This window comes from Medicago sativa, chromosome 4 (genome assembly GCF_051527215.1).
Source record: "Medicago sativa cultivar Bolivia chromosome 4, Bolivia_mono, whole genome shotgun sequence".
In the NCBI taxonomy this organism is placed as follows: domain Eukaryota; kingdom Viridiplantae; phylum Streptophyta; class Magnoliopsida; order Fabales; family Fabaceae; genus Medicago; species Medicago sativa.
The window spans coordinates 81,673,491-81,783,996 of record NC_140752.1 but is presented as its reverse complement, the minus strand read 5'-3'; the positions used below and the strand labels follow the sequence as shown (position 1 = coordinate 81,783,996).

Genomic DNA, 110,506 nt, shown 5'->3' with positions numbered 1-110,506 from the left:
AATCAATAGCGTTTTGATTTTAATAATAATATTTCAGGACCTGATATCAATCAATCAATCAATAGTATATATATAAAGTAAGGTTTTTATATCACGTGTCACTTCCACATTCATTCTCAATATTTTTATTATTTTTTCTATTTTTAAACACCAATATTTTATTTAACATTAATATCTCAACAAACATTTGATCTTATGCACTCAGTATTTTTTTTTAATTTTTATTGAATTTCTAATATTTTATGTAGCAGAAATATCTCAACAAATTATACATCAATCAATCAATCAATAGTGTATATATAAAGTAAGGTTTTTTATGCCACGTGTCACTTCCACATTCATTCTCAATATTTTTATTATTTTTTCTATTTTTAAAAACCAATATTTTATTTAACATAAATATCTCAACAAACTTTTGATCTTATGCACTCAGTATGTTTTTTTAATTTTTATTGAATTTCTAATATTTTATGTAGCTGAAATATCTTAACAAACTACACATCAATTAATCAATCAATAGTATATATCAATCAATCAATCAATCAATAGTATATATATAAAGTAAGGTTTTTTATGCCACGTGTCGCTTCCACGTTTATTCTCAATATTTTTATATTTTTTTCTATATTTTATTTTATATCTTATTTGACATAAAAATCTCAGCAAACTTTTGATCTTATCCACTAAATATTTTATTTAATTTTATACTTAATTCCTAATATTTTGTGTAGCCAAAATATCTCAACAAACTATATATAATACTTTCAATACTATCCATTAAATCTTCCTTTATTTTTTTTCTTTCTTTTTTTTAGGAAAAGAAGTTTCAATTAGTTTTTTCATTGAGGAAAAAAAGGCTTCGATTTGTTTTTTTTTAACTATAATAAAGGAGAATTTTTTAATTGCGTAAACACATATTTTGTGCAGAAATTGAAACTCAAACCTTCTTTTGATCTAAGCTTTTTCTTTCTTTAGGTTTAACAAACACCTATACTATTGTTTCTTTTACTTATGCTTAGATTTTTATTTTTATATATAATATGAGAGGGAACTAACACCTACGAGTGAATTTACCGATTGTTTTTTTTTCTTTTTTTTCTTTCAGGTCCTTGAACTATTGTTGTTGGCATCCATTACAAACACCTACGAGTTTCAGGTCCTTGAACTAACACCTGTACTATTGTTTCTGTTTCAAGTCCTTGAACTAACACATATACTATTTTTTTTCCTTTTCGTTTCAACAGTAGCGTTTTAATATTATTAATCACCTATACTACTATCACCTATACTATTTTTTCAGGTCCTTTTCGTTTCAATATTATTAATCAATAGCGTTTTGATTTTAATAATAATATTTCAGGACCTGATATCAATCAATCAATCAATAGTATATATATAAAGTAAGGTTTTTATGTCACGTGTCACTTCCACATTCATTCTCAATATTTTTATTATTTTTTCTATTTTTAAAAACCAATATTTTATTTAACATAAATATCTCAACAAACATTTGATCTTATGCACTCAGTATTTTTTTTTAATTTTTATTGAATTTTTAATATTTTATGTAGCAGAAATATCTCAACAAACTATACATCAATCAATCAATCAATAGTGTATATATAAAGTAAGGTTTTTTATGCCACGTGTCACTTCCACATTCATTCTCAATATTTTTATTATTTTTTCTATTTTTAAAAATCAATATTTTATTTGGTTAATTAAGTAAATGGTCCATGTAAATATTCAAAATTTTGTTTTTAGTCCCTATAAAATATAATCACACTTTTTAGTCCTTATAAAATTTTCCATCACCATTTTTAGTCCCTATAAAAAATTTTCATTAGCATTTTTAGTCCCTATAAAAAATTTCCATCAACATTTTTGGTCCCTAAAATGCTTAAGGAAAATGTCACAGGTACTAAAAAGTTTGATTTTATTTTATAGGGACTAAAAACAAAATTGTGAATATTTATAGGGACTAAAAACTTAATTAACCCTATTTTATTTAACATAAATATCTCAACAACATTTTGATCTTATCTACTCAATATTTTCTTTAAATTTTTATTGAATTTCTAATATTTTATGTAGCGGAAATATCTCAACAAACTACACATAATACTTTCAACAAAGTTTGCATATATGATTAAATTTTTCTTCCTTTTCAATCGATTTTTCTCTCTCATACGCATGGGCTACGAAACAAACTCATGACCACATGTTTAAAGGGACCCAAAACTCTTACCACATGGACTAATTCATTATTGATTTTGTTACACTTTTTATTCTTGCATTGGACATTCATCTCATCATTTATATTTATTTTTATTATATTATTATAATTGTAAATTTAAATAAATTCAATCTAACATACTGACACGTGTATTCGTGCATACAAACTTATAAAACTTATTTAATATCTAACCCGGGCAACGCCGGGTCTCTAAACTAGTAGTATATATATAAAGTAAGGTTTTTTTTATGTCACGTGTCACTTCCACATTCATTCTCAATATTTTTATTATTTTTTCTATTTTTAAAAAACCAATATTTTATTTAACATAAATATCTCAACAACATTTTGATCTTATCCACTCAATATTTTCTTTAAATTTTTTTTAATTTCTAATATTTTATGTAGCAGAAATATCTCAACAAACTACACATAATACTTTCAACAAAGTTTACATGTATGATCTTATTTTATGATTAAAATACTTCAATTTGTTTATTTGTTTTTAGGAAAAGAAACTTCAATTAGTTATTACTAATCTTTTAGCACTGTATCGTTCAATTAGTTTTTATGTTTGAGGAAAAAAAGGGTTCGATTAGTTTTTATTTTTGATAAAAAAAAGGTTCGATTTGTTATTATGTTATCTTTTAGTAGCATATTCTAATGTGAATGTTAATTATAAATAAATAAATTTTTGTTAATCACATATTTACATATTTTGAGCACAAGCAGAAACCCCAAACCTTCTTTTCATCTAACATTTTTCCTTTTTCAGGTTTGTCAAACACCAATTTTATTCCCTTTCAATCGATTTTTTTCTCTCATACGCATGGGCCACGAAACAAACCCATGACCACAAGTTTAAAGGGACCCAACACTCTTACCACTTGGACTAATTCATTATTGATTTTGTTACACTTTTTATTCTTGCATTGGACATTCATCTCATCATTTATATATATTTTTAAGATATTATTATAATTGTAAATTTAAATAAATTCAATCTAATATACTTACATGTGTATTCGTGCACACAAACTTATAAAACTTACTATTTAATATCTAACCCGGGCAACGCCGGGTCTCTAAACTAGTTCATATTTAAACCAAACATTCGGTCTGTATAAATTGTTTACAAAAGGAAAAAAATTGTTTGCATTCGATCTGTATAAATTTAAAAATTGTTGTCTTTAGTCTCTAATGTCATACGTGCCTCAGTAAAAATCACTTCATATGGGCTAATAAATTGACTTCATGGACTAAAATCAAAAGTTTTTTGCATTTGTAAGGGTTGAATCCAAACAAGAAAATTTATGTGGATTCAAATAGGACTAAATTCATATTTAAACCAAACATACATGTATAATATATGTTAGTTTGTGTGTGTGAGAGTATTATATACACCACACTATACGATATGTATTTCTCTTTACTCTCTAAAGTATGTATTTATTAAATAGTAACTTAAACATATTATTTTAATTAAAAACAATTTGTGTATTGCAAAACTACAAACTAATGCAATCACTTATGGAAGAAAAAAAAACCAATTAAACAAAAGGAACAACGAATATATTGTTTTATCTTCCTATTAATTCATCTAACCACGGACAAATGGAACAAAAATGAAGGTGATTTGCTTTCTTTCTAATACTTGAGAAATTGCAAGAAATCTTATTCTTCAGCTGCAGCAATTGCAGCACTCAGGTCAACAGAAAGATCAAGCGCCTGAAAAAATAAAACAAAAATAAATCCATATGAAAATAAAAGATAATATTCACAAAGGGATTAAAAAACAATGAAACACTAGTCTTGGTTTAGAAGTCTATATCATTTTCTAAACCAAAGTATATTTGAAAGTGTTTCAACTAGACATAATGAGTACAGCTACATACCTTTCCAGTGATCTTACTGTACATCTGAACCACATCTTTCACTGTGGTTTCAAAGTGTGTTGTGGGATCATAGCTCTGCAAGGATTTAATTTTAGGTTAGCACAATATTCAAAGAGAAAAATTAGGTAAACAATTTCTTCTTAGTACTTACTGTGGAGATGAAACAACCATCAGTAGCATGATCATTGGTGGGTTCAAATCTGTCATAGATGTCATAGAAGATCTCATCGACTGGTCCAAGGAGATCGATTCCAGGCTTCAATTCCACCTGAGGTTGGTCAGTCTCAGCTTCTGTGGTAACAAAAGCAATATATTTTCCTTTGGGAGCTACATTGTGAGCATAAGAGCAGCAGAAAAGGTACCTGCAATAACCATGGAAATCACAAACCGATTAGCTTGTGTGGAATTAAGAATATGAAAGCAGATTAGACGTTGAAAGCAAACTTACATGTCTGATTTACGACCAAGTTGCTTCTGTGGCAGAATGACTTGTGCCGAGTGAGAGTCGTTAGTGTCTGGAATAGGATGGCTCATAATGCATATAGCACGCGCAACTTTTCCAACGTTTTGAACCTGTTGGATTGATTAAATAGTGAGGTAAAGATTGCACATAGTCATGTTTAGACATTCATGCAAAGTTGCAAACTAACATTTCCAATAATTAAATAAAAGTATTTAAACGAGCAACTGATAACCCTTAGAAATCTAGCAGATATACCTTGTCAGGCAGATATGATGGATCACACACGACTTTCTTGCATTTCGCTGTTTCTCCATCTGAAGTCACACCGATGGCTTTCCCATCAGCGTCAAACTCTACCTATGTACAAGAATACTAAAATGTGAGGAGAAATACATAGAAAAGGAGAGTAAGTGTACCATACACACATACATAAAATTGAAACAGTAAATTCAATTTAATTATTTTGATACAATATACAAGCTTCCTAACACAGCTTAAAGTAATTCAACTGGTTTTTCTGAATATAATAAGTATCATCACAAACTTACCTTGCATTCTGGTTTATTCAGCATGTAAGTTCCACCATACACAGCACTCAACCGAGCAAATGCCTTCCAGTAATCAAAAGTATCGAAGTTAGTTTCACAATTATATTAAATTTAAAAGGAAATATAGATATGGAAAACCTGAGGCAACTCTCCCAGTCCATATAGTGGATATATGTAAGGTGAACCTCCTTGAAAACGTGCAAGGGATTCTGCATAAGTCTATACAAAGCAAACAGCATTACATCCTTATAAATTTATCTGAGAAAACAACATATGCCAAATGACTATATGGTCATGATTTCAAAACAAGCATAATGATAGTGGTATCAAAAGAAACTCTATTGATGCTAAATTCTAATAGATGGTAAAAAACTTTAGATTATTGTCTAGTTTTCCCTTATCAAAGGTGTATATCTTACTTTGTATTAAGGATTTAGCTTCTGGCACAAAACCGTAATACTTTATTGTGGCCTTTTAGGACATGCTTCTATGTTTAGTTGATAAGAATATAAAATGTACTGCATGTTTTGACATATAAAATGTTTGACACATCCTGCCGTGGTAGGTTGGTAACTATATCCTTTTTCATGCATTATTAATAAAGACTAAAAAATAAAAGCCATATAACTTCTAGGATCTTTGAGTCATTAAGGAATATGAATCATTATACTTTCATGAAACAATTGTGTATATCCTTCACAGTTTTTAGTAAAGCTTTTGGATGCATGATGTAGAAAAGAAAAATCAGGATTAGTGATTGTATGATGTCATCTATCCATCTCTACAGAATTTTTCATATATTAGTACTTATGTTTGAGGTCGAATACGGTATATGATAAGCCACTGCAAGCATCCTTCAAACCATATCACTCTACAAAAGCATATAAAGATAATTTGCGAATCAGTACCTTAACTCTGTCCACAAAATCCTTAGCTGGCTTATCCAAGTAACTGTCATCAAGATGAAGTGCTAAGGCATGACCAATAAAGTCAACTGTATCATCTTCCAATCCATATTTGCTGCATTTGGAAAAATCATTAAGAATGTACAAAAGTAGATTGAAACAAAGTATTGAATTGGGTTAGAATGACTTCTGGTTTTGTAGATCATATGCGACTTACTAACTGGAAAAATAGTTCACTGAATCACTGGAGATGTAAAATAAAAATCATCTTCATAATGCTTTAATGATGGTAAACTAAACTGTCAAAATGTTATAGTTTCTGAAATAAAAATCTAATGTGGTAATATTATTTTTCATTTATTGTGATTTGCATTGTGCTTATGCTCATATCAAGTGAGGAAAGTATTATTTTTAAAGATAATAAATTGAAGTTAGATTAAAGGGATGTAAAATCGAGAAATAAGACGAAGAAAAAGAAAAAGAAAGGAAGCAGATACATACGAAATCAGTTGTCTTGCTGTAACTTGGTTCAAATCAAGTCCTTCGTGAGACTTGGGATCGTTTGCTTCATAATCTTGGACATAAATGAAGAACTTCCGAGCCCGGCGCTTCTCAAACAGACCCATTAAAGGTGACTTCAGTGCCTCAACATCTGTTGCTGGAACTTTGTAAATCTGAAAATGAACAAAGAAAGATATCATGTCACAAGGTTTTCCTCAATATGCAAGAGGTTTCATGGAATGTAAAGTTTGTAATTAGAAAAGTTTGTAATTATGAACTCAAAAGAAAGTAAAAAATATGGTACACTACATACCTTTCCCTTGTTATACACAAAGCTTCCATCTACAGCTTTAAAGTTCAGATACTTTGTAACATCGGTGTGGATGAGCACACGAACCAAAGCTCCATTGGCCATCATAAACTACCATAAAACAGATGGAAAATTGGATTCGCCGTAAATAAATGGAAATGAAAAACATATAAGAAAAAAATATAGTCCAAATTATGGAGAATCCAAGAAAAAAGCATAATTAAAAGCTACATAACGTATGAACGAGAACCTTAGCAAATTGCATAGTTTTTCACATTAGAAATTGTTTTACAAAATAGTTGTATGCTCAAATAGAAAGAAACAGAACCTTGTCTACAATACTAACATACAAGCAAGAACCGATAAATATTAATGTTTCAATGCTTTATCAGCAAATTAAAGAAACAATACAAACTCTGACATCAAATTTTCTGCTGATCTAAAGGTCGTGAAATATGAAAAAAGTTACCTTCGGTATCATGTCAACATTGTATTCTCGGCTAGAGCCCAATTCCTCTGGCGGCTTGTCATCTCCCCTAAATCGCTTAAATAGCTATACAACAGAAAATGAACTTTGATATGAAAAGAGAACTACCATGAAACAAAACATACATACTTTACGTGCTTCTATTGAAAATCTGCATAAGAAGAGAGTGACCTGTGTAAGATTAAGAGATGTGGAAGCCCCTCCATAGTAGTCATTTTGATCCATGTGCAGCACCTGATTTACCAAGAATTGTCAAAGGCAACAACATAAATTAATTTATAACAAAAACTAAATTTTAGTTTTCTTCTAAGCTTCTCATTTTTCTTTTGCTTTTGTCAACTACAGCCATCTAATGTCATCTCTTTAGAAAAGGAAAAAAAAAAAAAAACTTCAAATTGAAGGTGTGTTCGGTGTCTGACACCTATGGTTCTCTAACACAGATACGATGCCAGACATGTAGTTACATTTGATCACTATCGATATTAAGATTACTTATATGACAATCTATAATACATTTGAGTACATAATTGTATAAGATAAAAAGACAGAATCAAATAAATTATGAAGAGTGTGAGAGAATGAGATGAATGAATTACTTTGAGGCCATCAACAGAGAGAAGACCACTAAGGATGCATTCCTTGAGGCCAGTGCCGAGGACAATTACATCATACTCTTCATCCATGGTAGATTGAGATTCAAAGAATAATAAGCAAGAGAGAATGAAATGAAATGCAGAGAGATAGATATAATTTGAAGAGTGAGTGATGAGAGGAATAAGGAAGGGTTGTGTTTATTATGTTTTAGTTTGTGTGAGAGAGATTTGAAGCTGAGCACGTCTTTAGCGCCAAACTAACGAGACTAACGCTCCTCTCCTCAAAATAACTTCTCTTGCATTGCTTTTACACGTCTTTACTATTTTTAAGGACCATTTTTTTTCATCTGATATTAATAGAGAACCATAGATGCTAGTATGTTTATATTCAAAAGACAATAATATTGTACCAAAAAACACATTTTTTATGAGAGTGCCATAAAAATACTAAAATTAGTCTTTTTCTTTTTGACTCACTGATATAACATTAGTGACTTTATCAACATTTAATTTTTTTTTTAAAAGAAGATAAATTTACCTTTATATTTTCCATTTTTGAATAAATATTAGTTTAAAAAACTTTTTTTTCATATCCCTTTTTCTTTAATTAAGTCAAAAAGAATTAGATTGCGTTATCTAAAAAATTAATTGAGTCAAAAGTACAGTACTTCATCCGCCCCAAATTATAAGCAAAAAAATCAATTCACACTTATTGAAAAAACTAAAACATAGTAGTTTGTAGTATAGTTTCTTGTGTTATCCTTGTAATAAGTTTCATAGAAAGATGTAAAAACAATTTTTATTGGTTATTAGTTATAGAGAAAATGAAAGGGAGAGCAAAATGAATTTAATTTGCATTTAATTTCTATTTGGAAAAGATGATTTTTTGAAATAACATAATTAAATATGATAAAACTTGGTCTTTTTGCTTATAATTTGGGACAAAGAAAATGAGTTTGTTTTTTCTTATAATAATTTGGGACAGAGGAGTACACCAAATAGAATTCAGGTTGAATCAAGAATACAACAGTTTCTACTTCACAGAAGTGCATTCAACGCACAACCGAATGAATTCAAATTGAGTCAAGAATACAACAGTTTCTACTTCACAGAAGCACGTGCAGCGGCGCAGTGGGCACAATGCCTCATTAAACAATGGTATTCATATATAACAATTACATGTGCACCATTACTAATAGAACTAAGGTAGCATTAGAAGAAAAGCAACTTAGCACTAATGGAATACCATGGTTTTCTGGAAGACTAATAAATTGAAGAGAGTAAGAGAGACATGTTTCTGGTCCTTAGCTGCCTAGCTTGAAAGCGTCTACAAATAGGCCCAAACATATGCCTGCTTTCCAGTAGTTCACCATCACAAGAAAAGACTGCAACCTCCCGGTCCTCGTTGTAGGTGGCTTTTTATATATTAGCATACCAATACCCTCAATTGCAGCCACCACAACACCAGCGACCAGAACATCCCAATCACCGGTTTGACCAAGGATTGTGGCTAGTGCATTTGCCGTGTAGAAACCTAAAAGTAGCAGGAATACTTTCATAGGGAAGTTCTTTCTAGCTGAATTCAGCTTATCTAGAAGTTGTCTGCCACCTGCACTAAGTATCCTCCCCAATCGAGTGCCTCCTAAACTGGAACCAGAATCATTTAGGCTTTGTTGCTCACCGTTACCAGACAATCCATCTGTGTTCAACGCCAAAGCTACTGTCCACCCAGCTCTTCCTCTCTGGAAACTGAACCAAAGTAGTGTTGAACATTAATACTATTGGTATTGCATGGGAGTGCAGATCCTCTCCATTTCCACTAGAAATGGAGATCTCAATTTCTTTTCTTAAAAATCAGACATGTGGCTTTAAAACAATTGAAGGGTTGAGATTCAGTTATTATTATTATTTTTAATTTTATTTTATTTTATAAAAGAGCTTAAAAGTGAAAACGATTCAGGTTCCTGCTGTCTCGCCGGTTCCTGCTGTCTTGCCAAGAAAGCACTATGTCTGCCGCGTCGTCAAAGTCTGCCTCCTTATATGTTTCCTCGTCAAAGTCCTTCATTGTTAAACCTGCCATGTTTTTCAAGAAAGACAAGGGAAGGAGACCAAAGTAGTTGTCATTACCTCATACATCCACCGCTGTGGGTGCAGATTATTCTCAAAGTTTTTTCTTTCAAAAAAATAAATTAATACTATAAATTATTTGATTGTTTTGTAATAAATCAAGTCTTAGCCACTGAATCAACTGTGACGAGCCAAGACGGTGTTGTGACGGAAGAACGAGGCGTGGTCGGTGATGAACGGCACAACAAAGTGGGGCGGTGGAGTTTTGAGACGGGTAGTAAAAAATGTGAAACAGAGATGGATTTTTAAAAATATATCTGAACCGTTCATCTTCGTTTGGCCACGTGTCTGATTTTTAAGAAAAGAAATTGAGATCTCCATTTGTAGTGGAAATGGAGAGGATCTGCACTCATTGCATGGATATGGTATGGAAAATACAATTTTCCCCCTCAGTAGTAGGGTAAGAAAAGAACCAACCAAAAAATCCAATTAATTGGACTTGTGACATCCTTGTTTCTAGTAGTTATCATCATATAACAGAAAAGTCTTTTGTGGGATATAAAAGGAAAACATATAAGCTTTAGGTCGAGCGACAAAAATATATTATACTGTAGTGGGAAGAATGCATAATATCCATTTTTGTAACTTGATAAGAAAGTTTCTACTAAAAAAATAGTTTATACAATAACAACCAATGTTTTTTCCACTAGGTGATGTGAGCTACATAAACCAAATAAGGTCACAGTGTTATGTCAAAAACCAATTCCTCAGAGGCGTTTCAATTCTAAATCCTTTTAACTGCTCGTAGTTCTTTCCTAATATTCATCTACTTCTAATTATTAAACTTATCCTTCATTTGACCAACTCTTTTAACAGAGCTTCTAGTTTTACCATCTACAGCTCAAGCAATCAATTCTTATCGATAAAAGGATATATAACACATAAAATTATCATATAACAAAAAGTTGCCTTGAGTTTTGACTAAGGGAAAAAAGAAAATGTTAAAATTCAATTACCGGCTTTGTAAAAAAGGCAAAGGCTTCATGGCAACATTTGGAGTTAATGCACTAAAACGTGGCTCACAACAACTGCTGTGGATAAATGATCTTTTGGAACCTTCATTCTCTGTAATTGATAATTTCGACGGCAGATTCATAGATCCCATTTGACAGGCCATGTATTATGAACAGTAACTGTGAACCAGTTGTACAATTGTTTATAGCGTTCTCAGGCTCCTAATCTGCATAAGTTCGAAGTATTCAATAGCTAAATGCAGCAGAGTTTAACCGAATGGACCATTCACTAAACTAAAAATCAACACGAGTAAAATTTCAAACTATTTGATTAGTATAGGTCCTGGATTCAAACTCGGACGAATGAGAAAAAAAACTAATATAACAACTAATTTATAGGTGGTGAGGTTTTAATTAGATATAGCTATATAATGTTCTAATAAAGTTATAAGTGGTGAAACAGAAACCCAGTTGGGGAAACTAAAGAAGTGAAAGAATGTTACCTATCTGTGTTGTTGAAAAGAGGATTTGTGACAACCGGTGGCCGGAAACGGAGAGAGGAAGCGGACCATAGCCTTCAGAAATGCAAGTATACTTGATTTGTATCGCTTTTGATGCTACTGTTTATTCGGGTCAACCCATTCTACTTCCAACCGCTCAGATTGGGTCGGGTAAACTTTTAAATTAACTATTTTAGTTTATGGAAATCGTTAATATTTACATTTTCTGTAATAAAAAATCCATTGAGTGTAAATATTTCTGGTTTTCTTATTGAGATTAATTTATATGTATTGATTTTTAGTGAGATTAATTTATGGTAAACAAAATGGTACCATTGACTTGATTTTTAGTGAGATTAATTTATGGTAAACAAAATGGTACCATTGACTTGAGTTTGATAAGAGTATGTATTTATCGTTCAATTATTCAATGATATATCACATTTTTATAATAGTTTATTTTAGAATAAAATTAAATTTTAAATGAGTTTTGTCTACAAAGTACTGATATCCCATTAAACTTCAAACCATCAAAGAATTTACATTAATTTACATGTTTATTAGTATAATTTTGGCAAAATACTTATTTTAATCCTTTAAGTTTGACAAAAATACCGAATTAGTCTTTTACGTTTTTACGGTTTTAAGTACTAAAATATCATATTAATTTTTTAGGGTTAAGCGTCATATTACTTGTAAATGTTTTTTCTTCTTCTTTTTTACCTTATTTACTTTGTATATTTGTAAATATGGATAAAAATTAATGTCTAATAACAGCAAATAGTGTCATATCAGCGATGAAACCAAAAAAATTTACTTGTGGAGGAAATGTTTTATATAATAAATATTTATACAAATTTTTTAGCAGTGTGAAAATGATAAAATAATAACATCATTGTTATTGAAAAAAAATACTTGAGATTCCCTTCAAAAAAAATTAATACTTGAGTTTTTTTTTTTTAGGAAAATACTTGAGATATAAACACTACATTGTTATATTTAGAAAAATGAAAGATTCCTTAACTTCTACAAATTAAAATTGTTCTTTATGTGTCTTTATATATACTAGCGAAAAGACGGGCACTCACGTGCCCATCTTTCCGCTTTTTTGTTGCGCTAACGTTGAAAATTATGGACGGTGTTTTTTTCATGAAATTTTGATTTTGATTAAAACTAAAAAAAAATATAAATGTTTGTAGGTTTCAAGTTATAAAAAATCAAACTAACCATGATTATCTATTTCAACCACACCGACAATAATAATAATAATAATAATAATAATAATAATAATAATAATAATAATAATAATAATAATAATAATAATAATAATAATAATAATACAATATAACAAAAAAATATAAACTAAATTCTTTTTTTAATGACACCCACAACAATTTTATTATAGAAAAAATTGTTTAAGGGTATAATTGGAATGATGAAAAAATAAGTATAAATATACTCATCTTTGTTACACTTTTTAAGTGGTAAAGGAAAAAACAAAAAATATATATTCATATCGTGTTTGTTACATTTGTTTTAATATTTAAATTTATTCTTATATATTTGTTACTTGTGTTATTTGTATTTAAAATTGAAGGTATTTTTGGAAAGAAAAATTCAACCCCAAAAATGTTGAAAGAGGTAGTTTTCTTTATATAAACACTATCAAAAACTCTATATGTATAAGAAAAAATAATTCAAAATTTCATTTCAAATGCATTTGCACCTTTGATTATGTAAAATTTATGAGAGAAACTCTTCTTATAGTATAAATTTCCAATTCATGGGAGCAATATATTATTTTAAGGGACAATAATTATAATACCAAATATTTCAACACAGATAACATAACATTAGCGGAGGCAACTGCCCCAATACCACATGAGTGGATCCGTGCCTATTTTTGTACCGTATTAATGTTTTATCACTAAAAAAATTATTTGTAGTTATAAAACAAAATTCAGATAGTTTAACCATGATAACATGGTAGAATATTTTGTTTGTTAATAATTTATGATCTCAATAATAATGAAAAATAAACTCAATTAAAATTCTATCAAAACTTAAATTAGTCTCAAAATAATAACAATCACTAGGACAATCTTCAGCTACTCAACCCACACTCCGATCATATCAAAAGCAGTAAATTATCTTCGTAAACAATCCATTCCTATTAATGAAAAAGTTCCCCTCGGTATCTATGAGTGATTGAATGATTCCGGTATGAGAAGTTAAAATCTATCAGCAAGAGGATTCAACATTTGTCCAACAAAGAGGATTGTTCCACTCAAATTTTCTCTAATTAGAAATAAGAAAGGATGGTCTGCTACAAAGTTTATTGGAGTAATTGGTACAGGCATACCCATGGGTTGCATGTGCGTAAAACAAGCCGTGATCGCGGCAGCTTCAGTTCCTTCCTCATTTACTTCAATGAAAGACTTGTGAAATATGTTAGAAACGTAGAGGTTTTGATCCATGAGAGACTCCACCATATTTGTCAAACCCCCAGGAGAGAAAGGTAAAATCACTCCTAACTCCTTTAACATTTGAGAAGTTTCAACCCCAAATGAAAATTTGAATTTTGGAATTCTAAAGTCACCTACTTCCACTTTTGTGAAAGGAAGCTTGTGGTGTAGTAACTCGGATTCAGAAGCTACCTTTTCAACCAAAGCTGTCAAACCATCTTTTGCATTTGGAAGAAAAATGTACATAGAGAATTGACGCTCATCTTCTCCTTGCTCATAAGGAAGACCTAGAACTTTAAAATCATCGAAAGCACTAATAAAATGCTTCTTGTAGCTTCTCATGAAGGGAACTTTGATTGAGCTACCATTCAGAAGGTGAAAATCATAGTATTTCGTCATTGAATCATAAAACTTCTCATTCCATGCTCCTTTAAAGTACAATGCATTTGTAAAGATGAGTCTGGTTAAGTTGTCGACTGACCTTGGAGGAAGAATTTCTTCAATAAGTCCATTTGTCTCTTTTATAGCCCATAAATTCACTTCTTTAGTCACTTCATCTGCCTTTAAACCATATCAAATTTAAAAATCAGTTATGCAATTAGATTAGTTGAATTCTTTTCACAAGTATTTCAGTAGAAATAACTTAGGGTTAATACATTTTTACCCCCTGTAATATAGGCGAGTTCCGGTTTTCCCCCTGTAAAAAAGATTCTTTCGATTCCAACCCTGAAATATGAAGATTCCGTCGAAAACACCCCTGGTCAAATCTGACACACGCCAGGTGCTGATGTGGCGCGCCACGTCATCTTTTTTTATGACGTGGTACGCTGACTGTATAATTATTTTTATTTTTTATTTTTTTAATAAGGACACGTGCATTTCCTATTTTTTAATAAAAAAAATATTTTTTTAATAATTAAAAAAATATTTTTTTTAAGTTTTTTTAAAAATTTTTTAAAAAAAAAACGAAAAAAATTCTTAACAAATAAAAAAAATGAAAAAAAATTCTGTAAAAAATACCGAAAATTTTTTAAAAAAATTGGAAAAATTAATAAAAATGAAAACAAAAATCTGAAAAATTTTAAAAATAAAAAGTAAAATCTGGAAAAATTAAAAAAATGAAAACATTATGGAAAAAATTAATAAATTTTGAAAAATTCATATTTCCAGATTTTTTCAATACCGGAAAAATGAAAAAAAAATCATATTTTTTTTCGGAAAGTACTTGTCATTCAACCGTATAACATGATTTATATACCGGTGTCAATCAATATACATTGTATCTTGTTATTCGGACATGATTTTTATAAATATGATTAATCTTCAAATTTTTGAAAATGATGAATCTTGAAATTTTTGAAAAAAGATTAATCATATTTACAAAAACTAAATTTTCAAAAAAAAAAGATAAAAAAATATGAATTTTCGAAAAAAATATTTAAATAGTAGAAGTTCAAATAGTAAAACAAATATAAATTATGTTTGACTCAAATACCATTGAAACTAGTAGACACTAACATAAAAAATGTTTTGAGCAGTTTGTATGTTTTTCGAAAAAAATATGAATTATGTTTGACTCAAATACCATATTTTTTTTTTATCTTTTTTTTTTCGAAAATTTAGTTTTTGTGAATATGATTAATCTTTTTTCAAAAATTTCAAGATTGGTCATTTTCAAAAATTTGAAGATTATTCATATTTATAAAAACCATGTCCGAATAACAGGATACAATGTATATTGATTGACACCGGTATATAAATCATGTTATACGGTTGAATGACAAGTACTTTCCGAAAAAAAAATATTATTTTTTTTTCATTTTTCCGGTATTGAAAAAATCTGGAAATATGAATTTTTCAAAATTTATTAATTTTTTCCATAATGTTTTCATTTTTTAAATTTTTCCAGATTTTACTTTTTATTTTTAAAATTTTCCAGATTTTTGTTTTCATTTTTATTAATTTTTCCAATTTTTTTAAAAAAAATTCGGTATTTTTTTATTTTTTTCCAGAATTTTTTTTCATTTTTTTTATTTGTTAAGAATTTTTTTCGTTTTTTTTACTTTTTTAAAAAAAAATTTAAAAAAAAACTTAAAAAAAATATTTTTTTAATTATTAAAAAAATATTTTTTTTATTAAAAAATATTTTTTTTATTAAAAAATAGGAAATGCCACGTGTCCTTATTAAAAAAATAAAAAATAAAAATAATTATACAGTCAGCGTGCCACGTCATCAAAAAAGATGACGTGGCGCGCCACATCAGCACCTGGCGTGTGCCAGATTTGACCAGGGGTGTTTTCGACGGAATCTTCATATTTCAGGGTTGGAATCGAAAGAATCTTTTTTACAGAGGGGAAAACCGGAACTCGCCTATATTACAGGGGGGTAAAAATGTATTAACCCAATAACTTAACTATTTGTTAGTATTTGTTTTAGAATACTCGGTATCTAGTCCAAGGACCGATTAACCCAAGGGGTATCCCAGGGTCCACTTGCGGGGCCTAATTTAAAGCTAGAGCAAAACTCTATATGGACTAACCCACTGAAAATGACACCGGGGAGAATCGAACTTGAGACCTTGAGAGGAACACAATCCAAGGTCCCAAGTCAACACCAACAGACCAACGCAAATGGTATACCATGAGGAGAGGAAATTAAAGTTGTATTAGTTAATTGTTTTTCATAGAAGTTGATATTTGCTTCTCTAAAATTTTAGTCTAATACTGAAGTTAATACTTGAAAAGGCCTACTATTCAATCTTTTGAACAACCATAGAATTGCAGAACTTGCTACACTCTCTTTTATTGATGCTATACATGAAGGAAAGAGTAACATGTCTAGGCTGATGCATTTGAATAACATAAAATTTGGTCAAATACATGGAATTGCTTCAATCAATTTAAAATTGGTAATGACTAAAGCCATGAAGTTGTACGATCAGAATACCAAGCAATTCATACCTTTTAATATATTGTAACCGTTAGAATGCTAAGATCCTACTTTGTGCTCAATATAAACTGTTTTCTTTTTTACTTCCTTATGGAGTGACCCGTAGGTAGTGATGAATCCAGAAATTATGACTTGCGGGGACAAGATTTTATATGATAAATATTTATACAAAAATTTTAGCAATGCAAAGTGATAAAATAATAACATTATTATCATTGAGCAAAATATTTGACATTATAAACGCTATACTGTTATATATTGGGAAAATTAAAGACTCATTAACATCTACAAATTAAAATTATTATTTACTTTTCTTTATATGTTAGAGAAAATAAAAATCCATGAAGAAGAAATTAGAAAAAAAGAAAAAAAGAAATGCATAGGGTGCTAATATCTTCCCTTTATGTAATAAGATAGAAAAGTTGGTAGAAAATAGGCTTAGATGGTTTGGACATGTAGAGAGAAGACCCGTAGATGCCGTTGTAAGAAGAGTAGATCAAATGGAGGAGAGTCAGGTTAAAAGAGATAGAGGAAGACCTAAGAAAACCATTAGAGAAACCATTCGAAAAGATTTAGAGGTCAATGAGTTGGATCCAAATATGGTTTTTGATAGAACACTATGGCGTCATTTGATCCATGTAGCCGACCCCACGTAGTGGGATAAGGCTTGGTTGTTGCTGCTGTTGTTGTTGTTGTTATATATTATAAATTTTTATTTGATGGGGCCAATCTATTATTTTAAGAGGGGACAATAGCTAAAACACCAAAGATTTAACAAATAACATAGAAAAAATAGTGGGGGCAATTGCCCCCAATCTACTATATGTGCATCCGTGCCTGGCCATGGGTGGTGAGGTTCCCTTGACGGTTCGTTTCCCAAGGCTCTTTTATGTCTCGGATCAATTAGGGATTTTGGTTAGTAATATAGGAACTTAATTAGGTGGAGAGCGAGTGGGTGTGAAAATTTTACTTGGAGGAGAGCTTTGTTTGTTTGGGAGCTAGAGTTGGCAGAAAACTTGCTTTCGATTTTGAAAGGTATTTATATTTCCCAAGCGGAGGGGTTTTTGATCATGGAAGCATGACACAAATGGTTTCTTTGGTTTACTTGTTTGTTTGGGGAGAGATTTGTTTGTTTGGGGATTGTAGTTGGTGAATGACTTGTTTTCAATTTGGGACGGTATTTATATTTCTTGAGCGAAGGGTTTTTTTGTCGTTGAAGCATGATACAAATGGAGTTATATCTGGTTTCTTCGACATACTTAGTTCTTTTTGCACTGGAAGGATCATGTGCATAAGAGGATGTCCAACTTCTAACAAAGGTTTGGAATAGTTGAACTCCCTTTAAGTTCATTGTCTTTTCTTAGTGGTTGCTTCAAGATAGGGTCCATAGCCAAAATCTTTTTAGACATTGGCTTACCGTCGATACTAGATGTGTACTTCGTGAGTATTTTGTGGGAATTACTATTAGTTGTGTTCAAATTCAAACCGATCTAAAATAAAACTTCAAACTGATTCAAAAAAAATTGAAAATTGCAACAAAAAACCCAGAATATTTTTTGATTTAGATTTCATATCATTTTTCGAAAACCAAACCAAAAAAAGTAAATTTTAATAGTTATTTATCTTTTTGTTGTTTCTTTGGGTTGGTTCATTTCATTTTTGTACTCCTTGTACTCAGTCATTTATATAATACATAAAATGAAGATAGAAAAAATTATTATAACCTTGATTGAAAGGTTAACTATCTTTAGGCCACTTGGTCTATAGAAGCTTTGGTGTATCATATCATAAAAATCATTCAACTAGCCAACAATCTAAAGCATTTGATTGAAAGTACATGAATGATTCAGCATTTCCAGGAATCACACACTTCATGCTTTAAGGTTCACTAAATAAATAACATTTGCTCTAGTTTAGGTTATGAAACAAATAAAATAAAACTAATTGTTTGTGAAGGTTAATTCATTAATTAATTAGTTTATTTTTTTTTTGAGCAATAATTAATTAGTTTATTAACAAAAAATGAAAAGCAGTTTGCTTACCCATCAAACATAATTAAAAAAATGAATGAATAATAATTATAAAAAAAAAGCCGGTATAACAAACCTTGTTCAGAAAATCAACTGAAGCCAAAGTGGCCTTATAGTTAGAAGACACAACTTCTTTGAAGGAAGGTTGAAGAGAAAGTGATTGTTCAATCCACACACCATTGGCTGCAGAAAGGCGAGGTCCGCCCGCAGGAGCAGCGTCTTTGAGGATGATGGAAACGAGCTGAGAAGCGAATAAGTTGAGATGATCGATGGATTTAGAGCGGAGGAAGTCGAGAAGTTGTTGTTGTGTGGGACCCTCGGAGCCAGCAGCGATGATGCTGAGAACAACTTGGAGCGACAACGGGGAAAACACAATGTTGTTGTCCGATTTTTCCAAGGAGAAGAGTTGTTTGGCGACGCCGAGGGAAAAGTTTTCTTGGTTGGTGGTTGATTCGCCGATGGAACTCATTGTTGTTGTGAGGAAACTCGTTCTTCTGTGGTCGAATCAAAAGAGGTGTAATTGGCAAATAGAACAACCTTGAGCGCGGCACAGTGCTAGAGAAGAAATAGAAACCCTAGGAGACGGAAGAAAAGGAGCATAATAAATAAGAAGACCTAGGAAAAATATTTTTATTTTATTTTTATATATAAAAAAGATCTCTCTAATTTTTTTTGAAAGAATCTCTCTAATATTTTTTGAAATAATCTCTCTAATTTTTATTTTTTATATATAAAAAAGATATATAAAAAAGATCTCTCTATTTTTTTTTGAAAGAATCTCTCTAATTTTTTTTTAAAATAATCTCTCTAATTTTTATTTTTTTGAATTAATCTCTCTAATTCTTTTGATGAGTAAAGTTCTCATTAATTAAGTCGATTGACTATTTTTTGTGGTGGTTGGGGTTTGAACCCCGACCTTGCATATATTATGCATTGTCCCTACCAACTGAGCTAAGCTCACGAGGACAGTTGATTGACTATTTGTTTTGGTAGTGGCTGGGTTTGAACCACGGACCTTACATATATTATGCATTGTCCCTACCAACTGAGTTAAGCTCACGGGGACAATTGAATGACTATTTATTTTGGTAGTGGTCAGGGTTTGAAGCTCGAACCTTGCATATTTTATGCATTTGTCCCAACCAACTGAGTTAAGTTCACGAGGACAATCGATTGACTATTTGTCAACAAAAGAAAAGTCGATTGTCTATACTTTTTCCAATAATGTCATGTCAGTAAAAATATCAAATATTAATTTCATAATTGGATCAGGATATTATTAATTAATGAATCAATTAATGATGCAAAACAAAGGGAATTACTTTTCTTAAAAAAAAGAAGAAGAAGGGAATTACTTCAAATTAAGTCATTGATTCACCAAAATAATCATTTTAATTAATTCATTAATAAAATATAGGAAGATTTCGGTTTAACAATGAGTTCCAATGCAATTTTGGGAATGCAACGATATTAAATCTATTGAAAGAATTTTGTCAATCATTGTAGTTCTATCCGACCTATGAATTAGTGTATGTGCGTAGAAGATGCCGATTAAAAAAAATATCACATTTGTAAACCTATGATATTTTTTTCATTAACTAAAAAATAAGTTAATGTTGACGTTGCTGGTCCGATTAACAATATGTGGGGTATTGGTGTTGTTGTTAGAGATTCAGATGGAAATGTTGCAGCAGCAGCTACATGGTCTGTTGAAGCACTTCCGGATCCTGATATTGGCGAGGCATTGGGTGTAAGGTTAGCAATTCAGTTTGCCCTAGATATGGGATTTTTCCAAGTGATGTTTGAAGGCGACTCCCTAAATGTGGTTCGTGGTTTTCACAACCTCTCAAATAATCAATCTTACTTTGGTATGGTTCTTGCTGATTGTAATCGTCTTAGTTCCCGTTTTAATTCTTTTTCATTGAGTCATGTTAAACGTAGTGCTAATACGGCGGCTCACTTTTTAGCTAAATTTGCTTTAAGTTCCTCAGATACCGTTTGGATTGAGGAATGTCCTCCTTGTATTGCTTCTTCTATTGCAGCCGATTTGGTTGCTTAATGAAATCTTGTTTACGTCAAAAAAAAAAAAAAGATTATTTTAGAGGTGGAAAAAAATAAAAACTAAAACATCACATTAGTAGCTTCAAGTAATTAAAACTAAATCACTACCAAAAAAAAGTAATTAAAACTAAATAATCTAATTTTTCTTTCGTTTTTGGCGTATGAGTATGACGTTATTATGTATTTACGTTTATCGTCTTGGTGCGTTATTGTTTGATTTTCCTTCATGTAGAACATCTTTTAAGAGGATATTGAAAAATGTCTGTCAAAAACATCTCTTCAACTATTGGATAAATATCCTCTCAAAAGCTATTGGATAATTTTTTTTTTTCTAGAAAAAAAATTGGATAAACATAGTCAAGTCACTAAGATTTGCACAAACTTAAATTTTTGTGAAAATTTGACCATTTTTTTGTGAAATTTGTAATTTAAAAATTATAAAATGAAGGGTTAATAGTGCTTTACCCCATGTAATATAGACCATTTTCGGTTTTCCACCTTGTAAATTTTTTTCTGGTTTTCGTCCTTGTAATTTTTTTTTTGTTTTTCTGGACCTCAATGACAAATTTTGCCTCCTGTAATTTGAGCAAATTTTGGTTTACATCCCTGATAATTTGTGCAAATTTCGGTTTACCTCTGCAATATCATCGATTTTGTACAGTCAGATAGCATAGGGGGTATTTTGAAACAATTTTTTTTTAAAAGGACCGAATCCAAAAAAAAAAATTACAGGGGACGAACCCGAAGATGACCTATATTACAGGGGGAGTAAAGCACTATTAACCCTAAAATGAATTATGAATTTTTGGCATAATTTAAGTGGATGTTCGTCTTCTTATTCTTAATTTTTTTAAATAGATAAAATGACGATAATCGCTAAAAACTCACTTACACAAGTGAAAGAATCAGAGTTCAAACTTCAATCACAATATTTAACATAAACTTTTTGATAATTTTGTCTGTTGAGTTAGGATTTGTGGACTTCTTGATCTTGATAGAACAAAAATCAATTTAGTTTATAAACAATCACTCAGATCCATCAATTTGATGCCTATCGAGGGACTAAATTGATGGATGGAAGTATGGCTTATAAACCTTTTAATTGAGAGGGTAATAGTTTATGCCTTTATGGACTAAATTGAATGTATATTCTTCTTAATAATACCCTCCACACATTCGTCTTCTTACAACCGTTCGCTTATATAATTGGTTTTGGTACATCCCAACAAATAATAAGGACCATCGATCCATCATCCACTTTGAGAGAAAGAAGAGATGGAGGAGGTGGAGAAGGTGAAGGCTGAGGCAGTGCAAATGATAGGAATGTTTCAAGTACTACCAAGGCTCGTAGTGTTCGATTTAGATTATACTCTTTGGCCTTTCTACTGGTAAATTTGTACATGATACATCTTTTCATCTTTCCTATTTTCTAGAGTACTCACTAAATATTCTTTCTTATTTTACTACACAAAATGAATCTCAAATTTCAGTGAGTGCCGCTCCAAGCACGACACACCTTCTTTGTTTCCACATTCCAGAGGCATCTTGAGTGCACTCAAAGATGAAGGAATTGATGCTGCCATTGCTTCCAAATCACCAACTCCACACATAGCAACAACGTATCTTGACAAACTCAAAATCACCTCAATGTTTGTCGCCCAGGTTTGTTTGTTCCTCAGTGGAAAGACGAACACTTCTGTCCGCTTTTTTATTGCGCTTATTTATATGTATATTTATTTTACGGCACGTTCTTGTTAGACCCAAATTTAATTTCTCTTTTTTATTGTTTAGGAAATATTTTACAGCTCGACACACAAAACAGAACATTTTCAGAAAATTCATTCAAAGACCGGTGTCCCCTACAACTCTATGCTCTTTTTCGACGATGATAACAATAACATGAAACCGGTATATCATTTTATTTTGTTTTTTAATTAATTAAGTTCTCAAATTCTCTTATTTGTTTGGAGGAGTGATTATCAATTTGTCATATCATGTAACATGATTTGTTGTGCCAATAACAGGTTTCAAATTTGGGAGTTACAAGTATTTTGGTTAACAATGGCTTAAATCTAGGAGTATTTAGAGAAGGGCTCACAAGATTTTCGCAAAACTGGGATGCCTCAAAGAACAAGCAGAAAAGGCGCAAGTAATGTTCTCAGAAAGCATATTCTTCCAACCATGATGCTTGAGATTGGATGTCCAAGTGAATTTTCTGTGTATTTATATGGAATCTCATCAATATTGATGAATTGATATATGTGTCTATATTACTCTCCATGGCATGATTGCATAAAATTTGATATTTAATCGAAGTTGTGAGTATTTAGAGTTCAAATGTGTACACAAGTTCTAAGATGATGTGGTTAAGAAATAGTGTCACTGTGAAGTCCACAGATAAAAAAACAGGTATTTATCTATAGATGAGTAACTATATGTTCCCTAAAAAAGGGTTAATTATGTTTTTGGTCCCTACAAAATTGCGACCTTGTAAGTTTAGTCCTTACTTAATTTTAATAGCATTTTTAATCCCTACAAAAAATTTCTGCACTCAATATTAGTCCTTACTCAATCCAAATTTGTTTAATTTATGCTTAAACTCTTAAGTTTTTCAACAATTTTTTACAGGCGTGTTAAGAACGTTATTAAAAGGTCCTCCGAAAAAAATATCGCAAAAATTTGATTTCTACGTCCATATTTTTGTTACTTATATCTTAAACTTTTGTCGTTTTAAAAAATTCATATTTAATTTATTTCATGTTAAAAAATTATAGATTTTAGTAAATGAACCTTTCATAGTATTCTAAACTTGTATAAAAAGAATCGTTAAAAAATTTAAGAGTTTAAGGATAATTAAACAAAATTTATTTTAGCAGGGACTAAAATTATAAGTAAATTTTTTTTTGTAGGGATTAAAAATGCTATTAAAATTAAGTAAGGACTAAATTTACAAGGTCGCAATTTCGTAGGGACCAAAAACATAATTAACCCCCTAAAAAAACAATGTCATTTCTAGGCTGGAAATTTTACATGATTTTCATGAAAGAAACTATAGATTTCCTTTTGTAAAAAAAAAAAAAAAAACTATAGTGTTACTTAAACTTAATTAAATTTTATCTATCCATTTTTTTGGGTTTTTTACTACACAAAATGACAAACACCAAAGAAAACTAACACACATAACTGTGAGATCCTGTTTTTGAATCTAGAGTGTTTAACTTAATAATGCCAACATTGTAAATTAACTATGTCCCTAACAATATAGTTCTTATTCTTTGGATTAAATAAAAAATTTATCCCTATAAATATATCATATTTTGTTTTTAATCCCTCTAATGTTTTTTTTTTCAAACTAAGGTCCTTCATATGTTTTCAATCAACACTTTTGGTCTCAACTTTTAAGTCAACTCGTGTGTATCCTTCAAAAAAATTAATTATTTTGTAGTCATGTTTAGGACATTATATGAATTTCTTTTGCAAAGCTAATAATTTTGCAACAAGGGATGAATTAAACATAATTTTTTTTCTTCTGTTTTTTGCGCTTCAAAATCATATTTATCATCTTTTGATCAGATTTTAAACTTTGAACACTCAACTTCTTTTTTTTTGACAAGTTGAACACTCGACTTATTCACCTTATTTATTTAAAAGATGAATTATATATATATATATATATATATATATATAATATTAGATTTTTGTCAAAAAAATAATAATATTTAGATTTCTATACCCCTGCAAAAATATTTACCTAAAAAAAAAATATTTACCTAAAAAATGCATCCTGAGGATGATATATATTTTATTTATTTACTTTTTTACCTAAGGATGATGTATTGTTGATGTTAGGATATCAAGATTAATCTCAAAACATAGACAACCTTATATTACCCAAAAAAAAGAAAACAATAAACAACTTAAATCGCAATTAAAACTACCAAAAAAACTCACAATGTTTTTTTTTTTTGTGATTAAAAAAAACTGACAATGTAATTGGTGGTGATAGTAGAAAGCTCAGCTTTTGGAAACCGGTTGTTGATCGTATTATTGCTCGTTTGTCAGTCTGGAACAATTAGTTTTTATCTTTTGGCGGTCGCCTGGTTCTCCTGAAATCTGTCCTGTCCTCTCTTCCGGTTTACTTTCTTTCCTTTTTCAAGGCTCCTGCAGGTATCATTTCTTCTCTTGAATCTATTTTTAAAAAAAAATTTGGGGGGGTTGTGAGGTTTCTAAAAAAATAGCATGGGTTAAATGGGATTCTATTTGTTTACCTGTGGATCATGGAGGTTTGGGGGTTAGGAGGTTAAGGGAATTTAATATTGCGTTGTTAGGAAAGTGGTGTTGGAGGATGTTGGGAGATAAGGAGGGTTTATGGTATAGAGAAATTGGTTTGAAGACAATGTTAGGCGGGTGGTAGGTAATGGTAGGGATACTTTCTTTTGGACTAATAACTGGTTGGGTGAAATTCCTTTAAAAATTCAATTCAGCCGTCTTTATGAGTTATCAATTCATAAGGAATATTCGGTGGAGGATATGGAGTCTTTGGGGTGGGAGGAAGGAGATAATGCGTGGAGATGAAGGAGGCGTTTACTAGCGTGGGAGTAGGAGAGTCTGAGGGAGTGTGTTGTTTTGTTGAATAACATAATTTTGCAGGTTAATAGATCGGACTCTTGGAGGTGGATGCTAGATCCTATACATGGTTATTCCGTTCATGGGACTTATAGTTTCCTCACATCAGCTGATGAACCATTACATGATGTAGCAGTTAACAATGTGTGGCATAAGTTGATTCCTTCTAAAGTTTCAATTTTTGCCTGGCGATTACTCCAAGACAGAATTCCAACTAGATCTAATCTGGTTCGTAGACTGGTACTTCATTCTGACAATAACTTGTGTGTCAGTGGGTGTGGCTTTATTGAGACGGTGGATCACTTGTTCGGTGTTTGTAATGTTTTTGGGAGAGTCTGGGCGTTGATATGTAACTGACTTGGGATTTATTATGTATGTCCTGGTTCAATTACGGACCATTTCTTCCAATTCACTCATTTGGCGGGTATGCCGAGATCTTCATTTGTTTTCTTCAAAATTATTTGGCTAGCTTCTTCTTGGGCAATATGGAAAGAGAGGAACAATTGTGTTTTTACAAATGCGGTAATCGATCCTCACAACATCTTTGAAAGAGTAAAGCGTAATTCTTTTCTTTGGCTTTCTACAAATGTTGTTCCTATTGCTTTTAGTTTCCATGACTGGTGGAGGCATCCATTGTTATGTATGGGTGTCTTGTAATGTTGTTTTATTTTTGGTGGAGGCATCCTTTGGTTTGTGGTGCCATTTTCTTGTAACAGATTTTACGTGGTTCATCACTTTTAGCACACCTTGTGCGGGTGAATCACTGTTCGTTTGAGCAATATATTCCATTTTTATTTGTTCAAAAAAAACCAAAACAAAGAAAAAAACCGAGAATTAAAAAAGGGTTAATTATGTTTTTGGTCCCTACAAAATTGCGACCTTGTAAGTTTAGTCCTTACTTAATTTTAATAGTATTTTTAATCTCTACAAAAAATTTATGCACTCAATATTAGTCCTTACTCAATCCAAATTTGTTTAATTTATGCTTAAACTCTTAAGTTTTTCAACAATTTTGTACAGGCGTGTTAAGAACGTTATTAAAATGTCATCCGAAAAAAATATCGCAAAAATTTGATTTCTACGTCCATATTTTTGTTACTTATATCTTAAACTTTTGTCGTTTTAAAAAATTCATATTTAATTTATTTCATGTTAAAAAATTATAGATTTTAGTAAATGAACCTTTCATAGTGTTCTAAACTTGTATAAAAAGAATTGTTAAAAAATTTAAGAGTTTAATGATAATTAAACAAAATTTATTTTAGCAGGGACTAAAATTATAAGTATTTTTTTTTTGTATGGATTAAAAAAGCTATTAAAATTAAGTAAGGACTAAACTTAGAAGGTCGCAATTTTATAGGGACCAAAAACATATTTAACCCATTAAAAAAAGAAGCACTGATTAGTGGCAATTCTGGTACATAAATAAAAGGATTAAATATGTTTTTGGTCCCTATAAATATGTCAACTTTTCGTTTTAGTCCCTCTAAAATTTTCCTTCAACTTTTAGTCCCTATAAAGTTTTCAATCTTCACTTTTGGTCCCTCTTTTAAAGTAAACTCATATGTAGAATTCGTATTATTTAATAAAATTTTCCAGAAAAATTCAAAATATTATAAGAATTACTCCAAAAAAAATTCAGAATTTTTTAACAAAACATGAATTTAATATGAATTTTTATATGTTTTAAGGTTAAAAATTCATATTTAATTTATGTTTTGTTAAAAAATTCTAATTTTTTTTAGGAAATTTTTTTAGAATATTTTATACATTTCTGCACAATTTCATTAAAAAATACAAAAATTAAATTAAAAATAGGGACCAAAAGTAGTGATTGAAAATTTTATAGGGACTAAAAGTTGAAGGAAAATTTTAGAGGGATTAAAACGAAAAGTTGACATATTTATAGGGATCAAAAACATATTTAACGTTAAATAAAATAAAAAGAACACGCAATGAAAGATAATACTAATAAAATGGATTCACGTGCGAAAGAAAACAAAACATAAACTCATCATCATCATCATCATCATCACGGCGAAGAAGAGTTTTCCAATCGCCACTCTTACGGAGATGGAGAAGTCTCAAAACGGAGAAGAAAATGCACAACTCAACCTTTCCAACGATGGTTCTATTTGTGGCTACGATTCCCTTCATCATCTTCTCAAGGATAATCTTAAACCGCATCATTTCCAGGTCATTCTTCTTTCAAACCAATTATTATCATTATTACTATATCAGTATCTATACTTCAATTTTTATCGGATCTTGTTCACATGCCGAATTCATCATCTTTGTTCATCATATATGACTTTGACTTTCCTGGATCATGTTATGTTATTTATCATCAAGTTTTGTGACTCTCATCAAAATTATATTATTCAATCTGCATGGAAAGTGCATTGGTTCTTTGTGTCTGTCACATATATTCTGATGCTATGTGAGTATCGTGTTGCAGGAAGTCAATCGTTTGCTTACCGGGCTTAATTGTGGAAAAGTGCTTGAAACAATTGCTCTCCCAGAATCTGCTACAGCTCTCTCTGTCAAACATGGTTTTGATGCCCAGGTATGAATACAATTCACTTTTTCTTGAATTGCTTATGAAAAATATGCTTCTAAAACAATTGTATAGATAACTCATGAATATCTGCTGCTGCTTTTTAAGTCATGGATTTTATGTTTTCTTATGCTAAAACATTTCAGAAAGTGAATCACACATTTCTTAACTCGTTTCCAGCAATGTTTAACAGGAAGTGAAATTACTTGGTTTAAGCTAGACAATTGTTTCCAACAATGTTTAACGGGAAGTGAGATCACTTGATCCGAACCCTCTCTTTTGAGTTGGCAGGACCGAAATATGGATTGAATGATCGTATAAGAATGATTATAGCAAACTATAAAAACACTTTCATTTCTCATTCATCTCTTTTTTCACTCTTTCCTAACTAGGGGACAATTAATCTTTCTTTTTCTTGTATGGTTGTTGTCTATCAAATTGTCGTCGGAATCTATGAGCTTGGATTGGTTAAACGAGATGGCACAACAGTTTTTTTCCTCTGCATTGAAACTTATTTCTTATTTAAGCTATGGTATTCGTTGGTCTCATGATTTTAAGTTTACTTGTCTCAGGCTTTCTGCTTTTGTGCTTATAAAGAACAATTAAGAGAACCTCGAGTTGTGAGGGTTGGTTTGATTCAAAACTCTATTGCCATCCCAACAACTGCTCACTTTGTGGACCAAAAAAAGGCACTTTTTGAGAAACTAGAGCCAATTATTGATGCTGCTGGTTCATCGGGGGTCAACATACTATGCTTGCAAGTAGGTTGCATGCATATGAGCATTTGTCAGTAGATTTTTTATTTCTACCAGAAATCCTACAGTGTTTATTTTTATATAATTTGATTGCAGGAAGCATGGATGATGCCATTTGCCTTTTGTACACGGGAGAAAAGGTGGTGTGAATTTGCAGAACCTGCTGATGGAGAATCAACAAAATTTTTGCAAAGCTTTGCAAAGAAGTATAACATGGTCATTATAAGCCCAATTCTTGAGAGAGATGTGAACCATGGAGAGGTTATGTGGAACACTGCCGTCGTAATTGGGAATCACGGCAATATAATTGGAATACACAGGAAGGTAAGTTTCCTAAACTTTCTACTTCTGCTTCTAATGGAATACCCGTCTTTCAGCTATCTAATGAACACAAAACATTTGGCAGAACCATATTCCAAGAGTTGGGGACTTCAATGAGAGCACATATTATATGGAAGGAAATACTGGTCACCCTGTATTTGAAACAGCATTTGGAAAGATTGCCATTAACATATGTTATGGTAGGCACCATCCTTTAAATTGGCTAGCTTTTGGCTTAAATGGTGCGGAAATTGTTTTCAACCCTGCTGCCACCGTTGGTGAACTCAGTGAACCTATGTGGCCAATAGAGGTTCGTTGTTTTATATTGATGGAAGACATGTTAGACTCCTTTCTGCTGATTATTGTTTCTGATCGATTTCTGAGTATTTCTTAATGTTCATGACATATTATTTTATGCTAATACCTACAGAAAATTGACTAAACAATAGAAAATTGGCATGATTATATGGCTTATAGGTGTTATTGTTTTTCAGGCACGAAATGCTGCAATAGCAAATAGTTACTTTGTTGCTTCAATCAACCGGGTTGGGACTGAGACATTCCCCAATCCATTTACATCTGGTGATGGCAAACCAGCACACGCAGATTTTGGTCATTTTTATGGATCAAGTTATATTTCAGCACCAGATGCATCCTGCACACCATCTTTATCACGTAACAGGGATGGCTTATTAGTAACAGACATGGATCTTAACTTGTGCAGGCAATATAAAGACAAATGGGGATTCCGAATGACTGCACGATACGAGTTGTATGCGGAGACACTTGCTCAATATGTGAAACCAGAATTTGAGCCTCAAGTCATCCGTGACCCCTTACTTCATAAGAGATCTTAATGACCTTTGCTAGAAAGTGTTCATTACATTCTTTTCAAACTGTTTTCTGTGTGGTATATTATCTATTATGTTCAAAAGAAACAACTTCAAATGAAGTTTCCAATATTCGGCTCTTAGTAGACCGCCAAGAACAGGGAAAATCACTTTTTTTCCTTTCCTAAAATAAGCTAGTTCAATTATACATAAATAAAATGAATCTGAAATTGTTTTTGCCTTGTTTTAATTATTAAGGCGTGTTCATCGTCATTGTAACATTTTAATTTAATTACTCTTTCGTCTTCATTGTGTATTGAAAGAGTGTATTTAAATTCCACAATCCATTAATTTGTGTTGCTATAATTACCATCACTGCCTACAAATGTTTTCAATTTTCATTTTGGATTCTGTGTGCAAGTGTAACAACTAACAAGAACTTTCCTTTTACGACCACCAATTCATCATATGCTCAATATCCATGAATATAGTATATATCTTCTATGACGAAATGACCTTCACTCTTTTAGATTTCTCTTAACTTCGATGTATTATATTAGGCTCTTAATATACTTGTAAGGTTGTAAGATACAAGATTTATGGCCTGTAAATAGATTCGGGTGACATATTGTAAGGATTGCACCTTAAAGAGGATAATGCAAAAATTCTATACTTTTTCACTATTTCTTCTTCATCTCTATGCTTTTAATATATTGCTATTATTTTGCTTTATTGCACAACAATTTTCATTTAATTAACGAGAAGTCTACTTGGACAAGTGACAAGGTTTTGTTTTTAGTACCCCAAACACTTATTCAATCCCATCCATTCATTCACGCAAACATTTCAACTCTTATCACATTTTTATTAGTTGATTAATCTAATACTTGCAGTGGCTGCTATTGACTTGTAGTCCAAGTCTGACATATGTTGATGGAGACCATGGAGTTTGTTTCTGTTATGCATGTTCCTCGTAATTTCAATATTATTATAAATAAATCATCATCATCACAGCGAAGAAGAGTGTTCGAACTGTCACTCTTCCAAACAGTCTCACAACGGAGATGGACAAGTCCCAAAACAGAGAAGAGAATGAACAACTCAAGCTCTCTAAGTATGGGGATGGTTCTATTTGTAGCTACAATTCCCTTCACCATCTTCTCAAGGAAAATCTCAAACCTCATCACTTCCAGGTCACTCTACTCTCAAACTCAAACCCATTTATTCATTCTGTTCACATGCTGAATTCATCATTTTAGCCTGTCTATTATACTTTCAACTGCTCTTGACATTCCTGGATTCTCTTATTTACCATCATGAAGTGAAGTTTTCTGACTCTCTTCAAAATGATATTCCAAAGAGTTGTGTTATTTTGAGACTCAAACTACTACATGGTTAATGCAATTTAAATATTTGGCTAACTCAATTAATTAAGGAATCTAACAAGACTATGAATGTAACTAATCATAATTTTCAGATTAGTTATGAAAATTATGTTCAAATAAAAATTGTGGTTATTGATATTCAAAATCTTGATAAGAGTAGTAATTAACCACTTACCGAACTGTTACATTGCACTAGCATCTGAACAATTGTTTGATTCCATCTGTCTTTAAAAATTTAGCTTCCTTGATACTCATGTTTTTGCTTTTGAATATTCAATCTTCATGGAAAGTGGATGGTATATTTTCCTTCTAAATTGGTTTAATTGCATTGGTGTTTGCTTGCTTGCATCAATCACATATTTTCTGATGGCTCACCAATCACCATATGAGTACTGTGTTGCAGGAAGTCAATCGTCTGCTTACAGGGCTTAATTGTGGAAAAGTACTTGAAACAATTGCTCTACCGGAATCTGCCACAACTCTCTCCGTGAAACATGGTTTTGACCTCCAGGTATGAATACTTTTCACTTTTGCCCTAATGATATCACAAGATGAAAGGTATGCTGGATTAATTTAGTTGTGTTGCTTCCTTAAACTGACGGAGTGTATGCTCGATTTCTCGATGAGACGACACATCAGCTTTATTCCTCAGCATTGAAACTTATCTGTTATTTAAGCTATAACTTTTGGTTAGTCTCATGATTTTAAGTTTATTTATTTCAGGCTTTCTGCTTTCATGCTGATAAAGAAGTATTAAGGGAACCTCGAGTTGTGAGGGTTGGTTTGATTCAGAACTCTATTGCCCTCCCAACAACTGTGCACTTTATCGACCAAAAAAGGCTATCTTTGAAAAAGTAAAGCCCATTGTTGATGCTGCTGGTTCATCAGGGGTCAACATATTATGCTTGCAAGTAGGTTGCATGCATATGAACATTAATCAACTGATTTCTTCTTTCTATCAGAAAACATTTGATGTTTGTTTTTATAAAATTCGATTGTAGGAATTTTGGATGATGCCATTTGGTTTCTCTACACGAGAGAAGAAGTGGTGTGAATTTGCAGAACCTGTTGACGGGGAATCAACTGAATTTTTGCGAAGCTTTGCACTGAAGTATAACATGGTGATTATAAGCCCAATTCTTGAGAGGGATATGAACCACGGAGAGATTATTTGGAACACTGCCGTTGTAATTGGGAATCACGGCAATATAATTGGCATACACAGGAAGGTAAATTTCCTAAACTTTCTACTTTCACTTCTAATGGAATAGCCCGTGTTTCAGCTATCTAATGAAGACACAACATTTGGCAGAACCATGTAACAAGAGTCGGAGACTTTACTGAGAGCACATATTATATGGAAGGAAATACAGGTCACCCCGTATTTGAAACAGAATTTGGAAAGATTGCCATTAATATATGTTATGGTAGGCACCATCCTTTAAACTGTTTAACTTTTGGCTTGAATGGCGCTGAAATTGTTTTCAATCCTTGTGCCACTGTTGGTGAACTCACTGAAGCAATGTGGCCAATAGAGGTTAGTTGGTTTATATTAATGGAAGACATGTTAAACTCTTATCTGGTATTTCTTAATGTTTATAACATTATTCGATGCTAATACATGTAGGCTGATATTCACCAGGAAATTTGTTCATAAATGACAAGATAAGAAAATTGGCGTGCGTTAATCTTCCTGTTTAATCTGGACAGCTAGCTGTGACTAATTTTATATGCAAATACAACCAGATTGTACACCTGTAGAACATCTGCATATATTCATAATCATACACGGAATAAAGGTGTTATTTTTGTTTACCAAAATAAATAAATGAAGGTGTTAGTACTGTTATGTTTCTCAGGCACGTTATGCTGCAATAACAAATAGTTACTTTGTTGCTGCAATCAACCGCGTTGGGACTGAGATATTCCCCAATCCATTTACTTCTGGTGATGGCAAGTCAGCACATACAGATTTGGGATATTTTTATGGATCAAGCTATGTTTCAGCACCAGATGCATCCTGCACGCCGTCTTTATCACGTAACAGTGATGGTTTATTAATAACAGACATGGATCTTAACCTGTGTAGGCAGCTTAAAGACAAGTGGTGTTTCAGAATGACTGCACGATACGAGTTGTATGCGGAGACACTTGCCAAGTATGTGAAACCAGACTTTGAGCCTCAAGTCATCCGCGACCCCTTACTTCATAAGAGATCTTCATGACCTCTGCTAGAAAGTCTTAATATGTCTTTCCAAACTGTTTTCTGTGTGGGATAATTATTTTCCCTTGATGTATTAAATTATGCTCTCAGTAGACTGTCAAGAACAGGAAAAATAACCTTTTTTCCCCTTTCTAATATGCACTAATTCAATAATGCATGAATAAAATGAATGTGAAATAATTTTCCCTTGTTTTAATTCTTATGTGTGTCCATCCTCATTGTAGCATTTCATACTATTTATTATTCATTCAACCTCACGCTATGTTGAAAGAGTGTACTGTAAATTCCATAATCCATTAATTATTGTTGCCATCAGTAATTAACTATCGTGGTTGCCTACAATGGCTAGCCAGCTAGCTAGAATCCATGAATCATAGCGTTTAATTATTTTGCCTACCTCGTTGGCAACGAATGACTCACATATTAGTCATGTTTACACGTTTTTTTCCCCTAAAAAAAATGTTACACGTTTTTTATAAGTCCAAAATATAAGATTGAAAAGTTGCTACATTAATTGTTACATAAAGCACCAGAGCAAATGGTGACACCAAACCAAAAATAACATGTAAGGGTTATTTTAACTTTTTTTTTTTGTTACGGTTATTTTAACTTTTAGGAAGTTGAATGCACGACTTTTGATACATATATTTCTATAATTAGTTCTTTAACATGTATCCTTGAAGACATAAGTTAGCATTTGTCAAAAACTAATCATCTAGTTAAAAAAAAATATTACTCCCTCCGTTTCAAAATGAGTGTCGCTTTAGCCAAAAAAATTTGTTTCAAAATGAGTGTCGCTTTCAGTTTCCAATGCAATAATAACTTTTTCTTTTCAATTGTACCCTCCAATTAATACTCTGCACACTACTTTCAAAGTATTACTTTTAAAACTAACCAATAGTTAATAAGGATAATTTGGTAAAATAAACCATTCTCTTTCTTTTAATCATTGCATTTCTTAATATGTGTGTAAACACCTAAAACGACACTCATTTTGAAACGGAGGGAGTACTAGCCCTTTCCTTTTTGGCGGCTTCACTCACACCTTAATCCAACCTATAGGTAGCCATTTCCGTGATCCAACTCTCAATGAAAGCATCAATTGTGACATAAGTTAGCATTTGTCAAAAACTAATCTAGTTAAAAAAAAAATATTACTAGCCCTTTCCTTTTTGGCGGCTTCACTCACTTTCCCTTTTTGGCGGCTTCACTCACACCTTAATCCAGCCTATAGGCTTCACTCACACCTTAATCCAGCCTATAGGTAGCCCTTTCCGTGGTCCAACTCTCTGGTCCAACTCTCAATGAAAGCACCAATTGTAATTGTTATTGTTGGGACTTAAGCCCATGAGAAGAGCCCAACCCAAAAGACTAGTCCAATAGGTGGGAGAACCTCAAGGCTTAAGTACCACATCAAGCACTTTCAGCGACGAAGCTAGGAAAAATTTTATGCAGGGGCCAACTATAAAAAAATAATTAAAACCAACGTATTAAATTTAAAGATAAAATATATTTTTAGTCTTATAAATTATAATTTTTTAGGTTTGGTCCTTGCAAACAAATTTATTCAATTTCTGTCTCGATTTTTTAAATTTTACAAAAAAAAAAGGAAGGTGTTTTTAGTCATGGATTTCATCTTTATAACAAAAAAATAAGGACTAAAATTAAACAAAATCTTAGGAACTTAACTAAAAAAATCGCAAGTTTTGTAGACTAAAATCAAAATAATCTGAAAATTAACCAATACATTTTTTTTTTGAAAGGAAAATTAACCAATACATGAAAGTTAACTCAAATGATAAAAATTGACAATAGCTATTTAAAAAGTTGGACAAAATGTGTTTCAAGAAGCCAATTTTATCTATAAATGACTATTTACAAAATAGATTAATAATATATTTTCCAATGTACACAAATAGGTTATGTTTAATTATGACTATTGTTGTGCTAGTTTTTTTATTGTTGAAAAGGTTCTCTCTATAATTGTTATTGAGAGCGAAAGTACCAAACCAATACAAATAAATCTATCAATCATATAATAATTTTTTTTACTTTTTTATTTATGCTATTTTTCGGTAACTAAACTTGTTTGGGGTAGCTCAATGTTTATTATTTAGGGTAGCTGGATATAAATACATACCAGCTAATTAAAGAATAATAATTTTTTTGGGATAGCCAAGGCTACCCCTTCATAATGAAAGGATACGCCCCTGAGCACTTTGATATACTCGATGTGGGACTCCTAACATCGAGTATATCAAAGTGCTTGATGTGGTACTTAAGCCTTGAGGTTCTACCACCTATTGGACTAGTCTTTTGGGTTGGGCTATTCTCATGGGCTTAAGTCCTAACAGTTGAGTGCTCAACTGAAAGAAATCGCTTTGAAAAATTTTATATATGGATTTCATCCATGACCATATCAACAACTTTAATAAATCGAAAGAAAAACAAGTTAATCAGTCACATTGATCAAATATTGTATAATTGTGATGCTTCCATACCGACCATTAGCATGACAATTAAATCGCATGAAACCATTCATTCATCTTCTTTCCATGAGAAACCAAACTTGTGAACTGAGCGCATGATCAAAACAATTAGTTGTCATTGCATAACTAATTTCCAACAAAGATAAAACACCCACTTATAATTTTCCAGAGATTGGACAATCGAAGAATAAATGTTTAGATGTATTGTTCAAGTTACATCTATCCAAACATGAAAGAAATGATAAACTTTGCCCTCGTCTTCAAATTAAATATCTTTAGTTGGAAGACGCTAATGCAACGATCTCAAATAAACAACAATATCTTCAATGAAACCCGTCCACGTGACATTATGCAAAGTGAAATCGTCAACCTCTTCAAAATTTGATTGATTTCGTCCGTCAATATATTAGTCCAAGTGGTAAGGAACTTGATCCCTTAAGCATGTGGTTAAGAGTTTGATCCTTACTCCTGCAAAGAGAGATTTAATTGCTAAATAAACAATATTGAAGTAAAAAAAAAAAAAATCAAAACCGTGATTTACTTAGTTTATAATTTTGCCTTATGAAAAAAAATGAAAAGAAAGTAGAAAGAAAATTTTGTCTTTTTCATCCTCTATACATACAAAACAGAATGGTTAAAATGACTAATCCACTTGGCAAACCATCATCCTTTATGCTTTCGCCTGCCACGTGTCCTAATTTGGTTTAAAAATCACATGAACGGTTTTGGTTGTACAGCAAAATGAAATATTGACTCTGCCTATTATTAATTGACATTAAAATGTAACGTCAATTGACATTAAATTGGAGTGACATTTTAAGAAAGAAAAAAAAATCTGATCTTTTTATATCCGATCTTTCTATTAGTAAATTTAAAATGGAATGACTATTTCATAAGCTTTGAAACCGTTGACAAAGTTTATAAAAATCTGATCTTTCTATTGAAACCGTGTAAATGCCACACTAAAATATCATTCAATGCATTTTACACAAACAGTAACTTTAGAATTTGCAGGGTCAAAATTTGCAGGGTCAATGAAAATATGTTTGACACTTGTGGTTTAAATATTTTTCAGCTCAATGATGCTTTGCCATTCACAAAATCATTCTGAGTCACTCAATCATTCTTATCAAAATTCTTTCTTTTCTAAATTTCTTTTCTAAATGGCTCATAACTATGACTCTCTTATTAACATTACCAACAATAAGAGTAAGTGGTGCTTTTTTGCAAAAATCGTAAGACTATGGTCAACTACCAATTCGAATAGCTCTGAAAATTCAACTACAATCCATTTGATTTTAATGGATAATTATATAAGTTTCTTTATATTTTATATTATAATACTATTAAGCTTTCATTCTTTATAAGATTAAAATGTTATATGAGCAATTTTTTAAATTATTTTGCTTGCAGGGTCACAAGATACATGCAATGGTTGGTAGTGAACTTTTTAGCAATTGCGAATTTTCTTTGAAAGAAGAAGTTGTTTTTATCATGTATAATTTTAGAGTCGTTGTCAATAAAATACAAGAAGTCATGACAACATCATATAGATTTTGTATGAACTTTACAGATAAGACTAAGATTAGACCTGTTGATCATGGAATTGTGCCTTATTATTCCTATTTTTTTACCCATCCTTCAGTTTTTCTTTCGAATAGTTACAAATCTGAAGTTATGGTTGGTGAGTTTTGATACATTTTTAAAATTTTTTAAAACAAAATAATATGATATAAAATATTTTTAAAAATTAAATTTAACTACATAAGTTTGTATCGATTTGAAGATATAATCGGGATGCTGGCTAAAATTGAGGTTGAAGATGAATATATTTTTGATGGTGTTATGACGAAGATTATTTCTATGGATTTAGAAAATAATGGGTTTGTTTACAAATAACTCTTTGTCTGATTTTTAACTTATAAAATCTATGTTTCATGTAATAGTGACATGAAAACGTTTTTGGTATATTTAGTTATCGATTCAAGTGTATTTTTCATGGTCATTTTGTGGGTGATTTGACTGATTTTATCTGGATCTTCTGACAATGCATGTGTGGTGGTTTTTCCTGGAAAGATCAAGTTATGGAAAGGTGATTGACAAATTCCACAATTTCACTAAAAAAAGTTAAAACTCATAACTAATGTATTTAATTAAATCCAGGGATACCTACTGTTCAGAATCACGGTAATTATACTAAGATGTTATCTCCTATCTCCTCTCCTATACATACATTTGAGCATTGGTTGAAATAACCAATCCACATGGCATCCTCCTTTCTTCTATCTAAAACAATAACACATGTCCTTATGTTGTACAAACAACACAAATAAAATTTTAATGACATTAAAAATGTATAATTTGACTTATTCTTAAATTACTTCTGATTGGCAGATGAGAATTGAATTGAATGTGAAAATAATCAATGTGAAAATACATCAACATTTGTCAATAACGGTACAAATTGATTTTCATATATAAAAAAAATAATTACATATTGCTAAACGATTGAGAGTGAAAATATAAGACAAATTCAATAAAAAGATTGAGGAGATAAAGAGATTTAAAATTTCAATTCAATAATATTTATAAAAAAAGGCGGATTGAGAATGTTAGAGATAGCTCCAAATGAAAAAAACCAAGTTAAGATTTATGATGGGCAAATCAATAGAATATCAGAAAATAGCAGTAACTGATACATAGAAATCATGGAACAAATACTAAAAAAAATAAAGAAATCACTGACAAATATTAAAAAAAATGAAACAAATACTTATCGCTGAAAAATATTTAAAAAAACAAGACAAATATTAATAACTGATCCATAAAAATTATGGGAAAATAGAAATAACTGATACATAGAAATCACGGGACAATACATCAAAAAAAAGAAATCACGGGACAAATATTCATCACTAATATATATATAGACACACACACACACAAAGTTAGATATTTGTCACTAATTGGCCCTCAAATTTTTTTTGTCACTAATTAATATAAAAAAAATCAAAGGATAAATATTTTTCATTGATTTATTAAGAAAAAACAAAAGATAAATATTTATTTCTGAAAAATATAAAGAAAAACAACAATATATTTAAAAAGATACAAGACAAATACACATATATGATAAATATTAAAAAAACATGAGACGTATACTTACCACTTACAAAGAAAAAAAGTATATGCAAGTATAATACACATATATGATAAATATTAAAAAAAACATGAGACGTATACTTACCACATACAAAGAAAAAAAGTATATGCAAGTATAAAATTTATAACTGAAAAAATGTAAAAAAAAAAAAAAAACATTCGCGAGACTATTTGTCATTGATACATAAAAAAATAGGATAAGTATTTGTTAGTAATAAATATTTTAAAAAACTTGGAACAACTAATAAACATAAAAACATGAGACACATATTTGTACTTGCGATATAAAAAAAGGATAAACATGAAGGAAAAAAAAACATGGGGTAAATAATTTCATTGATAAATAGAAAGAAAAAAAAACCCGTCATCGTGAGCATAACTTAGTTGGTAGAGACAATGCATGCAATAGACAGAGTTCGAATCCCAGAAACTCCACTTATTCACCTTAAAAATAAATTCTTGCCATTAGACTACTTTACAGAAAAAAAAACTAAAAAAAACTAAAAATAATGTAATTTTAAAATTTAATTTTTAAAAAATAGTAGAGCCCTTCCTTAAAAAAAAAATAGTAGAGCCCTGTCACCCGTGCATGGCACGGGGTTAACACACTAGTTTTTATTATTTGACTCCTTATCCCTTTATTATTCCTGAAAAATATTTTCAGCGGTGAGTATCACTCACCCGAAATTTTAACAGTGAAGATCGCAGCCTCATGTTTTCACCAATCACACACCATTCAGCTACAACACTTACACATAACATTTCCCCAATTTTCTTTCTCATTTCTCTTACACCGCTATGGCTTCTTCAATTTCATCTCTCTCTACTCCACACCTCACTTTCCCAAAACAAAACCTCTCTACTACCTTCCCTCTCAAACGCCCTTCCCTTCTTCACTTCCCTTCTCAACCGTTATGCCTCTGTCTCAACTCCGTCTCCGACGACAACCACAACAGTACAAACGATGGCGACGGTAACAACCGCCGGTGGGATTCGATGCTCAGCGAATTCGTAACCGGCGCAATTAAACAATTCGATTCTTATATGAACTTGCTTAGGAGGAGAGGCCGTGCTGCTGATAAAGAAGACGGTGATGTTCACGATGATGATTGGGATTGGAATCGCTGGCGTCAGCATTTCGATCAGGTTGATGACCAGGAACGTCTTCTCATTATCCTCAAGGTGCGTCGCTGCTAATGATTGTTTCTGATTCTGATGAATTTCGATTTTCCAGTAGTGTATATTATATTGTGAATTAATCGATGTTAATTATTGTAGAATGTTGTGGTAGTTTTTTTATGTTTTGGCGCTAATGAAACTTTTTCTTGCGCAAAATTCAAAACTTACGGTTCTTGAATTTCACGACTCTGGCATCTTTTACACATTTGTTTATTATACTGTACTCCTTATAATACGCATTCTTTCTTCATCCAAAGTTAATTCTGTTATTTAATTCATGAAGGACATTCTTTAATATGAAAGTTTTCGCAGAATTAGACCCATTCTCAAAATCAACTGTGTAGTTAATTGCTTTGTAAAATGAATTGTTAGCTGTTCACCTTGTTTTGGTCACGTCGTCACCTATCCATGTGACTGCATTCAATTAATTCATTTTTTCCCCAAATTTTTATCGGTGTCGACGTGTCATGTGTGTGTTAGTGTTTCATTGGTTGGTGTACTTTAGTAGGATTTCTTTAAACCTGTTTATAATTTAATTCTTTGGTTGGCGTTTTTTATGCTCAACAGTCTCAATTACGTCATGCTGTATATGTGGAGGATTATGAAGAAGCTGCCAAGCTTAAGGTGGCGATCGCAGCTGCAGCTAACAATGACAGTGTTGGGAAAGTGATAACTCTTCTCAAAGTAGGGATTTTGATGAATGAGGGTTATACTGTTAGCTGATTTTGTGCTTTACTTTGTCACTATATTGCGTATAATTTAAATATATATATATATATATATATATATATATATATATATATTTTCTAATCTTGCAGAGAGCCATAAAAGAAGAGCGGTACAATGATGCAGCTTTTTTAAGAGATAAAGCGGGTGCTGGACTTGTAAGTTCTTATGGAATTTGTTTAATGGAAGCATTAATGAATGTCTTTGCATTGTGGTGGAAATAGAATGTCAACTGCAATGTCATAGGGCGACCCTAGTAATACATACTGTTGCTTAAATTGCTATTACTTGGGTTGATAAGACTTTCCTCGCTACTGCATCTGTTGTTAGGAGTTTTTGCAGACTAAGAGTTTTTGCGGACTAAATTATTCTTTGAGCTTGCAAATCAGTTGTGGGATCTAATGGCAGTCAATATTATGAAATAGTCTGATTGCAAATAACAATCCATTTATTGAATGTTTGGTTTGCTTATTATTTTTTTTATTTTTTTTCACTTTCATTTTAAATATGTTTTCAATTCTTTATTTATTCTGTTGATTGTATCCTTTATTTTCTTTTAAATAGATAAATGCCGTGGTGTGACATTTTAGTGTTGTATGCCAAGTCAATAATTTGCACTGTTTGTAACATCTGTTTTTGATTTGTAATTTGTAATATTGGTATGTATCTTGAACCAATCCAGAAAAATCATTTAAACTTACACATATATCGGCTCTTGCAGGTGGGTTGGTGGGCTGGTATTTCAAAAGATGTGAACGATCCACATGGTCTAATTATTCGCATAACTCCAGAGCATGGAAGATACGTGGCAAGGAGTTATAGTCCTAGGTAATTTCTATATCATGATAATAGAAAACATATTAGGTAATTTGCCTCCTGAAAGATAAAACGTATTCCCCAACCTCAACCTGAAACTAAAACACAGAAAACATTGGTCATTTTTTCGGGATAAAAGGAGTGTTCGGGAATAATTTAACCATTTATGCGTCCATCTTTTCTGTTAGAGTAGCTAGTCTGTAAAGCATCTGTCTCGGCTTGTGTTTCTATTAGGTCTCTAATGTTGAGGTTTAGTTGGAACCTTTAGCATTACGGTCTAACTGCATACATACATTATAGCAGATTTAGATCCCTATATAATTTAGAACGCAATTACAGATTCAGCTCTAGAATATTCAATTTATCTCAAAAAGAATGTTGTATCATAACTTTCTCATGTTATCTCCCTTTCTTTTGATCATTGAAATTTAGCACACTCTGTTAGTGTTAATCCCGAAGTATATCTATGCAGTTTATAAAGTTGTTGTAACAAGCTCATTGAAATATGGTCAAAATTACAAGTGATACTTGTAGTAGGTAAACTTTAATAAGCTCATTGAAGGGGACTTATTCATATATGCTTATACACTTGTTTGTAACTCTAGTTTCTTTGTGTATAAATAAGATGATAGTAATTATTTACCAGTTACATTTATGCTTTTGTGCTAAATAGACAAAAACCTAACTTCAACCGTAATTATACCCTGGGGTTTTATACTCAGATGTCATCAGACAAAGCATTGTAACCTGATTCTCTGTATAAAACTTGCAACTATTCGTCTTGCTATCTATTTTCCTTGAATGAAATCTATCTTAATAGCATTGATTTATTACTATCATATCTTGGAAAGAACTTTTCACTTTTTGATGTTTCTGTTTAGAGTTCCACATTAGATAGGATATAGCCTGAAAATGAATTTATAAGTGGGAGATATCCCTCATCTTACAAGCTGGTTTTGTAGGGTTGACTTAGGCCCGGATTCTAGATGTCAAGTTTATAATGACTGACATCCCTCACTTTACCAGCTAGTTTTGTAAGAATGAGTTAGGCCCAATGATAAAACCCAATACGACATAAGAACCTGTCAATCCAAGCTACCCACCGAACTATCCACACACCAAGCCCAGTAGTGTTGGGCGTGAGGGGGTGTATTGGGTAAAACTCAAGTTTGAAAAGATTTTATAATGAGAAGTATTCCTCACTTTTCAAGCCGATTTTGTAATGATCAATTAGACCCAATATAAAAATCTAATAGTTTTAAACTATTTCTGTACGTGATGCTTTTGGTTATTCTGCGTGGTTTCTGTTTATTAACCCTTCAACCATATTTTCACTAGGCAACTTGCAACATCTGCTGCTGGTGTTCCTCTATTTGAGTTTTTTCTTACAATGGATAAAAAAGGTGACTTTAAGTCGCAGGTATCTCTACTTGACTGACCCTATAACTTCTATGTTTTTTTTTCTCGGTTAATGTTATTTAGACGAGAGCAACCATATCTAAACTACATGTTTTGATAGAGATAGATCATTGCACTGAAGATGGATTCTCTGTTCCCCTTCAAAATTTTGTTATCTGAATATAAGATCATCTTTCATGCTGACAGTTAAACAAATTTTCTGATGGTTATTCTGTGTAGAAAACTAGTGTTTAATCACAGTCATAATACTTGGGGAACTGGGATTACATATGCAAGAATTAAGTGCATTGCTTGTATGATTGTAGCTCATAATCCGTTCACATTTTTTGTATTTCATTCATACACTAATCTCTTATCTAGATTAGCATAAGGTTTATAATTTTGTCATATATTTGGTTTTATAAGACAATCTGGAACACCAACCAATTTGTATTGTAGGTGTTGAGTTGGATTTTAGAATATGGAAATGAAGCCCTCTTAGGTTAAGTTTTTTTTTTAGTTGGGAAAATGTAGGTTCAATCATATGCAGGTTCACATTGTCTTTAATTTGATTTTGGATTAACAAATGCGACCTAGTAGCTATATATTAAGGTTTTTTTGGGTAATGTTGCCATATTTCTCAGAAACTTCTGACTTCAGTAGTAGACCTCACTTTATTTCTATTAGAATCATGTCGAGTTCCCCTAAATACTAAGGAGGCCCAATGGGGAATGCTAACCTACTCTCCTTCATGTATTGGTTAGCATTTACTCACTTGTATTGGACAAAGAGACAGTTTTAATCTCTTTCTGCTGAATAAAATCAGTTAAGCATTTACTCACTTGTATTGGACAAAGAGACAGTTTTAATCTCTTTCTGCTGAATAAAATCAGTTAAATGTGACTGTCGTTTTAGCAATTAAAAACCTCAACAATTAAATGAGTAGATATTTATCTCTCCTAATAATAGCTACGAAATATTTCTCTCCCAGTAGTAAATATTTACCAACTTCAGACTTGTCTCTAATTATTATTTTATATAAATTCATAATACTAATTTTTAAAAAACAAAATAAAGAGAAACCACAATGTACTTTTAAACTGTCAATAATACTACAAAAGAGTAATCTGGTCCAAGGAAGGGGCAGATCCATTTTGGATCAGTTGTAGGCAATACCTTACATTTGTTAGATGCTAATTCAATGACTTAATAATCCGTGATCTTCTAGTAGATATTAATTTTAAGTATCAATCAATGATAATATAAAAATTACTTGTCATAAATTATACATTCACGACATTTTTTAATATTGTAATATTAATTTATTTATCCTAATAGCTACCAAATATTTCTCTCCCTATCTTCATGAATGTATAATTTATGACAAGTAATTTTTATATTATCATTGATTGATACTTAAAATTGTCTAATTTTGAAATATTGATCACATAAGTTTAAAGTTTTCAATTGATAAAGTTTATGAAGATGGTAGTTATTGGGAAAGGTAAAGGTTTAATAAGTAGTTATTAAGTTGAGAGAACGATTTATGAGGACAGTAGTGAGTAGAGTGAAACTTAATTTGATTAACTAGGTTGTTAATTACTAAAATAGACATCTCCTAGTTGAATTCTCTAAAAGGGCAATCTGTTTGTGCTTTCTTAAAGTAAGATTTTATTTTTGAGAAAAAATAAAAAAGGAAAAACTTAAAACAAAATCAGCTTTAGCTATTTAAGGTTGTAACAGCTTCTGAAAAAGGTCGATCACGGGATCACTATTTTTTAAGGTGTAAACAAACAGGCCCAAAATTGGTTTGTTTTGTCAAACGGTACTCATGAAGGAGACTTAGAGAGTAGCAATGTACTTATTAACTACATCCAGAGTAGAGAAAGTTTGAATTGAAACTTTTTTTTTTTTTTTTTTTTTTTGGGTTTAAACCAGTTTTTTGTGGTTTCAAGTTTTACTTATATGGAACTTAATTTACTACATTTAATGATAAAGTAAAATAACAATTATAACAATTTTTTAATAAAATTAAGAGATAATATATAACCCAGTCTCAAGTTTCAACCTATTATGTTATCCCACAGCAATACTGCAATAAAGTATTCTTTTCATTTTCAGGCTGTGTACCTAAAGCGAAAAGGGTCCTACCACGGTCCCCCAACAACGTCCTCTAAACCATTGGATGCTAGTGGGAGATCGAGTTCAATGGAATCTACAGAAGACAGAAGTGAGCTGTTTGTTGTGAGTACTGAAGATCCAGAAAGTGGTGATGATAGGAATGATGGCTCTGACCCTGCTGAGGGAATACCTGGATTTCAGAATGTCTTGAAAGATATGATTCCTGGTGTGAAGGTGAAGATTTTCAAAGTGATAACTCCAGAGAAAGTAGACAAGGATCTAATGTCTAAGGTGATTGAAGAATTATTTGAGGAAGAAGAGAGTGAGGATGAAGATGAAAATGGAGAAGATGACGGCGACGAAGACGACGGCGATGAAGATGACAGTGAAGATGAAGACAAGGAAAATGATACAGAAATTCTGGATCTGGAAGACATTAAGTTGGAAACTGATCAAGAGGGAGATGATGGGATTGTGATAAATAGTGATCTTGGAACTTTTGCACGTGAAGAACAGAATGAAATTGCTGTCAAAGTTGTCATTGGTGGTCTTGTGCAGAAACTTTCCAGCAATTTATCCCCTAGAGATTTGCTTCGAGTTCCTGCTAAGCTGGAGATCAAGGAGCGTCGTTCATTTTCCTTTACTGTTGAAAACGAAGTCAATCAGCTGGATGGTCCTGACAAAGGGAAATCTTCATCAGATAAATCAATTAAGTTTCAAGGTCGTCGCAGAGTTGATAATGTTATTTCTGATCTTGCAAAATTCATTGGCAAGGATAAAGTACCTGCAAAGGTTGGCTAAGTATTCACATAAAATCTGCAAATCATTTTTTTTTTTATGGCAAAATTCACTATCCTTCTTAAAATCTAGTCACAAGTTGCTTAGACTATAATGCATTGCTTCAATCTTATAGGTGCTGAAAGAGGTAGGAGAATTGATAAGTCTCACTCTAAGCGAGGCTCAGAATCATCAACCATTATCTGGGTCAACGATTTTCAATCGCATTGAAATACCAACTTCATTTGATCCCTTAAATGGTGATTTTCTTCTTTATTTGTCATTTGATTATTAGGAGGTGCTTATTATTGACTGCTTCTGACAGTAAAATGATTGTTTTTAATCTTTAGTTTATTGCAAACCAAGTAACAAATATTCTCATTTTCAACCAGGCTTATATATTGGTGCATACGGTGTTTACTCTTCTGAAGTTATTCAAATGAGACGTAGATATGGTCAATGGCAAGAGGACGGTAGGGCGAAGGAGGCTTCAGATCTCGAGTTTTATGAGTATGTAGAAGCCTTGAAAATAACCGGGGATCCTTATGTACCAGCTGGCCAGGTAATATCATGAAACTTATTTTACTGACCTCCAACTTTTTATTTTTTTTATTTCTATCCTTCATTCTGTGATATTGGTTTCTATATATGCAATACACCCACCTGGGAGAAAAAGAGAGGAGGGGGGATGCGGTGTTTTATCAGAAGTTGGACGATGTTGGTGCTGATAAATGAAAAATATCCGTGAATTTTAAACCATGATAGCAATGGTTTTTCTATGCAAGTAGTCATTATCAAGATAAATGGACTTATCTTTTTTATTAATTTGAAAGCATGTATTGAAAATAATAAATATTAATGTTTGAAGAAATTTAAAGGTAATACATGATTTTTTTTAATTCAAATCCAAATTGTTACACAAGCTAAATATTTTAGAACATTTTCATTTATAATGAATTAAAATATTGATAACTTAATTGATAGATGTATAAACAAGGGTCCCTCACTCCCTCTAATATAGACTTCGTGAAAAAGGGATCAAAAGGTGAACCCATGTGTAAAACCATGGAGATGGCATTTCTAAGATATCCAATTTCAAAATGTGGAACTGGGGTTTACGGTGTTTATGTTTCGATTTCTGATGCCCTAAATCAAAAATATACAAACATTTAAAAAACCGTTGTAACCGGAAGCATCTTGGTCCATTTTAGGGTCTCCTTAGATACAATCGTATACAATTTCAAAGTTATAGATACTTAGAAGACATGTACAAAGACTATACCCACACTGCAAATCGGTGACTTAGGTCATTCTTTGTATGATATGAGAGATGATTTTAAACAGCTTCACAATCATCCTATCCTATGCAAAGATCTAGGGCACCGCTTTTCTTCAAATGTATCTCATGGACTTTTGTATTTGAGGTCCTGTGTGCTGTTGAGCTTCAAACAGCTCATGGACAGAACATATAAGAGGAAAATGGAACTCCTGTACTTCTAGTTAGTCATAATGTATCGTCTTGCACTTAGATGTTGTTTTTAGAAGTAGTTTGGTATAGCAAGGCTAGTGATGTGCTGGATGACTTGATTGACTGACAATTTTGATTGCTATCTTAAGCTGGCAATTGTTCTAGGCGTTGTGTTAGGAGTAACACATACATTGGTTGAGTGCATCCCATGCATAAATTTTGGGTGTTCCATGACATGAATATAATATGTGTTTCTATTACATTTAAAAGCATCATTATGTAATAATAAGTACTGGCATATGGTTGATACTTTATTACATGTTCTGCTGCCCAGCCTTTCAACTTGGTTTGTCTTGTGAAGTAGTTAAAACATTTTAAACTTTGAAAACCATCATTATTGTTCTTTTGTTTTTGTTATATGATAACCAAAATTTTAAGCTTGTTACTAGATTGGAGAAGATTCTCAATGTGTTCTGTTAGAAGTGGATAGTTATTTCTTTGGAAACAGTCAGATATGATGTGGTTTTGACCAATTTCAATGGAACCTAAGATATTTCTTGTATTTTTGTGTGTGAAATGTGTGGTCTCTTTTGGAAGCCGATTTTTGCATTGTGCACTATTAATCATAAATCTCATTAATCATGTTCCTTGATCCCCTTAGGTGGCATTTCGTGCAAAAGTTGGAAAGGGGTACCAACTTCCACATAAAGGCATAATTCCTGAAGAATTTGGAGTGGTATGATTTTATTTTATTTTATATTTTATATTTTGCAGGGTTTCCTATTTTTGTTTCCTTGCTATCTCCATTCTCTACTCCCTCCAATTTTTTTTATTAAATTGTCATCAATTCACATTAAAGAATACAAAATTATTTTTGTTCTGTAATCTTATTTGATATTATTAATTTTTCAGATTGCTCGCTATAAAGGTGAAGGAAGATTGGCAGAGCCAGGGTTTCAGAATCCTCGATGGGTTGACGGCGAACTGGTGATTCTTGATGGAAAGGTTTGTATTCCCGAGCTCGGTCTAATTATTTAGCCTTTGCTGTTGTAGTCCACCTTTACTTCGGTGCAATTTTTTATAATAGTGTCTTACCTTTTGTCAATTTTTTGCAGCACATAAAAGCAGGGCCTGTTGTTGGATTTGTGTATTGGGCTCCTGAGTATCATTTTTTGGTCTTCTTCAATCGGCTTAGGCTTCAACAGTAGGATTTCGTTGTCCATACTATCAGAGACTTGTAAATTCTTTCTTCAGATTTTAGTGTAAGTTCTCTTAAAAAAAGGCCTTATTGCTTTATTCGCCAGCTCATCTATTATTTTTATACATGCAAAGACCAGCATTTTATAAAGTGACCTGTCCAACTTATGCATAGCCTAGCATAACCTTTTTGCATCTCTAATTTTGGGATATTTTTAATGACTTTATTTAAGTGTTTAGAACGCAGTTTCCTAAAAGGTATGGTCTATTGAAATGGCCAAATGTAAAGCCAGATAATTGATGGGTCCAAGTGTAAGGTTGTCAAACTCGAAATTCTAGGTAAACTTATGGATCCTACGTAGTCGTAGACTCAAATCGACTCGTAGAATCGATTCGTAAAACTAGTAAGTTTTTACCAAATATTAGAAATAATATTGAAAAACCTATGCGTGACATATATACGTAATATAACCTCATTCAAACAACGATAGTTCAACATTCCAGCTCCATCTTAAAGCATAAGTATTTTTAAGTGGATAAATAGTTATCATGAAATTTTAGCACTAAAGTTAGGGCTGGTTTAAAAATAAGTAGAAAAAAAATAATATTGAAAACGTAAGATTACATTTTTTTAAGACACGTAAGATTATATTTTAAGGCGCGCGCACACACACACACACACACACACACACATATTGCACCTCAAAAATAATTAAGCAAACGAACGAATGATATAAAATTTACATTTTAGGCCAAACCAACATAGAATTGTAGAATCGTAAAATTGCTAATAAAGTCAGAAGTTTACCGAAAAAGAGGAGTTTACATGGTTGACTTAGGGTGGATTCAAAACAACAGATGTGACTTGAGCTGGTTTAATGTGAACCAGTTATTTGTCCATGCGATGTCAGCTTACAGCTTAAAGGACGGAATTCAAATCCCCCCGAGGACAGTAGTAAACTGGTCAGAGTGCCACTTTAATTAATAATAATTTCTCCCTTCCCCAATTTTAAAAGAAGTTATTTGTTTCTTCTCTTTTTTTCCATATGGATTCTTTTCTGTCTTAGAATTTGGTGCAAACATGTTAACATGCATTAAGCTTCTCATATTGTTCATTTAGTGCTTGTTTTGTCCTGTAATTAGATGTTTCATGTCATAGCATTAATTTGTGCATGGACTCATCTGGTTGCTCGAACAAAAACCATTGAACGGGCTTAATGAGAAGCACAGGAAACAAACTTTGAAAAGGAAACATGAGAGGAAGTAATGAAATGTCTAAGAATTTAATTATTAAGAACAGAAGGAATCTATAGTTTGCATGGCCCGTACTTTGTTACAAGTTTCTGGTTGAACCTCCCCATCAGGTGGCCTCATAAAAATATGGGTTATATACCGCTATTCACATTAGCTAATGGTATTCTATATTCCTCACTTAGTCCTTTCCAAATTTATAAATGTATATAAATATTAAGTTTCCTTGTAACAGAAAATTAATAATATAATTTTTGTTTATTCAATTTTAAGTTGTTCCAAGATGGACTTGCGTGTGAATTGTTTTCTTTTTTGAGTTGATAACTAGTTTGAGAGTTTGGGGACATTACTTTAAGGAGATGTCCTTGATAAAACATGATGTAGGAATGAATAACTTTTTTTATGCAAGTCTCTACTTCGTATGGTTTGCATATGGAGAATACCTTCTGCATTTTCCTAATTGAACTGTAGTAGTAGTTAAGAGCTTTTTGTTTCCCTAAAAGAATTCCACAACACACTCAGAAAGAAATAATAAAGAGAATCTGAGTTGTCATTATCTTTTTCAATTAAATCGATACAAACATATAGGCTCTATCAAATCTATTGTAATTAAAGAGTTAAATGAAAATAAATTTAGATAATTATGATTGTAACAATCAACTCTTAAGTACAACAATTATAATAGCACATATGTTACAAAACTAATAATGGTTTCTTTTTTGTTAATTGCCTTAATACACTCTCAAACCGATGAATGAATATTTATCATTTTTAGCTTACAATTGAGATCATGAAACCACTCTTTGGGAAAACGTCGTAGTTGCAAGACTGTTGTTGAACTTTTTCTTGATGAAATGTTTGTTTATTTCTATGTGCTTTGACCTATCATGTCGATTTGGATTGCATGATAAGTTGGTAACAAATTTATCACCATGCAATAGCCTCTTGAGTTCTTCGTACCTGATTTAAGGTCAACAGGTGAGATCTTTATCCAATAAGTCTCACAGGAGATAGAAAAAGAAGCTCTATGAAGGCACTCCGACTGAAGGTAACCTAAAACTACAATGAAGGTAAATTGGGGTTTACCGCAATGAAGGTGGCTAGGAATTAGGATTTCTATGTACTTTGACCTATCATGTTAATTTGGATTGCATGATAAGTTAGTAACAAATTTATCACCATACAATAGCCTCTTGAGTTCTTCGTACCTGATTTAAGGTCAACAAGTGTGATCTCTATCCAATAAGTCTCACAGGAGATAGAAAAAGAAGTTCTATGAAGGCACTCCGACTGAAGGTAACCTAAAACTACAATGAAGGTAAATTGGGGTTACCACAGTGAAGGTGGCTAGGAATTAGGATTCTAGTGTGGAAGTTCGGATATAGAATCATGAAATAAATATTGTACACAATCACCTTGTAACCACAGTAATTATGTTAACAAATTTGTTACAATAGTAAAGGAAAACAAATCTACACCTTAATTTCAAAATTTGTTGTGCACACATTTTTCTTTATCGGATGATTGTTGGTGGGAGTGGCGCCAACATAGTTGGGATGACTTTCTCTATATTGAGGTGTCTGTAAAGTTATTAAGATAGACTCGATAGGTTGCATACAAACCTGTTAAGTTTGATCCTTACCTAATACAAACCTGCCGGAAAACATCTCATTATGTCAATACTCTATCATAAATGTTGTATCTTAGATTATCTCTTAGAAATTGGCCACCGTCCTTATGTATAAGATTTGTTTTCACATTTCCTTATGTATCATGATTTGTTTCCTTATGGAAGTCCAGTATTAGTATAAGGGAATGTTTGGAAGAATTTCTTTACAGATTATTTGAACTTACCTCATGACATGAGTACTTGGGTAAGTGGTTGGGAAAACTTATATAAATTGTATAAGGGAGTGTTTGGAAGAATTTGTGTAGAGCTAAATTTGGCTTATCTCAGATATGAGTGCTTGGGTAAGTGTTTGGATAAACATAAGAATAGTTTGTGTCTCTGTGATATGCCCATTGTTTGTTTAGTGATAGGCTATCCAAGATATTTTTATAGAAACAGCTTGTGTAGAGCATATCCTTGTTCTCACTTCAATTTCCATTTACCCCAAATTCTTTGGTTATAGTGAGAACTATTGTTGATCATGCAAATAGTTTTTCGATGTGTATCTGCAAATACAAATAGCCTACTTAGCATGAGAAGTTATGACGTAAACTGTTATATAATAAGTACTTATTAAATAAGCATTTAATTGAACAATTTACCCCAAATTTATTATTTTTTCGAATTAGGTTCCATATTTTGTATATATCATGATTTGATTCCTTGTTCAATTAAGATTATGAGTCTGGTATTAGTATAAAATAAGGATTGTAACATCAAACATAATTCACATTTTCCCATATAATTTATTATTCTATCATCTCCCCTTTTCCCAGTATAATGAAAGACCAAAATCGTATTACTTTTGGCGAAACCTTTTAGTAAAGAAAGCAAAGATTTGTTTATAAGCAACAGAAGTTTTCCTTCCGGTTGTTGTGAAGTGCTATGGTTGTCTATCTGTTCTGTATCTTTCTGTTTTTGTTTAAGTGGAATTGTCATGAAGTGTCTCCATTTTTCCTATTAATTTATTTTATAAAGACTTCAAGTTGCAATCTTTATTATTGTATATGGTTTATGATTGTTGCTGTTTTCTGTTGGTTCCAGGTTTCGAGGAATGCTAAGTTGTGATGCTTCAGTGAAAGACATTATCCATCACTGCAGGCTTTTCTGTTTAAGGTATTCAGTGTTCATTAGAGTTTACTAGTTATACGTGCCGGCCATGGAAACAAGTTTTATAGATGCATCTGACCTTATTTTAGTAATATCTTACTTATTAAAATCTGTTACATTGTAAAATATGATTGAATGCATGTGTAAAACTTGTTTCCCCTGATAGCATTTATGAATTATATCCTTTATTTAACCATGTAGTGGCTGTTTTATGGTTTTTTTCAATGAACATTTTTCTCTGATGTTTGCTTTTTATGTTTGTGTCTCTCTTACGTACAGTGTAAAATAGCTTTCTGCCAGGCAGCATAGATTTTGAGCATTGGGCTGCTTGTGTAAGTGTACAGTGTAAAATAACCATGTACACTTAAGCTTGATTGTTGTAGCTTAACTAATTATTATGAAGGGGGATTCATAATATCAGCATTAAAGCACAATGTACTGGTTTCTCCATTCTACGTATTGTAGGTGGTGTAGTGTTCACATGGCATCCTTCATCAATTTGGGGAGGAGATCCTCTCCTGTCACTGCACCGTCCAGTGGAATCCAGTCCACTCATCTTTGTTTATTAATTGCATATTTAATAATTGAAAAGAAAAGGAACGGCAAAGATTAACACTGGACACCCTCCATTAAAAACCTCATTGGAGAGAATCCTGGTCCATCAATTTGTATAGTGGTCCAAATTTTTCTTGTATGTCATATCCATTTATCATAACTACGTAATCATACTTAGCCTAATGTGTACAGGGTTTCATTATTCTTTCTGTAGACTCCTTTCTGTTAGGATGAATGAAAAATTTCATTACAAGAAAATTTCCGACGTTTTTTCTTCCCATCATATTCGTTTTTTTTTCCATTGCGATGATCTAGTTGGACATCTCAAGGCTCATGAATCAATATACTTCGGTTCAATGCCATCAGATTCCTTTTTTTATAAAGTGAGTTTGCTTTATTTTTTTGGTATCAACTTTACCGTCTCAATTAATTTGACAAGAGCAAAGCCTATTGAGAATTAATTAAAATGGATTTCGACCGTGTGGTCTGGCTGAATTTAAAATTCATGTATAATGTAGTGCTTTACAAAAAGGAAAAGATAATTACGGTTGTTAATTCCTTTCAAAAAAAAATTACTGTTGTTAGTTAACCCTTGGGAAAGGGTCTTTGAAAGTGAGTTTGCCTATAAAAGCAGGGATGTCTTTGAAACCTAGTAAGGCAGAAGCATTACTTTACATTTTTTTTCTTTCGATAATCAAGGTTTATTTTTAGGACTAGAGAGAGTGTGTGCGTCGCGCGTGTGTATTATCGAGAGGCAATAAAATGTATTGGGATAGTAACTTCTAATGATAGAGTTCTTTATTTATGTTGTATTGTACTAACCAATTGTGATACACCCGTCTTGTGAATATGCATTCTACTGCAGAAATTTAGACTTTCACAAGACGTACATACGGTCCTAGTTAAAATGCCATGGGGAGTGTGGGGGGTGGGGTGGGGTGGGGGGCTAAGGATCATGCTTATACTTTACATACATGATGGTATGTCACCTACGACCATTTGCTTCTTATTTAGATCAACCAAACCTTAATCAGTATCATGGAGAGTTTTATTTAGAAGGGCTACGCCCCATAACAGGGTTATATCTTCTCTGCTGCATCAAACATCACTTCCTTCGCTATCTTGGCTCCACGTTCTTTGGCCATATACAGACCTACATGATGCATAAACTCCTGCAAAAAAAATGCATTAGTTAGCATATTACTTTTGGAGTAAAGATGTTCAGCACACATTTTGAGAACATGTTGTTGAGAGGAAATATTCTCTGTTTTACTTTTAAAATTTATAATTAAAACAGTATCACATTTTTATTTCTCTTTTTACAAAAAAATTGTATAACAAATGAAGGAATAGATTTTTTATATTTTTTTTTACTATAATCTATAACTAAAAAACAGAAAGGAAAAGAAAAATCCAAACTAATTAACAGTTTATAATTGTAACACATGCAGGCATGTACCTGAGGATGGGCTAAAGCTCCTTTGATATTTGTGGCTACTTCAAGAGGGACGTTGAAGGTAGCACAAGCATTTGAATATACCACCACATTTTCTAGAGGCTTGAGAAAACCACGGTTTTTAGCTGACATTGTGGAGCATACAAAATCCAGAACACATATATCTGTGCATACACCTACCACCACCATCTTCAATTCACCAATTACCCATAAATAAACAAATTAATTACTGATTTTAGTAAGATATTCAAGATGATACACATTAGTATTAGAATTTGGAAGATCATAATTAACAGTCACACTAAAATTGAAAATTAAAGTTACTCCCTTTAGTCACTATTATAAGTAAAAAGTTACTTTTTAGATTCATTAATCAATTCATGTAACACCAAATACATGAATTACTCAATGAATCTAAAAAATATCTTTTTCTTATAATAGTGACCGGAGGGAGTATACTCACAGTTTTGATCTTATTCTTCTTCACCCAATCTACAAAAACATTTGAACCATCTTCTTCCATTGAGCCAACGTATCCATCAAAACAATCCTTACGTCTGATTGTTACATTGGTTTCATTCTCTAGCCATTTCAACGCTACAAAATTCCACAATTATTAAAATACAAGACAGTAATTAAAAAAAAAAAATAGTAGTGAAATCATATTTAAAAAATTAAAAAACATGTCAATAAATGCTAATTGAACCTGGAACTAAATTTGATTCATCAGTCCCAGCAATACAATGAGGGGGGTAAGGGTCCTCTGGCTTGTTAGGTTGGTGAGAATCAAGGAAAACCATAATTGGCAATTTCTTCTCACAGAATAGTCTAGCTAGCCTTGCTGATTCATTGATCATTTCTGAAATTTGCCTATTGGACTCCCTTGGTGCCTGAAAAAAATATAAATATCATTCATCTCTTAAGTCTTGAATTTCATCCACTTCAAGTGTGCGAGCATCAAATTTATAAAGACTATACTACTACTATATTATGAAGATTTCACAAAAGAATATTCTAATTTATCAAAATTGAGAAGCAATTAAAAAACAAGTATATGGATCTTCCAAAGTTGTTGCACAGTGTAATAGCATGTAGAACTATTGGATCAAGTCTTGATCTGTTGGTTCTACATGCAACTGCACCGTGCAACTGCACCGTGCAACTGCTTTAGAAAATTAAAGTCTCCGTGAATGAAAAAGAATTTAAGAAAGTTATTTAGATACCAGATTTCCAGCACCAACTGTGCAGAAGCCATTTATGATATCGACAAGAACAAGACCATTTACAGTGTCTTCAGCTAAAACCACTGATTCTTGCTCTAGAGGAATCTCGTTCTTCAAAAGTTCAACTGTATGAGACACCATCTTGGTTTGTTTTCACTTACTTCTCAGCCAGAGATGACAAGGAAATAATACGTGAATGTGTTTAATTTCAGTGTCACACCAAAATCATATAGCATTAGATAATGTTATATCCGTGACTCTTTTTAATGCAATGGAAAAGTCAGGAGACTCCGAGTAGTCCACCTAAGTCACTAGCCGCTAAAATTATCTAACTTTACATGTTAATTTAATATTTTCTCAAATAAAATAAGGAAAAAATGTTAAAGACGTAACATTGAATCTTTGAAACTAATAAACACTCTTTTTCCGTTCCACTTTTTTATTCATATATATATTATCAAGTTCAAGATATTTTAAGAGCTCAAATGATCAACGTTAAGTTAATTGTAAACGAACACGTTTTTGAATTTTAAACGATGACTATTGACTAAGAGTAAGAACTAAGAACACAAGTTGGAAATGGAATATAACAACAATTTGTGCACTCATAGTCTACACTGCAATTGAGTAGTTGGAATTGGATCTCGTACCATCCTGTAAAATGTTACGAGTCAAAGATTTCGTGACGACTTTAAATAAAATGTTTTTTAACTTTATAATATAAGTTCATTTTCTTGAAGTTGTTTAGCTCAAAATAAGTGCTATGAGCAACGTGTTAAGAAATTAAATATAGTAAAATTATTTTAAAATTTGTGTAGTCAACCTCTTAAAAATATTATCTAAAAAAAATATGTTCAAATATAAAAAAATATTTTTTTAATACAAAATTTATTTATTTTTATTTTCATTACAAATGTCTCAGGAACATTAGTTAACATGACCTTATAATATTAGTAAGAGAGTTAACATCATTCCAACTATGGTTTGATTACTTGTAAAAAAACATTATGGTATGATTTCTGCTTGTGTTTTTGGCCATTTTTAATTGAGGAGTGTTAGGGTCTGTTTGGTAAACACCAAAAAAGAGCTTTTAGCTTATAAGCTCATTTGACAAAAAAAGCTCTGTTTGGTAACACTTTTTGACCATGAGCTTATAGCTTATTTCACGAGCTTATAAGCTATTTTTCAGAAGCTATTCCAAGTAGCGTTTAAGCTTATAGCTTATAACTTCTCATATTTTCTTCCACTTTTACCCCTATTGTTTTTATCTAAAATCCATTTTTACCCTTTTATTATAATTTAATTCAAACCTACAATTCTCTAATATACATCCCTCGTTTTTTTTCCTAATAAATATACATCCCTCGTTATTATTATTTATTTTTTTTGACAAATATTATTTATCTCACTTGCCTTATGTTGCTGACAATATATATACCTCCATTTATCTTTTGCCTTATGTTGCTGACAATATATACCTCCATTTATCTTCCTTTTTTTTTTTTTTTTACCAAATACCTCCATTTATCTCTTTTGCCTTATGTTGTTGACAAAAAATATATATACCTCCGTTGACAAAAAAGTATATATACCTCGTTATACTTAAATAAATTTTTTAGTGAATAAAATTTAATTTACAATATAAAAGATATATTAAATTTATAAATTTCAATTACTTTTTAAAAAACAAAATTAAATTAAGAATTTCTGAATATTTAAATATCAAGTTATATAAACTTTATATTTTGAATTAATAATACCCTTTTATGTCATTTTACATTTATCAGCTAGTTAAACCGCTAATTTTACCAAACACTTCAACTAGCTTATCAGTCATCAGTCATCAGCTAGCTTATCAGCTAAAAGCTATCAGCTATCCGCTGTTTTTACCAAACAGAGCCGTTGTCGTATTATAAAAAAAAAAAGTCATTTCGATATGCACACGTTACTATTTTATGAGATAAAGTACTAAGTTAACTTATTTTTTTATTTATAAAAAATATTTGGTTTTTTTTTAGAGAAAAAATATTTTGTTGATCATAAATATTCAGACACATATATTTTTTTTAAAAAAAATTCGGTATCTGGTCAAACAATCGATTAATTCGAAGAGATCAATCGCACTGTCCACTTGTAGGTTCCGTTTAAAGCTAAAACAAAGCTTGTATGGACTTGTCCACCGAAATTGACATTTGAAAGAATCGAACGAATCTAAAACCTTGAAAGGAGCAAACTTTAAAATTTCAAGTCAACCACGTACATTTGAAAACAAACATAAAATAAAAAGAGGATAAAATTGTTCCATGAATATAGCTGAGTTGATTTGGGAGATATTGTAGTATCTAAGGTCAGGTTTGAATCATAGATTCTTTATTTATCACTTTAATAAGTGAATTTTTAATCACTGATTTATATGATTAAAATAAATAAATAAAAAAATATTATGACTAAACAAAGTTTCCTTTTACCTATAATAATTTAGATATTAGTATTATATTATTACTCCCTCCGTTTTAAAATGAGTGTCGCTTTAGCCAATTGCACACAGATTAAGAAATGGAATAAAGTAGTCAAATGTCATATCAATTTTACCAAATTATCCTAATCAATTATTGGTTTGTTTTTCATTAAAGAAAAAATAATACTTTGGAAGTAGTGTAACATAGTATTAATTGAAGGGTACAATTGAAAAGAAAAAGTTATTATTGCATTGAAAACCGAAAACGACATTCATTTTGAAACAAATTTTTTTTAGGTAAAACGACACTCATTTTAAAAGGGAGGGAGTATCTTTTTGTATGCTTAAAATTTTTGGTATCCATGTATTTGAGCAACTCCCAAAAAAGGAGGAAAATGTGTGCCCAAATGAAAATGAAAACATTCCGATGAAACTTGGATAAGTTTTGACACTATGCAGTCAGCAGCAACAACAACACCCTTCTATCAACTCATCACCTTCCGACCAAAGCTTCAAACTTTCCAACCAAAAATTCCAACCCTTTTCTTCACTCCAACAATGGCTTCAGTAACAAGAGTAAAACCACTATCAGTCTTAGGTACTTCTTCCTCATCTTCATCAACAGTAGCAAGTGATGATGGGTCTGTTACATTGATGGAGTATGTAGGTAAAGGAGGTGGAATTGGTGTGAATGATGATTTGGTGATTTTGATTGATCATATACAGTATGCTTGTAAGAGAATTGCAGCTCTTATAGCTTCTCCTTTCAATTATACCATTGATATGCCAAATAGTGGTTCTGATAGGGATGCTCCAAAGCCTCTTGATATTATATCGGTGTGTTTTTCTTCTCTATTGAATTCCATGAGTTTGGATGATTTTTTTTTCCCTTTTTGATTGTCTTGGTTAGTTTTGTCATGTTTTTTCGTTGTGTTTGTGTGTTGTTGTTAATTGGGAATCATGACAAAATCGGTGGTTGAAAATATTGGGAAAAACTTTTTTTTTTTGTCAAGTAGCCACAATGGCTAGAAATTCTCTTAAGAAGAAGAATAAGTGGTGTGTCAGGGTTCGAACTCGGCCCCTGTATATATGTTCCTACCCACTGAGCTAAGCTCACGGGGACATTAACTCAATATAGCATAAATTAGGTATAAAAAACACTTTAAAAGTCGGTTTTGTAAGCATGAATTAGATCAACTATAGCATTAGAGTCTATCTATTCATGTCATCCACCAAATTACCTTTGTAACAAGCTGGTTTTGTAGAGATGGGTTAAATCTGATACTAAAACTTATTAGAAAATAAGTCATCTAGGTCGGCCTTGTATAGTTGAATTAGGCCAAATATAAAAATATTGTATAGCGTTAGTCTATCCATTCGAGTCATCCAACAAAGTGATACTCGTCACTCTACGAATTGGTTTGGATTAGTTAGACCCGATATTTAAACCTAATAGAAAATGAGTCATCCTTGTGTTTTCATATAACTTACCAATTAAGCCCCAAGGGTCTTCAAAATTTTGAGAATTGAGGGTTTCATATCATTTCATGCCTATTTCTATCTGTGCATCAGTTGAACCACTCATCGAAAATTAATGTAAGCTACCCCTTATATCTAAGTTGTAGAACATCATCATGAGAATTTCTTGACTGCTGATAGTGATATATCTACTTATTAATCCTTAGAAACTCTTATGTTAGAGTGTGTTGAAGGTTATATATTCTTGACTCAAGTCTATGTATGTAAGTCTTGCATGAGATATATAACCTATATTTCCATTATGACAAACTGTTCTATTAATGTTGTTAAATGGATTGTTGGGCTAATAATTTTGATCTTATGTCAGAATTGGTCCTATTTTTAAACCCATTACTGATGTACCATACTAGTCTTGAATGTTGACTGTCATATCTAAATTCTTTCTAGCCATTATGTATGTAAAAGGCTGTGTAATTTACTTTCTTAACAAAACCCTTTATTAAAAGGAAAAAGAGAATCTGAGTCATCAATTATCCCCACCATGCATTATTGCAGAATGAAATTATCTTGTCATCACTTCAAAAATCTGGAAAAGTTGCTGTCATGGCTTCTGAAGAAAATGATACACCAACTTGGATAAGTGATGATGGTCCATATGTGGTCGTGACAGATCCCCTCGATGGTTCTCGAAATATTGATGCATCCATACCAACTGGTACAATTTTCGGTATTTATAAACGCCTTGAGGAGCTAGATAATCTGCCCACAGAGGAGAAGGCTTTGCTGAATTCACTCCAAAGTGGAAATAGGCTGATAGCTTCTGGTTATGTTCTTTATTCATCTGCAACTATACTCTGCATTACCTTTGGCTCTGGGACACATGCATTCACTCTCGACCGTTCAACAGGAGACTTCATTCTGACAAATCCAAGCATTAAAATTCCTCCCCGTGGTAACATATGCACTTTAATTATGACATATACACAAATATTTACAGATCTAATATCAACTTTCCTATTGATAGATATTTTATAACTCCTATCTTCTGTTATATTATCAAATGTTGGAAGCATCTTACATAAGGCTAATTTTCTTTCATTGGTTATTTTCATTGTTTTCTTACTTCATGTAGACATTAATGCTTATAATTTAAGGCCCTTTCTTGATAAATAGCTTAACTTAGCACTTTAGCACAAGCGCTTATCATATAAATGCTTATGTATAAGCTATGTCTATAGCAAAAGATAAAATAAAGTTAAACTATTTTCATATAAACTATAAATTGTTTTCATAAACTATAAATTGTTTTCATAAACTATCCTGAAGAGCTTATAAAAATAAACTGAAAACAGGCTATGGACATGTCAAAGTTGTTTCCACTGAAAACAACTTATGGACTTGTCAAAATTTGTTTCCATAAACTCAACCAAACAGTTTCACAACTCACAAATGTTCATGTCTACGGATAAGTTCAAATAAGTCCATCCTATACAGTCCCTAAGTTTATGTTGTTGACTGCTCTCTTGTTTTGTCACTCAGGGCAAATATATTCTGTGAATGATGCAAGATATTTTGATTGGCCTGAAGGCTTAAGGAAATATATTGATACTGTGAGACAAGGAAAAGGTAGATATCCTAAGAAGTACTCTGCAAGGTATATATGCTCTCTAGTAGCTGATCTCCATCGAACTTTGTTGTATGGGGGTGTGGCGATGAATCCGAGGGACCATCTTCGTCTTGTTTATGAAGCAAACCCTCTTAGTTTCATCGTGGAGCAAGCTGGTGGGAGAGGATCCGATGGAAAAAGTAGGATTCTTTCTCTTCAACCAGTTAAACTGCACCAAAGACTTCCTCTCTTTTTAGGGAGTTTGAAAGACATGGAAGAGTTGGAAAGTTATGGAGACGTACAACAAAAAGTAAATCCTGGTTATGAGGTTTGATGCTATAGCATTGAAATTTTGAATGTTCAACCTTCATGTTTCCTAACTTATTTGTAACTATGTTGTTGTTTATATCTGTTGTATGTATTGCCTTATCCATCATTTGTGTTAATATATTTCTTTCTCTTCACTTCTGTTTTTCTTGGGAGATGGTTATTTAGACCATATGGCTGTAAACACATAAATGAATACCTCTCCTTTTTATTTCTTTTTCACCAAAAATGCCTTTTTTTAATATAAAATATAAAGGGTAATAGTAATTTTAGTCCTTAAATGTGTAAGGAGTAGTCACGATAGTCCGTCAATGTACCAAAATTTCAAAATAGTCCTTTATTGTGCACTTTGTTAGTCAACGACGCTAAAATAATCCCCCAATACTTACAATAACTCTTTTCATATAGGTACTGAAATGACAATTAGTAAGTCTATTGAAGGAATAATATGACAATATTAACGAATTATTTTAATGTCAAAGACTATTTTAACAAACGAAGTGCACAATTAGAAACTATTTTGAAATTTCGATATATTGAGGGACTATTGTGGCTACCTGTTACACATCCAAAGACTAAAATGACTATTACCCCTAAAATGTAAGAATCAAATGTTGGAATATTTTATTGTTTAATTATATTCCAATATCATTGTGTGGGCAAATATCTTTATGATAAGTATATTAGTTATTCATCAATTTGGAACCTTAATTTTATTTTTATTTTTATTTATCAACATGCAAAAATGAAATATATATTAACAACAACGAAGTCGCGTCTCCAACACAAGACGTGCCAAAAGAAAGTGACTAAAGTTTACAAACAGAGTCCAACCCACAAAACAAACATAACTAACCAATGCACAAACAAGCAAGTGGGCACGCCAGCCAACTATGAACCCCTACTACATAAACGACATTAGCTGCTTTCATCCACAAATACGAGTGAATTTTGACTTTTCCAACAAATGACTAATATTATTATTTTCCTTGTTGTTAAACAGTCTGTTATTACATTCATTCCATAAAACTCAAACACATAAAAGCCAAATGAGTTGCATTAATGATCTTCGAGTTGCCGACCCACCTGTCAAATAAGTAAATTGAAGAAAATGGTCAGCAATGTTATACGGAAAAGCCCCAGAGACCCCAATCCAAACACGAACTAAATGTCATAACTCTCTAAATATAGATTTCTTTTTGAATAATACTAATTAGATTTCTATTTGAATAATTACTTATTTAATTAATTGATATGGACTCAATATAAGTCTGAGCTAAGTTCATTGAGATAAAACTACTCTTTAATATAACCCATAACTACATTCAAATATCACATCCCTTAAAAAAAATCAAATATAACATATTTTGAATACACTTTTCACAATAATATTGTATTTTTTTAACATTTATTCAAGTAATTTAATTTTTTTTGACTCATAATAAAAATAAATACACCCTCTGGTCACTAATATAAGCAAAAATTCACTTTTTAGATACATTCAATTAATGTTGTATGTAGTCTTTATTATATGTCACATACATCATTAATTGAATGTATCTAAAATGTGGATTTTTGCTTATATTAGTGACCAGATGGTATACCGTTCTACTGTGTTGTTTAAAATCAATTGATATGCAACATATCCTATCCTTTAGTTATTATTTTTGGAGAGGATCCTTTTTTGAAAGAAAGTTTTTTTAGAGGATCCCATCTCTTAATATTTTCTAAAAAAAGGTTACAATTAGTTCAAAAGTTACAATTAAAATTCATAAATACATTAAAGTTGTTCAAATATTGTACCCTAAAAATAAAGTTGTTCAAATATTACCATTTTCTCAATTTCCTTTTGAACTATAAACCAAATTATATTCAATTTTTTTTTATCATAAGACAAATATAGAGATACAATAGTTGTGTATAATTTTTAAAAGAGAAGCAAATAAAATGATGAGTTGGAATTTGTAAAGTCTAACTTTATCGGCAATGCGGATATTGTTAGGCTAAACGTCCTTCATTCGAATTTGAGCATCATCCTCAAAGTTGTGTGTATGAGTTTGATATGAAACTTGTCACTTCGTCTGTTACTAACAACCGGAAATCTTTGCTCTTTTGTTCTCTAGATAAAAAAAATGAAATTATATCAAATTTAATCTTTGTTATTTTGTTCTACCTTAGAGGACTCTATAGCACTTGAATGAGATAATAAGTGATCTCTTTCGGCTTAATCAGAAAGTGTTTTTAGTTTGAATCCAGCCTTGAGAGTACGATAGTGTTAATTCTTTTGATGAAGAATTTTGTCATCCATTGGTGCGCTACCCAACACAAGATATTAGTCTCTGTTACACTCAGATGATATCCGATTAACACCCAAAAATAATTTATTACCATGTGAGAATTTTTTTTTTTTTTTGAGGTTACCATATATGATTGGTTAGTATTACGTAAACTACCATGGTCTTATTATCCCAATTAAATATATTATTACCTAAATTACACACTAAAAATAGATTATAATAAGATCAAATATATATGATATAAATGAAAAATATTTTCTAAATAAAATGGCATGTTAGGAAAATATTTTATTGAATTGTAATAGCATCAGCATAATAATTTTTTCATAAAGTATGTTTTTTTACTAATTTTCCATAAAGTATTTATTACTGATTTTTTTCACAAATAAAGTATTTATTATTACATAAGTGTAAATGTATTAAATAAATGTGTGGATATTATTTTTTTTGGTTTTATATAAGAAGAAAAAAATTAAAACCAATAAGACTCATTTAATAAGCTAATTGGAAGTTTTTTTTTTACTAATATAACCCTGTATTAAATGTTTTTCACATATGCTAACATTTTTTTTAGGGGGGTCACATATGCTAACATGAAAATTAATTGCGTCGTCGTGAGCATAGCTCAATTAGTAAGGACCATGCATAATATATGCAAGGTCCAGTGTTCAAACTTCGCCCACCACAAAAAAAATAATCCAGTGTTCAAACTTCGCCCACCACAAAAAAAAACATGAAAATTAATTGCATTTCACCTAAATATGAAAGGGTATAAAAGTCTTTTAAGAAATAAATGCACATTAAAGTTGGTAAAAAAAGTTTATATTTGGAAGCGAAAAAAATCTATAAATGACTTGATGATAAATTATACTATTTATTTAGTTTTTTTTTTTACTCCTACTCCTCCACTTACATGCGTAAGTTTCTAATGATTATTGTCATTTCGTCTATGTATAAAAAAAAAATAAGTAGATTATCCAGTAAAAAATAGTTGATCATTTTACATTAATATATCAATATCCAAATAATTTTTTGCTTGACTCAACCAAATAAAAAAAATTAAGAGTAATAAAATGAAAGAAAAATGCCAACTAGTTAAGAAAATAAGTATAGTAAAACCTTCTTGAAACTTGTGTATTCAAAAATACTTAAAAGTGTAAAAGAATATCGTCTTCAATGTAAAACTTACTTTTTTTTGTTTCCTTAATTAGAGATTCGAGGACATTAGTTAACATGACTATTTTTTTTTACAATGTAAAGGATACGAAACTTCCACCAAGTATCATATATCAAACCCAAAACTACTTTAGACCAATTTATTTATTTATTTTGGACAAAACTTTAGACCAAATTTATTATTGTTTTTTGTTTTTTTATTTTTGACTAAAAAGCAATTTAATATTGACAACATTAATGTAAAAGAAAAAGGTAAAATGATTTAGAAGGAAATTGTGTGAAAATATCTTGAATTATCTTGAATGAATAATAAATAAAAAATAAATAAAAAAAGAATTGAATAAAGAATACGGCGCGCTCGCTATCTCATCTTCCCTCTCGCAATCTCTGCAACTGCTCTCACAAACTGAAACTGAAACAACACAACACAACAAACAAACAAAACATTAAGGTGCTGTCGTCACTCAGCGCCGCCATATTCATTTATTACAAAAACAAAAAAAAAAAAACTGAAAACTGTCATCACCAATCACTATGGGAAGCAACACTGAAGAATCATCATCATTTACTACTTTCAAGCGCAATAACGGCCACGTCGTCTTCCGTCTCCTCTGCCACGCGTCACGTATCGGCGCTTTCATCGGAAAATCCGGCTGCGTTATCAAATCCCTTCAACAACTCACCGGAGCTAGGATCCGAATCGACGACGCGCCGGTCGACTGTCCGGAGCGTGTCATCGTCGTCATCGTTAATCTCAACGGTGACGGAGATGTTTCTTTAAACCCACAGGAGGCTTTGTTGAAGGTGTTTGAGAGGATTCTTGATGTTGCTGCTGCGGAGAGTGATGGAAATGGTGTTGGTGATAGAGTGGTTTCTTGTAGGTTGCTTGTGAATGCTGGTCAGGCTGGTGGGGTGATTGGTAAAGGTGGGATGGTTGTGGCTAAGATTAGGGCTGATACTGGTTGTAGAATTAGGGTTTTGAATGATAAGTTGCCGGCTTGTACTAAACCTTCTGATGAAATCATTGAGGTAGTTATTTACTTACTTTTTTTTTTTTGTCTCATTATTACTCAAATCATTGTTTTTGTTTTTATATTGCATGTTATTGATTAATACATTTGATCAATGTTTTTGTCTGCATTTGTAGTTATTAAGGTTTGAGAAAATTGATTGATTTTGGATTAGATAATGAGAAAAGATAGTTTGACTTTAAAAATCATATTTTGACTACAATTTAGATCGTCAACGCAATTTAAATATGTGGTGAATTACGTTCAGTGGATGATCAATGAATACAACGAGGTGTTGTAACTCAATTACCGACGAGTGTACATTTGGATGAAAATTTTGGTTGATGAATATCATTTATATTTGAACACTTGGAAATCATGTGTATTTGAACACAATTTGGATGATTAATGACTGTATATATATGTGTTTTCGAACAGCTGAAAAAACATGGCTAATTGTGTTTAGTGGATGATTAATGGGTAGTGATACCTTGTTATTTTCATTATACAAACGTTGAATGTTATTAACCACATATTTGAACGATGTTGATCATACAAACTGTTGTCTATTTTTGTTGTCAAATTTGTGTGTCAAAATAACACATCTCTAGATAAATAAACCATTTGGTCAATGGATTCTTGAAAAAATCTGTTGCATCCATGATCCATTTAATGGATGGATATCTGACCTATGACCTAACCATGAACCACCTCTATTGCTCTATTTGTTTCTGCGGTACTTAGGCCACTAGACACACTTCTTGAATGAAGCTAGTATTTTTAGCTTCTATTTTTAACAGTGGAATGGCTTGGAAACGTGTGTAGGACCTCCTAGACGCCAAACCAAACACCTACTATATCATTTTATTTAAGCTACTTAAATTTATCGAAAATATGAGTTAAAGTTGTAGAACTACTGACAATTCATTGCTTTTGGATATATAACTACCGAGTTGAATTCAATAGTTATATATCCAAATAAAATAATTCTTGAAAAAATAGCATCAGTTAAAGGAGGGAACTCTGACTGAACTGGTGCGTACACCCCGCTTGGTAATGACTAATGAACAATAAAGGGCAGTTCCACCAAGTGGGGTTTGAGGAAATAGATGTGTGCAGTTTTATCATCACAAGTGAAGAAGCTGTTTCTATGATTTGAACCCACTCCTCTAAGTCACAGGGAAATACTTTACCATTGCACAAATAAGAAATTTTTTATATGTGAAAGACAATAATGGAGATGGTGGATTTGATTTTCATTCAATGTAGACAGAAAGAGAATGTCATAAGTTAGTGTGGTTAAATGGGAAAGCATAACATGGAAAATGTGCAAGTTTCCCAACAAAATTCCAAGTCTAAACAAGTAAAATACTCAGACAGTTAATTGTGTAATACTAATAAATTCTTGTCTGTATAAATATTGTCATTTATGACATTGGTTAGTGTAGTTAAATGATAAAGCATGGCATAGAAAATGTGTAAATTTACAACAAAGTTGCAAATCTAAACAAACAGCGCTTTAAAAGAAATTAATAAAATACTCACATGGTTAATTGTGTAATAAACTATTGTTTGTATACATTTACACTCTCACGCGCTGTCTTGCCAAATCGCATGGGGCTGCTCCAAAATTATAGTTATACACGTACTGAGCATATACCAGCACCAGTACATGTTAGATACCTGTGGTACTTACCAAAATAGTTTTTTTAATGGGTACTTCATTTTGGTACACCGTAGATTTGGGATACTTTTTGGGTACGTACAAGCTTGTACCCCTTTATAGCTCACTAGTTAAAGGACACCTGAATATGCTAAATGAACTTTGATTTTATCTGTGCTATCATTTTTTTTTTTAAATACTGAGTAAATATATATTTTGGATTGTTGTCAGATACAAGGCATTGCGTCGTCTGTAAAGAAGGCCCTCGTTGCTGTCGCTGGACGGCTTCAAGATTGTCCTCCACTTGACAGAACAAAGATGATGGGAACCAGACCTCATGAAGCATTTCAGTATGAAACTTCTGCTGTTCCACATGAGGGCTTAACTGATCTGAATATGGATTTCCGTCTGCAGAGGAGCTCTGCAATGCCCACTTCATCCATCAGGTCTAATGGTGTCCCCTCTAAAAGTCATCCGTTGTCCGTTGAAGATAACAGAGTCTCATCTCTGGATCCGGAAGCACTTAAGCAGGAAGTTACCTTTAGAATTCTTTGTTCCGGTGATAGGATTGGTGCTGTGCTTGGGAAAGGTGGCAGTGTTGTAAAAGCTCTTCAGAACGAAACAGGGGCTACTATTAGTGTTGGTCCTCCAGTATTTGAGTGCGAGGATCGGCTAATTACTATTACTGCTTTAGAGGTTTGTCAGATTTAATAGTTTTTTTATACTTTTATTTCCTGTCTTGTATTCTTTTATGTGCGTCGTTATGTGTACTTGTTAATTTTCTTTTTGCTGGTGGCTTCTGTTTTTTTTTTTTGGCAGAATCCCGAATCAAGATTTTCTCCAGCGCAGGAGGCTGTTGTGCTTGTTTTCTGCAGGTCTATTGAGTGTTGTATTGAGAAGGTGGTAGACTGGCGATCAAACAAGGAGTCATCTGTCACTGCACAGCTAGTAGTCCCGTCCAACCAAGTGGGTGTTTTGTTAGGGAAAGGTGGAGCAATAGTCTCAGAAATGCGGAAGGCCACATGGACTAGCATCCGAATAACTCGGAATGGTGAAGTTCCAAAGTGTGCATCATTTAATGATCAAGTGGTACAGGTGTGGAGATGATTAATTCTTTAGATTTACAATCAAAAGATGCTGAAAATGATTTTATTATTTATTTTCTCAACATGTCATTTTGTGTATTCTGTTAAGTCAAATACGAAATTTATTACCCTTAAAATAAGAGCTCTCTCATGATTCGTTATGTTAATTTAATGATGCCTGATACACCTTTTTTCTTTACTACAAAAAAATCCAATCTTTTTATCATGTGACATTTGCATCATTTTAAGATATATATTCTGCAAAAAAATTGTTATTCTCAAGTATATAAATGCAGTCCCATTCTTCTTACTTGTCGGTTTCTTGATTTTTGCTCTTTCAACTCAGATTTGGGGGGAAGAGTTTGCCTAGAGAGTAAAAGTGAAAGGTTCTCTCCGGGCTAATGCCTAGTGAATGAAACTACTTCTCTCAGATAGAGATTGTTCATACTTCATATGATATGTTTGAGCTCGTGTTTGTTTTCTAGACTAGTTAGACTTAGCTTGAGGCCTACAGACAAGTTTGAAGCCATCTCTGGCTTATCCTGATAAATATATGTAGGCAAATGTTAACTTGTGCCCTAAGGGCACATGTTAAGGAACTCATTAAAGAAATATACGCATCAAAAGTTGTGTAGTCAACTTCTAAAAAGTTAAAATATCATGTTTTCCAATGTAAAATTTCTTTTTTTGGATTCCTTAACATGTGCCCTAAGGGCACAAGTTAACATGACCCATATATGTAATAATCGTTATTGCGGGAGGAATAGTTGTTATAGAAAGTCTAGCTTGATCTAAAATTTGTTTCAGCTATTGTTTTTGAGGTATTTGACAAGGCTTCTGTTTGGTATATCAATATCTATCTCTTCAGAGGTGGAAATATGTTTGCATAACTGCTTCGATATAATTGTGTATCCTGTTCAACATTAAAAGTTAGGTTCTTGATGTGTCTCATAGTTGCTATGATAGTTATGACGTTATGCTCAACCCAAATAGAAACATGACCGGGTCTGATCATCTGCTGGCTAGTTTATTTTTCCAGCGTTAAGGGTTTTAGTTACTTCCTCTGTTTGCATCGTTTTTTAAATTGTATTTTATCTCCTTCTTATGCTTGACTTGTTTGCAAGTAATAAACAGCTAGGGTGTGTCTATACATGTTATTCACTTATCCCTCAAAACAAACATCTTCCCTTTATAAGCTTTATTTGAAATATAAATTATTTTCTCTTTTATGAAGGGAAAGAGTAATATTTATAAGTTGCAACTGTTTTTTTTTTTTTGTTTTGGTATCTTATTATGTACTTGTACCCTTATAAGCACCTTCATATTAGTCAAAATGATATTGATGATCTTCCTGATGCATACATATATCAGTTATTGCAACTGATGTGTTGGAGCTGCTCAATTTTTCTTCATGCATATGCATGATCTGGAAATCTGATCTTCACACTTTCCAAAGATGATCTGCATGATTTCCTAGGTGAAATATGTAGTGGTTGTAAAATATGCGATGATATTCAACCTATGTTTTTTATTGTATCCAAGCAATTACTTTCACCTATATGCAGTATTCATAACGTGCGTGAATCACTATACTTTGTTTACCAAGTCATCAAAATCTTGCAGTGGCTTCAGACATTTATTAATTTTTGTATCTTCATTCATTTTTCCCTCAGATATCAGGTGAACTTCCAAATGTTCGAGATGCATTATATAATGCTACTAGAAGACTGCGAGATCATATTTTTCTCATAGCACAAAACAGTGGTGGAACCGGTCCCTACAGGAGACCGAGGGACTCCATTCCTCTTGGTCTTGGAGGCCAATCAGCTGTTGGCAGTAATCATGGTCCAAGCATTCATTCTTTATCTCAAAGCATGGATCATCTCACCCTTTCTCGAAATTCAGGTCGTTCTGCTTCATCAGGGGTATGGGCACCAAAGGTATGTCTCTTTCCCTCTATTGACTGGTTTTCCTTTGCAAGTTTTCCCTTGTTATATGATTAAATTTGATGACAGGCGGTGGGTGGGAAAAATTCCAGATATACTGATGATGCTGGCAGGAGATTGAGTCCTCATGAAGGTGACTTAGAACTTGCCAGGTTGGTGACATGCAAAATACAAAAGACATGCTTTAATTAAATCAATTATTTAATTTAATGAAGAACAAACCATAAGCCTCCTTAGTATCATAGGATCAAAGATCTGAATGACTAGGAAGTCATATTTATGGTTTGGTACACAACCAATGTTGAGTTATGTGGCATGAGACACCTTTAACTTGGTCAGACTGTATACTTGCATGACATTGCTTGTTTGTGTCATTGAGCTCATACTGTCTTTTTTACTTTGGAGAATTTAGCTATCCAATGTAATTAGCTGTCTAGTGGCAAATCTTTGCGCTGAACTACCATCTTATATTTTATAAAATTTTGACTTTTCTGGGATCCAAGAGTTCCCTATTGGTAGGTGATGTGTAATTCCACTATAATTCCTTGTTGAGGTTGATTGTTGGCCTCAACCTTCGGAATTATGGAATGAGAAGGACCACTCCTCACCCTAAAATCAAAAAGAAGGGAAACAAATGTTTCTGAATGAGTTGTTGAAATAGTTTGGAGAAGGACTAAGATGTCACAAACTTTCATGTTCTGATTATTAATATTTTTTGGTCTGCAGTGGGAGTAACACTGTCATTGGTAACGCTGCCATTATAACTAGTACAACTGTGGAAATTATGCTTCCCAATGATATTATTGGCTCTGTATATGGGGAAAATGGTAGCAATCTGGATCAATTGAGACAGGTACATAATCTTAATCTTCTATAAATTTATACACGTAAACTTACAGTTTGTTTGCTGGCTTACAAGCTCCTCGTGTTAATTATTGTGAACTTGCTTAAGTGAACACTAATAAACATTGATATGATTTCAAAATTGGATATTTGTTCAAAAGTTTGTTCCCAGATAAAAAGTAGAAACTATGCATTGATACTGAAAGAACTAAATTTTTTGGCTGCATCATATTATCTCGTGCTTGCATATTTTTGTCTGGATATGTGGCATTGTTCATATAAGCAATGGATGTGTTACAAAGATATTGTGGAAGGCAGCTTATAACCCGTCTTTTTAACTTGTTGTGTTCTTATTATCAGATATCAGGTGCCAAGGTTGTTTTTCATGAACCTCGTCCTGGAACAAGTGACAGAGCTAAAATTGTCTTATCGGGCACACCTGATGAAACTCAAGCAGCTCAGAGCCTTCTCCAAGCATATATTCTCAATGGATCATCATGATAATATCCCCTCACTGATGTCCCATTATTTTGAACAGTTTTGAATTTTGTCGACATAGTTTTTCCATTTTTTGCGATATATTTTTTGACACCACCGGAAAGCATGTACAGCCCTTCAATTTTACTCCGCCAATACACTTTTGCTAAATCAATTTAGCGTAGGCTGTTTACTGAACGGCAGTATACTGACTCAACTCCGGTTTCTTGAATCACTTTAGGGTATACTTCAACACCTTGTGTTCGCCAGTTCTTTTAGAAATATTACCCTGTTAAGGATGCTATATCTTGATTCAATTACCGAATGTGATTTTATTTCATGATTTTAGACATCTCAGCTTTTAATATTTCACATTTTTTTGTCCGTCTTGCGCATATGTTGAACACTAAGAATAGTTACATAACAATTTGCATATGATAATCAAGCCAAACCTGTTTTAGTAAATGCATATTACATCAGATGAAAAATAAGTTGATGCTTAAATTTCAATGGTTCTGTGGCCACTTCGTAAATAATAGTATAGGATAAACATGAAGGTAATTATAATATATAGTATAAGTTTCATAAAAAACTACCACTCAAATATGTAGATTTTGCATTTGATTCACAAACTAAATGGTAATGAGTTTATGAAGAGATGCATATCTTAATCCTCTCCACATGCATATATTACAACATCACTCAAAATAGTAATCACACCAGCCATAAAAACAGGTTAGTGATTCAAGCAGTAAAGGATGCTCAATGACCCTTCACAACCGAATCAGTTAGCAGCAGCAGGAGCAGGATTAAGAGTGATTTCCACATTATCATGGACTCCTTGCAACAGTAGTTCACCGTCGTATGCAACTACTTTACGCTTTTTAGCAGCTCTTAGTGTACCGACGAGTGCTTCAAATATATTTGCGCACCGATCATCGTGAAAGAGTGTTCCAAATGTGACCTTCACAATGCATTACATATTTCATTCAACTAATAAAGTTCTATGCATTGTGTCATAAGCAAACCAATTCACATATGCGCATTAACAAGCAAACCAATTAACCATCACTCACTATATCTTCAGTTGATTCATGGATTTTCATACCATAGTACTATTTCAGCAAATTAATCAATATGACACGTAACAAACATTCACACTTTATGCCAACACATTTAATTACAATTATGCAAATGTTTTAACTAAGTATTATTGATATGATGTTTAGGGCTTACTTCAATGCTTCTGTACACTGAAAAGAGACAACTATCTTCAATTTTGCTAGCCATATCAGTTTTATATGGAATGGACTCTCGCATGATATCTCTCCTCCATGGTTTATAATAAACAAATTAATGTATAGGTAGATACATTGGTAAATTATGCATATGTTTAATGTTCGTGAGAACACATGTTTCATATGATATTTCGTAATGGATCTGTGAATGAAAATGAAGATCCAATGTTGTGAATGACCTTGTGATCTAGATCCATAAGAATAAGAAAGTGACCACATTCAATAAATACCCATCAATATATCTAGATCTGAATCAAGTTCTTAATTAAAAGGCTTATATCTATCTATATGCATCATGAAAATGTATATGATTTGTAAGGAAAATAATGATGAATATAGATCCTTTTGTTATACCTTGCAAGAACCATCTGCTTGAACATTTCCAAGCCTCTTTATTTCTTCCCTCAGCTTTTCAACCTCCTCTTCTACGTTCATCTTCACAATATCTTCTTCTCAGACCACCAAAAACAAGAAAGTCTTTCTTCTTGTGTGTTTAAAGTTTCTGTTCGGCCTAAAAGCTTTTTATATTTATTTTTTAATGATAAAAATCATTTTAAATTTGAACCTATACATTACTTCCTTAAATATAATATAATTATGGTGGTCTTTACATAGATGAAAGTCAAGTTTGGAGGAGTGAGTACCTATAACTTGTTCAAAAAGTATAAGCTTTGTAATGTGGGGCTTTCCATATACAAAAGTATACATGTATTAAGAGTTGGTAAAATAATACTGATGAATAGTAAAATACTAAATCCACTTAATCTTGTATTATAAGGACAGCATTTAGATGATCTGTAGAGATGTTTCTGCCAAAGAATAGACAATATGATACTTCCTCTCCCTAATTGTAAGACTATTTTAAAAAAATTGTCCTTAAATATAAGATCGTCTATAAACTTTTAAATGTATTTATTACTCTCTTTTCAAGTATATCCCTTATTAGTCATATACAAAGGACAATTTAGTACTAGTCACTTATATTTGTGACAAATTTATAACTCAAACAATTTTTTTTTAATACCCGTGATTGTTGTAAAATATTTCTATAAAAATGGACAGAGGAAGTAATATATATTTAATTAAAACTATGTTTAATAACTCTGTAGGTGAACTATTTGATGATTTTTAAATAAGCCCATGACCTAAATCAATTGTAATTATGTCCCTAAATATGTTAGTAATTTTTTTGAGGGAAGTAAATATGTTAGTAATTTGTAATTAGGTTCTTAAGTTAATTGTTTTAATTGGGTACTTAAACTTTAAAAAAATTGGCAATTAGGTCCATGATTTTAGGGACCCAAATAAAAATTATTTAAAATTTTATGCATCCAACTAATTTTTATATTTTTTGAAAGAATGGATCCAACTAAATTTATTTAAAAGTGTAGGAGAGACATAATTATAAATTATTTAAAACTTATGGGCATAAATTAAAAAAATTGTTCAAGATCTAATTAATTTTTTTTTGGTTAATTTAAGGATTCAATTGCAAAAAACATAAACATTCAGAAATCTATTTAAAAATTTATCAAATAGGTAATTTTAATGATCGATAATTGTATCTAAAGATGAAATATGTGAATTTTTTTTCTGACCCTGTTCCCAAAAAAAAAATCAAATCTGACCCCCTATCAGATTTATTTCCCAAAATGACCCACTTTCTATTTTTGTTGGTTTTTTTTGTCGTTTTCCTCATTCCCGCCATTTGAAACGGCGGGAATGAGCCGCCTCTGACACATGTCAAATCCTGACTGGCATGCAGGTTTGACTTCTTCTTTTTTTTTTTAATTTTTTTGGCCATTACAGCCATTTCAAATGGCGGGACTGAATTTTTAATTTTTTTTTTCGTTTTTTTCTTTTTTTGGACAACATATATACATTAAAAACACAAATAATAATAGTTTCTTTGTTGTTTTCAACCTTTTTTCCTCGGTTCTAATAAGTAGCCATTAAGAAAATATGTAGCTACACCTCTCAGGATTAGACTAGAAGTTAAATTGATTGAGCCTAAATTTGCTTTCCAAAGTGCTACCTGAAGTGACTATCGGTTTAGTTTATCTAAAGTGGACAATTTATTTAGATGATAGAGTTAGTAATCTCAACTTAAAGTATTGATATTCCAATACATTCATAATTTATTATATTGATGTCGACATAGTATTAGTCAATGATTTCATTATCAACATTGAATATACTTGCTTTATCTCCAAATTAAATTGCTTACTTTATTTTTATTTTTTTATGAATGTTGAGTATGGCTCATATATAGCCTTGCCTTTATGTATTGGTTCAGTCCAGGGGTATTGTTTTAATATGAATTTTAGTATTATTTATATTGTTTTAATAAACTTTCGTATACTTTAAAAAAAGTCAAATACTAAATCAAATATTTATGAAAAAGTTGAATAAAAAATATGCTTGCTAATAAAATAAAAGTTGAATCAAATATATATGTACAAACAATTACTTGCTAATAAAAAAACCATATACTATGCTTAGACTATAGTTTCTTCTGTGATTATTTATCTGCTGCATGTGTGCTAGTGGTCGAATATTCTCAAAGTCTGCCATTGCAATAGTCAATTGTTATGTGTGTGGATTCTTTTTGTGTTGCCATTTTCTTATCTCTCATGGAAAAAACATAGGCTTGGAAAAGTGGTCCCATTCTATCTAAAATATAGTACTATCACAATATTGTGGTCCCATTTTAATGTATATATGTTGTCCAAAAAAAGCAAAAAACGAAAAAGAAAAAAAAAATTCAGTCCCGCCATTTGAAATGGCGGTAATGGCCAAAAAAATAAAAAAAAAAAAGAAGTCAAACCTGCATGCCAGTCAGGATTTGACATGTGTTAGAGTGGCGGCTCATTTTGGCCGTTTCAAATGGCAGGAATGAGGAAAACGACAAAAAAAAACCAACAAAAATAGAAAGTGGGTCATTTTGGGAAATAAATCTGATAGGGGGTCAGATTTGAATTTTTTTTTGGGAACAAGGTCAGAAAAAAAAATTCGAAATATGTCTCTTTTCTAAATTACTCGCCTGATAAATGTGTATGATTTATAAAGTTTTATTTGTTGGAAAAATTGTTTTTAGTTCTTTTTATATTTGATATATCTATGATAATGCAAAAGATGATTCAAGGCTTTAGAATATTTATTATATAATTTAATTTGAACATAATTATTTTGTTGTTCGTTATTGTTTCAAATGGATTACAATATATTAATCATATATTATTGTAATCCAGATGTTTACAAATCATATTTCAAAATGTTCACTATGAATGTATTAAACAATCCCTGAAGGATTGCTTAAATAATGATTCATTTTGATCATTTGTGATATATTTCCCGAAGAACTACAAGATCAATGAAGGCTCTTGAAGAGCTGTAATATTGTTACATGAAGGAACAAAGTTACACATTGAGATTGAATAATATTAATCTAAGTCTCATAAAAATTCATTGAGTTTTAAGATAGCCATCTATCTAAATGGATATCATATTAAAAAAAAAAATGGAGATATTAAATATCTCTATATCTGTAGAAAATAAGTGTAGCGGAAAAGTTATTTTTGTCTTCGATTTGACTGCACTTATATTAGTGCAATGAAACACATATTATTGTAAACCTGAAGTTTACATATTATATTATTAGTGCAATGGAAGCACATATTATTGTAAACCAGAAGTTTACAAATTGTTGGCAAGGCCGGTTGGTTATCCCAGATCTATTATGATGCAAAAACTAGATAAAAAAATGGAGATTATTATGTCAACAAATTTGACTAAGAGTTTATTTTCTGAACTTATCAGAAATCATTTGATAAATATCATTTGTCAATTGATATTGAACAACTAGTAGCATATGCTCATAAAAATGGACTTAAAGATCCATTCTTTAGACGTCTAAAGTTAATTGTATAATTGATACTTATCATATCATACCTTATAAACTCTAGTTTGGTTATGAGACCATGTCTTATAAACTCTATTTTGGAAATCAATAGTCTTGTTGAGATATTGATCTGCATCAAACCAACAAATTACTATATATAAGCCCCCCCCCCCCCTAATCTCTCGTTGGTTTTAGGTTAACAACCTAATATTTCTCATCTAAGTGGATGTTTGGATGTGTTGTGTATATCACAATTCCTCCAATATAATGCACTACGATAAATCTCGAAAGAATATTGGGAAAAAATATTTGATATGAATCTCCATCTATCATTAACTGTATTGAGCCAACTTATTTACAGCCTATTAGGCTGATTATCAATTGATGGATTAGTTTTCCCCATATTAGGGGGAGATAATAAGCAGCTGAAGATGTGAACCTGAAGTTCAATAAATTATTTGAAAAGAAATATTATTGTCTCGTCTTGATCCTCAGGTATAACTCATTTCTAAAGGTAAATAAATCAAATACCAGCTGCTAATGCTCCAAATGAAATAGATGTCCTTGTCGGATAATCTAATATGCAAATGAGTCTCAACTGTGCCTGAAGCATGGTAGATCAATCGGTTTCAAATATAAAAATCCTCAAATAAGAAAAGGAGCTTAAAGGAATGATAACCCAAACGAGGATATAAAAACTGAAAGTGTTTTCTGACATAATTGATTTATTTGTTCCAGAAGAACTAATCAGGTACCTGAAACTTATGAAATATTGATAAATTATGTCATGAAAGAAAGATCTCAATGGAATGAGATGGAACCGAAATGAAGTCAACGTCGACGTGTTTTTGAATGTAATATAGCGCTATATGTGATAAGTAATAATGAGGATCATGAATTCAAGTCTATTAAAAATTATAGAAAAGGAAAATATTTGCAAATGGAAAAGAGACAATTCCAGTGAAATCAAACTCTTTGGACCTGTAGTCCGCACACTCGAAGATGTGAAGTTAAATGGATATATATGATTTTTCCCGCGAAAAGGGAATTAGAATGGTAATATATATATATATATATATATATATATATATATATATATATATATATATATATATATATATCAGGTGAGTAATCAAGATCGAATAACTTTATTTCATAAGAAAATATACATATCTAACATATAATAATCTTGAAGGATTTAGAAGCAAATAAGAGAACGTCAATTCATAGAAGATGTTTTCAAGAGTTATGTAGAAAAGAGTTTGTGCTTGCTAACCTTGTAATTCAGGCCTTCTAGAAGTCTTATGCAATAAGAAAGAAGAAAATCATAACCAATCATTGATCGTAGAATAAGGAAACAATATTGCACGTTTCAATCCATATAATAGAAATATGATCATATCAATAAAATCTTTGATCAAACACTAATTTCCCCAACGATCAAAGTCCATACTAATGGAATTTTATGATCTTGACATGTATTGTATCAATAGTAAGCTCTACTAAATCAATTACCACAACGTACAACATTGGTTATATGAAACAAATCGTATGAACCATTCACTTTGGGGAATGACGTTCAATGTGACCTTTCACCATTTTGATCAAGAGCCACTCTTTGTTCAATTACAAATGTGACTAATCTTTCAAAAATATTCTTGAAGATACTCACTTATTTTTGCTACTTCAGGATCATTTCGAATGACATATAAATATGGATATATTATTGTCTCATATTTTCTCTTTAAATGTGTTGTTCTTCGGGAACTCTTTTAATTCAACACAATATTGTTCTTAAATCTTAATCTTTCAAAAAGAAAAATATTGGATCAAAGAAGAAGAGGAGAAAGAAGATGATGAAAGCTTTTGTATTATATATATATATATATATATATATATATATATATATATATATATATATATATAGAGTTTGATATGTTCACCTGAAGTGAATTGGTCAATGTCTACCATTTATTTTTAAGAGACATATATTCTTTAAAGACATATTCACCTGAAGTGAATTCAAGATTTATTTTTTTTATTAAGTTCAGTAGCACATGAAAGGCTCAAATTATATGAAAGATGTGTATTTCACGACTGAACTTTTAATTTAAAAGAAAGGGGAAAGTTCAAATACCTTATTTTGAAAAGTTTAGGGTTCGGGGGTTGGTTACATAAAGGGAAGGTATTAACACCCTTTATGTTCGTAGTACTCTACGAGAACCTTTTGGTTTTATTTAAAGTTTTGGGCTTTAAACTTGCTTGTTTTGAAAGAAATAAAAATTAATATAAATGGTGAGTAAAAAAGAAAAGAAAAAGGTTGATTTTAATTTGATTTGAGAGGACAAGTCCTTTGCCTACGTACCCGTTTAAGGGATCAATTCATCCAGAAGCCGATTTCTCAGTTTCTCAGATGAAATTGTTACGTTATCCACAGGAGCCATCAATTCACTGTTGGAAATTCTAGGGAACATATCTTTCACTGATTGCGTTTATCAACATTTCTCAATTTCTAGCGTTCTTCATTCTTCATCCTTTCGCCGCTTCTCGTGCCGTTCAGTACGATGAAGAAGATGAATCCGACATTGCAAAAAACTCTGGTTCATGCCTCGCCGGAGTCGCACAGAAGCTACCTCCAAAAATCCCCGTTGAAAAAGTTGCTCCGGCGAATTTGCCGGCACCGGTGCTACTTTCCATGGAAGATGACGAGGTTGTCCGTGCGGTGGTAACCGGTACAATTCCGTCGTACTCGCTTGAATCAAAACTCGGAGATTGCAAACGTGCGGCGACGATACGTAACCAAGCGGTGGAGAGAGTTACCGGAAAGTCACTCTCAGGTTTACCAATGGAAGGTTTACCAAGACGGTGATTTTCTTTGTTTTGAGTTTTGGGGGGTGTAGGAAGCAAATGTTGTTGGGCTACAGATTAATGGGTCATATTAGAAATCCTTATGCAGGGTGCATAAGCAAAATCCTTATGCACCATAACCAGACCCGATGCGAAGCTCCCTCCGCCCATGCCCTTGCATTTGACCCAAATATTTGTTAGGCCAAATTGTTGTTGGAGGCAATTTGAGATATCATTGTAAAGTGAACCGAAGTACTGTATCTATTTGTTGCAACATTGTAAACTTTAATTCATCACCAAAATAAACAGAATTATAAATGTTTTATGGTCATATATACTAGGTTTAATTACAGTTTTAGCCCCTTAACTTTCCTAAAGTTGCGATTTTGACCCCCTAAAAAAAACTACAAAACTGTCCCCTATGTTTTGCAATTGTGGCAGTTTTGGCCCCCAAGGCAAATTTTGACTCGGTCTACGCTGACGTGGCACCCTAGTGAGGTGCCACGTGTCATTTATTTTTTGCCTTGGGGGGCTAAAACTGCTACAGTTGCAAAACTTAGAGGACGGTTTTGTAGTTTTTTTTTTCTTAGGGGCCAAAATCGCAACTTTGAGAAAGTTAGGGAGTTATAAAACTGCAATTAAGCCTATATACTAATTGTTGTTCTAACATTATCTCGCACTCATTAATAATAATTGAATAGTACTCTCTCTCAATGCGCTTTATTCAGTTGAAATTCGATACTTTGTTGTTGTTGCAGAGAACAAGGACCTATGTTTCCAAGAGAGAGAAACACACACAAGTTGAAAAAACCTCTCTTTATTTCTTTCCTTGCCCTGTCACAATGTCTTGTTCTACTTCACAATCTCCTCACCATTATTAAATTCAACACTTTAAAGGGCTTCTCTTCCCTCACTTTCTTTTACTTCCTTCATTATTTCCTTACTTAGGACTAGAGCTGTCAAAATGGGCCGGACCGTACGGGCCGGCCCGAAAGCCCGAATAAAATTGAGGGCTTGGGCTGAATAATTGCAGCCCGAAATCTGAAGAGGGCTTTTTAGCCCGGCCCGTAAAAACCTGTAACCCGTTAGGGCTAGCCCGTCCGGGCTCCAGGCTGCCCGGAAGCCCGCAAAAAAAATACAACTGTTTTTTTTTTAGAAAATTGCTTTTCTGACATAGAAAACTTCCAATTGACACAAGTAAATGACCAAAATGCCCCCAGCGGTAGTTAACTGCCGCTGGTTAATACGCCGGCAGTTAACTGCCGCTGGTACCCAGCGGTTGTTAACAACCGCTCACACCAGTTACAGAACCAGTGCAGTCTGTAACTGGTTTTTCCAGGAAATGTGTCCTGTTTTACCTGTAATTTCAAACGGCAATTCCGGAGGAAATCAAACCGAAACAACAACATCCAGCAATCACAAACATCAACATTTCATAGTTTATCAATTATTCGGTAAAATTACACAAAATCGATAATGCCTTACGTTTAACAATTGTTTGAAATTCATCAAATTTTCCACATTATGCAAGACATTACACGTAATGTACATTAATTACTAATAAATGCGAAACTCAAATATATTGATATACATATAAATAGTTGAAGGTTAGTTACATTATATCACCCAAAAAATTGGTCATTACATTATATATCCAAAAAAATACGTCGGCGCGTATCAACCAAAAAACGGATTAACACCGACCAAAAAGTGTCACATTTCATCTAATAAAAGCAAATCATCTAAATGTTCCAGAACATCTTCAAATTCGGTGTTTTCTTTAACCGGAGTGTCATCAAACATAATTGGATTGTCTTCATTTGTTGGCTTTTTTGGTGGAACCGGTCTCTCTTTGAGCTCAATGTCCATGAGTGTTTGGAAACGATCGTGTTGATCCAAAAATTCATCCTCCCATGTTGCCGCCTCTTCGCTCCTGTGATTTCTCCACTCTGTGGATGTTGGAGGTAGTGGGCAACCATCTTTTAGTGAAAGAAGGACAAAATGATTAGGGATTAGACCAAGGCAAATCATGTTGCTTTTCGGGTTAACCGGAGGTCGTCCTCTAAGTGGGAAAAAAGTCTCGGAGATGTAGTCTTTTCATGTAGTAATCTCTAACACCGGCCTATTGTAACATGATGCAACGATGTGTCCCATATCCGACAATGTCAACCATTTGTCGGGAGGTGCAAAGCTACTAGGATTTTTGGGAGGATGCAATCCATCCAAGATGTAGTTGTAACGGTGCTCGCTCGCATATACCTCAATGTATTTGCTCCTATGCTCTTTCAACTCTTAAATAAGTGCTCTCCGCACCATAACATGACTTTCTTGTGTCAAACCCAAGGCTTCCGCTATAGCCCTAAACCCACAATGCCCGTCACCAATAACATCCACAACTCTCTCAATGTATGGTCTCATGAATTTTGGCATGTAATACATAGGATTGGATGGATCATAACTTGTTGAAACCAAGCTAGGCTTAGGAAACGGAACCGGAGAAATGCCAATGCGAGCACCTTTCCTTTTAGTTTGTGAAGATTTTTTCCGTGGTGAAGATTGACTTTCCGGATGTTGAGAATCAATAGTCTCCCAAGTAGATGGGATCCTACCACGTGTGGTTTTGATTTTTTTGGGAGCTCCTTTGGTTGCCACCTTTCTTGGAGGTGGTGATAACAATGTGGTCTCCAGAAACGCTAACAACCGCAAAGCCTCTTTGATTTCTAGTTTCATTTGGAACGGAACTCTTTGGAGACGTTCTTGGATACCATGCCACTCCTCCGCGACCGAAAATAAATCTTCATTACTTTGTTCTTCACCCATGTACAACTTATGCCAATGCGGGTGTATCTCATCCAATCGAATGGGCATGTTGTGACAGATTTTCATAGCAATGAAGCATGCACAAGGTAGGCCATACGACGTCCTTTGAACACAACCACAAGTTTTCTTCTCAATGCACAAGGTTTTCTTAGCACGCTCTTCTTCCACAAAAATAAAATTCATGGCTTGTCTAGACACGTGACCACCCAACCCGGAGTACAAAGTGACATCTTTGTATCGATGTTCCAAGGCCGTAACGCTCCTACCAAATGATGATTGTATCTCCCCAAATTGGTTTGCCAACATCTCATCAATTTTATGCCAACAAGTACCCAAATCACCCTTGGAGGTGGACAAATATTCCTTCACCACACCATGAGCTCCTTCAACTCTATTCGTGGTCCTACACCCAAGATGTAACACAAGGTCCGTCCATGCCCTCACTAGTTTGTCCTTAAAAGGGTTCAATATGGTTTCTTGAACATAGTTAAGAAACTTTGGATGATCCTTACAAGCATCTTGGAATTCCACTAGATTAGCCGCATATAACTCTTAAGTAGGAGATTCAACCGATTTTTCCCATGCATCAAATATGGTATCAACCAACTTACTATGCTTCTCCTCGTCGTCAATCTTCTTTTGGCCATCCACCACAACAACGTTTTGTTTAACTTTGCAATCGGTGATGATTCTTGATCTAACATTTTTGCCAACATGGAAATAACAAAGTATTGCACTACTACCGGGGAGAACATTATTTACGGCATTCATCATACCCGTGTCCCTGTCGGTCACTACCACCTTAGGCATATCACTATTTGGCCCAAGAAGTTTAAGCAACATTTGCAAAGCCCAAGTAAAGTTATGCTCCTTCTCGGACGTCATAAATGCAAAACCAACCGAATATGTCAAATAGGTTGAGGTGACTCCAACTATTTCAAACAATGGCATCCTATACAAGTTGGTTTTGTACGTGGAATCCATTATCAAAACAGTAGGAAAATTGTTAAACAACTTTACCGAAGTTGGATGAGTCCAAAATATGTCTTGAACGGTTTGACTTTTTTTTTTTTCTCTTACGTAATAAACATATCCATTCTCTTCCAACTTTGTGATTAGATATTGCATCTCCGTCAAGTCACCCCTTTTTGCCTTTTTGAATTTATGACGTTCATTGTAGACTTGCTTGATATTTGTCATGGACTCTTTCCTTTTATTCCTCAAGTTTGTCAAAATATTTTTTGGTTTCACGGAAGAATTGGTCAAATCATGTACAATCTTCTTGTCGTCCTCCGTTAATCTTCCGGCAAGAAGGTGCCCTGCTACATACGGCACCATCTCATGGTTGTGAACGCCATTAAGAATAGCCAATTTCCAAGCATTGTCTTCCCTAACGACATATCCACGCACCTTGAACAAACACCCACATTTTCTTGATCCCATTCCTTCATGCTTCACTTTTGTCTTCGGTACTTTGTGCTCGCCGCTCCGTTCACAAACCAACTCCAACATAGCATTTCTTCCTTCACAAGATCTTCTAATGACAACCGTAAATCCAGCCCTATTTGCTTGTCGACGGATCCAACCGAGCAATTCGTTTTTATCTTTCCATGTGTCTTGGGTTGAAAAGAAATGAGCCGTGTCCACTTCGTTGTCACGAAGTTTCCACACATCGGAATTGACGCTTGAAGCCTCAACTTTAACGGAGACTTCGACCTTAGCGGGAGCTTCAACCTTAATGGAATCGACAACTCTAGGTTTTCGATCACCCGAATCATCACCCGCATTCTCAACATTATCTATAAATAAACAACATACAATTACTAAACTAATTAATAAACATCTATCTAATATCATATATTAACATAAACAAACAAAAAAAACAAAAGAAAAAAAAATGGAAAAAAAAAATTTGGGCAGTAGCTACTGCCATTTAGAAAATTTTGAAAATTCTAAGTCTCCAGCGGCAGTTAACAGCCGCTCACTCCCAGCGGTAGTTAACTGCCGCTACAACGCGTGACAATATAAAAAAAAACCAGAAAAATCAATCAAATGCAATGGATTTTAACGTTGTAATACCTGTTCTTTGATGCATTTTGCGTGTAGAAACGTCTTAGCAATCGATCAGCAATGATTTGGAGGCATGATTTTAACACAACAATTTTGAAATGGTTTTTTTTTTGGTATGGTTTTGGAAATGAAAGGTGATGAATGAATAGGTGAGGTAGGGGTTTGCTGGTTTTGGGGGGAAATACTTCAGCGGTAGTTAACAACCGCTGGGTACCAGCGGCAGTTAACAGACGGCGTGTTTCCCAGCGGTAGTTAACTACCGCCAGGGGCAATATGGTCATTTCCATGTGTCAATTGGAAGTATTCTTTGTCAAAAAAGCAATTTTTTTTGTGTGGTCTGTGTGTGGTGTGGACACAACCCAAACCCAATTGCATTAAAGATCCGACCCGGCCCAACTCCTAATCTTAATCTTAATATATATAAATGTTAGACAGTCTGACCTAACCCTAATGTGGTCTGTGTGTGGTGTGGACACAGCCCAAACCCAATTGCATTATTCGAATCCTTGGAAAACCTAAAATTATTCAGACTTCAGACCCACCAATTCAGACCCACCAAGTCTGAATAATTTTAGGTTTTCCAAGGATTCGAACCGTGCACCATATGGCTGCACTGTACAAGTTTCACCACTAAGCCACCTCCATTTTGATTGAAATATTATTGCTCCTAAAATTGATATACCGTACTAAAGCATTTTTTTTAAAGCCACAAATACCCTAGAAGTTCCTTTTCTGATAGCAATTTCATTTCATTATTAACGGTTCTTTTATTGATGATCGTTCTTTATTATTATTATTATTATTATTATTATTATTATTATTATTATTATTATTATTATTATTATTATTATTATTATTATTATTATTATTATTATTATTTTCCTTTTTCTTCTCATTTGTATAGATTTAACAGTCATTACGGTTAGGATCCGTTTCTTGGTGTATGCTTACTACGTGTAATGATATTAAAGTTGCATTTTTAAAATTGTTGATAATTTGACTGATTCATATGATAATTTTATCACTAGAAACTTCACTTTTTAGTGTAATTTTGTTGGCCTCTTTGTTTCACATATATTATATTACTTACAATTATTTATTCTGACTTTTTATTTGCAAAAATCACTACACTTTATTATAACATTACTTTGTTTTCTCCCTTTGACTTTTCAAACATGTTTACTATTTGTAATTTGCTTATTTTAGTTGTTCTTTTAGCATGAATGTAATTGAATATAAATGTTGAGAAAGAACAAATTCAGGAACACAAACTGGTAATATTATTTGATAAGAAAATAAAGTTAATATAGCTTAAGTGTGTGTTTGGTATGGCGGCGGCGAGAATTGATTTTGATAGAATTGAGTTTGAAAGAATTGATTTTGGTTAAAAGTGAGTTGAATGTGAATTGATTTATGTTTGGATACACTTTACTAAAAGTGATTCTTATGAGTTGATTATGTTTGGATAGTTTGAATCAAAATTGATTTTGATTTTGTAATGACCAAATTATCCTTTTAATTATATTACTATTTATAAGAGTTTTTTTTAAGAAAACTTATAAAGTTTTTTTTATATATTTTTATCAATTGAATTATTTTTTTATATTCATTTTAAAATATTATTAATTAAAACAATTTTTAAAAAATCAAATAAGAATTCTCTAGAACCTCTCTTTATTATTTATTATTTAATAAAAATGTACTCCCTTCAACCATTCAGTGTCTCGCTTGCAAGAATTCTCTCAAGTTTATTCTTCTGTAATATTGATGCTTGTCCATCTCAATTTGTTCAATTTCATGGATGGCATCATCCTTTCTTCCCTTCAATTCTGATTTTAGTTTGTCAAATTTCCTAATTTTTCATTGTGTTCTCCATTGAAGCCTCTATGAAGATTGCACAGTTTACTCACTCTTCCTATCCTACTTTCATTTTTCTCCAATACTGCAAAAATAAGGAAAAAGCGCATACATCTTCAATTCATTTTCATTGTTTTAAGTTTAATTTATTATGCTTTTTCCACTCTTCTCTGTTTCATCTGCAAATCTGAGAAATTATAACAAATCTGTAATTAGAGGGAGAAGAACTATATCGGAGAAGTGATTTTAATGAAGAAGAAAGATGTTTATGGGTAAGGAATTGGAGAAGATCTTATGGGTAACTTGGTAATTATACAAGTCACTGAATAGTTGAAGTTTTTAATCGCTTTTGCTTTGCCGCAGAAGCTTGGATTTCTAGCTTCGGTCCAACTCGCGTTTTGTCATTATAACTGCGTTTTGCAAACTCACGTTTCAGATTGCCCAAACATCATGGGAAAAGCAGGACGCTGTTTGCAGCAAAAAAACCACGTTTTGAGGTTGTGAACGCGCAACCAAACAGACACTAAATTGGTATAATTTTTGCATTTTTTTTGTTACTTTTTGTAGTTATTTTATAGCATATTATTGAATGTATAATCAGTATGATATTTATATACGAAATTCTAAGAAACCCGTGCATTGCACGGGTTAGAGTCTAGTTGAATTGAAAAAGAGAAGAAACCCTAATTATTCACTCCATCACTCTCACTGACGTCTGACTAGTCATTTGCGGCGGCTCTTCTCTTCTCAGCCTCTCAGGTCTCACAACTCACAAGCTCAACATCTTCAGAATCAGAAGCTCACTCACGTCTCACACTCACAACTCACTGGTTCGATTTCTTCCTTTCTTCGTTTTCTGCAGTTTCTTCGATCCTCATTTTTTCTTGGTTTTTAATTCAGGCTCAGCAGCTATGTTTCTAATTCAGGCTTAACAACTCTGTTTCTTAATCTTCATCTTTTTCCAGGTTCGTATTCTTTTGTCATTGAAGTGAACTGTGTGCATGTAATAACTTGTTGTTTTCATTATCATGATTACCAGTAGCTATAGGATTCACTGATGAATAACAATTCCTAATGAACCACTCCAAATTCCAATAGCTATGGCATTACGTGATAGTATATACATAAAGAAATTGACAGAACTAAATTTGTGATTTAAGAACATGAAATAAAGCACAATACTGGATCTTGATGATGGCCACTATCATTTTGGCATTTGGATGACACTAAGTATATATTCAATTAATTAATAGTGTAAATGTGGATCTTAATGAATATGCCGTTAAACAAAATGTGTTTAAAGAATGAAAAAAAAAAAAAAAGTTTGTCCGGGCTGGCCCGTTAGCCCGGGAGCCCGTATAGGGCCGGGCTCGTGCTCCATTTTTCGAGCCCATATTCAAACAGGGCTTTTTAGCCCGGCCCTAAAAAGCCTGTTACCCGACCGGGCCGGGCCGCCCGTTTTGACAGCTCTACTTAATCACACAACAACTTATGAGACCACCTTGTTCTTGTTTTTCTCTTCTCTAAAAACAAAGCAAAAAGTGTTGAGTTTGGTTTCTTCAATTACCAAGTTGGTGACTCTGAGGAAAAAAAAAACATTCTTGAGGAGGTGTAAGACCACCTTGTTCTTGTTTTTCTCTTCTCTAAAAACAAAGCAAAAAGTGTTGAGTTTGGTTTCTTCAATTACCAAGTTGGTGACTCTGAGGAAAAAAAAAACATTCTTGAGGAGGTGTATGAAGTAAAACTTTGGCTTAATAACAGTTTTGACCCGTTAAGTATCACGATCTTGTGATTTTGACCCCCTAATAAAATAAATTACAACTCAACCCTCTAAGTTTTGCCCCTTCTACAGTTTTAGCCTCCAAGGTAATTTTGATCAATTCAAAGCACACATGTCACGTGTATAATGCTTTAATTAAAAAAATAATTTAAAAACAAAATCAATGACCAAAATTGAGGGTGAATTAACAACAACAACAACAACAACACTGCTAGCAGCATTCTACATCTTCCTCCATAGAAAACGGTTTTGAAGCAGGTATTTCCACGATAACCCGGTTCACTACCATATCCAGATTCATTCCTATTCGCTTTCTAACACAGCCTTCTGTCCCGCGCAGCCTCTGCTCCGCCCTCCGTCTACGGTTCGTGCCCCGCCATCGTGAACTGAGTTCGTCGTTCTATAGTGAGTTTAATTCTGTTTCTTCCAAATCGATTTTGTTTTTCTAATATTTATAAAATTAGCTTCTACTGTAAGCACTTGTGCTATAATCACTTAGTTAAGTTGTTTATTCAAACAAGTCCTATATACTAGAATTAATGAAGTGATATTGCCAGTTTTCTTATCAATGGCTGCTGAATCAAGGAAACGTGCAATGGAGGCTTTGGAGAGAAGAATTCAAACTGAACATAAACTAAAAGAAAAGAAAAACAAAAGGGATATAAATCATCAACATATCCTGAAAGAAAAGAAAATTATGAAGTCTATAAATGAAGATGTAAAATCACCTACTCCACCACCCTCTACTTCTAATGATCCGTCCTTGCCTTTATGTCGTCCATCATCGGATACACCCAACAAAGGTAATTCAATTTTATCTTGTTTCATTAATATATACTATTAAGCACTTATTCAGTATGACACTTGGGATCTGTAACTTTTGATTGGCTTATTTTTTAGCTCATGGAAATAAATACGCTTTTATGGTAATTCTTATGTTCTCACTAACAAAAATTGTATCTTCATAAGCTGTTTTTTCATAAACTACATTGACAAGCTTATGAAAATACATAAAAGTTTATTTATTTGCTTAAGCTGTTTTGCATAAGCTCAAAACTAAGCCAATCCAAACGGACCATTGTTCCATCAGGCTTTAAATATAAGTAAAAAAAGTACATGTATGTGGTTCAAATACATGTACTTTTTGCTTATGATTATTTTTAAGGCTGGAGGGAGTATCATATCATACTAGAGCTTATGCATAAGCTGTTTCTACATTTCAAGAGGGAATAAGCAATGTGGAGGAGCTTATGAACATAAGCTGAAAACAGTTCATGATCATATCAGAATTCATAAACTATTTTCTTAAGCTCTTCCAAACAGTCATGCAAGTATTTATGACATAAGATAAACCCAAATGCATTTTTCAGGCTAGAATATAAGATTTTATTCTTGTTTATTGTTAAAGCTGATACTTTTTTATTTCCTTTTCTTAGGGAATTTCGGTCTTTTTGGTCGTGCCATTTCACAAGGTACTGTACTGTCGATATAACAGCAAGACTAAGATTCTTTCTAAAGTTTCTACATTTTGATTTCTGAAGGTTTTGTAATTATATTTAATTTGTAACTTCAATTTATGTGGGAAACTGAAGTAACTAGCTATTAATCTGTAGAGAAAGAAGATGGTCCAGAATATGCCCAACTTTCTGTGACTGTAAATGAAAATCTGCTCACAACTAATGGGGAGGTATTTAATTCAGATCAACTTCTCTTTTATAATTCCAAAAAGTCAATATGGTCAATCTCCTTTGAAGTCTGAACTCTAAAAAAGAATTAATCTAAGATTATAACTTCCCTGTTTGTTCTAATTTGACTTATATTCATATTCTGCAGTTTTCTTCTGAAAGAGGAGGTTCAGTTTCCGGAATATTGCATGAACTTCTTCAGAAGGGAGATGCAGCACAAAAGTACATGCAAGGATCTAGAAGCATGAAAATCGACAGCTATATCCTTCTTGATAATTTTGTGCAAGGACGTGCGCTTTCTTCATCTTCTCAGACAAGGGCTTTGCAAATTCATTCAAAACGTTCTAAGAGGCATATGTCCATGAAACAACATAAAAAACATGGATCAATGGATCTTCCCAAAGAGTTCCATAAGTAAGTTCAAGGTCTCTAAACTTACATTTTATGGAAGTATTTTGGTCCTTGTCATTACTACTATATCCCTGCAGTTTGTGGCAGTGAGAAATTTTTCATTTCGTCTTTCATTGGGATATTCTTAGATTCATGCTAGGAACAAATAAAGTGTTATACATTTTGCTTTATTCTAATTGCTTAAATTTGTCTACAATGATATTATTTTGATCACCTAATCAGCAATCACGGTTCATTTTGATTACAGATTTGACATTTTCAAGCCAATGCATGACATGTGGAAAGACTATATAAAGTTGTTGCTTAAATCCACTGGGTACTGTTATTGTATATTTGCTATTGATGAATTTCACAGCTTCTTATCTTCGAGTTTTTCAGCACTTTTATTCTCTCACTGCTTTTATAATTATGACAACAAACCTGTTTATTGTTCCAGGAATAATCAATTGGCTCAATGTCTCCTAGGTGCAGATCTACATGGTGCTATTATTTTAGGTTCGAGCACACTCTATTTTTGTTTTGTTTTTGGATCAGTTGTGAACACCTACAGTAGAAAATGCTAAACCATTTTATTTATCTAGAGCTTTTTGGATAATTACAAGGACAGTTATTTTGTCATTGGTTGGATGTTAATTATTCCCACGGATGCTTATGTCTTTATGTGTAAATATTTCATATGCATAGAAAGGTGTGTTAAAATTGTCGTTGCCGCATGTACTCAAAACTGTGAAAGCCTACTTTTGGTGTTCTTAGAAAGAGTTAGAGTAGAACTATTTTACGCAGTCATTGGTATTTAATGTTGCAACTTGCAATAAGTTCAATAGTAAGATGAGCTTCTGATTGGTTGAGGTCATACCTAGGTCTTCTTCTCCGGGAATGTTTCTCATTTGAATCCTCCCTTTTCATTCCCAGTGGCACGCATAACCTTTTTTCATGCTCCTTACACTTGGGATTTTTTTTTAAAAGTTGCTAGAACTAATGTTGAATGTTTTAGGTGTTTAATCGAATCAATTCTTTTAAAATGCATTTCTATTAGTGTTGTTTTAGTTTAATGTTATCATGTTGATAATTTTCTATATCCAAACTCTGTCTAGATGACTCAACATGCATTGTCCTTTGAATTTAGAAAAGAGTTGTGCTTTTGAGACTCCTTCAAAACAAATGCAAATATTTTAGCCTCTACCTCCTAAATAATTGTCTGCTAGTTATCACTGACTGCACTATATCCACCTGTTATGCAGTTGTGGAGTGTAAACTAACCCATTTTACTGGAACTGGTGGCATCATGATTCGTGAAACTGCAGAAGCTTTTGGGATAATTACTGAAGCTAATAAATTCCAAGGTAATCCTTTCACTACTTAAAATAGAATCTGTTCTAGCATTACCAGAGCTGTTATTCCTGTGTTTCTCAAGTATTAATGCTTATTGAATATACACAGTCGTTTGTGTATGCTTTTCTTATACCAGGGTTTGCTGTACAAATTTGATAATTAATGAATTATAAGGAGTTTGCACCTCCGTTTTGAAAATTCAGCATAGTTTAAACAGTAATTGTTTTTGAATTTTTATATAAATTAAAGACTAATGACAAATAATCAATGTGTTCAGTTGCTTTTAAAATGGAACTTGTGGACATGGAAAAGTACAGCTTATATGTTTGAATGTAAAGGAAAATTTCTGTTTTGCTTAACTTGAGAAGATGTATTTTATGACAGGCATGGAATTTTCTGTTTCATGTTTCCGCTTTCTTGAGTAACAAGCAGATATGATAGTCATTCTTATAAACAATATGGCTGAGATTCTTATTTGGCACTATTAGATTGTCCTGTCAGGTTATATCTTTAGTATTCTGCAGAAACCAACCAGATTTGCTACATATAATTGTACGGAGATCTGAAGCTGTTTTAATGTGATTGTATATTTCCTATTGATTTTTTTTTTACTCAGCTGTTTCTAATTTACGGTTGAATGAGTTCTCACTTTTTATTTAGGGTAGAATGCTCCAAAGTTTTAGTTAGATCAAAAACCTATTTTCTTTTCAAAATTCTTCCCCTTTTACTAAGAAAATGAAATATATACTTTGACTCGAAAGTCGTTAATAGGTTCATATGTGACACTTGCATTATTATGGCTGAATTGGTTAAGAATTAGTGACCTTGAGCATCACAATTCTGTGTTCCATTTGCTTAAGTTGAAGTTTTGATGACTTATCAGTTCTGGTATCTATTTTTTCTCTAATATCTTTTCAAAAATGTGTTCACCAAATACTTTGATTTTTTAATTGCAGTTGTTCCGAAGAAGGGTTCTGTATTTGTACTACAAGTTGATTGCTGGAAAGCCACTCTGCTTGGAGATAAACTAGATTCAAGAAAGGTTGGATTATGATATTAGTGATAATCCTTAAGTTTTAGATGGCATCTTCGTTTCACATGAGGCCTTTTCTATCAGGCATCAGTTTTTGATGACGACACTTCATCTGCTTATTGAGTGAACCTTGTTATTGTCCTCTTCTGGTTTTTATAATTTCATTATTATAAAGAATTCTATGATTATCCATGTACTATAATGCTTGTGCATCTGGTAGTCTTCTAAGTTGTATATGGGAGAGAGGGAAAATGTTTGAATTTTCAATTTAATTAGCTATTGGCAGGAAGGTAAACAACATTGACCTTTACTGTATAGTGTATAGGGACTCTAATTATACATCCACCGTGATGTATTTGCTAACTTTTTATTAGGTTTTTGGGGTTTTTAAAGTTTATGTAACTTACTGAGAGCCCTTGGTACTGCTAGCGTTATATTTGAATAACATCATATATAAGTCTTCTTTTGAGCTGTGGCTCACTATCTACAAGATTTATCTTTTCAAGTCTTGGGTACACAAAGGAATGAAGTATCAAATTCCCGATAGTGAAATGTTTTTTCTTTTTATAAAAATATACTAAATATTAAATGTCATTGGATGATTATATTGATTATTTATTATGTTCTTTTTTAAAATATCTATTATGTCAAAATATAAAAAACTTAGTTCTCCAAAATTCAACCGTCCAAATACTTCTAAAATCTAATTACAAACAACCCATGATTTTGATAATTCTTAATGCCTTTGAGGGTTTTCCCCTAAAACTGGGGGAAGTTAGCTCATGATTTTGAGGGACTAAAAACTGGGGGAAAGTTTGCTCATGATTTTGAAAATTCTTACTATTGCATTTTTTTTATCAATTTTTTTAAATGTAGTGTTTGATAATAATTCTAATCAGTCAAATAAATGAATAGTCATAATTGTGCGGTCAAAAACCTCAAGGAAGGATGGTAATAAGTTAATATAAAAAATAATTTCTATCAATCTTGATTATGAGCAAAAATAATCATGGAGATATTTAATACTAGCACATAACTAGAATTACATTACATTTTTGACAAGGATTTACATTACATTTTAAATTTGTCAAATGTTACATTATTCTACCAAGAATCCAAACCCTCATTTTTCTTCCTTTCAAATCAGCATATTTCTGCCCCCGTCAATTTAACTGCATTCAACCTATATACAATTATTTACATCGTTATTTTTTGCCAATGAATGATTTAGATTCTTACTTCAAGAACATCGCCATCTTTGAGTTTTGTATTAGGCAATGCTAAATGTCCGTTGATCAAAACCAGTTTTCCCTCCAAACCAGTTCTTTGTGCAGCATCAACAGCACTGCTACCAGCTTTCAACCTCATTATTTCACCATTAGGCCAACATATAACTACCACTTCTCCAAGGTTAAGAGGACCACGTGGACCATCAAACTTTGCGTCGTGCTTTGTTTGGTTGATATTTACTTCAGAACGCAATTGCTCTTCCCAGGAAAGCATTGTTCTCAAAAGATGCACCTAGAAGATGAATATATAGAGTCAATGAAACATTCATTAACATTTTTAAAATCTACTGGAACACAGGGAAAATAAAATGTGAACTTTCAGTTTGCATGATTGCAGAAAGACTATACTTTGATACCTAAATTCTAGTCAATTATGCATAGTGATATTGGACGTACCGATTTCTACATCACAATTGCATCTACACTAAAATTTTCTACAGCAATCATTACCAAAAATATAAATAATGGTTGCAACATAATATAAATATTGCTGATCAAATTTCGGCCTACTTGATCTAGAATTTCTCAGTACGTGAATGGTGAACAACATTAACCAATTTAAGAGACAAGAGTGAGAATAAAGATGATTCTCATGGTTCGGTTATAACCAGTTACATAGCATGGAATTAAGATTATTATTTTTTTGCATGATTCTTATATCAATTGATTGGCAATTATATTTGACACGGCAGTAAACAGAAGAGGGAAATGATAAGCAAATTCCATTTGGAGAATGTGTAAGAAACATAAGTTGGTTAGAAAAAAAACCTTATTATTGATGCTAGCATCCACAGAAGTTGACGGAACCAAGTCTAATTTTGATTGCGATGCAATACAATCCACTTGCTTGCCCTCAAACACGGCAGATACAACGTCCCAATATTCAGATTCTTCTTGCTCGGTAAAATTGATAACCTGGACGAATGTTGGTAGAAGGCGCCCAAATTGGTCTTGCTGCGAAGGATGCAAATAATTAAATAAAGTTCTTCAGTAAAGCAGTCTGCTTATTTACAAACCCGTTTATATCTAAGAAAAAGAAAATCAGTAACTAGAAGAAAACATCATATTTTGTTTGTATTAATTAAATATGTCCATGTAATCCAACAAAAAAAAAGAATGTCCATGTACTTCATTTATAATAATAAAAGTTAATTTGGATGAATTGCTGATATAAAGAGATATTACACCATTAATCTATAAACCAAAGAGAATAAGAAAAAATAAAAGTCAAATCATTACAAGGAATTAAGGGTTAAATAGTTGACTTTAAGACTTCAAAAATTGACTTAGCAATAGACTGTCCAAAATATATTTAACGTTTATTTACTAAGAAGCACATACATTTCTAACACAACATCCATTATTAGAACTAAAGCCAGAACTAGAATAAAGAAAGTGGGCAGGACAAATGTGCATATCCAAACAAGGAAAAAAATAAAAAAAATCACAGCGTATGTATGCCATTGTCTCTGCATAGCTGAGAAACAAAAACAATGATAAAGGGAAGTGTGCGATTTTCAAATGCTTAACTGATCAGAAATACATACCTTGTGATACATACCATCTCGACACAGTGTGTATTTCTCTAGACAAGTACACCAATCCCCATGTCCTGGTTCAAACCACCATTCATCAGACACCTGAAGCAAGTCAGCAGTAAGCAACTTGACAAGGTAATTTAAAACAAAAGAATAATGCTAGCAACACATTCTCTTACACACTTTCTTTGATTGGTTAAAACTAAAATGGATCCCACCAAATTTATATGGGACCCATGTGGATTTTAACCAATCAAAGAGTGTGTGTGTGTTAGACAATGTGTTGTTAGCACTTAAAACAAAATATAAAGAAAAGATGGCACGGCAGCAGACTGGTGGCCGAGAGAGGAAATGCATATGTAGGAAGCTAGTTGCGAAGTGTTAGTACAGCAATCATGTTCTAAAGAGTAAAGAAACAATGAAAACAACGTCTGGTAACGAAGTTCAGACAATTTTGCCTACGTCTCCGACTGCAAAGCAACTGCAGTTCATTTGTATTATCTTGAAAAATTAGGATTTACTATGTACAACTTTTATTTAAATACTACAGTCCTCTCGAGAGACCCTGCCCACTTATCAGTAACTATGAGACATACTCAACAAGAGGCTTAATAACTACCACACAATCATCCATCCAGTTACTGGCTTCTAAGTATAAGTATTTTGTGCCCACAAACATACATCACAAACAGCCTACATTCATATCAATTACCAATAAATGTTTTAAGTTAAGCAGAAAACCTTTTTGTATAGCCGTGCATAAGCTTCCCATCGCTTATCCTGGAAAAATGATCTTCTATCAGCTACTGCATCAGAAGCTGCTAGCTGAAAGATTACAGCAACTAGCAATTCTCTTGCTTCATTTTCTACACTGAAAACGGTAACAAAGACGGGCTACAATCAATATGGATAGCTCTGTAACATAAATCCATTAGAAATGGAAATGTTGCACACCTGATGATAACAGCAGCAAGTAGGTGACTTCCTTCTACTCTAAGGACTGGGTGTCCAGCCTTCAATGACTTATTCTTGCTCAGCAAAATATCTGAAGAATTTTCCTCTTCTGTGTCTTTGGAAAAATAGGAGGATGCTTCTGTTTCAGGTGTATCCATTCTGTCTATAGACGAGGATGCTTCTGTTTCAGGTGCATCCATTCTGTCTATGGATGAGGATGCATCTGTTTCAGGTGTATCCATTCTGTCTATGGATGAAAAAGGATTTCTGGTTTCCTTATAAAGCCAATGTGCGGCCAGTCCATGTTCAGCATACTCATGCATCCTCTGGTATGCAAAATGGTAACTGAAAACATTAACAACTAAACTATACACGAAGAAATCTCTGCAACATGTGAGGAAAAATTTAGCACCTGTGTTCTTATTTGTACTTCTAAAGGCGAGTTGTCAGGACCTTCAACTGCAGTGTGCAAGGACTGCAATTTTAGTAAGTTAACATGTTAATACAAAATTTAGCAAAGTTCTTAAGATTAGCATAATAAAATGATCATTTTAATTTTATTTCTTATGCGAACAGAAAGCCTAACTTGATAGCCACTAGGCTTCGGATTAAGGATGTAGTCATCAAATTCACCATCTATCGGTGTCCAAAGTCTATACAGTAAAATATAAGAGTCAATATATGGGGCCAATAGGGTACACTTTAAGTAACAAACATACATAGATCTATATTCCTATCCTCCTCAGAAGGCTTTCTTCTATATTCCCTTATAAAATTACAAAAAATATATACCAATACATAAAGTAAATTAAGTTTATATCTATACCTTCATACAAATTATTGTATTGAATGACTAGATGTGTATATATTGTATTATTGATAGATGACTACAATTTGACCTTATTTTACCTGTGTACAATGTCAAGAAGACTATAGCAACACTGAACTGCAGGTCCATGTAAAGTTCCATTTTTGTCTCCTACAACTACTCTTAATGCACGTGCATCATATACTTTATCAATGCTTGTATCCTTTCGTTTCATCTGCACAACATGCAACCATGGCTTTGACCATTATTTTAATTCACACAAAGTGAAGTCAGCAAAAAAATTGAGATCAGTAGTGCTAACATTGCTTGATGAGAAAAAACAGTATTTACGGCTAGTTCTATAAAATTATTTTATTAAGATAAATGAAGAGTAATGTAGTAATAATAAAACAAACATTAAAACTAATAATCTTAAATGCAGCACCATCAGTCACTTCCTGACACTCCCTGCTTTCATTTAGCTTTTTCAATGTTAGTTGAGACAAACTATTCTGACGTAAATTGGCCAATAAATTGCATTAGATTGGGTAGAATCTGTGCTAAAGAGTAATTTGATTCAATGTTTCTGTCATATCCACCAACATAAGAAGATATAAACGAAAACGAACACCAAAAACCTAGATACTACTGTTTGTGTGAATGTTTTAGGGAAATGAGGAGCCATGGATGGACATTGCCCATTATAAAATCCCCAATCCTTCCAATAATGCTTAACGGGAAGCATGGAACTTAACTTTCCTATTATGTACAAGGTCTCTTACCTAAACTTTCCATATATCCATCGTTTTCACTAGCATTACGCTCTATTCAAACTTACTTGAATAATCATAATTAAATCTTCCAATAATGTCAAGGTTCTACATAAGTATACAGCGAGAATAGCTAAAACACAATGGACATAGTTCTTAATTCAAATGTCAAGAAGTGAATTTGCCGGATACCTTACTGTATATACTATACAGGCTTTTTAGTCGGCTTGATAATGTTATGTACAACAGAATAATTTAACTTTTTTTTTAGAGGACAAAATAATCTAACCTTAAAAACAATAATTTAAAACATTTGATTATCTAGGGAAGTACTATGATTCGTGCCAAATCCAACATGTATTCGTTTAGTACCTGTTGCAGGTAATCAATCCCCTGCATATATCCCACGGGGGTGAATATTTTTGCTATCTTAGCAAGTGTCCATCTCAACCTGTGCTTAAATGAAAGTCAAGATGACTCCAAAGAGGAGTATCTTGCCGCCCAAGTGGCTATAAGGATTGATGGGATTAGGAGTCTAATTGAAAGCCATGGAGAAATTCCTGAGCTAGTAGGTGAAAACATGATTTATTTGATATATTTTGTACACATAATAGAATATATTAGAACAGGCCAACTGATTAAGGTATACAAGTTTTGTAGATAAACTGTGTTTGATGTGTAATAACAAGCGAAAAATGAGAGACATAATTAAGTGAAAGTGATTTCAATATATCACAAACGTTAGATTTGACGTTGTCGGATATCCACTCGAGAGATATACTGACAACGTCAAGTCTAGTGTGTGTGTTATGCCACCAATGAGTATTAATATGTCATATACTTTCATTGGAAATTCAACATATATTCAAGATGTTCAAGAGAGTTAGCGAGCAGTTCACAGCTATGCTGAGGCGCAAGGCTTTCTTGCATTAGTACGCTGGTGACGGAATGGATGAAAGCTCGTCAAGGCTGAGAGTAACATGAATGATTTGGTGTCTGAGTACCAGCAATACCAGGATATGCTACTGCTGATAACGAAGAGTATGAGGAGGAGGCAGAGGAGATTGGTGTTTGAGGCCTCTCTGTGAGTTATCAAAGTTGCTTCAAACTACAATATGAATGGCTTAATTGAACGAGTTTAATTTGTTGAGTATTCAAAATACACTGACTTGTTCATGTGGTGCTCGTATGAAATTGAGGTCATTGTATAAGCTGAGTTTAAAGCTATGAATGGTGGATGTTTCGGTGATAATATAATACAGGTTTGGAATCATCGTGAGTATCAGTCAACAATGCACAATGTCCCACATCGGTGAAGCTAGAAATAAGATGTGATACACTTCTGTATAAAAGCGGAGCTGATTGATAGGAGTCAGCATCTTTGCGCTTGGGGCAATGACGCAGCTAATGAGGTTCTAACCGAGGCGCGTCTATTGCTGGTTGAAAACTATTTCCAAACCCCCTCTTAGGTCTTGGTTTATCCTTGACCTTCGAGAATTTCTGGAAGGGCTCCCTTTGGGGTAAAGCCCTACAATTTTAGTTCAAATATTAGAAAATATTTCTTTTGAGCAATAGAATATTTAAACTATTATATTTTACTTAAAAAAAAAAAATACTAAAAACAGAGTGAATTACAAATTTTACTCAAAAAAAGAGAAGTGATTCAAAATTTATATCTGTAAAAATTAATAAATTTTTGTCAATATCAAAAAATAAAATACCTTATTCTTAGTCACTTCAACATGAAATTTATAAGGGTAATTTAATAAAGGGTTAGTGGTGTTTTACCATGTAATATAGGTCATTTTTATGTTTACCTTCTATAATTTTTTTTTTTTGATTTACTTCTTGTAAAAGTTTTTTTTCTTCGAAAATACCCCCTAATAGGCATACAAAAACCAAAATTTTTGTAAAAAAACAAATAATAATTCGTTTTTGCATGACCTATTAGGGAGTATTCTTAAAAAAATTATTTTACATGAAGGTAAATCAAAAATATATTTTACAGGGATAAACCTGGAAATAACATATATTATAGGTAAAACAGCGTTAACCTTTGGTAAATTCAAACATGAAATGAAATAGCAAAATTTCTATCAAAAATACCAGGTTTATTACCGAGTTGGTTAGGTCGAAATTTATAAGGGTAATTTTATTTCACAGTTTTCATCATCTCTCTCTTGTTATTCTCTAGTCAGCTCCCTCTGGGAACCTCCCTCTTCTCACCGAACCACCACCGGACCACCGTCATTTCACCACTGGATCACCGGCTACCAAATTCAATCAATTGGAAGAGTATTGAAGCATGGTAAGCAAATTTTCCCTTATTCTTACTTGGGTTGGCCGTATGTGACCCAAACCCCTTTTACCCTAATTCTTTTTTTCTTCTTAATTTTGGTTGAATTGAGCTTGCATTTGGTCTCAATACTAAAGATGATTGCTTGGATTGATAAGGTTCAAAATTGAAGGATCGCTGAAAGACAAGAAGCTTGAAGGAGGAAAAGTAGAAGCTGCTGGCTTTGGGCATCAAGAGAAGCTAATACAGGTGGGTTCTCTTTTCTAGACTTGAATTCAAATAGATAGAATTGAAAATGTGAATAGTCCCTTTAGAAATAACCATGAAGAGTTAAGTTTGTATGGATCAACTCTCTTTTACTAGTTAAATTATAAGGTAGTAGTAGTAGTTTAGGATAATGATAGTAGATTTAAGTAACATTCCTTAATTTTAGACTGAAGTTATAGAATTTGGTACTTTGGCAATAGAAATGAAGTTGGTAAAATGAATGTTGAGACTAGAGACAAAGTATGAATTTTAATCATGTAATGTGATGGTGGTTGGATGATTATTAGGAAAATAATGTTTGCAAAACTTAGTTTACTTGAACTTGAATCTGTACCTAGAAGAATGTCACCTTTCACTCTCACCGTGAAACCCACCACGAAACCTTCATTACCCTTCATCATTCCGTTCCATTTCGCTTTCTTGAGCTTCTCTTGAATCTCCCTTTTTCAGGAAACGACTCCCTTGAAAAATCATCACTACTTGCATATTTACTTCATTCATCACTGCTTTACCATTTTCTTATTTATTTATTTATTTTATTCTTCCTTGTTTGTTAATCTGAAAATATGGTGTTGAATGGGGTTGTGGGCTGTGTATCTAATTTTGCTTGAAGATAAATAAAAACTTCAACTTTGATTTCATCTCCTTTTGTGACTAAGCTCTGCATTTGATTGATTTTGCTATTTCATTTCATGTTAGAGAAGTGAAAGTGCTTGTTATTTGGTTTGGATTTTTGAATTGTTGATTTTTCCATTTTAGCACTGATACGTATAGCATGTTTTAATGTGTAAAATAAATAATGTTTGTATGTGGCAATGGAGCTTGAGCAAGATGTCAATGATCCTGTGTTTGCTTTAGGAATGGATTTGGGATCCCGGTTTGTGTTTGGTGTCATGAACCTTGTTACTCAAATTTAGTTTTCAGTTTTTGGTTGTGGGTTGTGGTGCTGTTTTTTCTGCAGACATTGCTTAGGTGCTGCTATATGTCTGTGTGTTTTCGTGGTTTTGTTGCTGCTTCCGACTTGTTTCTGCATATGATGTTTGTCTAGATTTCAATTGGTAGCCTAGAGGTGTTGTTGGTTTTAAGCTGGTTTTTTCCATGAGACAAATAGGCTGTAGCATTTTTCTGGTTTGATGCAGGAGTTTTTGTCTCTATTTGCTTCTGTTTCGGTGTCCTTGACTGTGCAGCCTCTGTGTGTATATTTGATTGGTGTGAGGCTCATTCTTTGTTTGCTTTGAATTCTCAAGATAATATTTTATTTACAACTTTGCAGGAGTTTCTCTTCATCAAATATGGATGAGAACATGAAACATTTTCAAAAGAAATTAACAAAGTTGGAACTCGAAGCTGAGCATCTTCTTTTAGCCCGACATCAGGTAATTTCAATTTTCAGATTCAAGCTGATTCATGTTAGCAGAAACATTTGCTACCAAAATAACTTATATTCATTCAACAACGAGATAATCTAGATTTTGTTGCTACACCGAGAACAAGAATGTCACCTTAAAGAGAGATTATATTACTTGGTAAAGTTTATAATTATTATTTGTCAGATATAACTTTTTGGGATGCTTTTCTTAGCTGCCAATGTTTTCAGAAAAAAAGTATCTGTATGGCCTTCAACTTGGCCGGGATATATGTATTCAATTGAATGGCCTTTATAGAACTTTCCGTATAACTATATTACGACCCTATCACTCTTCATCATGCTGGAAGCTGTATTAAACTCTTATAACTTGATGACAAAGGAAACCCAAATTAGTTTAAGTACATTTTAGGAAAAAGTTTTTTTTTTAAATTTTTTTTAAAAATGTGTAAAAAATCTCAATGTAATCAATTAGATTGGTAGCTTTTGAAGAAAAGCGAAAAGCCATGAAATATGAAATGCCTTTTCTATAAACTAGATAAATGGCTTCTGATGAGAAATTGTATCATGAAAGCATTTTTCAACCTTGATCCATCAACCAGAGAACTTGGGCAGCTACACTTCTCTTGAATAACAATAGTTGGTGCTGTCAATGGTAGATGTCTCTTAGGTTAGATGTATTTTGTGTTACTCCTTACTCATTAGTGTTCCACAATATCGTTTCCCAACACGTCAGGGCTATCTTTGACCTTCTACATAATTGCTTCTGCTCAACCTTCTCCCTAATGGCCCACCCTAGGTCTCATAGAACCCAATAAATACTCAACTCCCTTGCCTGTGTCAAAGAATTTAAGCCAACCACTTCATTGGTAGTAAACTAAAATAGTGAGAAATTGAAATCAGAACCCAAACACAACTCCAGACTAAACACAGCAAATACCAAACGTTGGCAAATTATGTTTTATTTTCACTATCTTTTGTATAGTAGGCCATCCCATGATCTGTAGTTACTAAAGCGTTTACCACCATGTGCTACTATCTACAATTGACAATTATGCATCAACGTGTCAAAGCAAACACAAACATCAGCTTCACAACAATAAAGTACAAGAACCAACCTAGTACCAACTGACTCATGTCATTCGCTTTGTGTGTACATGTAACCAATCACTTAATCCTAAAAATAATTTCTAGATCACTATACTATTTCCTGTACTTCCTTAAATTCAGGTGTTTCAATCAACAGATGTTTTATTCATTAAGTTAACAAAAACTGTTTACCTTCTACTGGATCCTTTGTTTAATATCTTTTCTATTAAATTAAGTGGGTATGCAATTTTCTGTTTTGGTGAAGTACAGCTGGTTGAGAATGATAAGTTGAGGAATGGGAACAGAGAAGCACTTACTGCGCTAAGGAAAAAGGCTCGGACAACAACTACTAGTGTTCCATCTCCTTTTGGATCAATAATGAAGGGAGTTTCAGGGACCGGCTCAAGACCTTTGGTACAAGAGGTGTGTACCACCTGTGGTAACCATGACTCTTTTGAGCAGACGTGGACGATGTTTCCAGGAACGGATCTGTTTGTGGGAATTCCATTCCATGCTGCTCATACTATATTGGAAACAGGTTTTTTATTCTACTCTGCTCTCAGGATCTTCTAATTGTTAAGAAAGAAGAATGTTCTTTTTTTTTGTAAATGTATGCTTGTGTTAGTTGTCTTTTTCATCTACTTCGGTAAACATGCTGATTAGCCATATTTCTGTATGTGGCCATTTAGTTGTATTTATTTGATAAAAGCCCATTGTCATTGGAATTTTCCATCTTTGCTTCGGTGTGATTTAGCAATACATGTGAGATTATTTTCCACCTTTTCTAGGTTATATGCATTAGTTTGGAATCTGGATTATTGACCATTATCCTTAATATGAGAAACAATGTTGCATATGCAGTCATGTTTTAGACTGTTTGGTATTTTTAACATTTTTTTCTTTGTAAATTTTCGAAGATGTTAAAATTGATTTTCATACTCTTCATTGATTCAACGTGGTTGTGGTGAGGAATTTCATCATGTCATTGCAAAATATACAGTGCTTGTGTAGGTTTTCAAATGCCAGTTAAAAGAGTCTTTTGTCTGTAATTTAACTTGAAGTGCTTCCAAATGCCTCTTATATTAGTTTGTTTATCATCATGAACTACAAAATTACTTAATAGTTTAAAGTGAAGGGTTGAGCATGGATGGTCAGTATTATGCTTCAAATTGTAGTTCAGAAGTTCTGATGAGACTAAATATTCATCATGAACTACAAAATTACTTAATAGTTTAAAGTGAAGGGTTGAGCATGGATGGTCAGTATTATCATTATGCTTCAAATTGTAGTTCAGAAGTTCTGATGAGACTAAACATCTTTGTTAATGTTCTTTTATTGATTGTTGTTATTGTTGTGAAAGTTCGAGGTTGAACTATGACTGTGTAGATTCCTTTTTGTCTATAAGCTCATTTCTATTGAAAATTGGTTTGTATATTCTTACGGCTCATGTAATTGCAGATCAAGCAGAGCTAGACTTTGAGGCAAAGAAACTACAGAGCATTGTGAAGGACAAATCGTATCTTATATCGGAGACAGGTGCTCTCGCCGACTTGATAAGTCCAGGAGTGCTTAAATCACTTGTAACCTTAAATGACAAACCAAAGTAAGATGCGTTTGTGCTGACTATTGCATGTCAATGTCTTCTAGGAAAAAAACCTAAGGCATTTAGGTGGTTTGTATTGTCTTTATAATGGAGACAAGTGAGTATTATTGGCTATCTCTACCAATCAGCTTTACTTCTTTTTGAGTCACTCTGTAAATCATGTGTACCAAAGTTTTAGAAGCTGCTCATAAGACTTAACATACCCTGAGAAAAGGGTACAAAATTATGAGTCATTCATACTTCTTTTTGTTTTAATCCAGGCTTATTATTATAACGACATCTTATTTGGATTTGAATTGATTCTCTGTTGTGCTCAATTCTTTCAAATTGGTAATAATTTTTGAGTTTGAATAGGATATTTAAACTGCTTCACGGTGTTCTGTGTTACTCCCTCCGTCCCTTTTTAAGTGTCTTTTTTATAAAATTAACATCAAATTAGCGATGTGTATTTTTGCACATTTTCTGCTTATTATACCCTCATTTTAATCTACCAATAAATTCCTATTTTTTGCAAACACTTATCTTTCCGATAAATTTAATATTTTATATTTCTCTTGTAACAAACAATTGTCGGTTATTATCTTTTTCTCCAACAAATTCTTATATTTTTGCGCCCTCTATCTCTCATAACAAACAATTGTCAGTTTTCTCTCTCATAACAAACAATTGTCAATTTTCTAAGTATTGTTCGCATATTTTTAATTATTTTAAGTTAATATAAAAATTATTCCAACTTCACATTAATCAAAAGCTAAGAAAAAGTTAACTTTCTTCCAACTCATTTAATCAAAGTTAAGACTTCAACTATGACTTCTCTCAAATCTGTTCTTTTATTTTGTACTTGAAATTTTTAACAATTGATACTTATCTTATTTCTGCTTATTATACCCTCATTTTAATCTACCAATAAATTCCTATTTTTTGCAAACACTTATCTTTCCGATAAATTTAATATTTTATATTTCTCTTGTAACAAACAATTGTCGGTTATTATCTTTTTCTCCAACAAATTCTTATATTTTTGCGCCCTCTATCTCTCATAACAAACAATTGTCAGTTTTCTCTCTCATAACAAACAATTGTCAATTTTCTAAGTATTGTTCGCATATTTTTAATTATTTTAAGTTAATATAAAAATTATTCCAACTTCACATTAATCAAAAGCTAAGAAAAAGTTAACTTTCTTCCAACTCATTTAATCAAAGTTAAGACTTCAACTATGACTTCTCTCAAATCTGTTCTTTTATTTTGTACTTGAAATTTTTAACAATTGATACTTATCTTATTTATAGAATTTTAACTCTTTTTGAAACCATTGTTTGTAACAAAATTTTGTTTAAATTTGAAGATAACAAGAAATAAACTTTGTTTATAAAAAAAAAAACAAACTTTAGTTTTTCAAATAGATAACATTATTTAGTTTTATTGAAAAAAATAAGAGTAATTGACAAAAGGTATGATTGACAAATCGTACGTACAAACTTTAGTTTTTCAAATAGATAACATTATTTAGTTTTATTGAAAAAGATAAGAGTAATTGACAAAAGGTATGATTGACAAATCGTACGTACCCTTAAAATACCAAAAGACAGTTAAATCGAAAAGAGAAATTTACCTTAAAAGATACTTAAAAAGGAACGGAGGGAGTACCAAATATCTAAATGCTAAAATTTGATTGAAACACAATGTAAAATTATTATTTTAATATAAAAGATAAAATCAATGATATTTGGATTTAGTTTTTTTTTTTTAAGGCAATCTGGATTTGAATTTAAAAAATTAGAAGATCGAGAGTAAATTGTTTTAAAAAAAAAGATCGAGAGTAAAAAGAAAATCAAATATTGACCAAAAAAATGTAAATCAAATAAGATATTGAAAAAATAAATAAAAAATCATACCAATAATATAATATTTTTTATTTTAAAACATCATGCGAATATAAAAAAGTGAACACGGTGATATTCGGGCATGTACTTACGGAGTATATTTTTATGTTAGTTTATTTAAAATAAATTTAAATATGTAACAAATTTTATCTATAGATATCATCATCAAACCAAAAGTAGCTAAGAACTTATAAATCAATTGGAAATATATCTTCTTTTGTAATAAAAGTACTGAGAATCTATACTGGTTTTTTTTCTTACCGAACAAGATAATCTCATACTCTTCCTAAAAATAAAATCTCATATTCGAAAGTTCGAATCCCGTTAAATACGTAATGATAACCCCTAGACTTATCCAAAAAAAAAAAAAAACGCAATACTAGCGAAAAAATAAAAATAAAAATAAACTAAATCCTAGATTTATCCCCAAAAAAAACTACCCCTGTCCCTGCTATATTATCGAAAGAGATCTATTTTATTTTATTTTTAAATACTAGCCCCTATTATTTATTTATTTTGCTGAATCTAGCCCCTATTATTCTGTCCAAAAAAACAAACATTTTCTGTTATTCTGTCCAAAAAAACAAACAAACTACTACCCAAGCTATTACTATTTAAGGATAGTGGTTATTAGAAGAATACCCCACGTTCCTTATATACAGTACAGGCTTGATCAAACCTCGATTATTAATTCTATTAAAGCAAATTTTGTTTCTCCAATCTCCATTGAGAATATGGAGGAAGCCAAGAAACTCAAAACAGTGGCTTGCTATGATGAAGAGTGTGACCGGTTTAGCGATCTCTCAGACGAATTGGTATGTCATGTTCTATCTTTCCTCCCAACAAAAGCAGCATACAGATCAAGTGTTCTATCTAAAAGATGGGCATCGATCTGCACCACGATCCTCGACCTTAACTTTGAAATACCAGAAGTTTCAGGTTCGTCCACAGAAATTAAATCTGTATATGCAGTTCTTCTAAGACGCACTGAAAATATAAGAAAACTACGTCTACATAATTATGATGGTTGTCAACCATGTGACGTACACTTGTGGGTTTCAAAGGCATTAGATCTCAAGGTACAGGAACTTCACTTGGAGTTTGGGAGCAGACCTAACCCTATATTGCCGCTAAGGCTATTTAGATCCGAGTCACTCGTGGTCTTAAAATTGCATGGTCATATTGAATTTCAACCAACACTTGATTCTTCTTTTGATATACATTTACCATCGCTAAAGATTCTTCATCTCAGTTTATCTAAGCTTGATTTTAATGAGGATGGTAGTGAGTATGATCTTCTTGAATTACTATCTGGTTGCCCACGTCTTGAGGAATTTCTTTTTCATGGCTACTTGAAACAACCTATCAATATCTCTTTTCCCTTGTTAACAAGGTTAGACCTCAATTTTTGGAAGTTTTCTGATAGTGGTTCTCCCATTGGAACCTTGCAAATTAATGTCCCGTCATCACTCGAAGTTTTGGATATTACTGATTTTTCTCCCAAAGAATACGAGTTGATAAACTTGTCTAATATTGATCGAGCTACTCTTAGCATTATAAAGTATGTAGATTTTAACAGTTTACATATACTCTTAAAAGGACTTTCTAATGTCAAATCATTGACCCTCACTTCTGAAACAATTGGTAAGTTTCAATTTTGTTATTATACATATTTTTTTTTTGGAAGGAATATAAGTTCCATATTTTGTTACCTATATGTTATTTTTGTTTATTTGTTATGCAGTTTTTAAGCATGGAGGACAATCTTCACAACTTAAGTTTCCTTACCTTTCATGAATTATTGTCTTTGTCGGTTGGAATATCCGAGAATTGCAATTGGAATGTGCTTGTTGGCTTTCTTCAAAATGCTCCTAAGCTTAAGGATCTTGTCATTGCGGTATGTATAAAGTATTATAACTCTATTTGCACAAAATATATATTTTTTTCAATTTTTTTTTTTTATGATAAAAAGTATTTAGGGATGCCCATGTTTTTTGACAACATAATATCTGGTTCCTTCTTATTTTTCAATAACTAAAATCTATCTATTACTATATTTTTAGTTTTAAACTAGCGTATTTATCCGGCGTTGCCCGAGTTATATATATATATATATATATATATATATATATATATAGGGCATATCAAGTGAGAGGAGTAACTAAAATGAGAGATGAGAGGAATTAATTTGGACTGTTGGATCTAAAAAGTGGAAATCACACTTTGAGGTGTGGCTTGTTAAAAGACACCTTCATGGGTGGCTTCTAGCAAAATCCTATATATATAAAATATGCTTTGGTTCTTCAAGGATTCAACCAAGACTACTCAGACAGATATATATTGAAATAGGTTTGTTGCATAGAATTCTCTAATGATGATGAACATGGTTATTCCATTATATATAAAGAGTCTTGTTAACGAGTGCCTCCGGGACACTCTTCAAAGATTCTAAAAAAAGAAATTATTTTATACAAAAATAAAATATTTCGATTTTCAATGCATTAATTACACATATTTTCATAAAAAGTTACTATTTAAAGGTATATAAAACATGATTTGGTTTGTTCGTAAAGTCTGGTTCTATAAATAATGTCAATATTGCTATCTTTATTTGGTTCGAATCCAAAACGTCGTAGTTGTGTGTGAGTTTTAGTGACGATTTCCACTTCGTCTAAAAGAAAACATGTTTTGTGTTTGTTTTTTAACTTGTATATTTAGAATTCCCCAATTTCTTATTAGTTGCTACTTTTTGTTTTGTTTTGAGCAATATTAGTTACTGCTCCCTCCGGTCACATTTATAAGCAAAAAAACATTTTTTAGATTCATTCAATGCTTAATGTATTTGGTCAATATATAGACCAAATACATTATGTATTCAATGAACCTAAAAAGTGTTTTTTTTGCTTATAAATGTGATCGG

At 32.3% G+C, this 110,506-nt stretch overlaps 15 protein-coding genes, 1 long non-coding RNA gene, 1 other non-coding gene and 3 pseudogenes across 24 annotated transcripts in view; 13 read left to right on the top strand and 7 right to left on the bottom strand.

Annotated features, from left to right (window-relative positions):
* Positions 1-3,658: 3,658 nt before the first annotated feature.
* LOC146932632 (guanosine nucleotide diphosphate dissociation inhibitor At5g09550) lies at positions 3,659-8,296 on the bottom strand. Its single transcript, XM_085704361.1, has 13 exons — positions 7,942-8,296; positions 7,517-7,579; positions 7,328-7,411; positions 6,862-6,969; positions 6,549-6,721; positions 6,051-6,162; positions 5,281-5,361; positions 5,143-5,205; positions 4,850-4,951; positions 4,580-4,704; positions 4,283-4,493; positions 4,132-4,206; positions 3,659-3,964 (listed from the first exon to the last, which is right to left on the bottom strand). The coding sequence occupies exons 1-13, from the start codon at positions 8,026-8,028 to the stop codon at positions 3,911-3,913; spliced, it is 1,338 nt and encodes a 445-aa protein (XP_085560487.1). The 5' UTR covers positions 8,029-8,296; the 3' UTR covers positions 3,659-3,910.
* A 672-nt stretch (positions 8,297-8,968) lies between these two features.
* On the bottom strand, positions 8,969-11,603 carry NPQ7 (antigen receptor-like protein (DUF565)). Its single transcript, XM_085704364.1, has 3 exons — positions 11,522-11,603; positions 11,022-11,245; positions 8,969-9,687 (listed from the first exon to the last, which is right to left on the bottom strand). Exons 2-3 carry the CDS (start codon positions 11,180-11,182, stop codon positions 9,243-9,245), a joined length of 606 nt encoding a protein of 201 aa, XP_085560490.1. The 5' UTR covers positions 11,183-11,245; positions 11,522-11,603; the 3' UTR covers positions 8,969-9,242.
* Positions 11,604-13,658: 2,055 nt separating this feature from the next.
* Positions 13,659-19,521, bottom strand: LOC146932630 (serpin-ZX-like). The gene is made up of 2 exons (XM_085704362.1): positions 19,040-19,521; positions 13,659-14,544 (listed from the first exon to the last, which is right to left on the bottom strand). The coding sequence occupies exons 1-2, from the start codon at positions 19,430-19,432 to the stop codon at positions 13,750-13,752; spliced, it is 1,188 nt and encodes a 395-aa protein (XP_085560488.1). The 5' UTR covers positions 19,433-19,521; the 3' UTR covers positions 13,659-13,749.
* A 1,084-nt stretch (positions 19,522-20,605) lies between these two features.
* LOC146932629 (uncharacterized) lies at positions 20,606-21,022 on the top strand. The gene has a single exon (XM_085707777.1). It carries the CDS (start codon positions 20,606-20,608, stop codon positions 21,020-21,022), a length of 417 nt encoding a protein of 138 aa, XP_085563903.1.
* A 1,233-nt stretch (positions 21,023-22,255) lies between these two features.
* Positions 22,256-23,362, top strand: LOC146932628 (uncharacterized). The gene is made up of 4 exons (XM_085704366.1): positions 22,256-22,412; positions 22,515-22,686; positions 22,816-22,932; positions 23,049-23,362. The coding sequence occupies exons 1-4, from the start codon at positions 22,300-22,302 to the stop codon at positions 23,175-23,177; spliced, it is 531 nt and encodes a 176-aa protein (XP_085560492.1). The 5' UTR covers positions 22,256-22,299; the 3' UTR covers positions 23,178-23,362.
* A 4,288-nt stretch (positions 23,363-27,650) lies between these two features.
* Positions 27,651-30,479, top strand: LOC146932627 (beta-ureidopropionase-like). The gene is made up of 6 exons (XM_085704358.1): positions 27,651-27,846; positions 28,109-28,216; positions 28,780-28,968; positions 29,059-29,286; positions 29,369-29,593; positions 29,778-30,479. Exons 1-6 carry the CDS (start codon positions 27,724-27,726, stop codon positions 30,138-30,140), a joined length of 1,236 nt encoding a protein of 411 aa, XP_085560484.1. The 5' UTR covers positions 27,651-27,723; the 3' UTR covers positions 30,141-30,479.
* Positions 30,480-31,129: 650 nt separating this feature from the next.
* Positions 31,130-33,918, top strand: LOC146932626 (beta-ureidopropionase-like; annotated as a pseudogene). The gene is made up of 6 exons (XR_015007188.1): positions 31,130-31,306; positions 31,902-32,009; positions 32,222-32,409; positions 32,500-32,727; positions 32,811-33,035; positions 33,358-33,918. The product of XR_015007188.1 is annotated as a beta-ureidopropionase-like (transcript).
* Positions 33,919-40,096: 6,178 nt separating this feature from the next.
* EX1 (UvrB/UvrC domain protein (DUF3506)) lies at positions 40,097-53,898 on the top strand. Of its 4 annotated transcripts, none has more exons than XM_085704355.1 (14): positions 40,097-40,555; positions 41,120-41,236; positions 41,371-41,436; positions 42,000-42,106; positions 43,433-43,514; positions 45,614-46,405; positions 46,527-46,650; positions 46,783-46,952; positions 48,520-48,594; positions 48,771-48,863; positions 48,974-49,120; positions 51,285-51,354; positions 53,020-53,091; positions 53,365-53,898. In XM_085704355.1, exons 1-11 carry the CDS (start codon positions 40,172-40,174, stop codon positions 49,064-49,066), a joined length of 2,103 nt encoding a protein of 700 aa, XP_085560481.1. In that variant the 5' UTR covers positions 40,097-40,171; the 3' UTR covers positions 49,067-49,120; positions 51,285-51,354; positions 53,020-53,091; positions 53,365-53,898. The 4 variants fall into 4 exon arrangements, with proteins under 4 accessions (XP_085560481.1, XP_085560480.1, XP_085560479.1 ...); XM_085704354.1 differs by having other exon boundaries at positions 51,277-51,354; XM_085704353.1 differs by having other exon boundaries at positions 51,248-51,354.
* Positions 53,899-54,420: 522 nt separating this feature from the next.
* LOC146932624 (nicotinamidase 1-like) lies at positions 54,421-56,556 on the bottom strand. Its single transcript, XM_085704356.1, has 5 exons — positions 56,320-56,556; positions 55,803-55,986; positions 55,560-55,693; positions 55,100-55,285; positions 54,421-54,812 (listed from the first exon to the last, which is right to left on the bottom strand). The coding sequence occupies exons 1-5, from the start codon at positions 56,458-56,460 to the stop codon at positions 54,720-54,722; spliced, it is 738 nt and encodes a 245-aa protein (XP_085560482.1). The 5' UTR covers positions 56,461-56,556; the 3' UTR covers positions 54,421-54,719.
* A 2,618-nt stretch (positions 56,557-59,174) lies between these two features.
* On the top strand, positions 59,175-62,326 carry LOC146932623 (Inositol monophosphatase family protein). The gene is made up of 3 exons (XM_085704351.1): positions 59,175-59,614; positions 60,812-61,208; positions 61,796-62,326. Exons 1-3 carry the CDS (start codon positions 59,231-59,233, stop codon positions 62,194-62,196), a joined length of 1,182 nt encoding a protein of 393 aa, XP_085560477.1. The 5' UTR covers positions 59,175-59,230; the 3' UTR covers positions 62,197-62,326.
* A 3,709-nt stretch (positions 62,327-66,035) lies between these two features.
* LOC146932622 (KH domain-containing protein HEN4-like) lies at positions 66,036-73,036 on the top strand. Its single transcript, XM_085704348.1, has 7 exons — positions 66,036-66,691; positions 68,567-69,031; positions 69,155-69,430; positions 71,094-71,360; positions 71,436-71,518; positions 72,093-72,219; positions 72,570-73,036. Exons 1-7 carry the CDS (start codon positions 66,197-66,199, stop codon positions 72,708-72,710), a joined length of 1,854 nt encoding a protein of 617 aa, XP_085560474.1. The 5' UTR covers positions 66,036-66,196; the 3' UTR covers positions 72,711-73,036.
* Positions 73,037-73,121: 85 nt separating this feature from the next.
* On the bottom strand, positions 73,122-74,597 carry LOC146932621 (costars family protein). Its single transcript, XM_085704349.1, has 2 exons — positions 74,339-74,597; positions 73,122-73,650 (listed from the first exon to the last, which is right to left on the bottom strand). Exons 1-2 carry the CDS (start codon positions 74,417-74,419, stop codon positions 73,471-73,473), a joined length of 261 nt encoding a protein of 86 aa, XP_085560475.1. The 5' UTR covers positions 74,420-74,597; the 3' UTR covers positions 73,122-73,470.
* Positions 74,598-75,724: 1,127 nt separating this feature from the next.
* LOC146932620 (3-hydroxy-3-methylglutaryl-coenzyme A reductase 2 pseudogene) lies at positions 75,725-80,754 on the top strand (annotated as a pseudogene).
* A 1,586-nt stretch (positions 80,755-82,340) lies between these two features.
* Positions 82,341-85,475, bottom strand: LOC146932619 (uncharacterized; annotated as a pseudogene).
* Positions 85,476-87,340: 1,865 nt separating this feature from the next.
* LOC146932618 (uncharacterized) lies at positions 87,341-89,088 on the top strand. Its single transcript, XR_015007185.1, has 3 exons — positions 87,341-88,010; positions 88,231-88,309; positions 88,380-89,088. It is a non-coding gene; the product is annotated as an uncharacterized LOC146932618 (long non-coding RNA).
* Positions 89,089-89,438: 350 nt separating this feature from the next.
* LOC146932617 (ribonuclease MRP protein subunit POP4-like) lies at positions 89,439-94,203 on the top strand. Of its 3 annotated transcripts, XM_085704333.1 has the most exons (10): positions 89,439-89,517; positions 89,600-89,664; positions 89,817-90,062; positions 90,696-90,731; positions 90,873-90,946; positions 91,093-91,358; positions 91,603-91,671; positions 91,792-91,850; positions 92,597-92,698; positions 93,644-94,203. In XM_085704333.1, the coding sequence occupies exons 3-10, from the start codon at positions 89,828-89,830 to the stop codon at positions 93,739-93,741; spliced, it is 939 nt and encodes a 312-aa protein (XP_085560459.1). In that variant the 5' UTR covers positions 89,439-89,517; positions 89,600-89,664; positions 89,817-89,827; the 3' UTR covers positions 93,742-94,203. The 3 variants fall into 3 exon arrangements, with proteins under 3 accessions (XP_085560459.1, XP_085560457.1, XP_085560458.1); XM_085704331.1 differs by having other exon boundaries at positions 91,603-91,850; XM_085704332.1 differs by having other exon boundaries at positions 89,439-89,664.
* Positions 94,204-94,736: 533 nt separating this feature from the next.
* LOC146932616 (uncharacterized) lies at positions 94,737-99,313 on the bottom strand (the record flags this gene model as incomplete). The annotated part of the gene is made up of 9 exons (XM_085704330.1): positions 94,737-95,241; positions 95,778-95,963; positions 96,557-96,649; positions 97,289-97,418; positions 97,502-97,827; positions 97,914-97,976; positions 98,088-98,154; positions 98,411-98,544; positions 99,272-99,313. Coding segments are annotated over 9 exons (1,335 nt in total), but the record flags the coding sequence as incomplete, so codon positions are not given.
* Positions 99,314-100,456: 1,143 nt separating this feature from the next.
* On the top strand, positions 100,457-100,607 carry LOC146932615 (U4 spliceosomal RNA). The gene has a single exon (XR_015009046.1). It is a non-coding gene; the product is annotated as a U4 spliceosomal RNA (small nuclear RNA).
* Positions 100,608-101,221: 614 nt separating this feature from the next.
* On the top strand, positions 101,222-106,000 carry LOC146932614 (P53/DNA damage-regulated protein). The gene is made up of 5 exons (XM_085704328.1): positions 101,222-101,387; positions 101,534-101,624; positions 102,916-103,018; positions 104,368-104,635; positions 105,556-106,000. Exons 3-5 carry the CDS (start codon positions 102,935-102,937, stop codon positions 105,702-105,704), a joined length of 501 nt encoding a protein of 166 aa, XP_085560454.1. The 5' UTR covers positions 101,222-101,387; positions 101,534-101,624; positions 102,916-102,934; the 3' UTR covers positions 105,705-106,000.
* Positions 106,001-108,129: 2,129 nt separating this feature from the next.
* LOC146932613 (GATA transcription factor 28-like) overlaps positions 108,130-110,506 on the top strand; it is a 9,497-nt gene continuing 7,120 nt past the window's right edge. The window contains exons 1-2 of one of the 2 annotated variants that reach the window (XR_015007184.1): positions 108,130-109,230; positions 109,331-109,483. Coding sequence is in view for 1 of the 2 variants with exons in the window: in XM_085704327.1 (XP_085560453.1) it covers positions 109,340-109,483 (144 nt within the window). In the remaining variant the exon portion in view is untranslated. The remainder of the gene's footprint in view (positions 109,231-109,330; positions 109,484-110,506) is intronic. The other variant, XM_085704327.1, reaches the window with a different exon arrangement.

Coding starts and splice junctions, on each gene's coding strand:
- LOC146932632 (XM_085704361.1), bottom strand. CDS start 8,028: ATGGATGAAGAGTATGATGTAATTGTCCTCGGCACTGGCCTCAAGGAA. Junction 6,722..6,861: donor TTGTGTATAACAAGGGAAAG/GTATGTAGTGTA, acceptor GTTCATTTTCAG/ATTTACAAAGTTCCAGCAAC. Junction 3,965..4,131: donor ACAGTAAGATCACTGGAAAG/GTATGTAGCTGT, acceptor TTATTTTTTCAG/GCGCTTGATCTTTCTGTTGA.
- NPQ7 (XM_085704364.1), bottom strand. CDS start 11,182: ATGGCCTGTCAAATGGGATCTATGAATCTGCCGTCGAAATTATCAATT. Junction 9,688..11,021: donor TTGCCTTTTTTACAAAGCCG/GTAATTGAATTT, acceptor ACTTTGGTTCAG/TTTCCAGAGAGGAAGAGCTG.
- LOC146932630 (XM_085704362.1), bottom strand. CDS start 19,432: ATGAGTTCCATCGGCGAATCAACCACCAACCAAGAAAACTTTTCCCTC. Junction 14,545..19,039: donor CAGTTGATTTTCTGAACAAG/GTTTGTTATACC, acceptor TATGGTTTAAAG/GCAGATGAAGTGACTAAAGA.
- LOC146932629 (XM_085707777.1), top strand. CDS start 20,606: ATGTGGGGTATTGGTGTTGTTGTTAGAGATTCAGATGGAAATGTTGCA.
- LOC146932628 (XM_085704366.1), top strand. CDS start 22,300: ATGGAGGAGGTGGAGAAGGTGAAGGCTGAGGCAGTGCAAATGATAGGA. Junction 22,413..22,514: donor ACTCTTTGGCCTTTCTACTG/GTAAATTTGTAC, acceptor CTCAAATTTCAG/TGAGTGCCGCTCCAAGCACG. Junction 22,933..23,048: donor ATAACAATAACATGAAACCG/GTATATCATTTT, acceptor TGCCAATAACAG/GTTTCAAATTTGGGAGTTAC.
- LOC146932627 (XM_085704358.1), top strand. CDS start 27,724: ATGGAGAAGTCTCAAAACGGAGAAGAAAATGCACAACTCAACCTTTCC. Junction 27,847..28,108: donor TTAAACCGCATCATTTCCAG/GTCATTCTTCTT, acceptor ATCGTGTTGCAG/GAAGTCAATCGTTTGCTTAC. Junction 28,217..28,779: donor AACATGGTTTTGATGCCCAG/GTATGAATACAA, acceptor TACTTGTCTCAG/GCTTTCTGCTTTTGTGCTTA.
- EX1 (XM_085704352.1), top strand. CDS start 40,172: ATGGCTTCTTCAATTTCATCTCTCTCTACTCCACACCTCACTTTCCCA. Junction 41,237..41,370: donor AAGTGATAACTCTTCTCAAA/GTAGGGATTTTG, acceptor CTAATCTTGCAG/AGAGCCATAAAAGAAGAGCG. Junction 46,406..46,526: donor AGGATAAAGTACCTGCAAAG/GTTGGCTAAGTA, acceptor TCAATCTTATAG/GTGCTGAAAGAGGTAGGAGA.
- LOC146932624 (XM_085704356.1), bottom strand. CDS start 56,460: ATGGTGTCTCATACAGTTGAACTTTTGAAGAACGAGATTCCTCTAGAG. Junction 55,286..55,559: donor AGAAGAATAAGATCAAAACT/GTGAGTATACTC, acceptor GGTGAATTGAAG/ATGGTGGTGGTAGGTGTATG. Junction 54,813..55,099: donor GAGCTTTAGCCCATCCTCAG/GTACATGCCTGC, acceptor TTTTTTTTGCAG/GAGTTTATGCATCATGTAGG.
- LOC146932623 (XM_085704351.1), top strand. CDS start 59,231: ATGCAGTCAGCAGCAACAACAACACCCTTCTATCAACTCATCACCTTC. Junction 59,615..60,811: donor AGCCTCTTGATATTATATCG/GTGTGTTTTTCT, acceptor GCATTATTGCAG/AATGAAATTATCTTGTCATC. Junction 61,209..61,795: donor CATTAAAATTCCTCCCCGTG/GTAACATATGCA, acceptor TTTGTCACTCAG/GGCAAATATATTCTGTGAAT.
- LOC146932622 (XM_085704348.1), top strand. CDS start 66,197: ATGGGAAGCAACACTGAAGAATCATCATCATTTACTACTTTCAAGCGC. Junction 71,361..71,435: donor CAGGGGTATGGGCACCAAAG/GTATGTCTCTTT, acceptor ATTTGATGACAG/GCGGTGGGTGGGAAAAATTC. Junction 72,220..72,569: donor ATCTGGATCAATTGAGACAG/GTACATAATCTT, acceptor TCTTATTATCAG/ATATCAGGTGCCAAGGTTGT.
- LOC146932621 (XM_085704349.1), bottom strand. CDS start 74,419: ATGAACGTAGAAGAGGAGGTTGAAAAGCTGAGGGAAGAAATAAAGAGG. Junction 73,651..74,338: donor AAGCAGATGGTTCTTGCAAG/GTATAACAAAAG, acceptor TGCATTGTGAAG/GTCACATTTGGAACACTCTT.
- LOC146932617 (XM_085704331.1), top strand. CDS start 89,828: ATGGCTGCTGAATCAAGGAAACGTGCAATGGAGGCTTTGGAGAGAAGA. Junction 91,359..91,602: donor CTTCCCAAAGAGTTCCATAA/GTAAGTTCAAGG, acceptor TTTTGATTACAG/ATTTGACATTTTCAAGCCAA. Junction 91,851..92,596: donor ACATGGTGCTATTATTTTAG/GTTCGAGCACAC, acceptor CCTGTTATGCAG/TTGTGGAGTGTAAACTAACC.
- LOC146932614 (XM_085704328.1), top strand. CDS start 102,935: ATGGATGAGAACATGAAACATTTTCAAAAGAAATTAACAAAGTTGGAA. Junction 103,019..104,367: donor TTCTTTTAGCCCGACATCAG/GTAATTTCAATT, acceptor GGTGAAGTACAG/CTGGTTGAGAATGATAAGTT. Junction 104,636..105,555: donor TCATACTATATTGGAAACAG/GTTTTTTATTCT, acceptor ATGTAATTGCAG/ATCAAGCAGAGCTAGACTTT.